This window comes from Parasteatoda tepidariorum, chromosome 11 (genome assembly GCF_982258835.1).
Source record: "Parasteatoda tepidariorum strain Cologne lab strain chromosome 11, Ptep-v5.0, whole genome shotgun sequence".
Lineage (NCBI taxonomy): Eukaryota > Metazoa > Arthropoda > Arachnida > Araneae > Theridiidae > Parasteatoda > Parasteatoda tepidariorum.
In genome coordinates this window covers 38808723-38950757 of record NC_141765.1, presented here as the reverse complement: position 1 = coordinate 38950757, position 142035 = coordinate 38808723, and the positions used below count along the sequence as shown (strand labels likewise).

At 26.6% G+C, this 142035-nt stretch overlaps 1 protein-coding gene across 1 annotated transcript; it reads right to left on the bottom strand.

The window, feature by feature from the left end:
- Positions 1 to 29097: 29097 nt before the first annotated feature.
- On the bottom strand, positions 29098 to 105040 carry LOC107456091 (abnormal chemosensory protein 6). The gene is made up of 3 exons (XM_071187633.2): positions 104739 to 105040; positions 71633 to 71671; positions 29098 to 31149 (listed from the first exon to the last, which is right to left on the bottom strand). Exons 1-3 carry the CDS (start codon positions 104868 to 104870, stop codon positions 30268 to 30270), a joined length of 1053 nt encoding a protein of 350 aa, XP_071043734.1. The 5' UTR covers positions 104871 to 105040; the 3' UTR covers positions 29098 to 30267.
- Positions 105041 to 142035: the final 36995 nt, after the last annotated feature.

Sequence of the window (142035 nt, the reverse complement as noted above, 5' to 3'; positions counted from 1 at the left end):
TTTTTACGTCGATAACTTCTATTATCAGAAAATCCATGACATACTTTGGAATTAATGGATTAAATATTTTTTCGTTATGAAAATCTGAAACCCTGACTAATTAATTTAAATATCTATGATTGCCTTTATGAAATATCGCAAAAAAATATTATTCAAAGAAAAATCCGTTAAAGGAAAGTTCAAAATTACAAGGTTACGAAGTTGAAAATTGATTGTCGTAATTACAGAATTGGGTCGGGTGTATAACGGCAGTAGTAAAATAAAATAAAACATAAACAAGGTGGTCTAATTAACTAAAAAAAGCAGAATTGGAAAAGAAAAGCAGCAGAATGATTTTTGAAACAATGCAAAGATTGCCTTTATTTATCACTTGATCAATTTTATATACTACAGATTTCAAAATTTTTATAATATATAATTATAGTCGAATGCTTAGATCAAAATATTTAAAAGAAAATTAATTCAAATATACTTCTTGACTTTAGCTCCTTCCTAAATGGTAACTAAATTTTGCTGAATAATATTAGTTATTAATACTTTCTTAAAACAATATAAAAAATATTAATTCGTTAGATATTTATTTGTTTAGTTAGTTTAATTTTATTCATCTGTATTCGACCAACTAGCGATATAATTTCGAAAATTTTAGGAATTCGTGTTTACATTTCAACGATAAAAGATTTAGTTGCTTTTAAAAACCTGCATCATATCCTCAAGGTAATTCACAAAACGCGATGACGACAGCAATTAAAAAGAAATTAATTTATTATTTATTTTAAAATTATTTGCACTGCATCTTTTTGAATGTAATAAGCAGCACTACAGCAATTTTACTTTTCTCAATTATCTAATATATTACCACTTCATTTTTCGTTCTTTATCATCGAATAAATTTTTAAAAATGATGGAAACTATTAATAATTTATTCAAATAATTTGCTGCCATATACGAATTAAGATCTTTAATTTTATACATTCTTGTTTAATAAATTAGTAGCAATTGTTTAAGAATAATTATTTAATGTCAATTAAGTGCCATTAAGCAGTTTGCTGTTTCTAAAGTCCAAGATTATAACTCAAACACAACAAAAGTTAAGGCTACATTATTGTAAATTAATTTTCATTAATAATTGATCAATTTAATATAAATAAGCTTCATTAATAATTAATCAATTAAGTGCATTAAAAATTGAAATCAAAAATTTCATTTTTGTATTTAAATGAAACTTTTTTAAAATATTGGAAACAAGTATCGAAAAATTAAAATAAAACGGACTTTGAAATTAAAAGACTATTTTCAGCTTTTTAGTGCTTTTGCTAAGAACTGAATTCAAACAAACCAAAATTTCAATCCTTAAGTATTCTTAAAATGAATTATACTTGAAATGACTACCTATTTTTGAAGTTGGTTTATTCCTTCAAACTATGTTTGCTTAACTCTCTAGAGGAAAAGGTAAACATTTTCCGACTAAATAAAGGGTCTAGAGATGGTCATGAGATGCAATCAATGGTGTGTTTCTGGCATTAACTGCAATGGTCATTATATCCTCCCCCACAATTACCGCATCGTTTTCGGCAAACCTGAGAAGTTAGCAGGTGTTGTAATTGCCTTGATTTCTAAGATTACTTCTCGAATAAGCATTTCTCTCGATCAGTGGCTAAGATGGTCTTTTCCGACAACGGGGACAATCACCCCCAAAGGGTAACTCCTTCCAATTTGGGTTTTATTGCTAGGTACAATAATTAGTGCTCGGGGAGACGTAAAAATCGTACGTAAATATTATTTTAGTAAGAGGGATTATTAATATAGCGAAGAATTATGACTATTTCTGTAACTATCAGTAAGGGAGTTAAAGATATTTTTACAGAGCAAAACTATTTGCTAATATATTATTAAATTGTTATTATTTTAAAAGGTGTGTAATTTGTTTTACTTTTATCTGAGATATTGTATTAGCTTATACGCTGTATAAAAATACAGATCAAGTAACGGTAAAAAGTGCAGGTACTCAGGTGCCAGTACTTCTTACAGTGAAATCCATTTTTGCAATATAATTTTAGGGAGCGAAAATTCTGATACACCGTATTTTTGTGCAGTAACATTTACAATGAAATCACTGAATCACTTAAATTTAATAAAAAATCCTGTACAAATTTAAGTATAAAATTTTACGGTTAAAAGATTTTTCCGACAACGGGGACAATCACCCCCCCAAAAGGGTAACTCCTTCCAATTTGGGTTTTATTGCTAGGTACAATAATTATTGCTCGGGGAGACGTAAAAATCGTACGTAAATATTATTTTAGTAAGAGGTATTATTAATATAGCGAAGAATTATGACTATTTCTGTAACTATCAGTAAGGGAGTTAAAGATATTTTTACAGAGCAAAACTATTTGCTAATATATTATTAAATTGTTATTATTTTAAAAGGTGTGTAATTTGTTTTACTTTTATCTAAGATATTGTATTAGCTTATACACTGTATAAAAATACAGATCAAATAACGGTAAAAAGTACAGGTACTCAGGGTGCCAGTACTTCTTACAGTGAAATTCATTTTTGCAATATAATTTTAGGGAGCGAAAATTCTAATACACCGTATTTTGTGTGCAGTAACATTTACAATGAAATCACTGAATCGCTTAAATTTAATAAAAAATCCTGTACAAATTTAAGTAAAAAATTTTATGGTTAAGAGATTTTAAGATAGAGTAGATTTTGCCGATGCTGCACTCAGGGTCCCAGAATTTCTTATTTTAATTTGAACCTGAGATTACGCATTTTTACTGTTTTCTCTAATTTCCATATTATGGTTGTCAAATTTCAGTATTTATTTAAAGCCCTGTTGAGTGAACCACTGGGGGCCATTTAACTGTTTTGTAAGGACCTGACGATTGGAGGGGGTTTGTAATTTACTTATTTTTTGCAAACAAAGAGGATGAAGGGATATGCGCAATGCGTAAGTAAGATATTAAAATCCGTTTACTTTAAAAATGTTCTGAAAAGGCAAAATAAAAAAATTACACATTTTGATAGTTTGGAAAAAAATATCTTTAAAGAGTTTTATAGGTTAATATTTCTGAATACAAAAAGAAAATACAAAGGATTCCTAAAGAATATTTTCGATTCTTTTTGAACTTAAAATTTTATAAATTGAATTAAAATTTAAACATTACTTAATGAAAAGTGGTTGCTTTTAATTTGAATTTAATTCAAAAACTTGATAATTCTGGATGTTTAAGCAAAAGCCAGGGGGGGGGGGGTTGTTTCAACTTTATGACATAAGCGTGGAAGAAATATGTGAATTTGAGAGGGGATTTACTGTGCTGACAAGGGAGAGGGGCAAAAGTGCTTAAATATACTCACGTAATATTTGAGCGGTCCCCTGTGAGAATGAATACAAAACTGTATAAATCAGCCTCATTTTTATGCATTATTTTTCCTATTTGAACTACTCTATTCAATATGAAAACACTCATGACTTAGTTTTATTTTTTCCAGTACTTGCATTTCTTTTCATTAAATTATTTTAAAATTTCCTGCCGTTATAATTTCAGTTCCATTATATTAATTAGAAAAGTAAATAAAAGAGAGGTTTAGCTTATGAGCAAGTAAAGATTAAATAAAGAATGTTAAAAAATTCATGCCTAAAAAACTGTTAAAATTCATCGTAAATAACTCTTTTTATAAGTAAAGAATTGTTGGATACTAATGGTCATCTTTCCAGTTTTTATTGCATATTTAAAACTGTACTTTTTAGTTTGCATATAAGCAATTTAAAGTTACTGTACATTCGCATATCGAAACATTGACATTGATTTCATCAATTTGTTTTTAAAAGCGAAAAAAAAATCCAAAGAATATTGCAATTTAAAGTCAAATTTTAATGTTATATTATATTTTATGTGATTTTTGCGTGTTCTTAAAATGTAATAAAACATACAGTTGTCAAAATTTTATGGAAACAAGTTTGTAAAATATTTATAATAAAGTGTCTCTTTTGAACTAAGCAATGCGGGATGATATAAGTATGAAATTCAGTAATTAGGTTAATTTAGAAAAAGTCTTTAAATTTTATAAAGATTTCTAAAATGAGCATTTTAATTGCAATAACCTTATTTAAAATTATTATTCTTAGACCATCCTAATACATTATTTAATTTGTAATCAACATAATCATTCTTTTGAATAAATAGAAATATTTATCTCAAAATTCTACAAGTTTTGTCCCCTTACAAATACTCAATGCGAAGAGAAATAAAATTTATCAGCAAAAATCTTTTTGATTTTCAAGTTCAAAACCTATTCGATCCTTTTTCGCGCAGGGGGTAGTTTATTACACGTTGTTTTACAAGCTTTTACTAGCTACCAGGTTACAACTCATAGGATCAAATAATGACCTCATATTCTGCCACCTGTCCAATATCCAGAGAAGGCTGACTTTTTGAGTTGCTGCAGGTGCGTTGGGGTCGATAAGCAATCCTGGAGGGCACGCAACTGCAACTTATGTTCTTTCCCAAGGCAAATGATGTATAAAAGTGGCAGTATCATAAAACTCCAAAAATAAACTAACGAATAACCGATCGCAAACTTTCTCTGTTGTTTATGAATTAGAACACTAACTCAAATCTATAAATTGCATTGTAACTTATATTGTGTTTGTTTAGCCCCATAAATCCCTAGAAATCGCAAGACCGACAACGCATTTGTTATTAAAACTTCTTCAAATCATATATAAAACCGTATTTAATAACACATCAGGCCATGCATTCGCGTTGCAAAAATAGAAAGTGACGTACGTACACCGTAAAATATTGAAGATCAAATTAAGGTACAAAAAAATCTGATTTACCGTATTTTTTACAGTAATAATTATTGTAGAATCACTTTATCACTCTAATTAAATAATTATTACTGTAATTGCAGTATAATATTTTGCAGAAAAAATGGATTTTATGGATGATGTATCTAAAGTGCCAGTACTTAATCCCGTAATTTGATCGGGTACACCATATTTTAAGCCAATAAATATGAGTTCGGTATTTTTATTCAAGAACAGCACCATTATTTATTTCGATATAAAATTCGATGAACTGAAGGAATTTTCTTATAAAAACAAACTCATTACGAGAACATCGTTGCTGATATTTAATTCACTGTAATTTAGTTAACAATATGCAGAATGTAAAATTTATATTAGTGCACAAGTTGAGGAAAGATAAAACACGATGAAGGAACATTTTAGATCAAACATAATCATTAGATTGCAAATACAGTGACGATCAGTGGAGCACTCGCCTTCATTTGAGGCAACTGAGGTTCACTTCCAGCAATGGCTCAGCAATAGAAAGAATCCCCATTGTGTTAACCGAGATAGTTTTCATTGTTTTTCCCCCCTTGTAACGCAAATGGGGATTAGTTTTTCTCAAAGAGTCATCCACACGGTAAAAAATTCCACATCAAATTATGGTAAAATGTACTGGCCCGCAGGGTGCCAGTACATTTTTGCCGTAAAATCCATTTTTACCGTAACATGTAATGGAACAAAAATTCCGAATACACAGTAACTTTTACAGTAATAATTAACGTCAATCGCTGAATCAGTTTAATAAAATATACATTACTGTAAAATTTACGACAAAAATGAATTTTACGGTAAATTGGATTTTATGGATGATGCATCCAAAGTACCGGTACTTTATACCGTAATTTGATCCCGAATTTCTTACAGTACACGATAACGAGTTTGTCCTAATGATTGATATAGGAATCCTTTTGTGTTTGATTAGAGTTCAAAATTAAAAGACTGTAAAACACTAATAGCCTCAAATTTGATAAAGATCGGTTGTTCAGTACTGTTCATAAAAGCAAATAAAGTAAAAGGCAGTAAACCAAATACTGCTCGGAATTTAGAGAAGAATTCAAACTATGATATTACATTAAATTATCACACTACTGAAAATTTCTTAATCTAGGGGCTACTTTATTGTAAAATTAACCTTAGTTTAAAAAAAATGAAAATGTTTTCTCATATTATGCTTTACTCAAGGAAAATGCGTAGAGAAAGTCTATAATTGCATCTCCCTATCATAATTCTCAAGTGTATAAAAATTCGGGAATTTACTACTTAAAATCTCTGAATCTTTCCGCTAAGTACCTTTTAGAAAAATTCATTTTTCTCTATCCCTTTGTTGTTGTTTTACTTCCCGGGTCCGAAAGTGTTAAAATAGGAGAATTAAGTCACCAGATTTTTTTTTAACGGGGATGAAATCCTGTCAGCATCTGGGAGAAAGAGGTAAACTTCTTTTTTTATTTTTATTTATTTCCCCCTTTCTTTTTCCGATGAAAGGGGTTCACCCCATTCTATGCCTATGGGCTAAAGGCTTATAGCAATCGGCTTGTACCCGTAATCTTATAACCAACATCATAGCTAGTTTAATGCGAGGTGCAAGGGAGAGTCTCTTCCAATAGTGCAGAAAGGAGAAAAATCGATTTTTAATTCGGGAATGCGTATTCCTTTGCTTGTTTGCTTATCTCTGGGTGTAGTGAAACACAGTGGTTTGGGAGTGAAGAATTTCCTATGTGTTTAGTTGTTACATATCATGTGTCTACAAAAAATAGAACAATGATCACATTATATAAAACTCAAGTTACCGTTTTAGATAGATAAAAAAAATCAATCTTTAGGAGTGCTAATTTTTGTAGGTGAGAATATTTACAAACAAAAATATCCCAGTTAGAAATATGTATAAAATGTATACATTGGATATATAGTCATAATTTTTTCTTGAAATGAGACCCATGGCTTTCATTTGATTTAAAAATTTTTATTTTAATTTTCTCTGCTCAGATAATTTTTAACAGTTGTGCATAGTTAAAGAAAAGCGTTTCGGAAAGCCCTTAGAACATTAAAAATAACATTTTTCTTTTTATTCTATACCTTGTTTTAGAAATAAATCTATAGTTTTTCCTTACTTTTAATGTACAATGAATAGTAATGTATATATGCGTGTAATTTTTTACGCGAATGAAATTTTAATTTTTTTTAACATTTATTAATTTTAGAAATGTATGTGAGTTTTACACGTAGAAATATGCATTAAATTTATGACTTTCATCCAAGTTTGAAACTTGAGTAATATTTTTCTTAATTTAAATTAATTTTAGCAATAAAAAATATAGATCTGTGATTAGAAAACAAAAACACTTCTGCGATTCAAAATATTTAGAAGTTTAAAATATCTATTTTATCTCATTTTTAAAAGATTTTATAGTTTCCTATTACTAATAATGAATTATGAAAGTAGCGTATGACAATATTTTCATAACATGTTATTATAATAAATATACTAAACACAACTTGCCAAATGGATTCCCAAATTTTTATGTTTATATTAGTTTAATATATTAATCATAAATTAATTATTAATTTTTTTTATAGCTAAAGCTCATTAAATTGGAAACATGAAAATGGTTAGCAGGAAGAATTAAATAAAACAGTAATGTAATAAGATAAGAAAAAAGAAAAGCTTTACCAGAATGAAGAGAAAAACCACAGATAAAAACGATTTATGTATTAAACTCGGTTGCATCTGTAGCTTTATTTAATACTTTTGTTTTTCTTTATGATTTTGCCCATTAGCTTACAACTTCGAAACAGCCATATATTTTTAACCCTTTTTCTATTACAGCTTGTTATGTTGTTTCCTGGAGCATGTATTCTAGCCAATTTCATTCTCGTATTTATGCTTTGTATAGCTGTATAAAATTTTGACAAATTTTTTTTCGTTTTTAAAAAAAGTGCCAAAATTTTGAAATTTTGTTAACAGAAATTTTTTTCTCAATTAGAGAACTCAGTACGTCAAAATACAAATTTGTAAAGATCATTCTTGGGGCAAATTACAGGAAAAAAAGCATTCTGGTAAAATTACTGTACTGTATAGAAATGACATTGCGGATAAAAATTACCATAATTTTGGTTAAAAAAAACCCCAAGTATACGGTATTTCAATCATTCATTTGGTAATTTTTACTCGGTCTTACCGCATATTTAGTGAAAAATACAAAGCTGAAAAATATATTTCTCCAAATAAATTATTTTTATACCATGCTTTAAAGTATCATGATAAATTTACCAAATTTTTACCACTTTTGACAAATTTTATCACACACATTATAAAACCATATTTAATTGCTAATTTTATTAAAATCATTACCAAAGCGTTTTCGTTAAAAATAGCAAAATTTTTGGTATTCTCATAGAGACAGAAAAATGGCAAATTTGACGATATTCTGCTAGTTTTCATTATACTTTTTCTCGGAGTAGCAAAAAATATTATGCAGTCTAAAGAGGACTTCCTTTTATTCAAAATCTCAACGCAGTGCTAAATAAAAATCTATAAACCGAGTCACAATTTACGATGTAAGGTAATTTAACTCGACTCTACATTTACCACCAGTTTTTAATTCAGACTTCCTATTCACATTTTTTCACTTTATCAATAATTACAACCTTGCACAAATAGATGAAGTTGCCCTTGATGGCCATTTTCTTAGATCAGCATTTCATATAAGTAGAAGTTGTATAAAATCTTGAAATGTCTCTGAATGAATAAATACCATGAAAACATTAGCATGAATATTGAAAACGGGTATAGAAACCTTTTGAACTATGAACGTATGGAAACAGATTAATTCCATTCAAACATTTATTAATTCATTCAATGTGGAAGAATTGAGTGGTGTAAGTCAGTTCTAAAACAGTGTTAAAGCAATTTATGTTGCAAATGGATAAAGGGGCTTATTTCTGCAATTTAACTGCTTATATCTGCAATGGAATTTTCGGAATTTTGCAATTTTGTCAATTGAATGCAGAAATTGAAATTGCCAATTGATTGCATAAATACCGAAACTGAAGTTGAGATCAATTATACTTTTCTACTCCGATAGCTAAGCGCACATCATTTTTTCTGCTATAAAGATATGCAAAAATATTAAAGCATTAGCTTATTTTTCAGTTGATTTTCATTCTTTTTGCATTATTACAGATGTATGAATATTTTCTTAAGGTGCAATATTCCTGGACAAAATGTCTTCTATAATAATTTTATAATAATTACCGTAATTATTTTTGAAATAATTTCGTTTAGATTTTCATTCTTTTTGCATTATTACAGATGTGTGAATATTTTCTTAAGTTACAATATTCCTGGACAAAACGTTTTCTATAATAATTTTATAATAATTACTGTAATTATTTCTGAAATAATTTCGTTTAATATACATTTTAAAATAATAAAATAAACTTTTCATTCGCCAGCCACCTAACATCACTTATAAGCTGTCAGAACTTTATTGTTAATCCACTTTTAACTGATCACCACCACTGTCATTTGGCGAAATTTTACTGTAACTTTAGTTTTTAGAGAAATTTTATTGTAATAATTTTACTTTTATCTCCGTATACCCTGGGGTGGGTCGGAGTTCAACCTTATAAGCTGTCAGAAATTTCACAGGGAAGCTCATTAAATATCAATTTATTTGGTTGTTATAGTTTACCATATTCAACCAAAGCAGTTAAATAACCATAAAAATGATTGAATCATACTGTTAACTTGAGAAAAACAATTTATTGACTATTTTCACTTAATGTTAATCCCAGCTTTATGAACCATGAATCCTTGCTTTATCATCCCAATATTTCTTCCATCTCTTCAACGCATGAAAAGTTTCCAGTATCCTGCACTTTCCAATTGATGACCCTGGAATATTAACATGAGAAATTCTCATTTAAGCATAGCTGGCTGCACCACAGAGCTGCTTAACACAAAAAAGCTTAGTATTTCTCATCTCCTACGATAAATGATATCACTTCACAATCTAAACCACATTTAACGGTTCATTTGACAAAACCCAACCACAACATAATGCCAATGTCCATTATTTAATAAAAAGTCCAACTCCAATATCCAGTTGAACTTTCTTTTTATAGTTATGATATCATGGTAGTTGTAAATAGTTTTTAAAAAACTGTATAGTTTTGTATTCATGCTTTTTTAACCATACCAGTCGTAAGCGGTTTTAAATCCAGAAAAGTAAAATGTGATTTTAACCGTAAATTTTAAGGTTAATTGGGTGAATGGATTGCTGCCGGTTATTTTATACTAATTTTAGAATGGAAATTCTAACAGTGAACTACTCAAATAATGCTTAAAATACTAAATCAATTTCAACAAAGTTTGAATTTCAAATTTTTCTTGAATATAGTACATAAAATATTGATTAAAGAATGGAAATATATTAAGCAACTTTGTCTAGTATCTTCAGTAAGCATATAGTAACGCAACGTGACTAATAAATGCAGAAGAAGCTCAGCAAATGTATCAATAAATTTTATTATCGTTGTTTAAGGGAAGCGTGACTGAGATACTTTCTCAGCGGAAAATAATATTTCTTATATAAGGATTCAAAAAAGTCAAAGTAAATATTTTTTCTCTCTTTATAATACGCAAATTATGATAAAATACTCTGACTTCAGTTTGTTCTCAACTGAGCGTCACAACTCCCAATAAATGAAAAATTAATTTCTTTTACTAAATTATTTTAGCTTTGCATAAAAATTTAACTGTTTTTATGTTTATTGCTGGAAAACAATTAATGTTTATAACAGAATCTGAATATTGGGTTTTAAAGTAATAAGAATTTTGAAGAAAAATGCTCATTTAATTGAAAACATAGAATGATGTAAATAGTACGATGCAATTAACGTAATTTTCTACGAAAAAAGGACTGGATTTTATCGGTATATGTAAATTGATCCGTCTTCTTTTTTTTTCTTATGCAATGTTGGTATATTCAGTATGAATAATGCAAAAATGTTCAACACATTTATTTAACATAAAATAGTAAGAAAATGCAAGTGCTCATACAAAGCTTGAGCCTATGAGCTTGAGTGCACTTTACAGGATTAAGTAGAGATTGTGATTTTATAAAATATTTATTTCACTGTGTAATTTTAAATTAAAAAGTCCGAAATGGGAAAGGCTGAATAGTTTCTAAACTATAAAAATTATATTTTAAGCAAAAAAGTTCAAAATATTGAATTTCAGGTTATTTGAAATAATTTAGTCTAAAAAATATTTTCTACAATAATCGATAGTTTTTTTACAATAATTTGAAACTGTGAAAAATTCCGATACTTTAGTTTGGATACTAATAAATTAAACTATAAATGAACAATTCTCACATGGTATGTTTATTAACTTTGGGTAAACGAATTTTAAAATTGTGAGTAGAAAGTTTTTAATTAGGGGAAAATAAAATTAAGGAAAAGAAGCTTGAATTTTCAATTATTCTTCTAACTGAGTCTTACTAATGTAACCAGATTCGGCTATCTCCCTATTTTGTGGGTCAAAAATTCATGAAAAAGAATGTTCTTTAACATCCATGCTTCTTAATTCAGTTTTATCTGAGTTAGTTTTTTCTTAGCTTTTATAATAGAATTTTTGATGTATTGGTAAATTCTTGATCAAAACAATAAAAAAATAAAACTGTCCCTTAATTGGAAAAACAGTTGTCCAGTTTATAGTTAAGCTCACGAATATGCTAGGGTGGCAAAAATCATTTTAAAAAATAAACCTGCCCTGCAAATTACTGCAGTTGCATAAATGATTGCCCTTAAATAATATTTATGTGATTGCTTTTTCGTCAAAATTAGGAATTATAAATTGAATTAATTAGTGTTACAACTGTTTTGATTTGAAAGACCATCACTATTTTTACACTATTTCTAATTATAAATTCTTCACCGTATAAAACTACTTAAATAAAAAAAAAATTTCAGGAAGACACGATGCAATCAAATCCTTTAGCCATTTATGCTTTGCTTACTTAGTGATTATTCATTTATCTTATACCCTTTTCCCTTGCTTGTAGTTCCGTTTTAGAATTTCAAAAGAAATGGATATTTATTTTTTAATCACGAATTAAGATTTAAACTGAACACATTTCAACTTTTAAGTATATGAATGAAAAATAGTGTAATTTGAAATATTATTCAAAATTATACTAAATCTAAATTGAAAATTCCTTATTGGATACTAGTCAATAGGATTTTGCAGTTTTAAACCACTTACTTTAAAAGTTACTTTTATTTGTCGAGGTTATTAGTTATTGTTGCATTTTAAATATTTTAGCAATTGCATGCCATTCAAAAAGTCGCATTTATTGAAGCGAATTTCCCAATCCCTTACCTAGATTTCGAACAAAGGTTTCTGGTAATTTGGTACTTGGATAACGAGGACAAATGGTGACATCTCTGACTTTCCTTAGGGGGTGAGAAGGAGATCAGAAATGGATTAACCGAGATTGCTTTGGTATGGTCTGAAAATGAGGATATAAATGGGAACTCTACCACCGTAATTTAGTTTAAGCTACATTCTAACAGATTTGGGTGAATAATGGTCCAGAGAGCTTGTTAAAAAACTTGGGTATTATTTATATTGTATTAAATTTGAGATTTTAGTCTTTGCGTATTTTTTAAATAAAATTTAGTCCTCTCGATTTCCAATGACCTCAAAATCTAAGAATGCTTTTACAATATTTTGCACTAATGTTGTTGTAGTTTACATTTTGAAAATGTGGTTTCAAGTAAAATTAAGTTATTGTTTTGTTTTTCGAAACAAAAACATTCTTCATTAAAACTTAAACCAAATAACACATTAAAAAAAGGATGGTTTTGCAGAATAATACCTAGTGTAATTGACCAATATTTAACCCAGTTTAATTGACCCAGTCTTTTATTATATACACATATTATATAAAGAATACTGCAGAATCATGTCAACTACATTCTAAGCCGGTATTATCTCTGTCATCAGAAATAAGAAGCCTAAGTTGGAAAAGATAATAAATAATTGAAATTGATAAATGTAAGAGGTCTTATTAAGGTCTTAAAGCTGGTATTGCACAATTCGGTTAATGGATATCAACTTCTCCACTACATGTTGAATGAATAATGAACATATTTTTCATTATTCCTTCTAAGCATAAGCAATATAATTATTGAATACTATATGTACTAAAATTAAGATAAACTATATAGAAATTTAAAATAGATGCTTTATATTAGTTAAATAATTGGCTAAACTACACATTCTCGTGAAAGATCTCAAAATTGCAGATGTCATTGAATTTTCCGTTCCTCTTAACTTCTTTGATGAAAATAGACTTTAAATGAAGCATGTAGGCATCCTTGAGGTTGACCTTTAATTCATTTTAGCTTTACTTTATCTAAAAAAGCCAGCATTCGTTGTAGAATATTGCTTTCTGCAGTGGAAAGTTTTTTTTTGTGCTTAATTTGGTGGCGTTATAGTGGTGGCGTCATAGTGGTGAGAGTTGTAGACGTCTAGGTGAATACTGGGAGGATGCTTTGCTTGTATATGAGTGTTTGTAGATAAGGTTTCGACGAAACAATGAAACTGAGTTAAGGATTAGTTTCAAAGAATGGTAAGAATTAAAGGCTTTACCATTCTTTCGTGTAGTATTTTCTATCGTCTTATGCAAATTTAGTTTGTTGCCAATCATAAGTGTGTTTTATTGACAATGTCTTGTATTATTCTGTAATTCTGTCTTGGCAAAATGACAAATGTGAGACAAAGAAGAAAATTTTTTTTGCTAAATAATTAGCAATAAGAATTTTGGCTAGTTAGGCTAGCAATAATAATTTAGTTTGTCATGGATGGGTTTACTTATCTTTTTATTTCTGATTATTAGAAGGTTGGGCTTAATAAGATGAAGTTTTATTTGCCTTTACTGTTCTTTTTTTCAATATTCAGTTATTCAGTTTAGGAAAAAATGCAAATTACATAATGCCAATTTTTTTCACATACTGGATTCGCACTAGACGGGTTTCAATGTTTTCGGATAAACACTATTAGAATTTTCATTCTAAAATTATGATAAAATATCCGGCAGCAATCTGCCCATCCGATTTTCCGTAAAGTTTACGTTAAAGAAATTTTTTTTTCTTTATGGTTTTGAAGCCGTTTGCAACTAGTATGGATATAAAACCATGGATAAGAAACTATACGGATTTTTAACCATTTACAATTTAGTAGAGTTTCAAAACAGTATAAAAATATAACTGGATGTAGGAGCTAGCCTTTTCATTAGGTAATGGGCATTGGAGAGTTGCAGGACACTGGAAACTCATGTGTTGAAGTGAATGGAGGAAATATTGTGGTGGCAACGTTAGGACTCGTATCGATATGTATGTCACGGCGAAAGACCGAAATCGATGATTGTTGACTTTCACCGGTGCATGTCGACAATCACAGATATGCTTTGGTGAATGTCCGAAATATTTATTACATTCGATTTGATATGAATTTATTCGTGGATATAATTACATTTATTCGATATTTTAACCCTACACTGATGATTTTTTAAGGTTAAGTGCCACTACCCGGTATACATTCGCCCGGTATTCCTTACACTGATGTTTTTTTAAGGTTAAGTGCCATTGCTCGGTATATATTTGCCCGATAATCCAAACACTGATGTTTCATCTAATCTATCGTCAGTAAGTATTAAAATATAGAATTAATATAAATATATCAAATAAATATAATAATATTAACGAATGAATTAATATAAAATTGGATATAATAAATATTTCGGACATTCACCAAAGCGACTTTGTGATTGTTGACATTCACCGGTGAGAGTCAGAAATAAGGGTATTTATCAAATATTTCGGACATACACCAAGCGACTACGTGAATGTTGACATTCTCCAGATTTCGGTGCTTCACCGTAACATACATATATATATATATATATATATATATATATATATATATATATATATATATATATATATATATATATATATATATATATATATATATATATATATATATATATATATGTATCTATATATATATATATATCAGCTCTGAGACTCTGAGAAAAGGAAACAATATTTTTGATTCCAATTTATTTGCCAGTTCTCATGACGCAACCACTTTGGAAACCATTCCTCAAAAGAAAAAAGTTCGTAGGGGTGAAATTATGTAGAGCAAGGATTAAAGGATATTTACTAGAGGTTTACATTCTTTAAACATCTATATGATGAGACAATGGAATTCAATTTTATTCTATATTTTCTGTTTGCAAAGTATGAGGCCAAAAGAAGAGTAATGTTTAATGGTACGTTGAATTTGTGCTATTTTTCATTTATACCCTTATATATTCTGTCTAAAGATTTTGCCATATCCAAGGGGACTATTATAGAGGTTTCCTTTTTTAAGAAAAAAAAAGTTAAATGAATCCGATGATTCGTATTATCTCCTTAGTTGCAAATAAGTGTTTTAGAAAACCATATTTTTGTTCAAGTGCATAATTCTGCTAGTTATACAGTCTTTTTTGAATAACTTTCTCAAAAAGCTTTGATAGATTGGAAAGGATATAACTGGATGGTGTTTTCCTGGTTTTGGGAAAAGAATAACCTTCGAATATTTCCAGTCTTTATAGAAAAATTATTCGTCAAAGTAGTTGTTTTATCGTTGTAGTTTGGTAAGTGAAATTTGAACAAACTCTTGCTGTGTGTGATGTTATTATATCCAGACGCCTTGATGTTCTTCAGTGGTTTTATTATTCTTTTAATCTCACAATTTTTTCATCAGAGATTTGAAAAGTTTTATATATATTGTTACTAACTTGTGATATTTTGAGGGTAAATGAAGGCATTTTGCTCTCATGATTCATCTCATTTGTTTTACACTTTGATTCACCAAACCTTTCAGATCCGTGTACAAATATTTTTTTGTAATTTTTCCACAGGATTCAACAGTCAGACTTGTTGAACTATTTTATAAGTCTTTATTATAAGGAATTAAAAGAATCATTATTGCCTATTTTTTGGTTCATTTTTGGATTTTATGGTGGTTATACTAGTTCATCATAATTATTAATTTTCTTAATTTATAACTTACTTCAATTCTAAAGTTTTGAGGTTCATGAAATTAATCTATAATTAATATGTATTTCTATATCAACTCGATATGTAACTTAGTAATTCTTTACTGCTAATTAATTAAATAAACTCTTTTTTTTATAAATTCTCACAAGTAGTTAAAATAAGCATTATAATCGCAAATTGTATTTTATTTCAGAACATCAATATTTTTTTTGTATTTCTAAACATCAATCTTTTTTCATAATTGTATTTTATTTCTGAACAAATCATACTTTTTAAACAATCAGACAATCATATCTTTATCCTAATCATGTTCTGGTTTGATCATAAACTAATTTTTAATTGCAAAAGTGCCAGAAGGGAGAAAAAAAAACTTTGAAAAGATCATTCAGCAAATTTAATTACCAAGAAAAATCTACTTACTTTTAAATGCATTTTCGGAACGCGAGTATTGCTCTTTTTTTTCTCCAACTTTTGTCAGCATATAGCTAGTTAGTTTCGGTAAGTCTGAGTGAATTCCCCTTTCTCCTCCTTTCAGACTCAACGAAGCGCTATTGTTAACAATGCTGAATCAAATTAACGCGCGTTTCAAGTAGAGGCGGGAAGTGTACCTAATCCCTTTTTGTTGGATCATTCAAGTCAATAACGAGTCCCCAACCAGTGGATTACCTATATCCCATGGGTAAAGAGTCACAAGAGGAAATGTCAAGGGGAGATACACGGTGAATCCTACTCTTCAAACCTCTACGATTACAAGAGGGTGGTTGCGCAAACATTCACTACATCCTATCAAACCCCCACCCGCTGCGGTAGTGGTGATTTTATTAAAGGCTATGTTCCCGAGAGTCGATTATTATTTAATGGTTGTTCCAGTCTTTTCATTGCTCCCTTGTAGTGCATAACAATGAAAAACCTGTAGCCTGGTCAACAAACCGTGATCAACTAGATAGGTATCATTGATACGATAACATATGCCGACTTTGTTGCATTTCCATTCATTAGCTTTTGTGTGTTACGCTTGTTGGTACAATCCCTCTTTGTAAACGGGATTTCTCCACTGATTTGTATCTGAAAAATAATATTTGAAGCATATATCTCAGTATTATAGGATACATGAATGCTTATATGTTGTAGCCCTTAGTGTGCATTGTTGAATGCAATGATACATCTGTTTATAAATGAGTAAAATGTTTGGAAGATTCCAGTTTTATCACTTTCTTGCAGAATTTATTTCCGTTTTAAGGTTTTATTTACTCAAAAGACTCATTTATTCATTCATTTAATAGTTCTCTAGGTATATTTTCTCACTGCACGGAGAAAAAAAATTCTGTTAAAATTACAGTATTGTAGAGTAATGACAATACTGGTAAAAAAAATAGAAACGAAAAAAAAGCATAATTTCGGTAGTAAAAACCATAATATACGGTATTTAGATGTATCATTGCATTGATCATAAACAGATGTATCATTGCATTATTGAATGAAATCTGTTTATAAATGCTCAAAATGTTTGGAAGATTCCAGTTTTATCACTTTCTTACATAATTTATTTCCATTTTAAGGTTTTATTTACTCTAAAAACTCATTTATTCATTTATTTAATGGTTCTTCAGGTATATTTTCTCATTACGCGGAGAAAAAAAATTCTGTTAAAATTTCCGTACTGTATAGTAATGACAATACTGGTAAAAAAAGGAACGAAAAAAAACAAACAACATAAGTTTGGTAGTAAAAACAAAATATACGATATTTAAACCATTCATTTAATAAATTTTCATTTCATCTATGATATGAAAAGAAATTGCGGTTGTTCCTGTTTCTTATTGTTCCCTTGTTGAGCCTATCATTGAAAAACTTACCGCCTGGTTAACAAACCGTGATCAGCCAGATCAATTCAGATAGGTATCACTGATACGATGACATATGCCGACTTTGTTGCATTTCCATTAATTAGCTTTAATGTGTTATGCTTTTTGATACAATTCCCCTTTGTCAGCGGAATTTCTTCACTGTTTTTTAATCTAAAAATTAATATTTGAAACATATATCTCAGTATTATAGGTTAGATGAATGCTCTCAGCATTAGATAATCGGAATGCGTATTTGTTGTTTATAAATGAATGAATGCTGAATGGTTATATGTTAAAGCTTTTTGTTTTCATTGTTGAATATTATGATACATCTGCTTATAAATTTAAAAACTGATTGAAGATTCTAATTCTATCACTTTCTCGCAGAATTTGTTTCCATATTGAGGATTTAAATAATGAAAAGACTTATTTGTTTTAATTTTTTTTAGTGTTTTAAGATTGGGTAAATTTGAGATTAGAAAGACACAGTTTTTTTTTTTAAATCGCCATATAAATAGTAAAAATAGCGATTCAGAAAATGTTCTAGTATATTTTTAATTCTAACATTTTAATTCTATTTCGAGCAAAAAATAGAGAAATATTGTAAAAAGAAGTATGAAAAAAATTGCTTGAAAATAAACATGCTAGTGGCCCTCAGTCCTGTATGTCGGGGAGAGATGGCCATTCGATACAGTAAGAAAAAGTACGCTTAAAATATGGGGGGGGGGGATTCTCACACAGTTAATTATGAAAAACTTGCGATAAGTTGTGAAGAAAAAAAAATTGATCAAGGAAAATAAACAAGAAGAATCTAATAAACAAAATGTTATGTATAGAACTAATCCGCAAATTTCGAAAATATGCTACCACATATTTTGCAATGGTTTACTAATTTTGAACATGTTTCATGGAGCCACTGCATGCACCTTCCGCCTCTTGTCTAATCATCTTTTCTAAATTTGGTATTATCTACACCACAGTCAACACATTACTGATGTAGGTAAGGTAGAGGATAAAGAGGTTCGAACACCACCATTGTAAATTGAATTTTTTTTCTTAAATTTCACTATTCTTTTTACTATTTACAAATTTACTAAATTACAATTTATTTTCTCAGTTTTGCTAACATTTTTTCTAAAGTTTTTAAAGGAACTAAGAAACCTGATACATCTATATATATTTATGAAAAGTGGCCATCTCTCCTAAAGTTGAAGGTGAGATGATCACCAAATTTATAACGAATCTCCACCATTTTATTCCTTTACTTTTAACTCTGGAACAAATATTGAACTAATATATGCCTTAAAGGTCAATCTAGATTAAAAAAATATAAACAACGCATTGAAAAGGAACAAAATGCTTAATTCACGGAAAATATTTGAACCGTAAATAAAACTTATATTAAAATTTTACAAGGATTTTATAGTTACAGAAAACTAAGCTTTGTCCAAATTGTTAAGCGATTAAACTGCTCCCTGCGAAACTGCATTTCTTGCCATCTATTAATAAATACCGAAGATATTCAGATTTGGCAATGTTTCCTCTATCGCCATTTTTCCTAGACTTATCCTATATTTTTCGGCAGAAAAGGGATTCTATTTCCTCCATGTTACCATATGGAGATTTATATCAACGGAGTTTTCTTATCTATTGAGTAACTAATAAATATTTTTGGTTCATTTTATTAATTTAAATGTGTTCTATTGTACCTATTTATTGAATTTTGAGTTCTATTTTTATAAATAATTTAAAATTTTAACTTTGAAAATGTTTTAAAAATACGAACAATCTGAAAATTTCTTCATTATCTAAAATTTACTAGATTTTAAGTTTAAAACTAAGAATCATTTTAAACTTTATAATTTTTTAAATATTATTGGAAGTATTTTTTTCTATTCTATTGGAAGGATTTTTTAAAAATATTTTTCTCCAACCCCAATGATTTTAAATTTAAGAAGCTGCGTATCATTGGGAATTAAGAGTTACATTCCCAGAGTCATTTCATCATTCATAAAATAAAAAAATTATTTCAGAAGAAAATTACAGTTAAAAAATAAAATTCGTGACTTTTCATGTATCAAGTTTCAGTTAGTTGCTTCCAACATTTATATAAAGTAATAATTTAATAAAGTAATAATTTATGCAAAGTATGTGTCAGTAAAGTAATGCGTCATATACCATTTTCGTTAAAGTAATGGGTCATATTTTCATGTCCAATTAAAGCTGTAAAAACCTGCTGATTTTATTGAAATAAGAAATTCGATGACAAAATTTGAATGTTTAAAAGGTACTTGAACAAAACATATTTTAAAAACGAGATTTACTTAGCTAAAACCTACAATAACTAAATCATATCTTTCGTATTTTTATTCTTGCAAATTCAAATGATCTAATTATTATTTAACAACTTATTGATGAAAAACTATGTATACTGATATTTACTTAAAATAGATTACCATCGTATGGTGTTAGTTAAATTACTTCTTAATTTAAACATTCTGACTCAATCTTGATAAAAAATTAATTTAAAATTAAATTCAAAAATATATGCTAGAATCAATATTATTTTTTAAAAACATAACGAATGACAAATTCAAATAATAGAAATTGTAGTTTTAGAAGGAGATAATTTTCATACAACTGTTACATACATTTCTTTTTATTGTATGATTCTAATCTGAAGAATCATACAAATATTTCAATTTTTATTTACATGATAATGTAATTAACATTTTGGAATTATAGCTCTTATATTTTGAATCAAAGATAATTTAAAACAATACAGTCAGTATATATCAACAGTTAATTTGCAATTCATTTTATGAAATTCTGCTTACAAAAAATTTAATTTTGTCTTTTGCTTTTTACCTCTTGAATATTGTTTTAATTATTTTTGTCATAATTTTATTCTTCTGTATTTAGTTAAAACTATATGTCCATCTCAAATTCGGTAGCAGGGATGTCTCTAACTTTGACTACTTTTCAGTTGAGTCTGTAGAGCGACTTTGCAAACTATCTAAATAGTTAGTTGTCTCTTATTTCTAAGCGAGCATTTATATACTTTGGTTTATTCTTGTTATTTATTTCTGATTTAGTCATGTTTTTTATTTCTATGTCATTTTAATAATTAATCTTACTAATATTAATAAAATAATAAAGTTTTTTAAAATATTACTAGGGTTGCAATAAGGATTTCAAAAAATCATGAGCTGCTGTTATTTTTTATTGTTATGCATGAATTTCTGTGATAAATATAAAAATAGAAATGAATATTGTTATTCTTTTGTAAATACGATTTTTCATATACTTCTTCTTCTTCTTCAGCGCGACAGCCCCTTACAGCCTTGACTGCCTCAACCACGCGTAGCCTCCAACGCCTCCTATCCATGGCGACTTTTTTCCAGCTGTTAATCTTTATTACTTTGAGATCTTACGTAGTGTCATCCAGCCATCTAGTTGGAGGTCTTCCTCTGGCCCGAGATCAAGAAGGATTTTACTGCATTGTTTTATGGACCTCTCCAAATATGGCCAAGCCATCTTAATCTATTGCTTCGGATGACCTGCACCATCTGTGGCTATCCATAGAGTCTATATAATTCAAAGTTATATCTGATTCGCCAACAGCCTCTTTCCTGTACTGGGCAAAAACATTTCTATGGATTTTCCTTTCAAAAGCAGCAAGAGTACGCTTAGTGTCTGCATTTAGTGCCCATGTTTCACTTGCATAGAGCAATACAGGTAGAATTAGAGTCTTGTAAATTTTAATTTTGGTTTTTCGATTGATTAGGCTTGATCTTAATTGCTTTCTTAGTCCAAAGAAACACTTGTTTGCCATTTTAATTCAGTTGTCAACTCCTGTTTTTATGCTGTTTTGATCATTGAATTTTTCATATACACTGTAAATAATTCCGCATCAAGTTACTGTGAAATTTTACAGAACAAAAATTCTGATATATTGTAATTTTTGCAATAATAACTACTACAAAATTACTGAATTATTGCAATTAACTAAACATTATTGTAAAAACTATTTTGTAAAATTTTACGGTAAAAATGTGATTTGTGACAGAATAGATTTTACGGAGGCTGTACTCACAGTGCCAATACATTTTGCTTTAATTTAATGCATAATTTTTTTTTTAATTTGATTCAATCTAAGTAATCTTTTTTTTATTTGATTCATCAATTGATGTAATTAAATACTAGCATACATGCTAAAGTCGATACTTTTTTAACAAATAAATAAAGTGACAAATTCAAATAACAGAAATTGTGGTTTTAGAAACAGATAATTTTCATTAATTTATTACATACATTCTTTATGCATAGATTATTTTAATTTGAAGAATGGTAAAATATTAAAATTTTTACTTACACGATAATGCAGTTAATATTTTGGAATTATAGCTTTTATATTTTTAATCAAAGATAATTTAAAGTTAAAACAGTTAATATATATCAGCAGTTAATTTCCAGGATTTTTTATGAAATGCTTCATGCAAATGATTTAATTTTTGTCTGCTTTTTAATATATTACTTTAGAAAAATTATTTTAATTATTTTTTTGTCATAATTTTATTGTCTTGTGTTTTAGTTGAAACGATATGTCCGTCTCTAATTTGGCAGCAAGAGCGACTTCATAAATGATCTGTACAGTTTGTTGTCTGGTATTTCTAAGTACGCATTTCGACCTTTCTTTATTTAGATTTATTCCCGTTTTTTATTTCTATAACATTTTAATTAATGATATTATTAAGGTTTCTCATAAGAAAATTATAGGATTTTACTAGGGATTGTTGTTTATTTGTTATGTGCGAATTTCAGAGGTAAGTATGAAAACATAAAAATGTATTACATTGTTATTCTTTTAGAAATGTGATTTTTCACATACGCTGTAAAAAGTACCGGCACTCAGGGTGCCAGAAACTTTTACCGTAATATCTAATTTTACTATAAAATTTCAGGGAACAAAAATGTATTTTTTTTGGTTAATATAAACTTAATTTTGAAAAAATTTAAGATACATAAAATTAAATTTTGAAAAATTTATCTATTTCAAATAAAAAAACAACTAATAAGTAAGGAAATGAGATTGATTTTTCTCTCTTCCGTTTTTCTTTCAGTGCAAATTTTAGGCACGTTGCATACAGTAGCTTTTAAGATGTTACTATTCCTTATAGGAGGACTTTTTTTTAATTGTAGCCTTGCAGCTGCGTTTAAAAATTCTTCATTCCTAATTACCATGGTCTGGCTTATTCTTGATTTATTAAATTAAAAAAGTTCTGCTTTATAGTGTTCTGAAGCCACCCCAGCATATTGCAATTCCCAAATTGTCTTATTTTGCATTCAAGTCTTAAAGTACTAATGTTTCACAATAAAGCTTAGAAAAAATAAAAAACTAATGAAACGCAACATTGTATTTATATTGCAATTGTAATTATTGTATTATATTGCAATTGTAATTACTATTACAATTCATCAGAAAAAAATTAAGACGCATTGCTTTTTTTCAATGTTGCAAATAAGTACAATTTCAAGGATTTGTTGTTTATATATATATATATATATATATATATATATATATATATATATATATATATATATATATATATATAACAAAGAAAATTTTTAAAAAAATAGTGATATTTACTGCGCATAAGCTGCAAGTATCTAGTACTGATAAAATAAATTAAAAATATTGTGAAAACATGAAACATGGAAGAAGATGTGAAGAGTTTTTGAAGGAAAAAAAGAAAAATTTAAAATTTAAAAAGTATTCAAAACTTTAAAAAAAAACCGAACAGCAAAATGAAGAAAAATTATGATCTCGTCAACAGCCCACATGATTATTACCGAAAAAAGTGATTTCTAATATTATATTAATATAGCCAAAGCAAAATATGTAAATACAATAGTATGATAACTGTTTTGATATTCTATTGTATAATCTATTGTATTGATATATTTTGCTTTAGCTACATTAATACAATATCGTAAAGCACTTTTTTTCGGTTATAAACATCTGAGCTAGTAACGAGATTATATCTTTTCCTTAATTTTTTTCCATTTATTTCTTATTTTTTGAATACTTTAAGAAAAATTTTTTATATATTTTCTTTACCCTTTTTTTCCTTTAAAAAAATCGTTACATCTCCTTCCATGCTTTCTCTACATTTTTTCAACTTAAATATATATATATATATAATATTTACATTACTCACCACTAATTGAATTGTTAAAAAAATTTACGTAAAAAAAAAGTTTGAAAGACAAGTAGCAGAAAATGGGTCATTCTGTTGGAAGCAACAGTGCCATGATCAGTTCTCAATGAATTTGTGAATGAGCTATTGAGTAAATTTTTTGAATTAAAAATATAATAAAATAAGTGCAATTATCTTAAGTTCTTTAAAATTATTAAGTTCAATTTGTTCCTTTTTAAAATCAGGTAAAATTTTAGCATTTTGAAACGTCAATTGGTTTAAATTTTCTGCAACAAATTACTATCAAAAATATTTTCAAAACTCCCAAAGTTACGATCTAGTTTATCCTAGCTCCAGAAAAATGAAACCGATTGAACTTTTTAATGACATTACAAACGTTAAACGCGGTGACAAGTTTTAACGTTTAGAAGCCACCTTGTCACCTCCGAATTAGAGACAGACCTTATGTATATGACGTAAAAAATATTTATCTAAATTTTTCACATAAATAAGAAGAAAGTGGAAAAAGTTTGTAAATTAAAAATCTGCATAAAAGCTATTTGTACTCTGTAAATCTGATATTGAAAACGTATTATGCAGCAAATAGATAAATTTTTAAAAGAAACACCAAAAGCACATTTTCTGAAACTTCATTAAATATTGCTCATCTTACAGTTCTGCAATTGCACGGGAGTATATTTACACATCAATAATATATATATATGTATATTTAAATAGTTTTGAATTAATAACTTCATTGTGATTGTGATTTTATTTTAATGATCACTTTCAAAGAGAACAAATCTTTACAGCTTTGATTTTTATTTTTATAAACTCCTTTATTACAATAATACTGATTTTCATAAGTGTATTTGCATTCATGGGACTCGGGGTACTTTCTGTAAATTCATTTTTTGTGTTAAAATTTCTGGTAATATTTGACTTGGTACTGTCATAATGATTTTTAAAAAGTAAAAAAAAAATAATTTTCAGCTTTAACTCTTCCCAAATTTTTGAAAAATTCTTTTTTGCAAAAATAAGTCTCTAATAGTTTTACACAAAGAATAGACATTCATAAAACTTAAGCAAATCAAAAGTGTCAACTTACTAAAACTGCCTGATTTGTCCGATTTGTTTTTAATGACTCTTAAGCAAATTTGTATTTTCAGCCTATTTCACTATCTCCGGGCCATAATTCCTTGAATTTATATCTGATTTTCAGCAATTAAAATTTTTAGTCTACTAAAGAGTCATCCTTGTTTCATTTTAAATACTTAAAAATAAACAGTTTAAATTCAAATTTATTTAATTACCAAAACTCTTTGTTAATGTGCGTAGTTTGAAGTATGATTAAAAATAAAATATTGAATTCAAAAAACTATTCTTTAAAATTCTTATAAATTTTAAGCTGTAAAAGTCAAAGAAATATCTTTAAATTATTTTAAGGCGAATTTAATGAATGTCTAAATGAACTAGTTGCATGTGAAGCAAATGAGATTTAAATTTTATAATGATATTTCGAAACATTTTTGAATGCATGATCATATTTGAATGCAAAATCTAAATATTAAATCAAAATTTCAATTTCTCATTTAAATAAAACTTTGATTTATTTAGATTAAAATAAATCACTTTGAAGAAAGCGACAGGATCAAAATCTGATATGAGATGACAAAACAGGAAATTTTATTTGCAGTGAATTGTACTAATTTAATCAGATCCATGAGTTTTAATATAGAGAATTCAGAAGCTCATATCCCTCAAGATTCAATCTCCTTACAAAATCGCCGCTCGTGTGCTTTTTAGAAGAAATGGCAATTTTAGAAGAAAGAGAATTAAAACATGAGGTAAGCAAACCTCAGTTCTCATTACCATTTTCCTGACTCTTAATATGCATTTGTTTTATGACTGAAATGAACCACAAGAAGTTGCTAGCTTCAGAATCGAATAATCTCTCTCTTTGCTCAAGTAACTATTTGTAGAAGAGAAAAGCATTCCACCTTAGCCTTCTTAAACTTTAGGGGATTTCGCCTACTTAGCATTCCAAGCCGAAAAGAGCCTTTTCGAAGGTAGGCCTGGCCTAGTGATTAGCATGGAGAATCCTGAGGTTACAACCGTGTCCCTGAAACCCTCCTTTTCCCTCTACTCTCAAGCGCGCGAGCATAGGATCGTAATTAGCCACGGCTCCTCCATTCGTAGGGTAAGGCAGAGTAGGAGGAGGGGTAGTGTCAGGGAGAAACAAACCAAGCAAAAGGCAGAAACCTTTAAACTAGAAACACCGTGAAAAGGCGCATTTATAATTCAAGCGCTGCATTCATAATTAACGAAGAAGGCTTGTACTAAATACATAATGTAGAGATATCATCCGTTAATGCAGCATGTGCGCGTCTGAGAGGGGGATGGGGGGTAGGAAGGGCAATAGGGGTGGAGTAAAACTGTAGCGTGTTCGAAGTCAGATCGTTACGCTGGTAAGGAACAACTGATTTAGGAAGTGTCCCGTTATTGGATTCGTAATCGAGTAAGGATGAGATTACCTGGGAATTCCGCCTAATTAGCTTCCAAAACCTTGCTTGAGGCTGTGAGGGGAAAAAGACGACGATAGAAGACGAACCCACGCTCTCGCCAGCTTTCAGAGCGTCCGTCGCTATTTTTTTTAATTGTATTCCTCGAGTAAATACCTATTGAGGGTTAGAAAAAAAGTATTAATCATAGTACCGTCGTCAAAAATTGTATTTCTTACAAACGCGGAGATTCTTTGACGTAGCTGGAATTCTAATTAGCGAGTGAAGAACTGATAATTAAATCATAATCCTGTCGAGAGCGGAGGCTGGGTTAGATAAAAAGGGAAAAAAATTAGAAGGAAGAGAAGCTAATTTGAAAATAATGGAAGTCGATGTGTTAAAATTATAATCAAATTTTTTGCTAGGGAGTAAAAACATGAAAAATCAAATTTTAGCAAATTTTAACAAGAAATAATGGAAATCTAGTGATTTAAGGTTAATTATTAATAAAGTTTTTTTTTATCTCACATTTTATAAAAAATTGTAATTACTTAAATTTAAGCTTTTGCTTCTGATGTAAATTAACAGGATTATAAAAACAACAACATTTTTCTTTAGATGTCATCTTTTGTAAGAAAAAAAATCAGATTTTGATAAAGTTTATTAAATATTCAAATATTCAAAGCATTGACTATGTCTTTTCAACTAACTTTTAAAATAATTATTAAAATAATTAATCAAATTCATATATTCCTAAGGGAAAATTCTTAACTGAATATTATGATCTTGCCGATCACTCAAAATTTAAAGTAATTGGTGTATCCTATTTGTAAATTAAGTTATTTTTTAGAATGGTCGTTAACTCTTTTCACATTCTAGAATGAAATTAAATCTAATGTTGAAACTAAAGAATTTGTCATAAGACTAATTAAGGCGCAACCTTTAATGTAGGTGCTGACTTTTTTACAACTAACTTAATCATTTCTAAACCTATATCATAATTAAGTTTCATTTTAGCGGGAAGAGTGTAGTCAAATTTTAAATTAGCTCACGAGTTTGTTAAAATTCATACTTGAACTAAAGCACACATAGTTCGTTACTAAGTCACTTGTTTTCTTGGATTAGTTTATTAAGCAATTTTGGAATTCAAGTCATACATTTTTATTTTAATTAACTGTTTGGTAAAACTAGTTCCTTAAATTTCTCTTATATGGTAAGGTTCTTCTCAATTATTTTGTGACTGACTATTTATATTTAACAAATTACTAAAGTAATAAATCCCATATTTATGTCCCTGAAAGAGAAATAATAACAGAATATTATTATATTGAAGATGTTTCCCGATATCAAGAAATTGGTGCATTTTTATTTTGTAACTTAATTTATTACTATAAGTAATCATCTACTAACATTTTACACCCGTAAAGTAACAAATCTTTATTTTTGAAAAGTTCAGTTTAATTTTAATGTAGCTCATGTGTTTAAATAAATTTAACTTCAAATTAATCTTTTTTTTTTTTGCATTTATATACTTTTTATATGCTTTTATTTATGCAGCTTTTATTTCATAAATATTATTTTATTATAGATTTTATTAAAAAAAATTTTTTTTCTTAAAGTAAGATTTATCTTTTAAAAATAAAATAAAATTCAATAAAAGAAAATTAATAAAATAAAAATAACTTTCCTTAAAAAATATTTATCTTTTTATTGTGCTAAAAGTTGTATATGAATAACTGTTTAAATTTCTTCTATATGGTTTCATTTTTATCTCTATTTAAAAAATAGTAATTCCGAAATTCTTCTTGAAATTAGAATATTACTGAAATATTTTATGCAGATTACACTAAGAAAATTTTTTTTTTCGTTGCAGGATTTTTTTTATGAAAAAAAAAATGAAAAAAACCCGATTTCAGATATTTTTGTATCACTGATCTCAAGTCTGCAATTGATTTCTCTCTCCGATATACAGTTTTCTTTCAATCTGACATTTTCAGTCTTTTTATTTTAAATGTACATGTTTAAAAACGTTATATAGAACATGGGTTCACATAAACGTTGCGACAAACTATTAAGAGAATCAGGGAAATACAACTGTTTTGCTACCGAAACAGTTCGTTTTTAATGCACTTTAAGAGTATTTAAAGTGTTAAGCAAGTATAAAATTAGTATTTATAGTAATGAAACAACTTTCCGCCATTAACTATTTCCATTGGAAACTGAAGTTGATTAAAGCATTATTTATTGCAACATAAATTCAATCCTATGTTTTTAGAAACAGTCTCATTTTTTTTCCTTCAAAAATTAATTTGGACTAAAACGTTTGATAACTTTTCATATTAGGTTTTCATATTGTGTTAAAAATGCGTTAACTTTTACTCAATACAAGTTAATATATTCTTAAATATTGTCTGTGTTTCCCATGTCTTATATTTGGTTTAAAATTTTTAAAAAATATATGAAATAAAGTCATATGAAAAATAAAAATAAATAAATTACATGCATAATAAAAAAAGCTGTGTGCGTAAAAAATTAAAAGAATGTGTACAAAAGACACGAAACTGAAATTGTAGTAATTATATTATTAATATTGGACTTAATTATTTACAGTTCATAGCCTATGTACATAAAAATGTCAATAAACAAACAAATATGGAACGTACATAAATGATATAATGTTCGCGACATTTACAATATGTTATATAGACTTTCTTCTCACAGAGTTATGGATTTTCAGTAAAAGAAACAAAATATAAAGCATTTTAAGAATAAAATTTAAATGTTTTATTTAATAATGTAATGGATATAGACCTAAATAAACTAGATGCTAAATACTTGAAACATAATCAACGAGGAGTAAAGTAAATAATATATAGTTTTAAATATATATTAAAAATATAATCGCGCATTATTTTTGCATTTGGAAACGAAATGTAAACATTATTTTTTCTTTTTGCTTTTCTTATGCTCATAAATATTATTTCCTTAAAGTAATGACAAACTCTTAGATTTTTCATAAATATATTTAAGGTCGATATCCATTGTTTTATGCACCATATGTCAATCTTACCACTTAACAAACAGTATAACAAAAATTGTGTTTCAATATGATTTCATACATTCATAGCGTATATAAGACTTTCATGGGCACTGTCAGACGTTCATGAAATAGTTTATGGTCAACAAAAATATTTAATATCTTAAAAACAATTGTATAGAAAATTTTATGTTAGCTATATTACAGGTATAATGCCAACTACTTATATGCTACCATGATTTCTTAATTTTTGTTTGTTATTTAGAATTATAAAAGCTTCAAACAGCAATTAATTTTTTATCCAATTACGGCATGTCTTTTATTAACATTTACTTTATTGTTGAAACCTTATTAGAGAGCATAGCGGATGTGGATGGCATAAAATTTTTCGAAAGGAATTATAAACAATATAGACATGCCAAAAAAATATAGAAAGAATTTTAAAGTATGTCTAAATTTGGTTATAATTTACATAATGTATCTACCTGGACACAAACTGTGAGAATTGATTATTATATATGAAAACATGTGAAAACCACGTGGAAGTTCGCGAATAACGCACAAAATGTGAAACTGAACAACTCCATTTCTCACCTAAACCTCTTTGAAAAGCACAAGTCTAGGTAAAAACCACGATCGATGCGATTTTGTCACAGATCTAAAAGCTGTTGTTATGGCTTAATTGTACCATTCATTGCTAATGCTGCTGAGCGGAATACTTCATTCGTTTCTGTTTTTGTCTTTGATTGCAGAACCAAACTCTGACAACATTTTTCTTGAGGTCCAGTTTCTCCGCTATTGCGGCTATTTTTTCCCCTGAAGGTCTTGGTTGTACTGCAAAATATGCTTCAAGGGATCGTTTTTCTGGAGCGGCTATGGACGTTCTCTTACGCTTCTTTTCACCACTAGGCAACACACTTGGACCATCAGGCTCTCGCCTTTTGTTTTTTGCTTGTGCCTCAGCGGCCTCGAGCCAAGCTTGCAAGATAGGCTTTAGGGCAACCATGTTGTTATGGGATAGTGTGAGAGACTCGAACCTACAGATTGTGCTCTGAGAAAGGGAACCGACCCCTGGAAGCTTGAGGTTGGCGAGAGCTTTTCCTACGTCTGCTTGTGTGACGCCTAGTTTTATACGTCGCTGTTTGAATCGTTCAGCAAATGCTTCGAGCTCTCTGGGATCGGTATCTGCGTCGTGCATACCCATGGAAGGATGTGGAGCTAGTGGATGATGGTGAGTGGCCATCATGGTATTCATGCCATGAGAATATATAGGTCCATGAAGTTGAGGATGAGAACTAACAGCACTGCTTTCTGTTGGCATGGAAAGCGGAGGGAGAGAAGAAGGACAAATAGGGTCTAGCAAGTCCATAGCGTCCATTCCGGAGTGAACCATTTGACTGTGATGGGGACGTGTGTTGGCTGCTGCATGACCGGGTCCCATACCCGGATGATGAGCGTACATCATATCATGTTTGATGTGCAAACTTGGACCTCCTGTCGGACCATGTTTCCCAATGTCCATCGTAAGGCTGTCCGGTCTCCCAACTAAGCCATCATCAAATGCAGGGAAAAGGTTGCCCTGTAAAAATAATTATATCTTATAAAAAATGTACAAAGAACAATATTTTTACATATATATATATATATATATATATATATATATATATATATATATATATATATATATATATATATATATATATGCATATATATATATATATGGAAATAAAGACATAGTAAAATAAAATTATTAAAAAATTTAAAAAAATACAATTAGAAAATTTAACAGCAAAAAGATATAAACTCGTCACAAGTTCGCACGATTATTTCCACAAAAGTAGTACTTTCTAATATTAGATTAGAAGTCAATTTCCAAATCAATATGTATGAATATAATAGTTTGAGTACTGTCTCTTATAATTTAATTGCTTCGTTAGATATTTTTACCATGTGGGTATTTTCAAGTTACTTCTTCTAAAACTTTTTAATATGGTTCAGCTGAATCTCCAAGATGAGTCTCCAATCTCCTTAATCTAAAGCAATATCCTTCTTTAGGTCAAATCTCAGAAACTTCGCATCTTATTCTATTATGTAAAGTCATCTATTTTGAGTCTTCTTCAGTTTCATGTTCACTGTTCTATTTTTGAGACTGTGTGGTCTTTTATTGCCTGTCTGGAAAGTTTTTTTTCGGTGAAATTCTCCAAATACCATTTTACTCCAAATACCAAAAGGTTCTTCCAAAACTCTTTCGACATACGAAGTCGAGCATATTACTAATATTTGTCAGTTATTTTCTTTCTTATCTAATCAGTTCCTTCCTAAAAAGCCACAGTCCTTATAAAAATGAGAAGAACTTGTGTCTTATATATTTTATCTTTGAAAAAATATATATATATATATGTATAGGGAAAAAATTTTGGTATAAAATACCATTATTCTGGTAAAAAACTAAAAATACGAGGTATTTAAACCTTTAATTTGATCATTTTTTCAGTTCACATGGTTACGATTAACTGGAAGCTCCTGTCTTCAAAATTATAGTTCTTATAACCAAACAGCTAGTAAAAAATACAGCACTTAAAAGTACAATTAATTTAATCGAATAAATGATTGTCGTGCCATGCTCTATTGCATCGTGAATAAAATACCGAATTTTATCATATTTACCAGTTTTTAATCATTTATTATAAAAACATATTTTCGTGTTAATTTTACCAAAATTATTTCCAAAGCGCATTGTTAAAAATTACCGAGTTTTTTTTTGTTGTTCTCATATAACCAGAAGCATGGTAAGTTTTACCATATTTCGGTAGCTTCGATCATACTTTTTTCTAAGTGTGGAGGTTTGCTTAAATTTCTCTTTACCAGTTGCATCAGATTTACTTTCTTTGTTTCTATATCAAGTTTGTTATATTGACAGAAGAGAGGAAAAAGAGTAATCTGAATATTTTACATAAGCTATTTCATTGACTCTTAAAAAAATAAATAAATAAACAGAACTTTCCCTACTGATCAGACCCTTAGCCAAAACTTCGAGTTTGAATTTTAATATTGTTACAAAAATATATACCCCCCAGTTCTATTTATTGTTCTTTATGCATCCTAAAGAAACTTACCAACCAAAGTACTTCCATAGTTCAGAAGAATTGATTTGCAAAAATTAATTAATTTTAAAAAACTGAAGGAAATAATCATATGAAGCAAAAATAGCAAATATTTAAGTGCAGTGAAAAAAAATCTCCAATGAAATTACGGTAAAAACTACCAACATTCTGGACGCTGGTACTTTTTACCGTAATATCCATTTTTACGGAACAAAAAAAACTGATATACAGTAAATTTTTTAATAATAATTACTGTAAAATCACTCAATCACTCTAATTAAATGCTTTACACAGCAATTTTTTACAGTGTAGTATTTCCTTAATTTTGTTATAACAGCGGATACGGCCTTTTTCTTTTAAATTATAGTTCTTTAAAATTGTCGTGTTCACTTAAACACTTCGTTTGATGGATATTAGGAGTAAATTATCAATCGAAAAAAAGAGGCGGAACTTAATATAGAATGAAATGCAAATCTGTTTCTCTCTAATCATTTCAATTTATAAGGTTTTTCCACGAGTTTGAATATGAATAACTCACAAAATTATTCATAGGAAACCAATATCATTTCTAGCTATTTTAATAACAATCAAAAATTATGCGAGAATTATAGAAGCTGCATTATTTATTATATGGATATTAACTATTTTTCTCTTAAATGCTGTTCTCACGAGAGAGATTCGATTTTGATTATTGACTTGACCATTCACATTATTTGGCGATAGTTCTTGCTTATAAATATAATCATGCTGAACTTGCGGATCATGGAATATGATATTCCGCCCTCCAGGGCATAACCTAGTAAGAGGTTATGCTAATAATCACAATTGGGAATGGAAAAAGCATTCCAGTTTTTTTAATGGATTTGGATACCGTGCTTGGGAAGAACTCCGTTACAAACAGTACCAAGCGCTTTGAAATGATTGGACATTTGTCTAAAAGAGATTTATACATTGAAAAATCAATTTTTACACTATCACGAAGACCTCCAATTCTGTGTTATTTTTTTCTATTTTTATGGGAGCGTTACAAATAGGAACAATACACGAGTGGTTAGACTTATAACAATTTAGTTGCATAACATCTATCTTGGTTTATGGATATTTGGATTTATTATTTATTAATTTCGATTAATTATCTTGGCTAGAAACCAAGAGGCAAAATGTTAGTTTTTATATTCAAAATAGCAAGTTCGTTTTTCTGGAACATGATTGGATATTTTGTCTAAGTTTTTATTCTTTTGAATATCATTTATGCAGAAATGAATTTTAGAAAGTAAAACTGTTATAAAGTTTATACTGTTTCTGTTTGACAATATCTCATTAAACATTTCGTTTTATATTTCATCCTGTTTGTTTTGTTATTTTTATGCTGTGATTTTTCTGAATTTCAAAAATTCATTGTGAAAAATTTAGAAAGAAATTATTATTCCCCCATAAAGTTGGTTCTTGTTAAACTGATATCAGTTGTAAAGAAATACTGCATACTGGAACTATTTATAGTTATTATTTTTTTTAACATTTAATCGTAATAAAAGTCAAATTAATTTTACTTATATTCAATGCAAAAAAAAATTTGCCAATTGTATTGTCCAGAGTAACAATTTTATTAAATGTTAAATTAGAACTGAAAATTAAATTATGATAATTCTAAAAAATAAATATGATAATTCTAATTATAATTATGATAATTCTAATTATAATTATGATAATTCTAATTATAATTAGGATAATTAAATAAAAAATACTGATAATTTAAGAGGAATTCAACCAGTATAATTTGTTTGTTGAAGGTTTTTATATTGAAATTCATTATCTTATTTAACATCAGATTTATTTATAGATTTATTATTAACTGCTTTTTTTGCATAGAAATCGGAATATAGAATCTCGTAATATATTTTTTTAAAAAGTGATCATGGATTGGTATTAGTTGACATGCATTGAATCTGCAGAAATATTTCTATTTCGCTCACTACACCTTAACGTTGAAGCAGAGAAATCAGTTATGATTTGTAAGTTTTTCGAAACTTAAACTGGCATCGTTTACTTTATTTATTATGTAAACGAAGCAGTCTGCACAGGAAACGTAAAATAATATTTGAAACCATGTAGGCCAAACAATCAGGATAGCTTTATTACTTTTGAACTCATTTGTATCACGATCATTTGTTGAGAATACATTTAAACGATCAAAGTCTTCATTACATAATGGCAAAATAGACCTAAAATAGATCATAAGTAAAATAGATCTAAAAATTAAAACGGAAAACCAATGCAATCATTTTATTCAAAATTATTTGCTGATAAAATAACACTGGGTTTACCGAAATGCAATTTTGTTTCTAAAATTTATGCTTAAGACTTTAAATACGTTTAGAAAGAAACAAACATGTTAGAAAAAAAATTTAATCTTTTTTTTATTGTGATTAGTTAGCACCAAACTTTATAGTTCAATCGCTTTCTTTAGCATTTTTAGTAACATCATGCGTAATGATTTTATAAATAAGTACACCGAGCGTATTTATTAAAATTTTGATGTAAAATTGTCTTTTATAACTCTAAGAAGATAGTGATAGATTGATTTCAACTCTTCCTCCATTTTTTGTGCTGTTTGCAACTGCATCTTTTCTTAATATATATAACATATTTGATAAAATATAATGCATGCATATAGTAGATATTAAGTAGCTAGTTCATGGTTATATTAAAACTCATTAGAGATGTTTTTATTTAACAAATTTTACTAAAAGCTTACGCTTACTTGGGACAATTTACTAAAACACTTACTTAAAGCATGGGCACAAAAATTTGCAAAACGCACGTTTGAGCTTATTTACAGAGGTAAAATAAGTTTACCCTTTGAGTACCATATATTTGTATTCAGTTTATCTAAGTGAATATAATAGCTACTTAGAAAAAAATTATGGTGAGGAAATTTAATAAAATTGTGAGTATATAAAAACTTTAGAGTAAGTTTTAGATACATAAATAAACTATTTTTAATATTAATTTGTTCAACTTGATAATTATATATTTTACCCTTCAGATATTAACTAAAATTTTAATTTTGCAATTCATGCAACAATACAATGTTTTTATATATTATATACATTTTATTAATTATTTAAAATGCAACAAAAAAGCATTTTTTATTAATAAAACTATAAAAAACAATCCATATTTTTTAAATACGCAATGAATATGAAAAGCATTTTAATTTATTTTACATCAATTAAAAAAATATTTAGATTCTTAAGTTGGCTTGAGAGCTCTACATAGCTAAAAGTTTCTTAAACTTTTGGCTAAAACAAACATTCAAAATAATTTTAAGTAATCGAATTCAACCGACTCCCTCTATTACCATTATAATAAAAGCATATGCTTCCTTCTCAAAATACAAAAAGGAGCCATTTATGCCACTTAAAAGAATTTTCTCTTCATCGAAATGTCCCGCAGTGGACTGATCGTTAAGACACGGTTCCCAGCAGATCACCGAAATCAAGCATCACTGGCTACGGTCAGTGTGCGGGTGGGTGACCACTTGGATCGGTCTGCGTAGGGACCGAGGGTGTGCGGTATTGGTCCTCGTTAAACTGTGCTACCCTAAAGTGCTCGACTTCTCGCGCAGGTCGTCGGGCTACCGAAGCGGGGTGCCATCCCCACCGCAGAGGATCAAAATTGTGATGGCATGTCTTCGGATAATCCTCCGGGATATTTCCCAGACCGTCGCCAATAGCCCATTGTGCAGCTCTAGTACGACGTAAATTAACAACAACAACAACAATCTTCATCGAAATCTAAAGCTAATAACCATCACCCTAAAACAATAAATCATAACCCATAATTGTTTCATATTCCTTGCATAAATATGGAATAAATACGAAATTTATTGTAATTGTTTTTTACCTCAATTAAAAATTATATAGATTCTTAAGTTGACTTAAAATTCAATATAACTAAAAGTTTGTTAAACTTCTGTTTAAGTCAAAAAATAAAAAAAATTTTAAGTAATCGAATAAAGTCAACTATTATCAACTTAATAAAGACATATGCTTCCTTCTCAAAATACAAGAAATTGCTATTTATGCCATTTAAAACCATTTTCAGTTAATAATCTAAAACTAAAGCACTTCTTCACTATAATCTCCTTAAACAATAAAGCACATTCCATATTTGTCTCATATTCATTGCGTTAATACGCAATGAATATGTAATTCATTGTAACTGCTTCTTATCTCAATTAAAAAATAAATAGATCCTTAAGCTGGATTAAAGCTCAATATAGTGAAATTTATGTTAAACTTTTATTTCAAGCAAAAAGAAAAATAAAAGAAATTTTAAGTAATCGAATAAAGCCAACTCCAATACCCTTTTTAATAAAGACTTATTTTTCCTTTTCAAAGTACAAGAAAGAGCCATTTATGCCACTCAAAAGCATTTTCAGTTCATCTAAATCTAAAGCTAATAAGCACTTCTTCTCAATAATCATAATAAAACATAACCCATATTTGTTTCATATTATTTACGTAAATACGCAATGAATATGAAATTCATTGAATTACTTTTTACCTCAATTAAAAAATATACCGATTCTTAAGTTGGCTTTAAGTTCAATATAACTAAAAGTTTGTTAAACTTTTGTTTAAAGCAAAAAAAAATAAAAAAAATAATAAACTTTAAGTAATCGAATAAAGCCATTTCCACTACCATTTTAATAAAGACAAATGTTTCCTTTTCAAAGTACAAGAAGGCGTCATTTATGACACTCAAACGCATTTTCACTTAATAATCTAAATCTTTAACGTAATTCTCACTAAGCATGGAGCGGAATTTCATTCAAAAACTTTTTTTAGAATGAGAAATGCAAAATTCATAGTTTTCCCAGGCATTTTTCTATGCTAAAGCATTAAAGGAACATCGAAATATGTTCCCTCAGCATTTGAAAGCAACTTCTTAATTATTGATATCTGCCTTTTAATATTTAAGTGGCGATTTCGTTAAAAATTCATTCTCCTCTTTTGTACCCTGAAACACGTGTTTATGTTTTTCTTCATTCATCTGAGCTTTATGATTGCGTTTCGAAAGACATGAATCAATCTGAAAGATAAATGGCTCAGATTAGATTTTGATTCATTTAAATGAAATACATATGTTTAAAATTGCTAGGTTTTGAATTATTGTTAAATTAAACTCAAAGGATTAAAAATTAAGAATCAATTTTGCCTTTTGAATTATATACATCAAAAATAGTTTTTATTATCATGCTGCATTATTTGGTTCTATTTTATATTTACTGATAAAGTACTCACTTGAAAAGCAATTTTATTAGTAACGAATGATTTCTTTTTAAGTATATTAGAAATCTTGCTATCCTTTTGTTTGAATAATTTAGGATATTTAGACAGAACTTAAAGGATATAAAGAAAAGTTAAAATGTAAGTTAGAGTAATTTTGCTTCGAAGGATAATGAAATCATAATATTCAAAAAAAATTCAAATATTTTTATAACGTATTTTAAAATACAAAACCATTTAGAAAATAAATTATGATTTGATTTGACACACTTTGAATGATATTACCTAGCATAATATTAACTAAATAAAAATGAAAAAATTCAAAAGTTAGTAATATTTTTTGTTTTGATTTCTTGAGAAATGAAGACGCCTCCACACAGTAAAAATTTTCGGCTCCTACTACTGTAAGAAGTACCGGCACTCAGGATTTCGCTACTTTTTACCGTAAAACTTTACGGAAAAGAAAATTTAATATACCGTACTTTTCGCAGTATTACTGTAAAATCACTCAATTACTGTAATTAAATACATAATACTCTAAAAATTACGACATGAAATTCAGCGGTAAAACGGATTTTATGGTTCTTACAGCAAAAATAGAATTTATGGATGCTGCTTTCAAGGTGCCAGTATTTTTTACAGTAATTTGATTCGGAGTTTTTTACAGTACAGTATCATGAAGGGGTTATTCTTAATTTACTTTAACTTTGAGGTTAAAAATTAAGATGTAAAAAATTATCAGTTTTGAAAACATAATTTTTTATGGCTGCAAGTTTTCAAATTTCCGAGGAATTAGATTTAAAAGAATTTCCAAGCTTTTGACAAACGAGCGAAAATTATTACATTAAATTATTTCAAAACATATAAGAACTCGCCCTCAGTGCAGAGAATTTTTCAATTTCTACGAAGTAAATGTTATTCGAAGTTTTACACTAAATAAAACATAACTTTTTCAGTTATTTAACACACTGAATATACTCGAATCAAAACTTTTTTCCATATTTTATTTAAATTCAAAGAAATAAAATGAAGTAAATAAATAAATTTAAAAAATTAACTATTTTTAAACATAAGTTAAAAGATGATTACAAAAATCTTTCTATAATCATATTTCTTTCAATTCTGAGAGTTTTAGATTTTAAAAAGTAACATAACACATTTAAAGATATTTTTTGATAAAAACTAGTCTATGATAATAATAGTTTGTGTGTTGGACCTAATTTGTAACTATTTTTAACATAACTCAAACTATCTATTGAATTTTCCTGAATTAAAAATATGCGCATATTGAATCACATTTTAACTGTCAATACTCTTTTTAGTTATACAAAAGAAATCAAAATTGGCGAGGGATAAATTTTAAAATTTTAAAGTGTGTAAAACTTTAAAAACATTTCTAAGTAGACAAAGCGTTTTCAAAAATTATTTCTTATCCATAATATTTATAAATATACAAAAGTCCAAGCTTGTTTGAAGATTGAGATATGCGATATTTTCCCTATAAATATTTAAAATTATATCATAGTTATTGGCATTTCAAATTAATTAAGTTCTTTGAATTCTGTAGATTCTTATTACAATTCTGTATATTAAACTTTTTCCTTTAATTTTGCATTCCAGGAGCTTATACACTACACAAAATTATTCCGTGAAGACAGAAATATTATTTTATTTGAAAAATTCTTTATATACTCAAGAAATTAAATTGCGTTTGGAAATGTCTGTTTCCTTTACAAAGATAATCCATTTAGTTGTCAGGTTTGTTTTTCTTTCGAATGAATATATTTTTAAAACTTTTTGTGAATAGTTATGTACTGAAGTCGATGGTAGAAAGCGTTCTCAATCGTTTTACTACCCCAAGGAAAAATTTTAAGCAAAGCAGGGCGAAAGAAATCATCAAAACCAACGGGAAAAATTTAAGTAAATACAAACATATTTTGAAAGCATAACATTTACTAAACATATGATTAAATGTGAACTCTTTAATATTATATAATCAAATTATATTTCTATTCTTACACTCTTATATTCTTGAAATTGTTAACTAATACTGTCTAGGAAATGGAAACTCTATTCTTAAAGTGGTAAAAGGAGTAAAATTATTTTGATTTGCTTGAATATTGTTTCATATCATCATCGTACTTGTTTGAAGGAAAGTTTTTGATAAACACACAACTACATCTAGAAAATTGTAATTCTTAAATTTATTAGTAATTCCTGAAACCTAAAATAGTTTCTCTCATAACTAGGACTGGGCGATATTAGAAATTATATATCGTGATGCATCGTCAGTTTTGCATCGCGATATAGCGATGTATCGCGATATAGTATTTTTGAATTTCATTTACTTGTAAGGCACAGAAAGTCAGATTTCTATCAAAACTTCATTCTCAGATTGATTTAAATCAATTTATAAATATATATGTTATATATGTTGTATATAATATATTTCAAAACATATAAAGTAAGTATTTCATAACATATAAAGTAATATTTTAAGTAAGATTTGTACATTGTAGTCAATTTATTTAATATCTTTCTTAAGCAAAACACATATATTTCAAAACATATAAGAACTCGCCCTCAGCACAGAGAATTTTTCAATTTCTACGAAGTAAATGTTACAGTAAATGTCAATTTATTTAATATCTTTCTTAAGCAAAACACATATATTTCAAAACATATAAGAACTCGCCCTCAGCGCAGAGAATTTTTCAATTGCTACGAATATGTACAAATATATATGTTTTGCTTAAGAAAGATATTAAATAAATTGACTACAATGTACAAATCTTACTTAAAATATTTATTGAAATGTTTGTTTAGAAATTCATAATACGCGTAAAACAAAGTGTTAAAAACTTTTTTAAAGTTTTTTTTACAAATTAATATTTTCTTGTACTATTATGTAAAAATAATTACATAATTATTAAGTTCGATCGTAATGTTCAATTTCTAAATAAACCTTAAAAATTATTTGTATGTTTAAAACAAAGTGCTAAATAAATTTCAGAAAGAAGAAAAACGCTTTTGAAACACTATTTTTTATTATTATCATTTCAGTTATTATAGTTCATTTACGTCACACTAGAGCTGCACATGGGGCTATTAGCGACGGTCTGGGAAACATCCCTGAGAATGATCCGAAGACATGCCATCACAATTTTGATCCTCTGCAGATGGGATGGCACCCCCGCTTCGGTAGCTCGACGACCTGCACGCGAAGTCGAGCACTTTACGGTAGAACAGTTTACCGAGGACCAATACCGCACACCCTCGGTCCCTACGCAGACTGATCCAAGTGGGTCACCCACCCGCACACTGACCGCAGCCAGTGATGCTTGACTTCGGTGATCTGCAAGGAACCGTGTCTTAACGATCAGTTCATTGCGGGACCTTATCATTTCAGATCAATAATTAAACTTAATTATGACCGAATTATGAACGAAAAACAAAGTAGGATTTAATTTCTTAAAAATAAAAAAATTTTGATATTCGATAATGCATTTAGCTAATTAACAAATAATATGAAAAGAATATTTTTAAAAAAAAATTATTATACTCTCTAATAAAACGAAGTGCTAAATGATTTAAAAAAATTAATAAAATACGCAAACCTTTCAAATTTTTTGTATAAACAAAGTTGATTGACTTATGTCCAAATTCAAATGACAAAAATAAATTTTGTTTTTTATTTTGTAAAAACAACAAGATTTATAAATTTAAAATCATTAATAAAAACTCATTAAATTGTATCGAAGTTTCATCCAAAAAGTTTTTAATAAATTAAAAGAAAGTAAAAAAATAACCTAACAAATTCAATTCTTTATGGGCGCCTAAATTAGATTGCCGATAGTTTTCACATTTAAAAACAAGAAGAAGTTTTTTTAAAAAAAAACTTATCTAATTAATGAAAAAAACTCTTCTTTATACATTCTTTTCAATAATAGATTGCCTTCAGAACAAGTTAACATCGGCGATCACGAAGTTAATCCCACTGAAAATAATCTACAAGAAAAGTGGCGACAAAGAAAAAAAAAGCTAAGAGGTGCGAAAAGGAACTTGCGATATAACGATATGTGTTCTCAAAACTCCGATTCTGACTCTACAGCTCACCAATCAAGGTCATTTCAACATAACGAAACGAACATCGTCTTCCACAGCGCGAGTCGACATCGGAACGTAAGAGAAGAGTCTTATATCGCTATATCGTTATCTTATATCCTTGCGTGTCTTATATCGCTATATCGTTTTGCGCTCGTTGTTTTTACTCGACAGCTTAAATCAGATTTCTGATGCATCGCCTTGAATGAAAGTCGCTGTATCGTCTTGCCGATATGTGCGTTAAATCGATATGTCTCGATACATCGATTTATAGCCCAGTCCTATTCATAACAGTAAACAGAAAAAAACTAATAATAACTTAAATTTTGAATTACATCATAATACTGCTAAAAAAAATTATTACAATTAAAACAAATATTACAAGTGATAACACAATTATTATATTTGACTACATTTTAAAAAATATGTTTTTTAAAATGCCACTTATAATAGATGACTGATTTAAAGTAGGTGGAGATAGAGTTATACGAAATTATTATTATAAGAAATTATTATTGATGGTGAAAACTTTTAAAATTAATCTTTTGTTGGTTGGATATAGTGTGCAGTTTTTTAAAATTAAAAGCTAAAATTGCAAAGTAAATTCAAAATATTTTGTGATGAAAATAAAACTATTTTTATTAACTTTTCGAGTGTAGGCTATTTTACAGTTTACTAATCATTAGTTTTTCCATCATTTCTTACCGATGTTTCTTTACTATTTATTACATGAAACAAAGATAATATAACAACAAAAACGTTTAGCAAATTTCAGGAAAATATTTTTTAAAAAAAATATTGCTTTATATATTAAAATAAGCAAATTCTCCATTTTATACATATCAGTACTTCCCAGTTCTTATTAGATCTTGAATTAAAACCGTGTTACATTTCACATTAGAAAATCCGGATTTCAAAAATAATACATATCAAGGCATAAAAATATGAATGTATCGAACGCATAAAAATACATAAAAGTAATCGAAGTTAAAACAATATATCGCTTCTTAAAAAAATAACTGGGGTACGGATATAATTGGACAATTGTTGTATCTGAAATTCGAATTATACATTTTGTTAATTCTTTACTCATAAGTATTAGTTATAACCTTTTTTCGTGCCTACAAAGTCTTAACTTTATACTACGAAATGCAAGTTTAAGTAAATTTTCAGCATTAATATTCTTTCAAATTTCTAATATGCTATGATCGAAATATTTTTAGTTATTTATGGTTTTTTAATTTTAAATCTTAGGGTATGTAACTAATTTCATGGCGTTAAAGTTACTGGACATGCAAGGTATCTTATAAATGACATAAGATGTTAATGTAGACGTTTAAGAGGAGTTATGGAATAGATCAGTTAAACTTTTTTTTTCAAAGACAATCAAAATATGCAAAAAACTCTTTTACAAGTACAATAAATGGAATTTATATTATTATTAAAATAATTTATTGGATATTGAAATTAAATAAAATCTATATTATTTGAAGTCATTTTTGCAATTTTTATCAGTCAAGACACATAACGAGATATTTAGGTAAATGTTTTTAATAATTCATTAAATAATGCTTTTAAGATGAAAATAGAAGTTTTAGTAGATCCTTTAATAACTTTCAGTCATTATAAAAAATTGGAAATTTAAATAGCATACTTAAGTAAACACATTTTATTTTCGCTTATTCTCATTTGTTTATATTAAAATTCGAAAACAAATGAACAACATAAATCTGCTAATGTATTTTAATAATGTCGTTAAATTTATGATTTAATACGTATTTCGATTCATTCTGTGATCTAAATAAAACATATTTACAAAAAGAAATAAGAAATATGTTATCAATTGTCTACCATGAACTTTTAATAGAAAACTAAAATTAACGCATTTTGCATTTATCTCGTTTTCAGGACTCAGTTCAAAGATCACAATTTAAAATCTAAAAAATAGTGCATCTCGCCTTTATGTGCAATGGCACTATTACTCTTACTTTACCCCGAAATTAAATTACTATGTTTGGTAATAGCTTTTTTACTTAACTCGTTGAAGCGACTTTTTATTAAAATACATTATACAAGGTCGTCAGTTTTATACTTGTATAAGCACAATATGTCGGGAAACATCGAAATGGAAAAATAGAAATACATGAAAAATGATATTTTGTAATTAAATTAAGTATTTTAAAAATTACTACACAATATAATCAAAACAATGTAAGGAACTTATTCCTGCCTAGGTTTTTTCTGCATTTGACTTCATTTTTCGAATAAAGCTTTTTATAGTTATCAGTATAATGATAAATGTCAGTTATTGTTTCTTAGTTTCTCGCGTATCACCAATTTAGCAGAACTTTACTTGACTATATTGATTAATAAACAAATTTTAATTCAAATGTAATTATTCTTAAATGTAGTTTTTGATTTTTTTTAGTTATTTTAATGTTTAATTGAGATTCATGACATCTTATTTAATACAAGAAAATTCTGAAACGTAATATGTATTGGGCAAAAAAGTACACTGTTCAATAATGTGAAAAGCTTCCCAGCTTTTTTTTTCTTAAATAAAAATTATTTGCTTTTAATTTTATTTGCAAAACTTTAAAATCAATTTTTAGATTTCTTTTTACATGAAAACTTAAAATGGTAGAATGTGCAAATTCACATTCTAAATAAAAAATTTAATTTTGGGTTTAAAAGCTCATTATGATCAATTTTAAGTACATACATACAAGTTCTGCAAAATTTTTAAATAAATTAGTGATTAACCAGGTTAATCAAATTAGTAATGAACCAGCGAGATCAAATCCGCGATTAATTTAGCGTATTTAAAGCGAGTTTCTGAACGACGTTACACAATAAACCCATTTTGTATCCGAAAAATCAACACAGCATTATTATATTCCCACTTTAAATAATAAATGATTGTAAAAAGAAATCGCAGACATTTCAATTAATAATATTTTTAATAATATTTTTAATAATATTCAAACAGCCTTTTTTTCGATTATTTTTATTATATAATTAAAAGTTATAAAAATAAATTACCAATTAAGAATCGGAATTTTAACTGAGAATTGATTTCACTAATACTTTATACCACGAATTTAAATGCCTAAAGTGCAATTAGTTAATACAAACTCATATTCTTTTTTATCATTTTACTGAATAAAATCAAAATATTTATTTTAACTTTTTTTTTTAAAACATGAATGTCGTGTTACTGAAAATGACCAATGAATTTTAAAACTTGAAAATTAATTACTTAATGCTTAAGTGAGCAATAAATCCAATTTACTTATTAATTACATTTTGTTAGACTGACTATTAAAGGAATATAAATAGGTTTGTCATTCGTAAAAGAATAATTGGCTTTTCTCATTTTCTCGCATCGCTACTTGAAGATGAATAAATAACTAGTGTAGGTTAATCAGTAAACTTTGTTTAATGAGACGAAGATTTATTTTAAGACTTATTCCAATCAAATATTCAGTATTTGTTAGAATAATTTATTACAGTAAAGTGTTATAAAATTTTCTCATGTTAAAATATAACTTAATTGATTTTAAATATGGAATAATAAAGTCTAGCTAATTGAATTAACAAGTTTAGAAAGCATTAAGTGAGAAATAAATAAACAAAAGTGAGGATCTTTTAACAGCTTATATGGACTTCAATATCTATATGAAATATATTTTACAGTAATAGCTAATTGCTATGCTAATGAATAGATTCAGCTTTTATACTTTAAGATATTTTATAAGGAGTATTCTTGATTTTTCTTAAGATTTTGATATTCTTTCATATTTTAAGATATACCGTTGCTGATACTGTAATTTGATGATAAAATTAAATATCCATTGCTAAAAAGTTTGGCAATTTTTTTTAAAATATTTATACCTATACCAATCTAAATATTTTAAAGAGATTCTTAAGAGTCGAATAGTTTTATCTTTCCTTTTGTTGCATTTACCTGGTAAATAATTTTGTTCTCATTAACAAATTATTTTTGATTGAATTATGATTGTGATTTCTACGAATTTTAATAGAGTATCTACATACACAGTAACAAAATTTAGTGTATAGTTGCCACCTTTTTTGTATTGGGTATAAACTAAATACGTTTTTAAGTATAGAACATTAGTTATCATGCAAAGAATCATATAAAATTAACGAAATAACAATTGTTTGAAAGAATTAGCTCTAATATTACTAAAAATGCTTTCGTTTTTTAAATAAAATATTTCTGAAATAAAGCCTTAAATTGATTCGAATGCACTTAAAAAAATGTGTTTTCAGTAAATAAAGAAGCAAAAAACAAATAAGTAAATAAATAAGACTATAACAGTGAAAAAATTAAACAAAATACTTGGGACTACACTGTAAAAAATTTTAGTTTACCTGAACACCAAAAATTGTGGCAACAATGCACCAAAAGTTTTTACAGTGTCGAAAAATAGATTTATCTTTTAAATAAATAACTAAAACTTGTAGAAGATAATGATGTAGTCCATAAATCTAGGATTAAAATATCCTAAGGTTTATACCAAACAGATAAATGATTTATAAAAATAAGGATTATAAATTATTTCTTTTCAACCAAGTAATCGTTACGCTTTCATACAGGAGGTAGGGTTCATTAGGGTTTTCTTATTACTGTTTTTAGGAAATGTGATTTGTTGAACGGGAAAAAGAACCACGGAAGATAATTTTTATTGACTTATACTAGGTTTGTGTGTTGCGAGGCAACAGATGTGTAGTAAGCGAATAATCCAAAACGAGGAAGTGACATTAACAACTGACAATGAATTTTGTTTAAAAAAAACTTTTCTAACACAGAATGAAGGTATGCGAAAGAACTATATACATATTCTTGCAAATTAGGGATAATTTTCCCGAAAAATAGGATAAAGTGGGAGCATGTCTTGCTCAAAGATAAGTTTGCTCTCTAATAAACTTACAACTCGCTAAATTATTTTCACTTGACTCAACGTTTTTATTGCAAGCTTGCAATATTTGATGGCAAATGGAACTGAGTAAAACGAAAATAGATCAGAAATTCTTCACGAAAAATTACTAATAGGGTATTTTTATTTGCATACAAAATGTACAAATTACAAATTAAATGTATTTACATACAAAAAATCACTTCGTTAGATGAGTGGCATTTTTTTACCTCATTTCTCTGATGTTTAAAAAGGTAAAGTAACTCAAAAATTATGAATTTGTAAGACAATAAAAATGAACAATTGAAAGCATGGCAAAGTAAAAGAAAAATGTTTTAGCTAATAAGTTTTAAAAGTATGCATAAAATGCATATTTAAAGTTATATTTTTCAGCATTCAAATTACATAATGAAACGAATCGAATTCCAAAGTACGTTACACAATAGGGCATTTAGAATATCATTTACAAATACAATAAATCTTATACGAGACTTTCTTATGGTATTTTTACATGATATACGTTATTCATGTTTTTTTTTGGTAAAATTTTTGCAGATAATTAAACATTGTTAACTGTTTTGTCTGATGATTCAGACTAACAGTAACTTTCTCAGCTTTAATTAATGAAGGAATCCCAAAACTATTAAAGAGCCCATAACCGTATAAGCATAATCCATAACCTATTTTTTAAGAAAAACCGGATTAAAAGTCTTACTGATTTTCTTACATAAAATTAGGAACATAATAGTTATAATGCATCAAATCTAAAAAACACTTCCGAGTTGTTTGACAGATAGTGCATCAAAATACATAAAAATTGATAAAATATTGATTTTTTACGCATACATCAGGAATCGTATAAAACGAGGGAAGGAAACAACAAAATGCTCGTTAAATCAGGTTGCTCGCTTAATACAAATGGATGCAATTCTCTTCAAATATTCAATCTCTCTCATATTCCTTTTTTCTATCTTCTAGAAACGAGACAATGGCTTGACCTGGTATCCTGTCTAGCTGACATCCCTCTCTCTCGAAAAGTTGCACCGGCTTCTAATAGCTTTAAAAATGATTCAACCATTTCTAAATAACACGAAACATATTTCACAATAATTATTACCAAAATATTAATAATAATTTTAACCAATTGATACTATGCGTTTTTTTTTAAATTTTCAATATTTCTATTACTTTTCATTTGCTTGTTAAAAGAGCACATTCTAATATATTTAAATCATTGTACCAAACAAAACATGTAATTTCTGTTATTAGGACTCTCATTAAATGCGAGCTCATCATAAAAATATTCTATTGTGTAAAGGGATATGCACATTAAAAGTTATTATTTTTACTTTGGTAAATTAAACGCTAAAAAAGTTCTATTATTTGAAATATTTCTTCACGTTTCGATTGGTAAATATGTTTATAAACAGCAGCACACCAAATTTTCTGCCATTGCCCCTTATTCTGTAAGTAATAAAATTTTTGACCATTAAACATATAATTAAATTGACGAAAGTTCTAGATTAGCATTACTCATAAAGTAAGGAATTAAATTATAAAATGTGCTGAAAAATACAATTTATATGTAATTTTTATCTTTCGGTGATGTAGAAAAATATGATACTATTTGCGTTTATACATAACGCGCAACATGTCATAACAGAGAAAAATGTAATAATTGAGATATTTATTATACAGCATTGATAATAAAATTATTAGAAATTACTTTGAATCTTTAAATAAAGTTGCTCTAACAACGTAATTAAAAAATTGGTAAATCATTTTAAGCAAACAATAAATTTTCGAGAAGTTTTCTTTCGAAAGTTCATGGTTATTCAGTGAGGGAAAGTAAAGCAACTTATATTTTGCATGATTAAAACCGATTTCAAAACGCGTGTGCATAATGTTCGCTGCGTGCACAGCTTTGTAAAAATAGTTGTCACACTGTGAGATCGTGTAACGGTTCTTATAAAAAAAAAAAAAAAACACTAAAGCTTGCGCTTTTAAGCCACTACTTTTCAAACAAGTGTTCGTAAACGCCTCTGTATTTATACGCAAACATTCTACGTTTTGCGTTTAATGTGCTTCACTAGCGTAGAACCAATATGGCACGTGCCGCACTTAACGCGCACGTGCCTTAGGCATACCGCAGGTACCGGCCTCTCCCCATACTTTGACGAGTGCTATATCCTATCAACTGTAAAATGATGGAAGTGCGTATAGGTAGTGGAAGCTAATATGAGAGGACTGCTGTCCAATGCTATTGGGATTAAATTTTGATGTATTTAAAATATGGTGCTTTAAAAGATTTCTGGTTTTTATCGTGAGAAAATAGTATTGATGTTGTTTTCACGATAATAATTCGATGTTTCTGTCTCTTGAGTATAAGTTCCCGGATATGTATTTTTATATTACAGAATTTGCATTTTTCGTGTATTATTCGCATGGAAAATTATTAGTTGCTTGAGTTTGGTTTCGGGTGTATTTCATCATTAAAAAAAAGCATCAATACGTCATCCCATGTAGCATTAAACGCTACAGTTACGTTTCAGAGGAGTTAATATCTCAGAAAATTTACAACAGATATTTATATAATAGAAATGTTGCCCTTAATTTTATTATTTTTTTTAACTTAAAAAAATACTTTTGATGTTGCTTTCACGATAATATCTTTGTCTCTTGAGTTAAAGCTCATAGATGCGTATTTCTTACTACAGGATTTGTATTTTTTGTGTATCATACGCAGGAAATGTTATTAGTTGTCTGTGTTTGGTTCGAAATGTATTTCATTTAAAAAAGCATCAATGCGTCTCTCCATGTAGCAGTAAGCGTTACAGTTACGTTTCAGATGAGTAAATATCGAAGAAAATTTCAAGTAGTCCCGAAAGTTTATATAAAATGTAATCTCGTAAAAGTTTCATTAGTAGTTAATAAAGCCTTACTTAGAAATTTTAAATTATTTTCATTAATATTTCTGAAACAATTTAAAATTAGTTCAATATGTATAGGTGGCGAAAAGCGGACATTTTTATATTTTATTGATGAAATGAAAGTGTTTCTGGGATTTTTGAATCATTTTGTAGTGTTTGTCAATTTACTGAAGCGTAGTTTTAACGTTTTGTACTAACAGAGTTGCTGAATTTATGATACACAATAGACAGTATCATATTACAACTCAGGCATTAGTTGAAAGAATTACTTTTAAATTTTTAATATTTTTAATTTCATTATAAACTTCGCAATGATATTAAAGTTTTAAATATATCTTTCCAAAAATAGCACCTTAATAAATATCAAAAGAGATAAAGTGTATGTTAATTTCAGTTACTACATACGATAAAATACAATAGAACATATACACCCATATAATCAACATTGATTTAAGATACCCTTCTTCATTTATTCTTTTCTTCATACATTTTTTTTTGGAGTTGGATATTTTTTGATGGCTTTGTGTTACCAAACTTTTGAACATTTTAATATATATATATTGAATGATCAAAACGAAGCGATTCGAAAACGAATTTCATATTACGCAGCTCCATTATTTTTAAACAGATATTTTAGATGTCCTAAAAATATCTTGATGTTTCAGGTTACTCATAGTTTGCATTTAACAATTAAATGAATTGTGTTTTGCGAATGTCCTATAAACTTTTTGAAAAATCGGAACAATATTTTTAGCTTACTTTTAAGAGCAGTAATATCAATTGTCAATTGTCAAATGCTCCTATATAGCTCCTACTGTCATGTTCCGAATAAACAAATTAGATTTACTTGCCTTCCCAATGATTGTCCCATCATGATTGTCTTCCGTAATTAATAATATGTCTTACCTTTTTAATCGTAAATATATTTCAAGTTACATTATTAAATGGATTTAAAAGAAATTATTATAATTTTTCTGACTATATAAACTCAAAGATGTTCAACTTTAAAAAGGTAAACAAGATGTATTCTGGTTTTTAAGAGTTGTATATTATTCTTGGTTTTGTTATTTTTTTTTTTCAAAATTATGGCATACTTATTTGTGGGTGTGATGATGTGGGGAGTATGAAACTAATTTGCCACCAATAATTTACTATCAAAACAAAAGTTTTCAACACTCATATCTTCAGAAATTAATACTTTTGGGCCTTTAGGCTATAACGCATTCTTTTTGCACTGAAATAAAATTGTCTGCAATTTTAAAAGTAGCATATCCGAAAGAGGACAAACACATATATGTATCTGTAATCATTTGCTTTACGAAAAAAAATTCCGCAAGAATTTTTTTCCACTTTTTTTCCACTGTCTAACAGTATGATTTTTTTTTTTTTTGCGAATTTTTAAAATATATTCAGCGTTTAAATGTAACTAATTGAAATTTGTAATTGATAGCGACTAAATTGTAAATTTTGAAGTTAAAAATTAGCCTTAGCTCCCTGTCAAATATTTGTTTGCATTTTTATGAATTTTTTTCCTATTTTTCTCTGATTATATATGTATAAAATATTATTTTTTAACATTGAGCAATCATTTAATGTATTTCATGCGTATTTTTTAATATATTATTGGAATTTAAAATCATTACTGTTAACATCTTTATTTTTCTTTGTTACTTTTAATTAAATGAAACATTGTTGGAACTTGGACACTGTGACACCTGGACAGGATAATTCTCTTGGTAATGACTTTTTTTCACAGATGTACTAATTTTATTCAGTTATTATTCAACTCATTTTTTATTTTTGTTTGCAAAATGTCTGTAAAAAGCTGACTTCCCTTAATGTGTTTTAATACAAAGAAAAAATGCCAATCATGCTTCGAATGTCTTAAAGAAAAGGCAAAAAAGATCGTTAAAGCATTTAAAATTATTACGTTTATTATAATTAATACGTTTGTTAAACTTATTTAATATGATTAATAATTTATATGCAATTGATATTTCATACTTTCAAAATAGTATAGATCATTATAATATTTCTTAGTAGAGGCTGTAGTTTGCATAATTTAATTTTATTACTTTGAATAGTGTGATTTATTTCGCTAATAAGAAAATATTGTTAATTTTAAATATTTTTAAACAATTGAGATCTTAGCTTTGTTATGCTTTACAATATACTCACAAAAACTTCGCATTCATAAACAAACTTAAACACTTTAAAAAAGTGGTACTTAAGCATCAAAAATAACTATTTAATCTTATAATGAAATCAAAGTAACAAAATCAAAATAACAAATTATGAAACATAATTTAAAGACAAATTTTCACGTAAAGAGCAAATACTTTGCTCAAATTCGGTATTCTGTAAAAGCTAATCATGTATTCTTCATTTCCAGTTCCAACGTCATCCAAAGTAGAGAAGAAAAACAACATTCCTTTGCATTCGCCAAAATGTTACCATACAAGACCATACAGGAATCATCCATAATTCCTGAAATTGAAAAGAGACTTTCAGGTACTGTCTCAGGAAAAAAAAGACTTCTTTTTAATTTACTAAATATTAAAAGAAATTATAAATAATAAAAAAAATTGTACTCACCTTTTTGATCTCCTTTTTTGGCTTTCATAAAAGGTTCTCTTCCTCAAAATTAAACAAATTCTGGCTGTCTTCGTTGTAAGAAAAAAGTATTTAAATTATTGACTTACCTTTGGTCTCCTTCTTTAGTTGTAAAATTATTTTTAGGAAAGCGTTTTTTTTTTTGTTGCGAAATGATAGCTATAATGCAAGTAAATCCACATCTTGCAAATAATTTATAATTTTGAATACTAAATTATTGTGGTCTTTCTTATACATATATAATTATTGCTTTTTCGTACAAAAACATTAAATATTTCATAAAATTTTCTTTAAATATTTAAAAATTAATACATTACTCCGTTAAAACTATTTTCAAAAACTTAAATTAATAAATTTTTTTTAATATTTATGAAAAATTTTAATTAAAAACTTAGAATACACCTCATTTTAAAAAGCAAAAACAAAAAAGCATTAGATATAATCATTTGAAAAACTCTGCAAAATTATTAAGTTTAAAAATTTTAATAAATTAATAGTATAATATTGAAAAACATAATCATATTTGTAAAAAAAGTGCTGATATTACCTCTTCATAACTCACCTTTAAGTAAATAATATCCTTTGAAAATTTGAAACTCTAGCTTTTTAACGTTCTAAAATATTTCGTATTACTACTCAGAATGCTATAATGTTCCTCTTTTTTGCCTTTTCTTTGTAATACTATCATAATTAAGTAGTTCAAGAAAATTTAATTCATGTGCCAAAAAGGAAAAATTTATGTTCATAGTGCAATTTTTTTGGAAAAGGGTAATTTTCTGAAAATAATTATATTTTTCGCAATTCCTTTTCTATCAAAATTGTACAAGTGTGGATTAATTACGCTAACATGCATAATTGAACTAATTTGTACCAATTATAAAAATCTGTATAATTATATAAATATAATAAAGATTTAAGTTTCAGTAGAGGGATTTCAAATCAAAACGAATGTTGAAACTCAAAAATCAAAATATAGTAGCCTAATTTAATTAATAATTTTAAAGAGATAAATAAAAATTATGGAAATTTAAGAATCCTTTGATGAAACTTGAATTATAATTTTAAATTAATGAATGTATATATAATCAATGAGTAAAAGAAATATTTCCAAAATAATGATAATTAATAAAGTTTTTGCTTGTTTTGTTTTTAGATTGGATAAAGTTACGCATGTGACAAATTTATTTCTACTATTTACTCAAATATTAAGTTATTAAGTTTCAAATTAATGCTATTTTTTTTCCGAAAAATATTTCTAAACGGTTAAAATAAATTATTTACTATGGCATGATAAAATAAAACATGCACTTGTTGTTAGTTTTTATTCTAAAAAACTAAAATAAACTCAGTTGAGTGACAGCCCATGAAGGGCCAAAGCCTACTGACTCACTAAGGGAATGAAAGGCTGAGTAATCCTTGCTCTGTCCGAGAATGGAACTCCGGACGTGTGACACGGGAGCGCGAAGCGCACTTAGCCGTTGAACCTCTTCTTTATTCTTACTGAACCAAATTATCTTTATTGTTTGAATAATTATAACGCGTCTAGCAAGCGTTTGCAGTTATTTTGTCATAATTTTACTATAATAGCAAAATGCAAACAGAAATTTATTAAATAAAGTTAAATTTAAATGTTAGGTAAAAAAATGTTTATTCATTATAGGAATTTTACTGAGTGTTAGGAAAGATTAATTCAGAAAAATTACTATCTGTTTCATTTCAAATATTAGAGCCAGTACAGCTATATAGCTAAAACGTAGTATGTTAAGTTCTCAAAATCGTTTTACAATATTTTGTAAAATATAGGTAAGTTATCAGTCAATGTATGTTTTGTGTCTTGAATAAAAATACTATATTAAGACATACTGGTTAAAAGTTTCATAACATCTTATGCATTTTATAAACACAACTTGTAAATAGCAGTTCAAATCATTTAATAATTTCAATTGTATGTTCTTTAATGATTTTGCCACTAGGTATATAAAAAATAAATTAATAAATTAGAATTTTTATGAATTGACGCCTTGAAAACTTTCTATAATAAAAAAAAATATCGCATGTTTTTATTACATAGAAAGTAGTACTTTATGCGTATTACTACATTTAATTTCTTACCTTTCTTATCCACTGAGAGGTGAGTTATCTCGAGATACTACTAGCATTCAAAATTAAGATAATATCATTTTAAAATAAATATTTTACTTGCATATTAAATTATAGATACTTATAAATATATGCTAAAATATCAATCAAAATTAAAAACATAATGCAAATATACTTTAGATTTTTTCTATTGTAAGCAATAACTATCAGCATAAGAAAAAGCATCTCTTAATTTTCATACAATGCAAGAAAAACTTCAGCAGTTTTAAGAAAGGAGCAAACACCAAAAGATTGAAATTTGTACAACTATATTAAAATCAGTTTTCATATAGAATTTGTTTATTAACAGTAAGCTGCAATGTTGATATGGCTTACTGAGAACATCCTAAATTATTGTTGAAGACAATGTAAATATAATCCGTTTAATGTGATGAAAAATTTGTATATATTCTCTCTTTTTAATCTTATTTAATTATAACAGTTCTTATCAAATTATATTCTTCTTATATCTAAATTACATTATATTCTTTTGCTTCAGCGTTTTTGAAGAAAAATCAAAACAATTAATTAAACCCAGGAATACAATTTATATTGATATATTTTGAATTTTGTAAGTATTTTCAGTAAATTTTCGCATTTTATTTACAAAATCATGACAAAATTCTGGTGGCTGAATTCAATTACAAAATTCAATTTCTTAAGAATTATTCAATAAACTTTGTGCAAATTTTGCATTTTACCATGTAAAATTACATAATTCAAATTATATAAGAAAGTGTATACCTTAAAGTTAAATTTTTTTTACTATTGTTTAATAAAATAATAAATATTTAGTAGAATTTATTTTTTGCATGAAACCATCTTTCAATAAACGATTTTTGTAAATGTGTACAAAATTTTTTTAATTCACTTAAAAAGTTCTCGAAATGTGGCAAAATACACATATTAACCTTATGGGATCCAAACTCTGAATCTCTCTCCGGAGCAAATTATGGGTACCATATTTCCCAAATTGCAGCTACCCCCTATATTTTTTTTTTCGGAGGGGGGGTCAGAAATCTAAATCGGTTGGAGAAAAAGGTATGTTTATTCAGAGAAAGTACGCTTTTGTGTCTGATTTCATAATTTAAAATATCATATTCACTTATTAATTTGAATATTTGAGGTTATTTCCTCGAACCATCAGGATTGAGTCCAAGAAAGTGAAGATCCAATCAATAGATCAAAAGTTATTTTGGATGGCCCACCGTCTGTTTTGGCACACACTATTTTAAAAAAAGGAAGACGATTATAATCTAATTATACTTTTAATTGCCACTAATATGTTTTCCCTAAATTAGTTACAATGAATATTTTTGGTATAACTGGAAAATGTTGTTAAATATTACCATCAACATAATTTACTTCATTGAATCACCAGCCCATTATTCATAATAACCTCAAGGACACTCTGAAAGCCGGCACTCGTAAATTCGATTTTGACAAAATAAACGAGCATTACCCATCTGACTAAATCAGGCTAATTTAATAAATTTTTCAGTATTAGCACAACAATTAAAATAATATTAATATTTCAGTGGTATTCTTATCTCTTTACATTGAAAAATTAAGGGGGAAAAAATCCAATGCTTTTGCAGAGTAGCCAATTTTTAATAAGTTTCAACCGGTGGTCAAAATTTCGATTTTCAAACTTTATGAAGTGTGCATGAAGTACTACAGGAAATATTATATGAAGTACTATATGGAGTATTTCATGCAGTAGTACATCCTTTAGTACTAAGTTGCTACATGTACTATTTGAAGTTACTTTACACAGCCAAATGGAAGGGCTTACTTTCAATAAATACGAAATCATGACAAAGGATCCAGCCCAATAATAGTAACATACCTATAGCTTATAGTATCTTAACACTTGCGTAATTCAAATATAAAGACTATAATAAGTTTTAGTTTTAATGTAATACTCATGTAAGAGAAAAATATTTGTAATAATATCAGTCTAGAAACTGAAATATTAAGAAAATTATTATATAGTTTTTGTTGTTTTAGTTTACAACAGCATAAGTAGAAGAGCGTTTTAAGGAAATCTTATAATGTGTAGACCAATGACGTTTTTTAAAATGTACATTTGATAAATTTGATTCATTAATTTTGTCATATTTATAGTTTAAGTTTTTGATTTAAAAAAATATGAAACAAATAAATGAGAAATATTATTAAAAACGAAATTAAACAGTGCCGATAAATTTAAATAATATAGTTAAAATATTTCCTAGTCGACTGTGAACTTTCGAAAGTAATTTTGTTTTAATATTGCTAAATATATCTTAGTAATTCCACTTATCATTTCTTTTTGTTAAATCGTATCATTTATTTCCTATCTAACAGTTTAAAAAGAATGTAAATAAATTTATAATTAAAAACTTCAGAAAAATAAAAAATTATAAATTGAACATGGAAAACATGCCTTTAATGATACGTAATAATCATCAGTAACCTAAGTGTGACGATTAATTTCCCACAACTGATGATGATATTTTGCGTTATTATCCACACGACATATTTTTTGTTTTTTCTGTAAAGCTATTAAGTCATTTTATTTTTTGACGAAATTTATACGGCACTGCACTTTAATACATAAATACTGTGCAATTAATGAAGTGGTGCTACAAAAGATATTGCATTTAATATTACTTTATAAATGTATATTTTTATAATCTTACGCATGAACCAACGAACTTGCAAAAAATAAATATTTTTTACGAAAATTAATAGCAAGTTTTTGAGCTACATTATTATTAATTGTTTTCGTTTCTTAAAGCTTAAAATAAATTTACGTTTTAAAAAGGAAGAAAATATGTTCAGTTATTCAAAACTTTATTCATAATAGATATACGGTTTTCATACTGTAAACAAATGAAAATGTTTTGCCAAATTAATTCGTATTTCTTTTTACTGAAATTTGGAATTAATTTGTCGAAAATATTAGAAAAATGCTTAGATTCTTAAATTCAATTCAATTGTTATGATCGGTACAGTTGAATTCGTTTAATTAAAACTGAGTTAGAAAAGAGTTCCAGTTCTCATTTTTCCAGAATCGAAGTGATCCATAAGATTATTTTCTGACCGAGCGGAAGAATCAGCTAATATATAGAGATCAGATATTGATCAGAAATTCATGATTGTCCTTTAATGTATGATGACTTAGAAAAACTGTCATTATTTTTTAAGCCATGCCCCAAAACAAAAACACCATATTGAAATTTTAAAACATAGCAAAATTATACAAATTTCAAAAATGACTTAAGTAAAATTAAAATTCTGATTTAACTAATTTAATATAATTTTAAGTATATTTCAAAAAAGAAACAACGTCAGTTATTTTTATAAATAGCATAGGCAAATTGCTAGCATTAGTTGATTGTGAAAAACTGATTTATATTTAAAAAATTTTATTTTTTACATACAGTCAATTTAGGAACAATTTATGTATTTAAAAAACTTCTATCATCGTTTACTAGCTATGTCTTCAATAAATTATCTCAAAGACTTCATTTGCTTTAAAAAATATCCTTTTTCAAAATGAGAACAAGAATTCTCAAATAAGAAAGGAAATATTTGGAAAAACCAACTGAAATATTTTTTAGAAAGGTAGAAAATCTACTTTTTCGAGACTTTACTCTTCGAAAATTAGTATTTGAAAGAGAGAAAAATTAGTAATTTTCCTCTTTTCGCACTATACAATGATAGTTATCTGATTTTTTTTCATTCTGATTTTCCGAATACGATAAATAATACTTCTTTTAATTTATTTTTGACTATTTAATATATTTTGATTTCACCGTTACTTGAGTAACGGTGAAACTTATCTATCGACATTGCATGACAGCAACCAGAAGTGTAAACAATGGATTATATTGTTCTTTTTTAATTTTTACTTCTAAATATTCGTCAGAGACAAAAATAAGCAATGGATATAATATTTTTTTAACAATCTGTTAGTAAAAAATTTGTGTATAAAAGTAAAAAAATATTAGAAAATCTACTTGCGCCAAGCCACATGGAGATAAATATTCTGGTGAAATTACTGTGCTTGTATAGTAATGACATTTCTGCTAAAAAAACAACATAGTTCTGGCAATAAAACCAAAATATACAGTATTTAAACCATTCATGGCAATTTTTGCATTTGTATAGTAATGGTTCACAAGAAATTCTGGTCTTCAAAATTACAGTTCTTATTACCACATATTTAGGAAATATGCAAAACATTAAAAATTAAACTTAAAAGAATAAATAGTTCTTACGCTATGAGCTAAAGTATGATGATAAAATTCTCAAATTTTACCACATTTACCAAATTTTATCACATATTACTCAAACATATTTTATCGACAGTTTTAAAAAATCATTACCAAAGAGCTTTGGTGAAAGTTAACGAGTTTTTTGGTGCTTCCATAGTGCCAGAAATGCGGGAAATTTAACCAAATTTTGTTAGTTTTTACCATGTTTTTTCTCTCAGTGTATGATGGTTCTTTGATTTGATATCATAATTATTGTCCAAATAAAACAACTATACCTTCTCACTGTTTTTAATGATACTCAGGCTTAAATAAGGATTACACCTATCTATTGGCATTACATAGAAACAAGGAAAAGTGCATGCAATGGATATATATTGCTTTTTTTAATTTTTACTTATAAATATTTATTGCTTACAAAAATAAACAATGAATAATATTTTTTTTAATTGTGCCTACATTGTAGCCTTTTCTTTCTTCCTGGTTTTCTCCAGCGAAACCAGTTCTCCCCTTAGAGAAGATATCAGGGTTTTACCATATTATTCGATACGTTGTTAGTGAGAGATATTCCCCCATTTGCGAAAACTTTCGAGGAGTAGAGAGCAGCGTTGTATACTATGAAAATATCGGTTTTTACCACTTTATGTTTGACATAATATTATGTAATATTTAGATGATTAGCATTATAAGCATAATTTACAATTTGAAATTAAGTATAACTATCATCAATTTTAAGATTATAATTTTTAACCATTTTTAAGAATATTTTTTTTGTTAAGTTAAAACAAAATTTCAAAGCGGAAAATAATTTTTGGGTGATAAAGAGATGAGTTTCAATTATTTTATCAATCAAGTATAAAAGATGTAATAATATTGAAAACTGAAGACGCAATGTAAAATTTAAAAATAAGACAGATGTATTTCTTTTAAAATAATTAAGGCATGTTATTTATATATATTTCCCACATATATTTATATTATTACGAATATATCTTTTGTTAACAAATATATTGATCTTTTTCTGATTTGTGTTTCTTCCAGTCACAAACTGATGAGCGTAAAAAACATTGATTTTAAAAAAGCAGTTTTTTGCTTACGGGTTAAACTGGTTAGCAGTTGTTAAATTAAAAAAAAAAACTTTAAAAAGAATAAATCGAAAATAGAGATATTTAATAATCGATAATTAATAAGTTATGAGTATTAAAAGTAATAAAATAAGTTGTTACTGCCCATTCTTTTTTGCAAAACTCAAATTTGTAAATTGAATCATTAAACAACGCAATACTTCAAATGAACAGATATTTTAAGTTATTTGACTTCATATTAAAAAGTAATTCTAAAAATTAATCTTTAAAAATACAACATAATCTAGAACGTAAATTTCTTAAATATTGAATAATCATAATAATTAATTAATTGAATAATTAATTGAATAATCATATAAAAGCATAACGCAGTAAATATTCTGGCTTGCTTATTATTTGCAGCAATATCCTATGAAATGTTTAGAAGTTCAATTACTGGGTAAATAACTTTCTGATTGATTATTTATTTTAAAGGTTCAAAGCAAAAAGATTAATTAATTAGAAAAGTTAAAAGCAAATAATTAGCGTTTAGTTTAAAAATCTATGAATTCCTAATATAAAATCTGTCAATTTTTTGCATTCATGCATTTTTCCGAAAATTAAGAATAAGGCTTTTTGTTCTTTTTTAAAAAAATTATAAATAAATAAACGCTTAACACTTTAAACAACACGTCCTCTAAGCACAAGTTCATAACAAGTTAACTCTAAACAATTTTAAAAATATAAAAGCTAGAAGCTGAAGGACAATTAAATTGTTACGTACACATTAACGGGTATATTAAGGAGCACTCATTTGGAGAAAGCTTTTTTTAAAGGCAAACAGTATGCATTTTTATTACAAAAAACGCTAAAAACAAGTTTATTGTTTCAATGATTTTTATCAGGTCTTTATTTATCATAGATGGAATTTAGCTGTTTATCAAAAATGCTTCATTTATTGGTACATGAAATATTATCTTTTTTTATTTCGATCGATTTCACTAAAGATGTTTACTAAACAATTTTGAAAAAAAATTTTTTTTTAATTTATATGTTTTGCAGACTCTTTTAATTGAAAATACGAGAAATGAAATAAAAAAAGAAAGCAAGTAACGAAAATCCATGCAAAAATTTTAGGGATCAATTATCATTCTTGTTACTACAAATAAGAAATGTCAATCATTGCTAAAAATTTTATAAAAATGCTGTTTAATGGCTGCTTAAATTAATTGCTTTAGAAGGTTATAATTTTAGCGATAGTTTAGTTAGGTTATTAATTTTACCGATAGTTTAGTTAACATTTTTGTTATATGCAATTTTGAAGTGAGAAATATTTTTTTACTTTATTTTTCAATGACGAAAAGTAAATTCTGTATATTTAATTGAGACATTATTTCTTATAAGACCGTTTTGCGGATAATTATTCTGATATATTTTTGAAATTTTTAAAAATATAAACTTTTAAAAATATAAATGGTATGCTGTAATGAATGAAGTTTACAAATTTATAGCCTAACTACTTTCTATTGCATTATCAGTAAAACTTGCATATTGTTCTTTGAATTGACCCTTTCTAATTTCAATTTTAAAAATTTTCCTTATCTTCGTAGATATAATCTTACAAATTCGCAAAATACTTAAAATCTTATGGAAACTTTATTTTGATTAGTGAAGCACTTGTTTTATTCCGTTTTTCCAATTGTTTAATTCTGTTACATCAGCCAGGCAAACATATTTTTGCTTCGTTGACCTTATTTTCTGTTTGATGTTTTGGTAACGTAATGATCTCACTAATAGATTTACTGGTCTTCATCAAAAAAAAAAAATCAATCATTGATGTGCCATTTGAGGTCATCGTTATTACTGAAGTTTCATAAACTTCGAAATAAATGAAAATCCGATAGTGCAAGATCAAGGCTATGTGGGTAATGTGACATCACTTCAGTAAGCTGCTTCAGTAATTTCACATATGATGCTAAAGATGTCTGAGATATCGCATTGTAGCGGAGGAACACGATTTCTTTGCAATTTGTGATTACCCATATAACCTTGACTTTACACAATCGGATTATCATTTATTTTGAAATTTACAAAACTTTTAAAATGGTAAAAATTTCAGTAATAACTTTACCTAATTATAATTACATCAATGACCTTATGAGGGTATGATGGGGATCATACATTCTATGAACGCGGGATCATGAAGTTACCAGAAAAATGGTAAAAGATCATTGAACAGAATAATAGATATTTCACAGATTGAAGTTAATTTCTTGTAAAGCTAAAATTGATGTATATTACATTTTACTAAAATAACTTTCTTTTCAACACAATATTTTAAGGAATGTTTATTACTACTAATTCATTTTATGAATTTAATATTTCTTTATAATTTACAGAAAGAAGGATGCAGCTAAGAGTATTAGTTAATGTGATTATTTTGTAAATTTAATTATGATTGATTGAATTTCATAATTATGATTATTGTTTCTGAAAAGGATTGATATTAATCTACATTATAAGCATAGTTTATTATATGACTTTCTATCCATATTCATAAAACTTGGGTGGAACGTTTCGCACTAAGTTTTCCATTTTACCACGAAATCATCAATGCAAAATGGTACATAATATAAATGCCCTAAATTATAATTAAAAAAATGTTTTGCGATGGATAAATATAAAGAAAGAAATTTCAAAATTAATGCATAAAGAGACTAAAAATTAACTAAAGAAGTAAAAACGCTATGCAAATTTGTGGATAAATTTCTTTTATTTAATAAAGGTTTAAGGATATATAAATGAACTGCTAAATGATGATCAAATCTTTTTAATATCAAGTAACCCTATCAGAATAAATATTTTAAAGGTAAAAGGGTTAGGAAAGCAACTGTGCATATATTTTTATGTCTGTGCGTATATATTAGAGTTTGTTATTAGATTAAAAAATGACTAGAAAAAAAGACATAGAAAAACTAATGAAATTTAATGTTAGTTTTTATTCCTTACAAATTTTTAAGAATGTCTTTTCCCATTATTCTCTTTATTTTCAATTGTTGAGGCATTTTAAAATTACCAGGTAAATTATGATAAATTTTTAATCTCAGTCAATAGAAATAATTTTGACTTTTTAATTTGATATTTTAACTTTAGAAATATGAATTCAATTTATAAACATGAATTCAATTTTATTTTTGCATATATTTATACGTGACACAAATAACTATTTATAAATAACATTGACTGAAGGTTTATAAACGGTCATAAGTAAAATTCAAACATTATAATTATCATTATTATAAAGTTCGAATGTTAAGCTTTTAAAAATTCTTAATTTAAAACAAAAATCATGATTTTAAGAAACCTTTAAAATCAACCTCGTGAAATTAACCTTTTGATGAAATTAACTACGAAATATGGTTTCATTTCTATGTAATTTGGTAATCAATGTGGTAAATATGCTAATTTTATCACGATACACTTTAAAAAATTTCAGATTGCATTACGGTAAAAAGTACAGACACCCTGATTTCCGGTAACTTTTACCGTAAAATCCATTTTACTGGAACATGCTACGAAACAAAAAATCTGATATACCATATATTTTTACTGTAATAATTACCCTAAAATTACTCTAATTAAATAAATAATACTGTAAAAATTACTGTATATTTTACGGTAAAATGGATTTACCGTAAAGTGAATTTTCCAGATGATTCACCCAAAGTGCCGGTACTTTATAACGCAATTTAATCCGAAATTTTTTAAAGTGTAGAGCATGGTATAAAACCATTTACATGGTTAAGTTTAATTTTCAGTTTTGTATTTTTACTAAATATGTGGTAATAAGAATTATAATTTTGAAAACTAGAATTTCCAATAAACCACTAGCATACGAAAAGAAAGATTACCAAATAAATAGTTTAAACACCATATATTTTGATTTTATTACCAGAATTATGACTTTTTTTAACGTAATTATGCTTTTTTTGGCGGAAATGTCATTATACAAGTACGGTAAATTTGCCAGATTATTTCTTCCGTGTATTATATATAGAAATACTTCTATTAAATTCTTTCATATTTTTATTTTCAAGAGGATACTCACAATTCAATTATGAGTTTCACATTTATGTAATGTGAAATAATATATATAGCAACGCAATAGCAACGTATTTAGCAACGTAAGCGAAGTGACTGAGTTTTCTCAGTTATTATTTACCAGAAATCACAAGCATGGTTTATTAACGATTTATTATTTTAGCATATCCCATTGTGATTAAATAAATCATTCAGTTGAAAGTCTACATATTCTACGAAATAAACTGTTTTACTCTAAATCTTGGATTTGGAGTACATACATATCAATAAATGTCCAAAATTTGCGTAAAGAAGTGATAATCTCCTCTTGAGGATACGTATCTAATATTTTTTTCTGTGACATTCCAAAACAATTTATTAGTTTATTAACTTTCCTTAAATTATTTTTATTAAAATCCATTTAATTTTGCTCTTGTATTTAAAGAATATTTTGTTTCAAAAAAGTTTTAAAAAATTCTTACACTACTAAATTGTAAAAAATTCCGGATCAAATTACGGTAAAATGTACAAGCTCTCATGTAGCAGCATCCGTTAAATACATTTTAAGTTAAAATTCATTTTTACAGACAAATTCATTTTTACCCTGAAATTTTATGCCATAATTTCTGCGTTAATATTTCCTTAACAACAACGATTAATTTAGTTTAAAAAAATTTCTTACAGTTATTATTTTCTGTAAAAAAAAGTCTGATTCCGCTTATTTATTAATTTTTCAGATAGTTTTTGCAATAAAATTTTCTTATAGATTTTTATACTTCATTTTATCACCTTTACGGTAAAAATAAATTTCACGATACAAAGTACTGGTATCCTGAGTCTCGAAGCTTTTACCGTAAATTGATCCGGATCTTTTTGCGTGGCAGTGGATATTTATGGAAAATGCTCAGTACAATACTTGACTGAAACTGACGTTGAGTCACGTGTAAAAGAAAGACAAAACATTTTTCACAGTGACAAAGCATTTCTTGATGGGATTCTGGTTAGCTTACTGAACATGATTTTAAATTTAACAACATGATTAATCTTTTAACATTGGAGAGTAACTTTAAAAAACAAATCTAGTTTATAATAATTTCCTTATTCAAACAAAAGTTTGATAAGTATCGTCAAATCCTTTAAAATATTCTTTGGATCACAGATATATTACGTTAATAACAAATCTAATATTTATCAGAGTAATATGAGAAAACAATCGGATAAAATCTTAAATACTTCGTATTGAAAAAAGTTTTAAAAAATATTGCTGTATTTTTATAAAAAATTACTAGTATTAAGATATTGTATTATAATACAGCAATTTGTTTACAGTGCACAAAATAAAAATGTGAACAACCTGAATGACATTGGGTCTAATGATCGTGTTTCCGGGTACTGGAACTCAATCTTATTGGTTCGAGAGCCAAACCTTAAATATGCTAATTATTAAGTCAGGCGATATTTTAAGTTACAAAATCATACCAGACACAAAAATATTTTAACGGATTTTGATTTTCAGATCTGTAAAACGTGTGGATCAGCAGCACTCTGGAAATTAGTTTAGGCCGGGGAACGGTTGAAAGTTTGGATACTTTCATGTTAATTTCAAGTTTTGTGTGTTTCGCTTTATCTCGAGATCCTTTTTAGACAATCGAGAAATTTTGCACACAATTATTGAATTCGCTTATCCATAGATAATAAAAAAAAATCTTAATAATTATTTATTGCTTCTTTATTAATTTACTTTATCGCAGTTCAAGAATTTTAAACGATTTGAAACACAAATTTTTTCACCATCTTAAAGTATGCAGTTTTAAAGGACAAATTACAAAATCTGAAAAAATATTTCCCAAGAAGACATTTTTTAAAATATCCGAATTTTTAAAACTGAATTTTTAGAAACTACTCGACAGATTTCGTTCAAATTTTGTATTTTGCGGTTTAAAATTACATTATTTAGAGGGGGATAAAAAATTTCTATACCTCAAAATTAGAAGTGTTTTCTCCTCTTATTAAATAAATTAATAAAAAATAATAAATAATTAGTAAAAATGATTTTTACAAGGCATTCTTTTTAGATAAATGAATTTCATAATTGTCAGCAAAATATTTTTGATTGGCTTGAAAGTTTCTTAAGTTATAATTCACAAATCATGAGATTAACATTAAGAGGTTCAAACTTTCTATCATTTTGTTACCTAAACAATTCTCCAGATTACAACTAACCCCTTATTTTGAAACTCAAGACTCTAAATCAGTTGCTAAAAAAATATCTATTCAGAGAAAATTTATTTTGTGTCTGTTTTCATAACTTAAAATATCATTTACACGAATTAATTAGCATATTTAATGCGAAGCTCTCAAACCATTAAGACTGAACGTGAACGTTATTCATGATGTTCATTTTTCGTTATGCGCACTGTACGAAAAAATTCCTTTATAAGCAGAATTATTTGCATAAATCATATCGACTCAAGGCTTTCGCAAACTAATATATTAATAATGTCGTAGTTTCAGATGCACTGAATCAATAAACACGATTTAATTTGTATTTCAAACTTACAGGAATGTAAATTGAAACAATCTAATTTCTTTTAGCCTGAAACTTCCTCTATGTTACATCGTATTGTTTATACGTTTCTATTTCGATATTAAACAAGATATGAAGTGAAAGCAGATGTTATTTCCTTTGTATACACCTTTCTGTTCTCTAGAAAGTCTTTTCGGAACGCCAAAAACTCTTAGACTTATGGCTCTGGAATTGATATTGGAAATGTTCCAGCAACTTCTATTCATCCATAACGCGACGTTCTAAAACATCGATCTGCATTTTGAGCATTTGATGTTTCGAAAGCAAAGCAATAGGCACCGCTGTCACTGTTTCAAAATATAACCAATATATGCACAAAGTACCGCGCCGACGTCGGTTCAAAATTTCCTTCTCTCTAAGAAAGCCATTTTCATGTAAGCAACGTAATTGCCTTCAAAAATCGGACTTATAAGCTTGGAAATGTTCGTCTGCGTTTCTCATAAAACTAAGGTCCGTGGATTCGAAAGAACGGTGATTTTTATCTGGTGGAACTTTTTTTCTATGTTTCTTCTATGTCTACTTTTTTCTTTCCTTCCTAGTTACGAGGCTTTCCCAAAAGCTTTTAGGATTTCTTCCTTTTGAAGCTCTGCTGAAATTGGAATCCAAGTGGTATCTAAGAAGACGATGCAAATTTTCATTTTTACCTTTCTTTCTTTCTTTCGGTTTTTATTTCTTATCCAGTAAACTAAAATTTCTAAGGTACATATACAGATGCCATTTCATTTTGTAAGGAATTTGTGTAAAAGGTATTCCACTCGGATTTAAATAAATGAATTTAATATTTAAAGATCTGAATTACTAACTTTAATTTAAAAATTAAAAGAGACACTCGCAAAGTTTTTTCAATGAATTAAGCAGAAGGGCTTCAGTGTGATTCAGGGAAGATCAATGTTGATTATTATCATCACCAAACTTTGAAGAAAAAAAAGGTGAAACAAAAACACTCTAAAAAGAATGTAAAATTTTTTTTAAATAAATTCCAAATTAAAAACTTCTGTAATGATATCTAAAGTTACAGATTTATTTTAGCTGTTATTGCTCGTTCAAATTTCTAAATCAACATGCTGATATGCTGCATTCTGTGTAGTTAATTCCTTAAAAAATCTATCAGATTCTCATTACTAGAACTATTATTTCATCTACTTTAACCAACCTAGAATTTACATATTTTATATATTACGTTCGTTATTACTCTAACTAATTTTATGTGTCTGTCATTTTATAGGTATGTCTAAATCAAAAGTGATTAATGATTAATCAAATGATAATAAAATAATGAGGATAGTGTAATTAAATAAGAACTATTTTTCTGTAATTTTATTTATTTATTTATTAATAAAGTACTCTAATGGGTATCAGGACTGTGAAAAAAAATTTACTGTAACAGAAGAGTAACTAACTGTAATGCGAGCAGTAATTCATCTGCAAAAGTTAACAGAAAAATAAAATTATTTATTTTAATGATGATCAGTCTCGTTGACCATTATTGGTTTGTATAATATCAACTGAAAACCTCAGCCTTATGATCGCTTCTTAAAAAAATTATTTCTTATTTAAAACACAGATAAATATTTATTGTTAAGTAGTATACCTCATTTATATTTACATAATTGCTAATTTCTTACATTCCTGAAAAAGGAAAATGCATGTGTCGAATCAGAAGTAATATTTTAAATTAATATATTATGTTAAATAATCATTAAAATTTGTAATTTGCAGCCATTTTAACCACTAATTCTCTACTTTGTCTTCTTTCTCAAGTTTCCACAGATTTAATTATTTGCAATACAATATTTATTTTTCGATAACTTCACCTGTATAAAGATTTCAAATATAAAACTGAGCGGATAAAAATTGAAGTTATTACTCATAATTTAAGTAACAATAACTAGATTGCAGAAGTTTTTAAGTTCTTCTATAACTTACTCAAAATTTATTAAATCAGGACACTGGTGTCTCTTTTATGTATTTTTTTCTGACCCTCTGCGTGCAAGAAAATTTTATAATTACATACTACTTTTTGAAATCATTTAATTACAAATAATTATTAAACACAGTCTACGAGTTATTAAAATTTTGCTAGATTATCGGAATTATATTTGTCTTAGAATATAAAATAAAGAAGAAGAAGTTTGAATTTTTTTCCCGTTCATATTCAAAAATAACTGATTCTGAATAACTGATATTTAAAATTAAAGAAATTTTAGAGAGCAATTACTGTTTCTCTTCAATATAAATGCATGCAAATAAATGCGAATTTGAAAAATTATTATTTGGATGTGAGCAATCAGTCCATACTTGCCAAGAGCCACATGCATTCCTATATGATCCCCTCTATCCATATTTCATAACCATAAATTATTAAACTTCTAATTTTCTGTTATTTTGACCTAAATTAGTACATATTAATGAAAAAAGTCTGAAAAATATTCTTAATGCAAAATTATGCGTCTAAGGGTCAAATTGCTACTTGTTTCTCTTTAATAACGAGTTAAAAATTATTGGGGTAATTTTTATTTTAATAAAATGAAATGCAGTCACCTAATTAATCAGTAAAATCGTCTAATTAGTTTAAGCAATTAATTGAAAAGAAATACTCCAAAATATCACGCATCTACTTGAAAAAAAATCAATAAAAATCTAAATCAATTTAACTCATAAACTGGTGAAGAAAAAGCTTGAACAAATAGTTTTAAATAAATGGAATTACTAAGAAAATAGTGCAACAAATCAAAAGAAACAGTGAAATAAAATTAACAAATGAATTTATAGTTGTAAATTATAATAATAAAGAACTTAACTTAATAAAATATTCTTTTGAATGAAAAGTTAACGGGTGGTTAACGTATTAAATAGTAAAAATATGAAACTAAAATAATAAAAATATAAAAATCAAATAATAAAAGCATAAAAATTAAATAATAAAAACATAAAAATCAAATAATAAAAACATGAAAATCAAATGATAACAATTATAAACATAAAGTAATAATTATAAATCATAAATAATAACCGTACCCGTGGAACTTTAAAATACAAATTTATAAAAATCTTCATCAAATCTGTGGTCTTAATTTCCCCTTCACATTGTGCATTTGTCGCGTTCCAACATACTTTTTTTCTAGATGTGAATAAATATAAAATAAATATCATTTAAAATTTATCAGTAGAAAAGTATTTATTAGTAAAAAAGTACAAAAATTTAATACTTCTATAATAATTTTAAGGAAAATCAATTTTAAAATAAAATAACAGCAACTTTTTTAAAATTTCTATAAAAGAAACTTAATAAAGGGCTTGTAACTTCTTCGATTAGAACTTGTTAAAATTGACTATATTAAAATAATGAGAAAGAAAAAATATATTTAAAGCATTTTTAAGAGATTTTTTTTATTCGTATTATTAGTACAATCATTCAAAACATTACCAAAAACAAAACTGCAACATTTATCAAAGTTTGAAATATTATACAAATCTAGTTGAAATAGGAGCTCCTTTATCAGTTTTATATCTGATATTCATTCGATTCGGTATATTCGATAAATTGAAGAATGCTTTGACGAAAGAGTTTAAATTTAAAGTTAAAAAGTCAAAAATAGTCAATAAATAAAAGTGCATTGTGAGAAAGAGGATGAAATAAAGATTAAAATGCAATGGTGAAAAAAGTAAACGAAATAAAAATAAAATTTAAAAATGATGGAGAAAAAACATTGTAAAAATGTTTATAAAATTAAAAAAAACATTCTTTTCATCTTAATGTTGTGTAATTTTTGCTTACAAGATGTCGAAAATTAAAAATAGAACATTTTATAACAATAAATAAAATTTATTTTAATAAAACATCAATTACAAGTAAAAACATGGCTTCTTCAATTGTATAAATATCTCCGATTCACAAATACGCCTCAACTTACAGAATTTTGATAATTTAAGGATATAATTGCTAGAGTCTTATTGATTGGCAATTTAGAAGAAATAAAAGTTTTTTCCTAAGTGATATAATTACAGACGACAATTATTTATTAGGTTTTAGTGGAGTAAATTTTAACCGCAATTAAATAAAAACATTTCTGTTATTATTATAAATAATATTTGTTTCTTCATTTTAGTAGGTAGAGTTCGCGCTAGAACGTGTGTTTATTTTTAAAAAAATGTCCCGAAAAAAAGCTGTAAATTTCTTCAATTTTTGTTAAAAAGAACTAGAAAACTGCAAATTTTGGTTTAATATTAGAAATGCTCTTTTTATTTTATTCTGTTTCTTGAAAGTCCTCTTTTCTACTTTTTTTTGTATCCTCTTTTACATAAATGGAAAAGGTTTGCTTCAGTATCTGTACTAAAGAATTAGGGATACGATTGTTTGAATTATTCTCCGAGCATGAAGACAGTACATTTTTTAAACAAAAGCTAATTAAATAGTGCACAAAGACAGAAATACGTAACTAAATCATCAAATATGAACAAAAAGAAGTGCTGAAGTTAAATACAAATTTACAGTTTCCTGTTAATTCATAATTTGTCACAAAAATATTTTTAATTATTTATAAAGTGCTAATATATTTCAAAATCAAATAGCAATCAAACACACAATTTTAACCTAATTTTAATATGTATGTCAGCTTTCTTTAATGAATGTTAATAAAAGAGAAACTAACTAATTCATTGTTTACGAATTTGTTACAGTATTTTTCAAAACACACGTAAATCTTATTTAACGATGCAAAAATGAAGGCATTGTTTTCCGTTTAGCGGTTAGTTTATGATAAAAACTGTTTTCAAAATATCAATTTTTATCCATAAAAAAAAACTTTTGAAATGCAAATTCATTAATTAAATATTAATAAAAAAGCCACTTCTACTTTAGGCTGAGTTAAAAAAAAAAGTGTATGTGTAAAATTGCTTTTGTTTGTGAGAAAATATTAATGCATAATTAATAAAATAAACTTACCGCGAGGGTCCTCTCAAAATGGGAACCTTGCATCATCCCCTGAAATCCAATTATACGTTGTAAAATATTTGAAGGAAAGACAAATGAATGTTAATAACTTTGTTCGAAAACTGCAATAAATTACTCAGAAAATATAACTTTCTATTGTTGTCTCTGAAGAAGATGTGTTCTTAGTTAAACTGAAATATTATCCTTTTTAATAATTAATAGAAACAAACACTACAAAATAAATATGCATAAATGTGCTTAAATTAGGATAATTTCGGATTGAATGTTACCTTTCGTGTATTAAAAGAACAATTCTTAAATATCCGAATGATAGTACCAGATGGTGGTACCATGCTGATACCAAAAGACTTGAAATTCTTGTAGCTACCTTTAGGATTTTAACAAAAGTAGTTTTAATTTTAGAAAATACAAAATTAAATTTCAAACAAGTGAAAATAAGTTCTATATCAAAATAAAATAATGCCAAGAGTTTTTAGCAAAAATGCATGAAAAAACCTTTAGAATAAGTTTTAACCCTTCATATTCTTCAAGAATTTAAATACTTTTAAAAAACTAAATTATTAATTTTACAACGCTTTTATTATCATAATATTTTCTAAAATGTAATAACTCATTCAATGGACAATATTTATAGTTATTTTGCACAGAAAATCATAGTATCAGCCTTAAACATTTAAAATTGGTCAAAGAGAGAGTTATATCTGTTTTTTTTTCGAAACTTAATTTAATACAAATTTTTCAAATTTCAAATTTGCAATGCAAACCTGTTTTCATTTATTAAAGAAAACTTAGTTAAAAAAAACTTAGAACCAGTTGCATAAGGTCTTTAAAAATTGTTTTTGGAGAAAATTTCCCGTTTGAGTATCAGAAATCTGATTTTATAAAAAAAATTATGTCACTATTATCTATCACTTTTGTCACTATGTTCAACACAATGATATTTATCATATCATATCATATAATCTATAGTTTTGTATGCAATATTTTTATTTATATTTGTTACCTTGAGAAAAGAGGTTTTTCAAAGAGCGATGTTATGGAACATTTTTCAATAAGATTTTAATTTTATTGAAATTGTTATTTTCATTTTATTGCATATTTAAAATACCAAAGACAATAGACAGCAATGTTATAAATTCCAAATCAATCAATTAAAAATTTCATTTAAGGTGATTCACTTTAATCTTTTAAAGATTATTAGATTACCAACAATTGTGGTTCTAAAATTAACTAATACACTATTTCCTTAATGTTGATTTTATTGAGTTTTAAAAGAAGAACAAAGAAGCAATATCTTCTGTGATTTTGGCTAGAGAAAAACAATTTTAAAAAGTCTAAGAGAAAATTATTGTTAATTTTTTACTTCATTTAATTTTACAAAACAATATCAACACATATTAAAGGCAACAAATTAATAGGTATTTTACGCAAAAATTACATTGTTAAAAAAAGTTGAAATTATAATTTTAGATTTTGACTTAAATTTTATAATTTTAGATTTGAAATATGAAATTTTGTTTTATGAAAAGTAAGAAATGCAGATGACAGGCAGCTTTTCATGAACAAAAAAAAAACAAAAAAAAAAAAAAAAAAAGAGAAATGGAAAAAAAAAATTTCAGAATTTGAGATAGTCAATATCTCATATCTGTTTTTCTGTGTATATATGTATACATATATATATATATAAATGTCAAAAATTTTCACCCAAATCTTCAATGATATATTGAAGATTTGCGTGGATAACTAATTTTTCAAAAAAATACAGTTTTAAAAGCATTTTAAAGCTTTTCAAACTATCGCTGACTTCGAAATAATTATTTTGGAGTAACCATTTTGCGAGGTTACTGCGGTTTTTGGAATTCTATCTCAACAAAAATTTTGCTGACAAATATTCCAGTAAGCATATCAAAAATGCAAAAAATTAAAATGGTTTTTAATTCTAACTCACAATACGCAAAATATTCTGCACGAATACGAGCTTTAAGGTTGTTAAGTATTGTTAAAATAAAACTCTTGAGTAGAACTTATATATGTCTCAAAATGAATTTCGGAATAGGGTTAGTGTGGACAAATTAAATATTTCTGTTATTTTTCTCTCCAAATTTTTCTGTTATTTTTGGCATATTGACAAAACTTTGCTACACTTTTATATGTAGCTGCGTGACAAAACACTTATTTGATATTTAGCAAATGAAAAATATGTTAATTATTGCTGAAAATAAAATTCTGAATTTTCTTTTTATTTTTCATTTCATACTATTTTTAAACGAGTGTGGACACAGATTTGTGACTGCTCTTGATATGTCAAAATTAACAAGACTCCCATGAGTTATTTTGCGCAAGCAAATAAATAAATGAACTCAAATGCCTAATCTTTTACAAGATACCTTTTTTGAAATCCAGAGGTCTAATAAGATACTGCTTAGATACAAATAAGTTACAAAGCATCATATATTGGTGGTCACAAATATGATAAATAACCAAATATTTTTATCTTTCATTCCAATCATCAAATTTTTCTAAAAATTTGTGTTTTTTTTAAATTGGTGGTTGCACTATATTTAAATGGTTATTGATACAGAACAATAAAAAGGATTGTTACAAAAAGTAAAGTAATTCCGCAGAAACAATTCCGCAGAATCATTTTCCCAAAGTTTAATCGCATTATTATCAGGTCACACATTATATTTCTTTGCATTATTATACTTGTTTTAAATTGTTTACATAACGCGATAACTAAATCAACTCAAATCAAATTTATTATATCAAAAATGAAATAGTAAAGCTTAGTATTTTCTACCACTTCAAATATTAGAAGAAAAGCGCTAAAACTGAAGAAGTTGGTATTAATGTATTTATAAGGCTTCAACATTAATTGTTATAGTGATTGTTATGTTTATTTACTTCAAAATTAACATTTCATTATATTAATTTTAATTACTGAACATTAATACCTAAATATGCAAACAATATTTTCTCTTTACTAAAATTTCAATTAAATAAAAAGTAATAAAAATGAAAAAAGGAACAGGACTTAAAAAAGAGTTAGTATTTTAAAACAATGAAAATTTCAAAAGCATTTTGTCGATACATTTTATAATTTTTTAGTTTAAAAGACGGATCAATTAGAGCTTAAACAGAAATCAAATAACAATTTAAAGATTTATTTACTTATTAAACGTGTTATCTTAATTTTAATCATTAAGTATAAGTTCTTGTTCCTTCACAAATAGAAATTGAATTTGAAACTTTTACTAAATTTGGGTAAACTTTTTAAAGAAATGTAATTTTCCGCTTTTAATAAAAATTTCTATATCACGCAATATTCACGTTCTAAAATGTATTTCTAATAAAATAATTTCAACCCCCAAGAAAGCATATTTTTTGGTTTGATAACACTAAATAAGGATTTAAGTTTGTTAAATAGCATATGATATTACGTATTAAGTAAGACGAGTAAATTAAGCAACTTGTATTTTTATTATCAAATATTTCTTCTAATAAGAAATAAGCAAATGTATAAATTATAATAATAAAATTAAACTTTGTTTAAGTTTTTGCGCTTATACTATTGAAATCACTAATTTAAGAAAAAACCTTTCCTTAGCATAATATTTCACACTCGAGAATCGCGAATATAAGCTATTCTCATTAGTATTTGTTAAAAAGAAAACAAATTGGCATACAATGTTTTAGCAAGCGCATTGTTTTTCTATCAGTAATTTTTAATGAGGAAAGCGTATTACCTCTACATAATTAGAAAAAAAAAACTCATACGTAAAAACGATTTTCATAATTCATAAAAATTTGCTCATTAAATTCATCATTCGTCTACTTAAGTTGCTTAAACAGTAGTTTTATTAACTAAGTGATTTGAGTACTGATTTCCCTTTTACTCAAATATAAATAAATACCTCAATTTAACTAAATGACTAAAAGGAAAAATTTATGAAAAATAATTTTTTTATTAAATATTTTGAATGAAATGTTTGACAAATGACAAAGATTTATATTAGAAAAAAGAAAACGCGTTTTTGTTAAAATTGCTTTCTTTCTTTTGATTGCCATAATAATTTTCTGAAAATAATTAGTGTGTAAAACAGAACCAAAAAGAGGAGAAAAACAGAAAACAAAATAAGTTTCTTCATAATGCAATATGTAAACATACATTTAAGCTTATTATAAATTTGCACTTCGAAAAGCTTGGTTAATTTAATCACAAAATGTTTTTTTATCAACTTCGCTATTTTGCAATATCCTCTTCCGGATATAGTTTAGATACGAGTTAGGTGGAAAGTGCTTATTCCATTATAATTTTCCATATTAAGTTTCATAATAGATTTCTCATAGCAATTTTGAATATTTTTCGCTAGATATAATGTTACCAAAAGGATGTCAAAATGTAATTTTCTCACAATAAAAACAGTAATTTTAAGGAATTACTGACATGAATACAAAAACATTATTTTGCATATCTCAAAGAAAAAATATATGTAACTTAAGTTAACTCAATTTCTATTTTATATTGACTATATTTGATAAATCTTCTGAAACCCTTGATTTAATAACGAACAATAAACAGTTAGGTGTTATTTACTTATCAAATTTCATCAGAACGAATGTTCATAAAAATGATCAAAATATTAAAAACAGTAATTAATAAACTTGCATTGCACTATATGGTTTTATGGAGCCACGCCCTTATATCTAATGGAATGGGCGACTAAACGTTTTATAAATAAATAAATTAGAGTTTCGCGTTTACCCAAAGTTTCACGCAATACAAATATGAAATAGTTAAAATTAACTGTAACAGGTTGCGTGGTAACATCTCTTGTAGATATGGAGTGCCTGTTGTGTATTTATTTACTTTCATTTTCTTTTCTATTCATTTTTTTTAATATTTTAACTTATACTTCTAAATCTATTGTAATTTTGAAAGACGTCAGGGGAAAGTATTAAACCTTGATTAAGTATATTTGCAACTCTCAGTGAAAGATTTTTTGTATTTTATATACGTAGTTATGTACTCATTAAAAAGAAGGTATGCACTAGAGAGAGTTTTCTTATATTTTTAGCTGATGAGCAATCTCTTTTAAGTAAGTTTGAATGGAAAATAAAACCCTCTAATGCTTAAAACAGAGCTAATGTACGAAACTTTCATTCTTTTTAACATAAAATACCTTTCTTTTAAGAAAAGTAATTTATTTTTGCTAGGCCGAGTAAAACCAAAAAAGGATATGCTTTATAAATAATATTTAAAGCCTGTACAATCTTTTCTTACTTTAAAGAAAAATTCTGAAACGTATGACATAATTCATTCAACAAAAATTTATAATAATATACAAACAAGAAATATATTTCCAAACCAAGTTATTTCAATTATAACTTTCTGCATAAAAAAAAACTTTAATTTCGCTTAATTCACAACGTTCTCTTTTATAAATCATGCTAAAACTTGATAAATACTTTAAAAGAACACCTTTTATATGCAAACTATAAACATTTACTATATGAAAAAAATTTTAATGCATGTTTCAAATAGAGCATTTGTGGTTCATAATTGAAAACTGTAAAAACAATATATAACATGATATTTTGAGATATTAAAAGCCTTACATATTTTTATATTAATTTCATTGTTATGATGAAAAAATTAAGATATTAAAATAGCTTATGTATTGTCACTAATTAATAACAAATATCTATAAACAAAATATTTCATTTATAATATTTTTTTCTGACAATAATTCCTCTACTAATTTTGAATAAGGCTTTATTTTTAAATAAAATAAATAATCCGTTGAAATATCGTCATACGAAAAAGGAGTTATGCTTGAAAATTCTATGCGTTTGCATAAAATTAAGATAAGAGTTTTGATATCATCATTTGGGAATTGTTAAATAAATTTAAATAAGGTACTAAGTGAAAATATAGATAGTTTTAAAACTTGTGAATGAATAATGAGAAATTTTTTCAACTTTTCAACTCCTCGAATTATATAGCTGACACAGAAAATAGCGCAGCTAATGCTTGAAACGTAAAAAATCTGCCGAGTAATTAACTTGAGTTCGTGATTTTTCCTAAGAAATATATTACACTTTTTTAATTACTCTTTATTTTTGCTCGTTCATTATAAATGCATTGACAACTTTTAATTTTTTTCATAGAAACTTTTTTGTTCGAGGTCAACTTTCTTGCTTTAAAACATATAATAATAACTTGGTTAAAAAGTTCTGATGCAGAAACGCTTAAATTCTATTTTAAGCCTTTAAACTTCGGAAACACGTTTAATGTAGCTTAAATCACAAATCATATATGTAAAGGGCTATTATGAAACTGAATAGTTATGAATACTTATAAATAATGAAAAATTATGAATACTGTTTTGAATGAGAGTATGAGACAATGTCTTAGAGAAAAGCGTGGTAAATAATTTGCATGTAATTCCTTTTAAACCGAAATTACCATTTGATAGGGAGTGTGTGTTTCATAGTGAGTTCTCATGAATAATCTGAGGGACACATTTCACATTCCCAGTAAAATTATGTACTGAAAAAGGATTAAAAAAATCTAGAATTTTTGAACCAAAACGAGAAATTTATCTAATATTTGTGGCAAGGTAACAACGACTACATATGTTGTGGCAATAAACTTCTAAAAAGTTTCTCCATTAATATATGAAAGTCTCTATTATATTAAGCTTCATTGCTAAGAGAAAAAAAATTTTAACAAGCAGATCGACAGCAGATACATTTTTAAAGGCTGATATACATGCAAGTCTCTGCTCTATTATCTTAAAATTATTAAAGAGCTAAAAATGCCGTAATTGCATTTTTTATGCTTTATAGTTAAAACATTAAAAGTTTTTAACTAACTGAGAGGCAACACATGCATTTATAACGGCTAGTACAAGTTCAACTATTAAAAATTGCAGTAAAGGCTTAAAATTATATCATATATTAGGGCTGATTAATCCTGCATTTTACTTCCATTAAAGCACTTCAAATGAATCTACATTGCTTTTTATAGTAAAAAAAACATAAATTTTTACGGCTAGTTTCAATACTATCATTTGAGAACTTTAATGATTAATGCGGGTGAATTCGATTGCTCAACATCTCAGAAAATCATACTGAGTAAATTAATGTACCTGAAACTATTTGAAAGAACTAAAATGTGGGGAAATTTTTGGAAACAAGACAGGTTCAGTATGTTTACAATATTTTGTAAAACATTTTTTTTATTTGCACTTTCATTTTAAAGAAATAGGACAGTTTTGTATTTAAAATTTTCATTTGTGTAAAAAAATTATCGGAAGTTATCTATTATTTTTTACTTTAATTTATTAATGATCAAAAATAATTCAACTCTGACTATAAAAAGCTCTACTTACTTTGCAATTCTCTCATTCCTACAAACAATTTTAATTTAAATTAAAAAATTAAAATTTGAAATAAATTGGGTGACTAATTACCCAAAAAAAATTAAATTAACGATTATTTTAAAATTTTTACAGTAACTATTTAGCTGAATTAGCTAAATTTTGCTTTTGACCTTTAAATTTGCATTTTTTAAGACTTTCTCAAAACTTTTATACCTTGCAAACAGAATTCTTGATCATTATTAATTATAATCATAAGAACAACGTAACTAACTATTACATATTAGTTTTTGCATGAAATTACTTTTTTTAAGTTTAAAAGAGACAGCGAATTTAATCCCCAACACATGCTGCATTCCATATTTGAACCAAAAGCAAACTTTATTGGAAAAAAGGTATATTTATTCAGATATTGTATGCTCTCATTTCTATTCTCGAAAAATAAGTGAAAGGTAGCACTAATTAATAACTATACTTCAAATGTTCCGTGTGAGATATTTATATTGCATAAAATTTTATAAATAGTTTGATTAATTGATCTTAGGTTGCTTAAGATTCCATATTTTTGTTCACAATGCAGCTATCATATTTGCATGACTTTAGTTTTATACAGTGATTAATAAAGGACAATAATGCAATACCTTTACTATTTTTTAACTATTATCTTAATGAAACAGTTCCAATCTTATTAAATTTTTTGAAATAGGACAAACATATTAATAAAATTTCTATAAAGGCCTATAATTTATTCCTGCTTTATTACAAAAATAAGAATGAAAAAAAGAAAACAATAATAAAGAAAAAATAAAGCTTTATGGTACTCATTTTCATGCAAGGACACTGACTAGGTAATATAAGGTATAATCTATTAAAGTCAAATTTATTTAATTAATAATATAATCTATCATAAAGATGAGAGCTGTACTTTTGCATAACTCAAACTTTTTCTATTGCAATTTAAAAATTAAACAACAAAACCATAACGTAAATAAAAGTAAATTTTTAAAATAATAATACACCAGATTTTCCTTCAATGTGAAATTGTTAAAATTAAAAAATGATGCAAAGTATATTTTAATCACTTGAAATATTTTTCTCCTTTTACAACTAAAATTAAATTTGAGCTAAGCTTTTGTGACGTTTTTATTCTAATAAAATACATTTCTATCGTTAATTCTGCTTCGTTAAACTAAATACAGCCAACAAGACACGTTTTTATCAAATCCATAAATTATACACATTTCAAAACTCTCAAACTTGTGTCATTTTATTTTATTTCACATTAGTTATGACTAAATTAGTTTCATGCTGAAATTATATTAGATCATATTAGCTTCAAAATTAATACACTTTGTTCATAGTCATGTTTATGTCATTAGGGCGTTTTCATACAAGAGCTGATAGCTATAAAAGTCATAAATATTAAAATAAAACGCTTAAAGAGCGCTTCAGTTTTTAAAAACTAAGCTCATAAAAAGTTTATTAACGCTTCATAAATATTTAGAATAATAAGTTTTATAGTGAATTTAGGAACAACTGTACATTTAAAATACTGTCTTTTTTTTACTTTAATGGCATTTAAATAGTTGTATTAATGTTTCAGTTTACTGGCATACTTGCATTTCAGAAACAACATTTGTTTATAAAAGAAACACACACTTCGTTTAAACAAATTCAAAAAAAAAAAAAAAAGATGTAGTATATAGTTACTATACGTAAAAAATGCTTTATTACGTACTTGCATTTGCAATTTAGCATTGAAATGATATCAGGACTTTTTTCAAATGAAAATCGATAAAAATTTTACATTTTAGTTTTAATAAAATTTTTTAATTAAATTTAGATTGAAGTAATCTTTATCCCCAGAATTTAATTATATAATAGATTTTTGTAATACTTAAGTCATAGATATAACTACATTATAAAGTTTTTAAAAATCATTTAAAAAATGTTTATAAAAACTGTGCTTTATTGAAACCATTAAGCTGTTTTAAAAGGCAAATAATTTTCCTTTTATTTTATTTATATATATATATATATATATATATATATATATATATATATATATATATATATATATATATATATATATATATATATATATATATATATATATATATATATGAAATCTTCATTTAATAAAAATATATTTTCTGTATAAAATTTACTAAAATCAACTTTCTTTAACATAAAATAGTAAACATTCCACGACAATAGGAGTTAGAAACTTTTTCACGTTTATTTTTCTGTCTGCATTTTAACATCAGTACATTTTCTTTTTTTTTATTTATTTATTATTTTTTTATTTATTATTTTGTAAACTTTAGGCCAGACTTAATTGTGATTCATGTTGGGAATATTTAAATTTATTGCTTTGCATATACATCTAGAAGTGTAATGTATTTTACATATTTTATAAGGAAGTCAATATTTACTCTTTTAAGGCAATGTTGATTGAACCTAAATAATAACAGAATTATAATAATTCTTCTGATAATTTTCAAAATGAAAAAGAAAGTAACAAAGGGAGAATTTCCCAGAAATTTTTCAGCAGGAATGTGAATATTGTTGATCATTATTTTCCATTGAATTTATTAAAAATTTGTTTCATTTGAAAAAAAAACGTAAATATAAATTCCTTTTGAATTATCCTATAAATATAATTATATCCTATAAATGTAAAATAATACATTTATTGTTCTTCATTTATTTGCATTAATTTTTAATTGTTTTGATAATAATTCAGTTTTTTAGGGTATTTATTTCATCCCTTAAGCTATTCAAAAGTAAAAACAAAACTTAATTTAAGCAAAATTGTTGAAAAAGCCAAGCTAGTTATCATGAGTCAAAAATGCAACCAGTTGGTAACGGAATCTATTTTCAAGAAATAAACTTGACACCTTTTTTAAAAAAGGAGTGTTGTACGATTGCAAATACATTTTAACAATCAAATAAGCACAAAAAAATTGTTACAAAAGTATATTTCGCTTTTTCTTTCTTTTTCACCAAAAGTTTTATTTCATCATAAAATAATAGCAATTAAAAGTAATCACAACTTAACTGACAAAAAATTAAAAATATTAAATTGGAAGTAAATTTATCTGCCTATTACTACAACTTTTCAATAGTAAAAAATAAATTATTACGAAAAATAAATACGAAATTTAAAAATACAATGTCATTAAACGTATGATTAATCCGAATATAGAATTCAATGCCAATTTTGTTGAAAAAAGTTTCAATAGAGGGAAAATATTTCTTGAGTTTTATGAAGGTAATACTACATTGATGAAATTTTATTATTAATGTATGACACACTAATTAGATGTTAGCAAAGTATACTAAAGACACAATTACGCCAACTTCTCAAAAGTATTTATGAAAGCAGTAAGGAAATAAAAAATAATATGTTTTATAAGCAACTGAAACAATATTGTATATACAATATTCTAAATACAACGGTATTTTACAGTGTAGAAATATTCTATGCAACTGTAATTGCAGTAATGTACTATGATAATCTTAGCAAAAGAAGCTTTAACACTTGTATTATCAAGTGGAAAGCGAAAGGTAAAGTATTTTTTATTAAATAGAATTCAGATAACAAAATTCTTTTTTCGATTAATATAATTTGTGTTATTAAAAAATATGAATTATTTTTCAGTTTTATTTTAGTATCGCAACAGGATCAATAGGACATTAGATAAATTTGGTTAATTCATGATATTTTTATGATACTTTTAATTATATTTTACCACCTATCTATCACATTCGGATATTATTTCCTAAAGAAATAACGAACTAATTTAAAGTTTAGATTTATTAAAAATTGTTTAGATTCGATGTTTAAGCAGTATAACAAAGCATGTGCTACACTGTAAAAATTTCATTTTTATCACTTAAAACGTTATTAAAACTTTATTTTTAAATATTTCTAACAAACTAGGAGTAGTGTAAACTAAATTTATGGAGATGAAATATAATATGTATTAAACGAACTTTTCAAAATAAAAGTAATTTAGTTATCCTGTGTTAGTTTTAATAAATTGTAATAGCTTATAGTGCAAAGACGCTCTGATACATCTTAATTTAAATTTACTGATTAATCCGCTAAAGAATTTTATGTGGATACACTAGACAATGGAAATAATTTTATCATTAAAAATATTATAAATGTTGAGCAAGTCAATAAATAAATATTTTTTCTGCATAATTATTCGCTATAAATTTCATTATAAAGTTTTCATATTTCCAATATCTAATTGATCTGTAAATAAAGAAAACTATTAAAAACTTAGTATTTATAACAAAAACTATCTAAAATCTAATCCATATTTCCATATAAGCTTATTTTGCTTGTGATTCAGATCAGATTCCTTATGAGGCTAGATACATTTAAATTTTTGCTCCAATGGCAAGTCAGTGAGAGTGTATTTATGATTTCTTATCATTGTCGAAATAGTCTTATCATGTATTTATGATTTCTTATCATTGTCAGAAAGTTTTGTGAATAAATAATTTGCCCAGCATTGCAAGTTTATTATGTTTAAATGATTTCTTTCAAAATGTAATATTTATTTACATATTTATATTTATTTACATATTTATATTTATTTATTTATTTTAAAATCTAATGTCATTTATGACTAATAATTAACCATTATTATATTAGTTTAAATTGATTATTACTATGAACTAATGAAACTACTTGATAAAAATTCACTATAGTAATACTCTTAGATTAATCTAAGATTATATTATTAACTCATATTAACACTATGCGAAGTTTAGCGCCTTTTTTTTAGTTTTTATATATTTAAACATATGCCAATTAATAGAATAATAATGTTCCTTTAAATTGAATTTTTTTTTACTTCGCAATCTTCCAGTATAAAACTCAAACACGTTTACAGTTATGTCGACTAGGCATAGTCTATAGCTAGATAAACTACGGTTAACTATACTTTCATATTATACTTTTTGCAGAATGAAATTATAACAACCGACAACCCAAGTAGTATTAATTAAATTTCTTAATATTAGTAATTGCTAGTTTCTAAATTTAATTTTTATTAGTAGGCTTTTGAGTAAAAAAAATTTAATGAACAACTTTTATTAAGGGAATTGAAAATATATCTAGTAAGTAAAATAACAATTTAAGTAAAATATATTTTTAATTTATGAGTCAGCGTTATTAGTTGAGCTGTTTACAAATATTTCGATAAATGTAGATTCGTAAATGTTTATGGCATAGCTTAAACTAAAAAGATAACAATTAATTGAAAATTTGGTTCTTCAAAACGATATAAACATCATTTTTAACATTTTGTTTATTCGAGATGATACTGTCGGACCTATTCGAGATAATAATTGGTACCTAAATATTTATTTGTTTTTTAGTGTCATTACAGAAAATTTTTTTTTAAAAAAGCATTAAATTTATTTTTAGTAAAATTATATTATTTGATCTAAAGATTCATAAGTAATTGAAAGGTTTTAAATATTTTTTTATTGTAAAACCTTTTATTTTGCATATTAAATTATGCTTTGATAAGAACTTTTGTTATTGTACATTATTTTATAAAATAAATAATAAAAAATCTCGGGGCAGGCTACGAAACATAACAAAAAGTTCTTAAAATACTCATTGCATAAAAATAAATAACTTTAAATATACTATCCATATATGTTGTGAAAATAAGCTAATTTTTGTTTTTTTTTTAATGACATATTTTGTTTTCATAAATGTAGAAAACTACAACCGGACAAACAAGTACTCTTTTTAAATATCTTTCTATATGACAAAATATACACGATCGATTTTTCATTGTTTTATCATAACTTTCAATTGAAAAAACTAAAGTTAGAAGTGTAGTTAAAAAAGATCTACGAATTTTTTATAATGTATTTAGTGAAAAAGCATCCAAATAGTCTATATGAATTAGACGCATCGCATACAAACTATTATGTAAAATTATTATCAAGTTTACGTTCTCGTGTAAGATACTACACTTACTAACAAACCTAAAAAATCTTAACATCAAAGTATTTTGGTATTATCAACAAAAAAAGCGATCTATGCTACATGATTTAATCAAAACACAAAAAAAATCGTCAAATTTCCTAACAGACATACATGGCATGTTTGTTTCACCAGAAATCTTGATCAAGTGTAAAATAAAATTACAAGATAAAACAAACTTGATTTTAGTTTTACGTTCTTCAAATTTATTTACATTAAATTTCTGTTATTTCTAACATTTAATCTAATGAGAGATTCTCAAATTAAATATTAGTTGCCTATAAAAATATTAAGCTAAGAATAACAGTTTGTTCGGTATTATTTATCACTATTTAGAATTGTTGTTGTTACACAAATTAATACCATTATTTTCATGTGAGCGTACGCCTATTTTCATCTGCGTTACATCTCTGTTGTGATAGTTTAGTTTTAAATTGCACATTAAAATTTACATTTATTCAAATACCATCTGAGGCTGAAACTGTGACTTTAATTTTGTATTCTTATTTTGTTTTCCTATAATAAGGAATGAATTTAGATTTCAGAGGGAATATTTAGACCAAAATAAGAAATAGAAATTATGAATAAAGGGGAAAATATATAAAGAATTATCTTTAAAAGATGCTTTTCATTTCATACATTCTGTTCACTTAATACGCATGTATGATGTATCTTAGCATGCATTGAAAATTATCAAATAAATACAATTATTTTTGAAAAGTTAAAATATTGCTATAAAATATATTTTTTTATCGTATTTAGATACAGAGACATTGTAAGTCCAAGACAAAGAGTCAAAATACTTCAGGAAAATTCTTCCACAAGATTATATGCTTCAAACAAAAAGAGTATACACAAAATACAAAAATAAATTCAGAAAATCGCCTTATGTATGTATTTTGTGTTTTCTACTGCTTCTTCGCATCTCATTGGTCCCACTACAGGGCATTTGAGAGTAAAATACAGTCCCAAAACAAAAAACAAAACTTTTCCCAAGACAAACAAAAAAGATAAGAAAAGTAAGTTTCTATGCCATGCATCTATTCTAAATATATGGAGAAATTTTACTATAGATAGTGACCGTGAGAAATACTTTCTATAGTAAGGAATATATTCCGCTTTCAGAGGAAATATTTAGACTAAAATGAGAAACAGAATATTCTCTCTATAAAAGTGTTATATATTTTAAATTTTGATTAAACATATGTGCTTAGCTGGATTACACTTTTGCATCTTGTTTAGCACTCATCTTTCTCGATTGAAAATTAATAATAATATAATTACAGGAACAATATAATCACAACAATATGACTAATATAGAATTAAAATATAATTCAAATATAATCACAACATTATTAATGCCTAATGCCCATTAATGCCTAATTTTATATATGAATAAAGTCTTTCCTTTTTCAATGAAAATGTTTTCAGTAGTTTATTTATCGTTTTAAAATTATAAAATGTCTAATACATGAGTAAAGTTTCTTTTTTGAAGAAAATTTAGACTTAGATTACAATAAAACGATCTATGATAAATTCGTTATTTTTAAATGGTATTAGGAGTGTCTGATGTTTTTCTAAGAGAATAATGAAATAATAAACAGTATATTATAAACCATATTAAATATTTTATTGAGCAAAACAAGAGAAATAGAGTGATTAGCTTTAAAATTCGAGAAAAATTTTTTAATGATGTAATTATTATAAAATTTTAAAGCATGCAATCTAATGAGATTCGAAAGATTCGTAATTGGTGTATAGAATTTTGCAATTATTGCAATTATTTTTTGTATTTATTGCAAAGAATTTGTGATGGGAAACCATAAAATTCCAACGCATTTGCTGGCAACTATCTCTTTTTATTAGAAATGAAAATTTCTAAGTATTATTAATAAAACATCTAATTTATTTCAATACATGTCTTACTGTATAATAATACTGTTTAAAAAGCAACCTGAACTATTTATAGCAATTATTTTTAAGAACGAAATGTGCAATAATGCCAAGCGTTAATGCAAAAATAAAACACTTTTCTAAACAAATCCTTGATTACTGGTCACACTATTCCCTATTTCTTTCTAAACATTATAACAAAGAAGCTTATTCATTTCAATATGACATCATACAGCTTAATAATAAATTTAAACCGAAAAATACTTCAGCTATTTGCATTGATTGTTAAATAAGATAGATGCAATAAGACTTGCAAGGCAAGCGTTAATGCAAAAAATAAGTCTTCTCTGAAAAACTCCTTGACTCCTGGCCAGACTTTTTACAAATCCACTCTAAAAAATCTCCAAACATTATAACATAGCCTCTCATCCATTAAATAGAATACCATACAACCCAATGAAACCATTAAAGCAAAATAAAATCAATAAAACAAAAAAGAGCTGAATTACTTATTCGTATAACAATTTTTAAGTAGGAGGAAGGAAAGGTGTAACACGCTGTAAAAAATTCCAGATGAAATTACGGTTAAAAAGGGTGCTGAAACTTTATACCGTAAAATCCATTTTTACCAAAACATGTAACGAAACAAAAACCTAAAATACCGAAATTTTTACAGTAATTTTACTTTAATTAAAAAGTATTTGTGTAAAAATAGATTGTTATAGTGTTGTATATATATATATATATATATATATATATATATATATATATATATATATATATATATATATATATATATATATATATATATATATATATATATATATATATATATATATATATATATATATATATATATATATATATATATATATATATATATATATATATATATTACTGATACGGGTTGATGCAGAAAATAAACATTTTTTTAAAAAAATCATTAAGCCCTGCCGGTCTATTCTCAAATTCATTCTAAGCAATCTCCAAACATTATAACAAATAATCTCATTCCTTTCAATACGATACCATACATCCTAATAAAACCATTAAAACAAAAGCAATTTTTATAACTATTTATAATAATTGTTAAGTAAGAAGAAGGAAAGATGTAATAAAACTGGCAAGCGTTAATGCAGAAAATAAACCTTTTCTAAAAAATCCTTGAACCCTAGCCGGACTATTCCCAAATTCAATTTATCAACGTGGAGTAGAAGGATAAAATATACACGTACTTGGTCCCGCCCTCAAAGGAAGTTCGGGTTTGAGATTAAGAGTTGTAGTAAAACTTTGCTAGGTCGTTAGAAGTATTACAAGATGTGTCAAATACGAAATTCCTGCTGTTAATGACGCATCTACGCCCCTCTTCAGAAACTATCATCAAAAAATCGGCACAGAATCTTTACCATTTTTATATCAGGAAAGAAACTTTATGGTTTAATTTCAAAATACTTGTTCTTAAAAGATTTAATTTGTCATTAAATCAAGCATTGAACACACGCAGTAAATGAAAATTCAAATATGTTTTAAAGTTATAAAACTATTTTGAATAAAAATTTATTCATCAGGTTACATTTAAACAAAAACGGCAAATGTGAAAATTGTAAAATTTTATTTTTATTTTTTAAAAATAATATGTCAGAAAACTATAAAATTAATTACTATAAAACGCTATAGAAATACTTTGAATATAAAGTTATGTAATTTATTCCAAATGAAATAAAGTAGCTTAAATTATTTAAATCAGCTCTAAAATATGCGGTATATTCTGTAAAAAATTCTGGTTCAAATTACGAAACAAAGTACTGGCACTTTGATTGCATCATCCGTAAAATCCATTTTCATCGTAAAATATTGTACTGTAATTTTTGCAATAATGCTTATTTAATTAGAGTGATTAAGTGATTTTATTGTAATTCTTACTGTAAGAATTACGGCATATCGGATTTTTTGTTCCGTAATATTTTTACGGTAAAAATGGATTTTAATTTCGGCAAAATGTACTTCCACCCTGTATTATGTTACTTTTTACCTTGATTTGATCCGGATTTTTTTACAGAGTAGTTCCACCCTTTTTTCAGATATTAGAAATCATTATCCTTTTAAACCTTAATTTCGTTTTCAAATGTAAGTACTATAAGCATGCCTAACAAGCCTCACAAATTTGTTAGGCAAGCCTTTGCGTATCTAACAAATTGATTAGTAAAACCTTCTTAGATACTCGAAAATTTAGAGAAAAAAAAATTATAGTAGGATTAAAAACCTGCGATCGTCCACAGCGCAACAAATAGATTGAATTAATATATATATATATATATATATATATATATATATATATATATATATATATATATATATATATATATATATATATATATATATATATATATATATATATATATATATATATATATATATATATATATATATATATATATATATATATATATATATATATATATTCTTAACATATATATATATATTATATGTTCTTAAACATATCACTCTATGCAAATGTAGCAAATCTGCTTTTTGCCCCTGTAAAAGTTGTTTCCTGTTTAATGTACTCTCATTGCAAGTATGCTATGGTTACAAGTTTGCTCTTTTAAAAAGACATCCAACTATAAACGGAATGCTTATGAGCATGTTTTTTTGCAGACCTTTTAAACAAGATAACACACGCAATTTGGACCCTTTGCTTTTTTTTATACTTTTTTTAAAAGAACACATATTCGTAATTTTGAATAAAACTAAACTGAAAAGCTCTCTAAATAATTACTAGCTTATAGCTGAATAAACAATATTAGCTATAATTAATCTAAATTTTAATAAGCACATAGGCAGATGTAGTTTGAATGACTGAATTTATTAATCAAGTTTATAAATTTATTCGTGAGTATTAAAGCAAATTTAGAAAGTCTTATAATTGAAGATCTTATTTTCATTAATATTAGGTAAAGACTTTGAGTCATCAAAATATGCAGATTAAGATCGTTATTTTTGCATAAAATGTTCTATTTTTAAGAACTACTTAAAGATGATTTTGTTTGTTTTAAAATTATTTTTGAAGAATTTCAAATGATTTGGTGCAGATAGACATCTTTCGAAGAATAACCCAAATAACGTTTTATTTATTGATTTATTTAAAATTTCAGAATAAATTTTTTCTGGAATGGTCATAATGATTAAAGTCATGGTAACATGAAATAAGCAAGATGGATACATTTTTATAAGGTTATAGTAGATTTTTTAAATATATTAAGTTCAAAAAAATTTAGTTAATAAAAACTGCTGTTATTCATTTAACATGCGTTATGGTTTACAACAAACTACTTCAGCTTTTTGTTCTTATATGTTCTTTTATTTTATTTTTTAGCTCTATATTTAGACGCATGATGTTTTTAACAAGCAGTAGACATATTTATAAATATTCCAATATAGCGTATTTTTACACTGACTGTCAAAATGCTGTTGTATTTGCGTCATTATCCAAAAATTTGACAAAATTTTACAGTCAATAGACATAATATAGTGGAAAATATAGTATTTAATAACTTTACTATAGCTCTACTGGGAAATACAGCGTACTGGGGCAATTTTTAAGAAGGGATTCAGCAGTTATTAAAGAAAATAAATAGTTTTAAATCTTAATATTGGAATCCCGCCTGATAAAAGTAAAGTAAATATTTTCCTGTAATTAAAAATTCTAGAAAACTCTTAAGAAATTTTCTTGAATATTTCCATCCACAATCTCAAATGTTTTGAAAATTGAAATAATGTCTCAACTGAATTCTTAAATTTGAGAATTATAAATCAAATTAAGAATTAAACTAATTTTTCCAACTTCCGCTTCTCTGACAAGAATTCTATATTTACGAACGATATATTTCGTATGAACATAATAGTTACAATATCAAAATTTGGAAGAACTTTAAGAACTAAATGTTTTCTATGCAAAACTGAAACAATATAACAGTAAACGTGATTTAATTTATTAAATATTAAACGCTACATGTCTATCTAAAAATTATGAAAAAAAGTTACAAATATTTTAATTTATTATAAATCACAAATCTTGTAAAATGTAAGAACGAGAAAATAATTTTAACCCAAACATTAAGAATTGCAATATAGTATCAATGTTTAGATTCAAGCATGAAGAATTAAACAAAAATCAATTTTCAGACACAATTTCATTTATACATTCATTAAAGTTATAAAGAGAAAGCTTAGACTTCATACTTTTTTAAAAAGCTTACAGACTTTGAAAGTAATAATGGAAGAAAAACTGTTCTATTTCAGTCTCTTCTTATGAATTTCAAGAAAGAAATTAATTTGACAAGTTTAAAAATTAAATGAAAAAAATTATATTATTTCATGTATCTCTTTTTCAAATAAACTGCATTGAGGACAAAAATTTTGATTTAACTTATTTTTAAAATATGCATTTAAATAATCGACTATTGAATTAAAGGAGTAATTAGAAATGTATTTCAATTGAGAAAAATTAATAAAATCTCTTTATTAACTCACAATAAGGAAAATTTTAATTATATAACTCGAATAAAAAAGAAGTAGAGAAAAATCTTTTCCAATTTTTTCATTAATATGCATCAGAGAAGAATTGTTTCTGTCATTTCCTCGCTTTTACTTTCTCATGTTCAACAAATCAATAAAAACTTTATTTCCTCTTAATTCCTATAAAATGATTATTTAATTATTTAATTCCTATAAATGATCTTGTTAGAAAAAATTATTTCACGCAATTAGTTGCAAAAATTGGAAATAATCCATCATAATTGGGAATTTGTTTATTTCAACTATATGTTATATGTTCATTATAAATGCTCTTTCAATCATACCACAATTTTAAATACGCTTTAATATAACTCCCTTCGCACATTTGAGTGTTTTTGTTTTACTCAATTAATTGTAAAATTTAGAAATAATTCATTATTTGGGAATCTGTTTATTCCAGCTATAAATGAAAAAATAGGGTTGCTGAAAAAATAGGGTTGAAATAATTGTCCATTCGATACAAAAATAATCCATATTTTTTATACTTATTTACGTTTTAATTAAGATTTATTTTTTGTTGATACTGATTCATTATATTTTACTAGTACTCATAAATATATTCATGCAATTTAAAATATTATCAAATAGTATTTATATTTACTAATAAATATTGGAATTTTACTTTTAATGAATAAATTAACAATATAAATTGTTATATACGTTAGTAATAATGTATAAAATAATGCATAGTATTCGGCATAAAGAAAATAAATAAACTTTTACATGAATTTTTTACTTGTAATTTAATTTTGAAAATAAAATTATCATATAAATTTAAAACTAAACTCAAAGTAGAGCTTTTTCATTGCAAGAAACAAATCAAAATTTAAAGGTTTGTCAGAAATAATGCATTCAAATCTTTAACTAGATCAGAGCCTTATCCTTAAGAGAATGTCTCAAAACACTTCCTTCTCTATTTTTGAGAATTTTCTTTAGTATTAACCACCTGTTACTAACGACGACTTCACCGCACACAGAAAAAAAAAGCAATAATAAACATTGCATTTGAAGCTCCCTTTGTTCATTTAACCACCGAAAACTTAATTTTAGTTTTTAAAGCCAGAATGATAGTCACATATTCTAATATATTAAAAAGAAATTTCAGAAGAAAATGTAGCAACCCACCTTTGGCCCTGTTAAAGGCTTCTCGTGTTTATTTTGATTCATTAAAAATTAAGAAGTTCAAAATTGGCTTTTTCTCCGTTCTGCCTTGGATTTAAAAGTATGATAAATTTATTTCCGACGTTAGACTCTGAGTCTTTCTCCGGAGAGGATGGGAAGACATGAAATATTCAAAATGGCGTTTACCTCTCAACGTTTGTCACGTGATCTTGAGTAAATCAAATACATACAGTCAAACTCCAATATATTATTTTTCATCCCGTAAATAAGGAATTTTAAAACAAACCACGTGTATCTTTGGTAGCTCTGTGTTTTTACTCTTTGTATAATTAAGTTTATAGGAGAACCAATAAAAAGTTATACTTTTATGATTTCCATTAAGGGATGTTTTTAATTTGGGCTCTCGGATTCTAATCGATCTGTATTGATTAAATGATTCGTGAATATTTTATAAAAATAATAGGTTTAGATAGAAGTAAAGTTTATAGGAATGAATAAAATTTGTTGAGTTTATATCCCGGATTCATTTGATTTAAACAAAGGAAATATAAAAGCATAAAAATCTTAACTATACGAAATTCTAGGAGCATAATGCGCGTTGTTAAATAAATGTTTGAATGTAAATAAAGTTATTTGTTTTTAGTCTCGAGTATTTAATAGATTTGTTATTTACTTTTATATTTATTTAAAGAAAAATAGACATAAAATTTCAATGAAAGCGTATCTTTCCCTTAAAAGAAAAATTTTGTTTATTATTATTAGAGTTTTCATCAACTTTGCCATCAATATTATCTAAAAATATATATAATATAATAACGATTCTTACCTTTAAGTTCTAAATTTCAGATTCAGTAAAAATATTTAAAACACTCTAATGTTTGAGTTCTTATGATTGCTAGCTTGAAAATAACGTGAGCTTTTTGAATGAATCTAATGATAATAGGATAATGCATAAAAATGTTTGAGCAAAACATTTTTAAAAACTCTCATTTGTTCATTTTTTTCTTTAATAATTAATAAAACTGAAGATAAAAGAGTAACAGTTTGTTTGAAAGTATTTTTCATTTATGTTTTTTCCTTGTTAAAATAAAGAGTTTAATTAAAACGTTTCCAAAAAAATGTTTTGAAAATCAGACATGCGGTTTGAAGCAAACTCTTCATAGAATGAAATGTTTACAATAAAAAAAACTAAATACATTCCTAAGAAATTTTCAGATAGTGCAAGTAAAGTAAAAGACAAAAGCGCTGAAACAAGATTTGAATATTTTAGAAAAACGCATAAGAAAAGTTTTAAAAGCGTAAGTGAACATAAATGTGTCTACATTGTTTTATTTTCATGATTTTTATGTATTAGTTATTACATCGTCATTAATAAATAAACAAGAAGGAATCAAAATGATAAAAGGGATTAATTTTTTAATATTTAAACCTGTCATTTATCAGCATTAAAATATTAAGTTAAAACAACCATGCAAATCTGATTCTGCGCAAAAGTGCTGACAAAATTTCAGTAATATATAATGAAAATTTAAATTTGGAAATTGAAACTAAGAATCTCCCACTCAAAAATAACACCATAACAATTATTTAAAATAGCGTAGTTTTTTTCATTAAACTTTGGAATAGTGTAATATGAAAACATTTTTTTAAAAATAATGTTGCATGTTTTTAACTAAATTTATACTAGTATAAACTGAAACACTGACGGTAATTTCAATAATGTTTAAGATGCCTGAGAATTATGTATTCGATAACTCCATTCTTTTTATTTGATTTGCATTAACATATACTACAACTTTGCTTGAAATAAGAATTTTTCCTTCAGTTAACTGGCAGCATGTTAAATAAAGAATGCTCAAAATTTGAGTTAGATATTTAATTCATCAAAGAACTATACACGCAACAAAAAATACAGCGTGCAACAGATACTAATTATCAGTTTCAAATAGTATTAGCGCAAAATTACATGATTATCTGTTTAGCGTAGTATTGGAACAAAAATTACATACGTATCTTACACTGTAACTGCAAAACAATCAACGAAGTTAAAAAAAGAGCAATAATTTTCAAGGGCATTTCCTTTTTATGAAACAGTTACAAAACAATTTTTACATTACAAAGCAGTTTTACATAACAGTAGTCAAAAAAGAAGTTTAAAATTAGTAACAGTTGTTATAATTGTAATAAACATCTTCTTCAAAAAGCTTAATTATTATTTTTTATAGAAAACTTTCCAGAAACATTAAAATTCTATTGATTATTATTGTCCATTAAAAATTAATTAATAACGGTACTAGTTGATAGTTTTTCTATTCAAATAGAATATTCTAGGGGAATTTAAGCCTTGTTGCTTGAAAATTTTTAAAAAAAATTGCACCAAATAGCACCTTTCTAGGATAAAAATAAGTATTAAAAAAAGTTTAGAAAAAATTAAAAACATATATATTTCTCAATATTTGCTTTTGAGACTTTTAAATAAGTTTGTTACAAAAAAAAGCTCATCACAAGAGTCACTTTTTGCCTTAATTAAAAAGAATTTTTTTTAAAATTTGGCGGTTCATTCAAGACTTATGTGCTTGCATACGTTTCAAAATTCACTATCAATTTCACTATCTTTTTCATAGCTTTACATGCTTGACTGCTAAATTCTGGAGTATTTGATCCAGTAAAATTTTATAAATGCTCGAAAATAGAATTCACCGTAGTTGCTGTCATTTATTTATTTTTTTTTTGTCATTCTTCGAACTTTTTAAATTGGTTTATTTAAATGTAAACAAGCCGTAACGTTTAATGAAATGTATGCATGAAATCATTTTCACGTGCTTCAGGAAAATGCATGTATGCACAAAAACAAACGTATTACGTTATTCCGAGTTACAAACATCTTGATGTCGAAAAATTTATGGATTTAATATTTATATTTAATGTTGCATTCTTAAATTTTTACATTCTGCATTTTTTTTTTGACTAAACTATCTTTGACTTTATAAAAAAAATTCAAACCGATGACATTATGTTATAAATTAAATTTATTCAATTCAATACATATTTATTTTTACTTTAGATTATATATCTCGTATACAGGGAAAGTATATTCCGCAGTTAACGTATTTCTCGTAACTTTACATGCCTTAACAAAAACAAATTCGTTGCGTTTCTCGGAGTTGCATGTTGAAAAATTTATTTATTTATTTTCAACATAAAATGATGCGTTTTACTTCAGTTAAATAAGTAATTGAATATTTTTTTATTTTCTGGATTTCATTTTTCTTTATGAATTAAAAAGATTTGATGTAGTAAAAAACTCAAACACATAATATTATGTTATGAATGAAATTTATTAAATTCTATAAAAAAATTTTTAACTTTAGATTATAAATCGAAGGTTCACAGAGAGAAAGTATACATTAGAGGACAAGAGGGTCTATTATCCTTTAAAATTATTTTCTCCTTGTATGTGATTTAATTTTTTCACAACGTATCATCTGTGACTGCTGCACGCAAAGTCGATGTCATTGTGCATAATTGATTTTGTCTCATTAACATGAATGTCCAGTTGAAACTCTTTATCCTTTCATATGATGTTTAACCGAGAAGTGCTTCCTTTAAATAATTTAACAACGTATGTGTTAACGTATCTAAAAGCGTTTTCTACCTTTCAGTAAGTTTTGGTTAAGTTATCATTATTTCCAATTTAACACGCATTTACCTTTTATCGTAAGGAATTTATGTTCAAAAATTGAGTAATGATGCTATTCTATTGACTTTATTGGCTAATATTGCGTTCACCAAAGCATATATATATATATATATATATATATATATATATATATATATATATATATATATATATATATATATATATATATATATATATATATATATACATATACATATACATATACATATACATATACATATACATATACATATATATATATATATATATATATATATATATATATATATATATATATATATATATATATATATATATATATACCTGCCAACTTTTACGCATTTGGCGTCAAATTTTATTTTTATATTTAAAGTGGTAGTAAATATATACTACTTTTTCTCTTATGAACTTAATTTTTAAATGACTTTGATCACCACTATTCTTAACAAAATTAAGCATATATATTAATATGTGTACATTCATGGTTGTTAAGTTAAGATTTCTAATACAACGTATATATATATATATATATATATATATATATATATATATATATATATATATATATATATATATATATATATATATATATATATATATATATATATATATATATATATATATATATATATATATATATATATATATATATATATATATATATATATATATATATATATATATATATATATATATATATATATATATATATATGTATATATATATATATATATGTATATATAATATATATATATATATATATATATATATATATATACATATATACATATATATAGATAGATAGATATTTGAGGAGAATATTATTAATCAAAATAAATTATTTACCTGACATGAATCCTATAAATAACATTAAAGCAGGAATAATCCAGTATGCTCAATAACAGAAAATTGTAGAAATGACAGAAAATAATCTAAACACTACAAAAAAAATATCCGTAAAAGAAGGAGCACAAAAATGGAAATTAAAAATGGACGCACTGACCAACATGGTAGCGTCATCAAGGGGGCTTTACCATGCCGTAAGTGTGGTAGCAAACCCCTGATATATGGTAATGCCCCCCCCCCTGATGAAGCTGATATGTTGGTCAGTGCTTTCATTTCGAATTTCATTTTTGTGTTCTTTCTTTTGTGGATATTTTTCTTTAGCATAGTGTTTAGATGGTGCTTAAATTATTCACAATTTCTTGTCATTGTTGCTTTTCAGATTTTCCCTGCATACAAATTGATATTTTATTGGTTGAAATTTTATAAAGTAAGCTTTTTTCATCTTGAAGGAAGGAACATTAGACATTATTTTACAAATTAAACATTTAAACAAGAAAATACGAAGATTTTCGCAGAATAGAACGATAGATTATTTTCCGATTATTCCATGTGAACAGTTGTTTCAATTTATTTAGCTATATTATATTTAACTTCCCATAATGTAAATGTAGAAAAATAATATTGTAATAGATAATTTTGTTAAGTTAATTTATTAATTGTTTGTTTTTTATGCAGATTTAAAAGTGCATTTTTTTAAAAATGAACCAGGCTAAAGGAAGTTGTCAATTTGATTTTTGTGGCTGTTGTCCATTTATTTTTTCATCATTATTTTCATAAATATTTCAGGCTATATAAAAATCATTCATTTTTTTTTCAACCCACCAACAAAATTGATGTATTTAGGGCCCATCTATTGGAAAGTATAATTTCGAAATTCACATAAAGACTAGTTCCTGTATATCATTGAAATTGTTTTTCTTTCATTGCAAAAAGAAAAAAAAAAGAATATTTAATTTTACAATAAAAGTTTAATAAACCATCAAATATAAAATTTAATTTATTGAATTTCAAAATGATATTTACGAACAATTTACTTAAAGATTTTGTTCATCATGCATTCTAAAAATATCGTGTTCAAAATAAATTAAAACGAATATTAATACATATTTAAAGTGTGTGATGAAATAAAATCTTATCTGACAAAAATAATTCTTTTCAATTTGTAGATAGAACTGAAGAGATAAATAACAAAAGTTTCATCTTATTTAATTCATACGGCATCGAATATTCATGTGGCTCTTCCTAGTCGACTTCACCACCGAAAGGCAGCTCCATTTGCCGCTTAGTGGCGCGACAGATTTCCGGTTCTATTTAGAGCTCTCGTGTCGATAGTAATGGGGAACAGAACGAAAACTTTGAGCGGGAAGGTAATCGGGGGATTCCGGGTGAGTCAGGGCGGTTCTTTACCGTAAAGAAGGTCGGTTAAAAATGAACTATTCTACCGCAGTTTTCACATGTGTTTTATATTAATACTTTTCAAATTATTCTGAATAAACATGCAAAATTACTAAACATAAAACCAATTTAAGTGTCAAAATAATTATTTTTAAATGATAATGTAATACCAAAAAGCGTTAAACTGCGTTCAAAACTTTAAAAATGTATTACATTTAAATTTTGTTTAATTTGTTAATTTCAGTTAAAGTTGTCAAAATGATTTTAGTTTAAAACCTTAGTTTAAAAACTTAGGTAGGCCAGGTAATAAAACAATAATTTGTACATTAATAAACTTTTAATATTTCAAATATTTCTGATCAATTTATGTAAGAATTAAACACCATTAATAGATGTACTTGTTTGTGGATAAATGCCTAACTTTCATTAACATTTATTTTTGAAAAAAAATCCGTACTTATTTTGGTTATCAATTTTATAATTATTTGAAAATATATAAAGAAAGAACATGAAATGTTGACTCAATTTAAAAACATAATAAAATGAAATTTCATATCTAGCACAATTTCAATACTCATAATTTCTTCGAATTTGAAAATAATCGTAGTTTTTCTGTAATATCAGTAATCAATCAAAATAATTAAGAAAATAAGTTCTTTCTTAATTAGTATTAAGAAAGAAATTCAATAAGCGAATACAAAAACTTTTTTTAATAAATTTTGTATTGGATTTAATTATTACATTGGTAAATATATGTAAATAAAATATATTCCCTTAGAAATTGCTTGATTTTTTTTTCTGCTCGCGCAACATGAATGAAAAAACAGGGTTTTTCTTCAAGACTTAATCTTTTACTAAGGTTTAATTTCATTAGAAAATCGATTTTTTAGTTTCGTCGTTGAAAAGAAAGGTATGCATTTGACTTCCAACAATAGAATTAAGAACAAAAACTTGAATGAAATTTTTAGTCCCCATCCTTCTTAAATTTGCTTAATATGGCTATTTTGGTGGAAAAGTTGACACCTTTGAATTCCTTTAAATATAATTATGTTAAAAAAGTTAAAAAATGTAATTCAAAAGCATCTTTATAAGAAAATTTAGCGACTTTTCTCTACCAATAATTAAACAAATTGCCGAAATTTGGCTGCTTATTTTAAAAACAAGACATTTTTAAATTTTAATTTTACACGAAAGTAGACGAGAACAACTATCAAAATAAATACAAAATATATGAGTGGAAATGCAAAGTCTTCATAATGGTCATTTTCGAGTCATTTGTGATGGCTAAAAAAAAACACGCAGAACACTTTTTTCCATGACTTCTTTGAAGATCATGAAATTCCATTGAGAAAACCTATTTTCTAATGCAAATATTTAATTTCAGAATAAAGAAGCAAAAAGGAAGAGAAGTTATCTGCTTCTGGCCAAACTGTAAGAGATTCAAGGTAGCTAAATAATTTTGTAGAAATAGTACAGATTCAAACTTGCGATTGGAATATTTTTTATAATAAATGGCACAATGAATTCTTTAATCTCTTTTTTCCTATACACACATAACACAAAGGAAAAATCCCTGTTGATACGAAATGATATATATTGATAAATGCTATTCAGATACAAAAATGCTAAATATCCGTGAAATACTAAATATATTTAAGCTTAAAATTTTGAATAAACTGAAATTTAATTAAAATAAGGGCAGAGGTAGATTTGCAAAAATCTTGTTAGGAAAAACGTGTTTTATGTTTCTGAGCGACTGTTTTAGGCATATAATCAGTAGTGGCGAATGCTATGCATATATATAATTTACATGAAGTTTAGTATGTAGTGTAAAAGAACAATTTAAAATTTACGCTTTATCAAATTACGTAAAACATGTAAGAAGTCATATTATTGTTTTCCTTTGAAAACATACGAATCAATTAAATAAATAGAGAAATTTGCATAAACTCCTCTTTTGCTTTATTTTTGTTGCAAAACGTTAAAATCTTGAATATTAAAAGAATCCGGGAAGATAATTAAATTTTAAACATAATTTTCGTATTATAAAAATAGTTATGATAAGTGCATGAAAATCAATTAAAAAAAGCAGATTTTTTTTTAAAATAAACACTTATTTTGAAAGGAAAATGTAAATAAAAAACTTATTTCACAAAAATACGTTTTTTCAATAAAACGCATTTCATAATTTAATATTAGAACATAATTAGTTATGAACTGTACCGTATTGTATTCTGACGTAACCATCCCCATATTGCAATTTATGTATTCTAAATTCTGCGAAATTTAATATTCTAAAAATTATTTATACAGTAGTGATTTTAATAAAAAAAAAATAAGTTTTTGATTACTTTAAAGCTAATGATTTTGCATTTGATTTTTTGAGTGATTGTTTTTTTCTGCGATTCACAGTATCAAATATTTAATTAAAGATATTCTCATAAATGTATATGCTCGATTATGCATACATAAAAATATTATAATGATTTCAAAATGATTTACAGTATTTCATCTCGTTTTTCAAGTAAAAAATTAGGATTTTTGAAATTTAAGTAGAAGTTTTAATTAGTTCGGTACATCGAATATAAAAAACCACTAAAAGTCTGTGCAGATATGAACATACTTAATTTTTATCTATTACCTACTTAAAATTATGCACCAACCAGCAAATTATTTCATTAGTAAATTATATCGTTCAGATTTCTTATAATTAACTATATGATATCTATTCTTACTTAATTTTTCATGAGTTCTGTGAAGCAAATTTATCCATTTTTCAAATGCTTAATAAATTAAGTCATTTTTGATTTGATACTTTGAATATTTGAGCTCAAATATTTTAGAGATTGTTTTATATACATCTATTATGCACGTCAAATTTTAAATATAATTTTCATTAAATATTTCAAAATTTTAAAATGCACAAACGTATCCCATCTTGAAGATTTCGTTCTGTCGAATACCTTCATGATTTCAATTGGTTAAGCCCACGGACTCCAAAGTATAAAGTTAACAACTTATAATTGAGTAAATGCGCCGATTTATAAATTCATTATTTAAAATTTATAAATGAAATCCCCTATTTAACTTACTCTAAGTAATTACTTAAAACTTTACATTAAATTTTGATTTTTTTTAAATCGAATTGCGTAAATATTTTTAGTACTATTTAATTAGTACTAAGTATATTGTTTCCATGTTATTTATATCCAAAAAAAATCAGAAAGTTAAAATTACGGTGACCATTTTTGATGTGATTACAAATAAGAGTTCTAAATTTATTTGAAATTTAGAGCGAATTTAAGGAAGATTGCTGAATGTAGTTGAAAGAATGCGGAATTTAGAGCAATGAGTAATTTTACACCTAGTAATTAGCTGTATCCCTAAGCTAGATGAAAAATTAAAAATGGTTTTTACTCATGAAATTTTCATGAAATAGCCCTTTTAAAATTAATACTTAATAATAATAATTCAGAAACCAAAAATATCATTTTATGTATTACTTTATCACATCTTATTTATTACATATATATTATGTATTACTCATATACATCACAAATTTAAAAGATGAGCTGAATAATTTAAAAGTTATTTGAAATATGAATCCAAGCTACTTTTTCTTTCTTAAATGAGGAAACTAGTTCTTTTCAATCTACTGTTTTCTGTAGTATTTTATTATAAGGAAATGTTTAAATTTCAGAACTAATTATTTTATGAAGGACATAAAATTATTTTTGTATAAAAAAAACTATTCTTATTGCTTATTTGCTATTCCATTTACTTATACTTTTTATTCATAAATGGAAGCTACTTTAGATTTATTTTTTAAAAAATTGATCCAGCTATTTTGTTAGTCTTTTTCGTATCGGTTTTGAAAAATATAAATTTTAATACTTTAAAATATTGTTCTTAAAATAATAACTCAAATCTTATTCATGGCATTTCTTTAATCTTACACTAAATAAAATTTATTTAAGCCCCTGCATATTTTACTTCCTGAGGATTTACCTAGACGTTTCTGCTTTGATAAAAACGTCCTTAATACTTTAAACTTGAATTAAACAAATTTAATCACGTCAAAAATAACTTCGGTTTCTGTCAACTCTGTTTTTTAAACTCAAAGATAAGAGATGTAAATTCACTATCCCGAAAGGCTCCAATTTCTTTCTTTTTTGCAGTACACGCCATTTGTAAATAAGAATTCTTTTGCAATAGTAAAGCAAACCGCAACTCATTTTTACGATATAATTAAAATATATGTCAAGAGTTATTTATTCTTGAAATTTTATGCATAAAAAGCATTAAATTTTTGAAAATTAAATAATAATAATAATAATAATAATATTAAAAAAAAATTTCTTTAAGTTTTTCGCGTCAAAACTTTGAGCCTACTCATATATATTTTGACCTTTTCTAGTTGCTTTAGCAAGTAAATTTAGAATTTAACACATTATTGGTTATTTGTTAAGCAAATTGATTCAATGTTATAATATAATTATTAAAAATTAGGAGAGTTTGTACTGAAACATTTGAAATGCATAGATTTTCAACGTAAAAATAATTAGGAAAGAGATAAGAATATATAAGAAGTGTACATTTGTCCTTATAATTGAAATACATTTATTAAGAATTATAATGTTTAAATTCTCATTTTTGATAACTAAAAAAGTCCTTAATTTACACAAAGTAAATGTATTTAGATGAAATTTTTACAAAATCATTTTTACAACGATACTAAAAATATACGTTGTTACCCTGAATAAATTTTATATCAACATCATTAAAAAAAAAATTTATTGAAATTTTGCGTTTTGTTTCAACCAAAGAACTATTGAAATTCCAGCTAAAACTAAACTTAAAGAATAAAATAAATATTAACAAGCAAGATTAACATATTTTTTTAAAATTTTTATAACTTCGATAAATACTTATACTCTTAAATTATTTAATTGTATAAAGATAATGGTTTGAGGATATTTAAGAAAAGAAATAACTAGTGCATTTTAACAGAACATAGATGAATATATCTTTTGCAGATTTAATAACTCTAAAATATGCCCATTTTATATATTAAATCAAAATTGAAAATATTGGTTTAATAATTATGCTTAAATAATGTATTGGGAAAATGATAAATAAATACAAAACTGATATTTCAAACAATCTGATCTTACAAGAAAATTTATATTTTGCTTTAACTCATTTTTGTATTGATTAAAATCCTTTAAAATCCAGTTTGTGAAACTAAAGAATTCTTAAAAAAATTTCCTCAAATTTTAAACTTTTGCTTATTTTTAATGCTTAAAATTATTTTTTATACAATTTTAAATTCATTCTTAAAGAAACAGAAATATTACGTCCCATTCTTAAGCTTGGAGAAAACGAACCTTATAGAAAATAGTCATCTTTGAATGTAAATACTTAATGCCCCATATTCATATTTAATGCCTCTTCAGCGTAATTGCGCGAGAAATCTCAAACAAATATATTATTCAGTTGAGCGCCGTATTTGAACTTCAAATCTTACCAGCAGATCATTGTTTCTTTATCAGATATTAATATATTTAAAAATGTTTTCCATCATTTAAAACACTCAAAAAACCCCTCTTTTTCAGCACGACTGAAAAATTCTTACAGTGCAATTTCCTTTCAAGGTTATTTAATGCCATTGGTTTCTTGTTTACAATATATTTTATAAAATATTTTTTGGTGAAATTTTAATACCCGAAAACATGATTATTACAAATATTTATGGAGTGCAAAAAAATTTTAAGCATGTTTGTACTTAAAATAAATTTCGTGCAAGTAAAAATCAATTTTCATGCTGCATGATTAAAGCGTTAAAATAATCTATTTCAATTCCATTTTAAAAATACTAACAAATTAAAACATTCAAACTAGATTTCTCCCTTTTTCATCATGTCTTTAACTTTTCAAATTGAATAAAGCCTAATACCACAGGATATGCAATTGCTATTATTATCATTTCAAGAGGAACTTTTTAAATTACTATATTATAAAGTTAAAATTTACTTTTTGTTAATATTGCTAAAAATTTAACGTTTTTCGATGAAAAAAATAGTAGTTTGTTTGCTTTTTTTCTCACTTTTACATGAAATTTTGAATTGACTTATATGGTTGATAAAATTATGGTATTTAGCCTTGGAATTTACTTACCCCTGGGTTTCCCATACAGTGTCTCCGCATTGGATCCGCACTTCGATAGGTTGGTGAATACCGACCAGGAAAACAAGTCCCCGTCCCCGTATTAATCGGGGGCGGTAAAGGGACGTGTTGCTTTACATTCATGGCTGATGAAACACTCAGCCAATCTTCTTCGCAACACACCTCCCGTTTTGGGAATGCCAGATTAGTGCCAGCCAGAGCTAAGCCTAAAAACAGAGAATGCCGGAAAATATGGGAGGTTTTTGTGGGCGGATTCCGAAGACTGATTTGCTTGAAGCGAGGACTCCACTGGAGTTCGGTGTTCTCCCGGTGACGTCAGCTTATTTATGTACGCGCATGCGCATTTCAGATCTCTCCCGATGCTCCTTTAGCCTCTTCTCTGTCTTTATCAGCGATCAAGGGTAACAGTGGATTACATATTTATGCAGCGAGTTCGCGTTGTTAAAAGTGTGGTTTTTTTGTCTTTTGTTTTGTTCGGGGATAAAAATTAATAAGCGTTAGGATTTTAACGATTAGATGAAGAGGGTTTTTTTTTTATTTCCGCGTTCCTTCGTTTCTTTGAAAGAGAAGCGAGGTTTAAGATGATGATTTTGAACTATTCTAAAAATAGGATTAAATATAAGGCTGCAGAAAAGCAATTTAGTACTACTTTTCTTTTAATAATGTACAAAAAGATATAATTCATTTTTAAATAGAAAGTAAAAACTTGATTTATAAAGTGAGCTGGGGTTGATATTTTAATTAAAACAATATTTGTTTCAGTATCTCCGGACTTGCGTTTTCATTTACAAATATTATTTTATTAGGTTTGTATGCTCAAATTGTAACTCTGCAATCCAATATTCCTTAATTAATTGAATCAAGCGTATCATACTTGGTTTCTGAGAAAGAATAATTAAGTTTAGAAAGAAAATAATGGTTGCTTTTTGGGATTAAAAACGAATTATTTATTAAGACTTCGCTCTTAAAACTCGCTGAGTATTATTTTTAAAAACTCTTCTTTTCCTAATTAAATATCTTCTCTAAAAAACTATTAATTATAACTTTGTTTTTATAATGTTATTTTTCAACCTTTCTCAATATTTTCTTTTTATATACAAAGAAATTTTAGAAATATTTTGCGGTATGAAAGCTGCAAAATATATTACATTGACTATTAATGTAGTTCAAAATCTGAATCTTTTAGAAATTATCATGATTTCTGAAAAAATCTTTAAGAAAATTTAAACTATTAATGAAAGTATAAAATTTAATGTCATGTTACCTGTAATTTTTCTTGCCTTTATAAAATAAATTTTCTACCCTTACTTTTAAAACAAATTTGCGTGATATGTTCATGACTTCTGAAATACTCTAGAATTACCAATGATTCAATCGAAATATTAATACGACAGCTGATTCTTTAAAAAAAATTATTTGCTTATTATTTCATATATGCTAATAGATATAGACGAAATGTGCAAAATTACCTACTGAAAATAAATTTGACAAACCGTTTAAATCTCCTTTCTTCAAACAAAATTAAAATCATCATAAAAAAACTTACATTGTCTAAAATGGACTAATATATCGATCATGCATTGATATTTAAAGTTTATATTATAACTGAAATCCAGAATCGGTTTTATCCTAATTAGGAAGCAAATTGGTTAAAAAAAATCTAATAGACGTTAAAACGGTTGTTCAATTACCTATAACTTTTTAATCTAATTAGCTAAAATGTTTTGGTAAATAAATTACTCCTTTAAACCAATTGACTATTTAAGATATGTCTTTCGAACAATTTAAGTACAGTTCAGAGCGGAAAAAAGGCCTCAATGCAATATTAAATAAATTTATAAGAAAACAGAAACTAAAAAAGACGTATTTTTTTCCCTCAAAATGCATGCACTGTAAAATATTTCGAATCAAATTCTGCTATAAAGTCTAAACAATTTGGATGCATCATCCTTAAAATCTATTTTTACAGTAAAATGCTATACCATAATTTTTACGGTCATATTTATTTAATTAGAGTGACTCAGTGATTTTACGGTAATTATTACCATAGATTTATCAGATTTCTGTTTTACAACGAATTCTGGTAAAATGATTTTACTGTAAGAAGTTCTAGCACCCTGAGTGCCGGCAATTCTTATCGTAATTTGGTTCAGAATTTTTCACAGTGTATGCGGTTATAATTTCTCCTTAAAAAGGGGATACAAATTAAATTTCATTATTCCTAAAACGTGTGTTATCTATGTGTTATCGATTCGTTGTTTAAAATTCAGATTATGGTATCGAATTCAAAAATTATCAATCAAAAATCGATTTCTAATAAAAACACTTTTAGACTGAGTCATCAATTTTGATCAAATTTTAGATTTTCTTCATCGTTCTTCACTCTAGGCGAATGTGACAAAATTACTTTTCACCCCTGTAAAACTGTTTCCTATTAAAGAGACTCTCATTGCGGGTGAGTTGCGATTACATGGTTGTTATATGGTTGCTTATTGAGTATTGAATGAATTAGTAACTCTGATTTTTATTTGAATTGCTTTGAAACATATTGACTTTAAACATATTGTCACAGGTGATATTATTATTGATAATAACAAAGATGTTGAATTTTTACTTTGTAAGAGATTTTGTAGAGGAACTAAATATGGACCTCTTTCAAAGGATTAGTCAAGTACTACTTTCAATTTTTCATAAAGATATTGGTTATTTTATTATTAAAACTTCCCACTATACTCACTACATATCAATACATCTCTTTGTTGACTGGAAAGAGACAATACATTAAAAATTAAAACAACTTCTATTTGACAATTCTTTAATTAAATTCAGTATCTTCAAGTTTAAAACTTATTAGGCTTAGAATTCAAAGGGAAATATTCTAACCTTACGTCCTATAAGCATATTTTTGATTTTTTAAGAAAATTTAATCATAAATTTCATGCACAAATTTGTGAATTCCACATTAAAAATAATTTATACGTCTCAATTCAATATTAATTAAATTAATAAAAAAAAAAACTCTTTTTAAAAACTTCTTTTTTTCCCTCAGAGCGCATGCACTGTAAAAAATTTCGAATCCAAATACGGTATAGAGTTTCAACACATTTTGTGTATCATCCTGAAAATACATTTTCACCATAAAATATTATACCGTAATTTTTACAGTAACATTTATTTAATTAGTGTGATTCAGTGTTTTTGCGATAATTATTACTGTAGATATATCAGATTTCTTGTTCCGCGACAAATTCAGGTATAACTTATTTTACGGTAAAAAATTTTGCCACCTTGAGTGCAAGTACTTTTTACCGTAATTTGATCCGCAATTTTTATAGGGTATGATGTAATAATTTCTGCTTAAAAGGAGCATAAAAACTGAAATCTATTCTTCCTTAAAACGCGTGTTATCTATGAGTTACCAATTCCTTGTTTAAAATTCAGATTATAGTATTAAAGGAGGAGAAAAGAGCAAAAACTCCCCATCAAATATAAATTTTTAATAGAAGCACTTTTAGATTGAATCATCAATTTAGATCAAATTTTTAGATTTTCTTCACCGTTCTTCACTCTAAGCGAATGTGACAAAATTACTTTTGCCCCTGTAAAATTGTTTCTTATTAAGGAGACTCTCATTGCGGGTGAGTTGCGATTACATGGTTGTTATGGATGAGAGACACAAAATTACGAGTAGAATGTTCATGCACGTTTTTTATCATATATGTTTTAACGACATTTGGTGTTTTTGGGCCACTCGCAAATTTCTTTAAAAATAAAAATACATATTTTCAAATAGTTAAATATTCCTTATAATTCTAACTATTACCAACGTGTAACTGTTTTTCGTACCCGAAATTTCAGAAACGCAAAATATTTAGATTAATGCATATAAACGTGGAAAAAAAATTTTGATGAAGTAACCGCACTTTATGGTAATGACACTTATGGTTCAAAAAGATGATTAATTAAAAAAAACGTAATTCTGGCATTGATGAAACTAAAATGTACGATATTTAAACCATTCATTTGTTAACGTTTTGCCGGAAATTCTGGTATTCAAAATTATAGTTCTCATTGCCACTAATTTAGTAAAAAATACAAATCGGAAAAGTAAATCTAAACGAATAAATGGTTTTTATACTATGCTCTACTGTATCGTGATAAAATTAGTAAATTGTGCAATATTTATCAGATTTTATCTCATATAATAAAACCATATTTTAATTAAATTTTATCAAAACCATTAAAGTAATAGTAAATTACTTTTTTGAACTGAGATAAAACAAAATCTGAATGTCGAACTGACTTTTTTCTCATGAGGATTTAAGAATCTAATTTTAAATAAATTTGACTTTTCTTTGATAAATTTGACCTTTGAAACTTAAGTACACTATTCACTATCAAGAGTTTTAATTTGAAATTCCGTTTAAATATATTTAAATATAATACTACTTTCGATCGATAAATCCTTAATTAAAACGAATTTTTTTCTAATTTGAGAAAAAAACAACGTAGCAATATTTCATGAATTAGTAATTTTGATTTTTTATTTGAATCACATTTATAACATATTGAACATATTAACTTTAAACATATTGTCACGGGGGATATTAATATTGTTAATAGCAAAGGTGTTGAACTTGTAGTTTGTAAGGGAACTGAATTTAGACCTAATTCTTATTATTAGCATCAAAGTACTACTTTAAATTTTTCATGAGGATATCGGTTATTTCATTATTGAAACTTATCACACCACTCACTACACACTCACGCATCTCTTTGTTTACTGGACAATGGACAATACATTAAAAATTTAAACAATTTATATTTGAAAACTTTCATCTAACTAAATTCAGTAACTTCAAGCTTAAAATCTTATCAATGACTTAGAGTTTAATGAAAAACATTCCATTATATGTCCTATGGACTATGTCTACTTTATCTTTATTTATAAATGTTTCTATATTAATTTAACAATTTAATTAAATAATATTAATTAATTAATTTAATAGCAACGTACTTCGCAATTCTCAAACACATAAACTCCATTCTAATAACTACAACACTATTAAAAAAATCTATTTTAAATAAATTATGTAAAATTTAAAATAATGACTTTGCGCAATCCTATATTACTATGGTCCCAAAGATTCACAAGATACCTATTAAATCTCGCTTCATCATTTGTGGTATTAATACATACATGAATACACCAAGAAAATTCCGTGCTAAGTACTTAAGAATTTTATTTAGTCATTTTCATGATTCGGGTTTTACTTGAATTAAAAATAATAAACCAGTTATTAATTTTACTAATAATAATTCCATCACACGCATTGAGCCTTATAACTTTAACAATCTTTTTACCAGTATATTCTTTGACAAACTTAAAAATCTTCTTATCTTTTTACCAGTATACCCTTTACGAACTTTTTACCAGTATACCCCTTGACAAACTTAAAAGTCTTCTTATCTCATACTTTAATGATTTTAGCAATATTTCTGATATCGATTCTGAATGCTGGCAAAATACTATCAATTCCTACATTTTTAATAACTCTATTAATAATGGTGAATGTAAATTTTTGCAAATTGCTGGCATACCCCAAGGAACTAATTTTTAACTATTGTCACTAACCTCTTTTTACACTGCTTTGAAAAAAAAATCCTGCAATTTCCATCAGAAATGGCTTCAGATTTATTGATGATTTGATTGTGTTCAATTTTCGTATAGACACTACTATTATCATATATTCAAATTAATTAACTCTGTCAAAAACTGATCAATCTAATTTAAATTATATTTGTCTAAAACTCAAATTAATGTTTTCGAAAAAAAGAAATAATTTTTTACTTCCGGTCAATAACTGATTTACTGAAATTCTAATATTTATTTCTTTAAGAATCTATAGAAACGTAATTACATCTCAAATTGATTGCATTAATTTTATTTGTAACAGTGAAAAGCTGACTTCAAATAATTGCAAACCTCTGCGTAAACTTTTCTTAAATAATTGTATTCTGATTTGATTCATTGACAGATACTTGATTTTGTATAGGATGGCCTTCCACGGCGAAGTAATAATTAGATTTATTGTGGTAGGGCCATTCTAACATGCAAAGTTCAGTCGGCTCACCTTAAGAAATAATTAAGTATCTGTCCATACTTCCAATAAATTTGTTTGGTGCAGGTTTTGTGTGGTGTCTTTCAATTTTCGTTATTTACTTCAATTTTATTTCTATCAATTTTATATCCTTCAGTTTCATTTCTCCCGCAGTGGGACTGATCGTTAAGAAGTGGTTCCCAGCAGATCAATGAAGTCAAGCATCACTGGCTGTGGTCAGTGGGCGGGTGGGTGACCACTTGGATTAGTCTGTGTAGGGACCGAGGGTGTGCGGTATTGGTCCTCGTTAAACTGTTCTACCGTAAAGTGCTCGACTTCGAGTGCAGGTCACCGGGCTACCAAAGCAGGGGTGCCATCCTCTCCGCAGAGGATGAAAATTGTGATGGCATGTCTTCGGATCATCCTCAGGGATGTTTCCCAAACCGTCGCCAATAGCCCATTGTGCAGCTTTAGTGCGACGTAAATAACTACAACAACTACTACAGTAAATTTCATTTCTTTCATTTTTCACTTTAAACTAATTCAATAGACGAACCTACGCATTTTACTTTCATCTTACAGATCAAGTTTTCTTTCCTTTAACTATATATTACTTCTACTTCAATTTACAATGTTTTGGTCCATAATTTTCATCTGACTTTCTCTATATATGACTAATATATATATATATATATATATATATATATATATATATATATATATATATATATATATATATATATATATATATATATATATATATATATATATATATATATATATATGGCAATTTAACCAAATTCATTACCAAAGAGTTTCGGTAAAATTTACCTAGGTTTTTCTTGTTTCCATCGAGCCAGAAATGCTATAAATTTTACCATATTCTGGTGCCATGCGTTTTTCTCTGTGTCAGTATTATTTCTTGCTAGTCATATGCCACTTCTAAAACAAAGAAATAGCCTATAATTAAGCTTTTATTATTAAAAAATAATTTTTAAGTAACTAACACTTCTTTAAAAATTAATTTAAGCTAATTATTCTTATGTCATGTGATAGTTTAAAGAAGCTATTTAATATTTCCAAAAAGAAAGTATCCAAAATGGAATTAAGCGACACTTCTCTTAATAATCGTTCGACAATAATCACTTTTATTTTCCCTCTAACCACTTCTTTCATACTCTACTAAATGAAAATGAAAATGATACTCTACTAAATGAAAATGATTGTAATTGTGATTTATATCAAGCATACTTAAATTTCCACTTTAACTAAAAGCCAGGTTACATTTATTCTAACTGAGCCAGTTGCTAAGTTATTCCAACTGAACCAGTTGCCAGTAACGACTGATTATATTTCAATACATATATATTGAAATATTATCCCCTGGGATTGAGAATTTTCAAATTAAATTATTCAGAAACAATTACAATTCAGAAATGTATTTGAAAAAAAGATAACAAGATAATAAGTCCTAATTTTTGTAAAGGAATTAAAAGAGTAGAACTTCTTTATTTACTTTCCATGTCATCCTTATTATACTTTAAGTAAATCCCATAATAGTTTTCCTGAAAAGCGTAAGGTTGTTCTGTATGAAAAAGGTTTTTATAACACTTCAGGGCGATATTCGTTCAAAAATGGAACTTAAGAATTCAAAAATTTCAAGTATTTTAATAATTTCAAGCTTGATATAAGATTATTAACTTTCATTTTGTTTCATAAGCATAGAATAATTCAATTTAAATTTCGAACTAAACATAAAAATCAAATGAAGAGGTCATAGCAACCAATGAAAATTGTTGGAAAATCTGTCGGTGGTTTCGCGATAACCAATAAAAATCGTTAATTTGCTATGACGTTTGGGCGCTCATGTGAGGCTGAAACAGAAAATAAAACCAAAATCGTATTAGCATTCAAATTATCTACTATCATACGTATAAGTGCATATTATTGTTATTTGTGTAAGTGCATTTTCTGTAAAGTGTTTCGATAAATTTGATGATAATTTTTACTGATTACAATTCAACGTATGGAGTTATTATTTCGCTTGAATGCTTTTAATTTTTAAATTATTTAGTTTAGGGATGCTCTTATCTCTTCTTATTTAGCAAATGTTTTGGTATTAATCTTTATATTTTGAACGCATCTTTTTATTTTTGTGAAGATTTTCGATGGAACCATTAGTGTCATCTACTTTAGACCTTCTTGCTCAATCCATGAACAAGTAAATAAATTGAATAATTCAAGTTCTTTATAAGCTATCAAGTAGCATAATCGAGTACCTTTCGTACAACAAAGCTATAGCATGCGATAAACATAGAAAAAGATGATGAGTCTGTCATACTTCTCTTTCAGGCTCATCATCGGAAATGTTATCATTATCATCATCTTGCCAAATGTCAACATTACCGGACAGCCATTCCAGTAATATTGCAAATTTCTTGTTAAAATTTGTTCAGAAGTAATTCGACTAAAATTCCACATGAAAATTTGAAAATTTTCATTATCGTTAAAGTTCGTACATTGCAGATGAATTGCGTAATAGCGCATTTTTAATTGCATGCAAAATGACCGATAATATCTTATTTTGTCCAATCAGGACTAATATCAAAGCAGAAATTCAGCATTCCTTCGTGAATGGAAATGGATTGTTCATGCTCTACGTAAACCAAAAACATTTTTAAAAAAAACAGTTTTCAATTGGAATCCTCGGGGCAATAATGAGAAAGACCAAACAATACTTGGAGCAGGATAGTTATAAATGAATTGAAAATAATAGGAAAGACGGGGAAAGAGGTAAAATATCTGGCCACAAATAGTGAGATTGAAAGCTATGATAGAAGTCCTATGCTCCTATTTGAAGTGAAAAGGAATATGTATGTATGTAATGACCTTGAATGCGGGTGATAACAAGGAATTACCATTTATATTGCATCGAACACAATTTCCAGTCAGGCTGGCGATTGCGATGATAGTAAAAAAGCTCGAAGTTAAAGTAGAAGTTTATGGTGACCAAAATTTTCCTCCATTTGGGCATGGGCAACTACGTCTAGATTTGTTAAAATGTCACAGCCTGTCGAACATAAAGACTAAAATTGCCGAAGCCAAAGATGAGGTTGGAAGTTCTACAATTTCATGCATTATTTAAAAAGAAGTTTCATAAATCAGCATTATATTAGCTGTTTGTGTTTCTTTTTTCATTCTGCTTTTATAGTTACACTGTCTACCCTTTTGCCATAGGAAATGAAAAAAAATTGCCCAAATTTTGCGTATTGTGTTTTGTAATGTAAACATAAAGTACTTAAAATAAGCATCTAGTTTCCTATTTGATTCGATGCGTGATTGCAAAATTGATTTAGGATCTGCCTCGCATGTCTCAGAAAGAGATTAAATGTCCACCTAATGTCTTTTTACGAATTTAAAAAGGTTAACAGGAGATTTTTTCTGTTTGAACTTTTAGACCCAAGAATCTATCTGTAAGCTGTTGGGCACTTGTTATCAGGTTGTGAAGCTCTATGCAGGAAATTCAGGAAAATTTCTTGTTTTTCGAAGTGAACTAATTAAGCAACGAGGGTTGTCGAGAGTAGTGAGCGGAAAGCAGAGCCTCCTAGTTTACATTTATTTAATAAGCGTGACAATTTAGGAAGATAATCATAGCTCATAAAAGTTCTAATTCATGAAATTTTTGATTGGGGTACAGCCAGTTTGGATAAATTTGCTTTGTGTCAACAATCATTAGTTTCCGCAATTTTCGCAGTAATTTTATTCAGTTATTTTACAGTAAATATTACAGCATAAAAACTATGGTACATAATTTTTCGTTTAGTAAAATTGTATGGCAAATAATGCCTAAACTCAAGGTTCCCTTATTTACAATCATAGTTTGATCCGGAATTTTTTAAAACCTAGCCTATAACGATATCATAAATCACTCTAATAAAATTCTTACTCATCTTTGTATGTCATCTTTGTACTGTAGAAAGCAATGGGAGCCATAGTACGCTTAACGCTTATATTCCGTGTTTATTTTCTTTCTCAGTTTTCATATGCAACTAGATATTTGCTTCCGAGCTGAAAACAATCAGTATTAAAATATTTATTTGTAATAAAATTAATTTTTTGTTTAAATTACACAAATATTAAAGGATAGAAATAAGAAAAATTTCCTAATATTAGAAAAATTTGCATTGAGTACCTGTTCGTTTAATAATTGAATTCTTACTCATAGAAATAGACACATACTTAAGAACTTCTGCATTTTTAATTGTTAAAAAGATATTAATTTTCTTTGAAATAGTGTTTTTATTAATAAAAATGCGAGATAATCTTTAGTTTCTGAAACATGGAATATTTTTTTTCCTCCTTGTTTTATCGAACGATATATCACTAAAGCTATAAATGATTACTGCATTCAGTTTGATTGAGAATGTGTATATGCATATTGGATATTTTATTTTTCTGAAAATTAAAAAATTATTTGTAAATTTTAATGTATGAATGCAAATATGAAGATGTGCAAATATACAAATTTTAAAAATTATTTTGAACAGAAAATGTTAAAGATGAACAAAAATATAAAGATTTTAAGTTGAGAAAAATAATTTGTTAACGTTAAACCACATTATACTTCTCAAAAATTGTAAACATTAGTGTTTTTAAAAAAATGTTTAAATGTTTCATAGAATTTTTTAACAATTTTATATTCTTTTTTGCTGTTGTTACTAACAACGCTTGCCAATACCAGCAAGCCTGCTTTGGGAATCTAATAGATTTTAAGGCAGATGGTGCGTTTCTTGTTTTTCATTTGCGCCATCTACAGCCAAGACATAAACTTAAGCCACACACACGTCACAGCCCGTTTTACAGGGAGGACCCATTCATACTCCGTTCATTCTTCTACAGATCGTAAGTTTAACCTAAATCTGAGACCAATCAATCTCCAATTCAGTACCCCGGGAGGAATTGATTTGTTATGGAAACTTGAAAAACTTTCGACACCGATAGATTTTAGCTCGCACCAGTCACCATTTAATACACGGTGATTCTTCAACCATCGGGATTTGAACTCACGAACATGAGCCCAACGTCTAACCAACCGAATCCTTTTTTAAATAGTTATATATCATAAACAATTTAAAAGAAAGCAAATACATTATTTTGAAAGTTTCAATAGCGTGTCTCAGATTTCCTTATATATATATAAACATTTTACATTGATTTGTTCAAAGGTAATCCATAAATAAATATTAAGCAGATCAAGGTGCCACTTCAAGATAATATATTTGCAATGTTTTTCTTGAAATCTGAAACATTTTTTGAGATTTTAAGGAGGGGTTTATTACGAACTATGGGCTGCTACTGATATTAAGTAAACTATAATTTCATATGACATCGTTAATTATAGTTGTATTGATTTGACATTTAAAAAAATTTAAATTTGAGATATTTTGTTTAAAAATATTATTCGAACTTATTTTAAGTTTGCAAGTGCATATAACCCATCAAACCGTTGCAGGAGTATAAATTCTGTGAACCTTCTTTACCATTCATCAGAAAAGATATAACTGAACAAAAGGGAAGCGTAAGAAAGATCTTGACTTAAAAAGACAAGACTTTAACTATCTCTAAAATATTTCAACTTAATAGTTCAGAGATGATTTGAAATTGAGTAAACTTCAACTGAAATGAACCACAGCTCTCCAACTTTTAAGTCAAGTTCATCAAATATTCACCTAATTCGTATATCAGCCGCAAAGGAGAAACTTGTGACATAACTGTAAAGAAAGCCCAGCGGCAAGCGTTGTCTAAACCATAGTCGACGACCAAAGGCATTGCCCAAGAGAAAAGCATACTCACAGAGACCGTGTTAACAATGCATTATGTGCCTTCGGTAAACTGGTTTGTGAATATTGCAACAGTTTATGTTTGGTGCTCATTTAGATGGCAGGTCAGGTTAAGTCGGACTTGCCTAGCGAATCTCGCAAACTGTTGTCAGGGGATGAATGATTTTGAAACCACATTTCCCTCATTTGAAGTATCTAGTAATTGACTATAAACTTGTTATGAAACTACCTAGAGAAGGGCGGTAGTTTGCGCTACTGAAGAAGACTTCCAAGTTTCGTCTTATTAATTACATTAACACATTGGAGAGGCTGGTTTTCTAATTTGTATTTGAATGTGCGATCTGTTTGGTGAGTCTTGCTTTCCATTTGTCCCTAGAGAACTACGGATACGAATGCTTTATCGCGCAATAGACATGACGACTAAATAGTCGATTAGTTGATTCAGAATTTATACATTGCTCGCAAGAGAGAACGAAAGGGATTTAACTCTGCAAACTTATTCGCAGTTTCGAGTGGTAATTATCTTCATATATGAAAGGGATTGGGGAAAGGTTAGGTCAAGGGAAATGGAAAGATTCCATCTGCTTTTAGCTAACAAAGAAAGTCATAAAGATTAAGTTAGTGGATTTTCTGGATCTCATATTGTATCAAATTAGTAAAAGGTGATGTAAAAGAGCCTATGTAAAATACATTTAAAACGCAAATATAAAGTAATTTCACTTAATTAACTTTTATTTCTTTTAAAGAAAGGGATTGAGAAAAGGTTAGGTCAAGGGAGATGGAAAGATTCCATCTGCTTTTAGCTAACAAAGAAAATCATAAGGATTAAGCTAGTGAATTTTCTGGGTTTTATATCAAATTAATAGAAGAAGATAGAAAAGATCTAACGTAAAACACATTTAAAACTCAAATATAAGGTCATTTCAAATTAATACATTTTGTTAAATTTTTAAATTTTTATACACATATATTAACTTATTGGTTGATATTCAAGAACTATTCAAGTATTTTTATTACACTGAGAAAAAAATAATGACCAAAGCGTGGTAAAGTTTTTTGTGCAAAATTTTCACTTAGGGTACATCAAAAAAGCTCGTCAATTTTTACCGAAGCGCTTTGGTAATGATTTCGGTAAAATCAGCAATAAAGTACAATTTTTATTATCATATAAATGGAAAAACTACCAAATGAAAGGTTTAAATACCACATATTTTTGTTTCATTAACAAGAAATATGTTTTTACTTACCAGAAATGTCCTTACCATACAGTACGGTAATTTTACTAGAATTTTTTCTCCGTGTGTGAACTTCAACTGGTTCAGTATTTCTTGAAGCAAAACTAGACCTCATTTTATGCTTTTAAAAACCAAAATATTTTGTTTCTTTATATTATGCTTTAGATAATTTTACTAAATCATCCTAAGCATATTCTAAAGAGCACATAAGGGTTACACTAGAAAAGTACATAATAGCTAATTAATTTTGAAATTCGTAGTTTGTGTCATTGATTTCTAAATAAATACTTCACACTAATTGACTATTTTCTTCATAATTTCTACAAACTTTTCATGTTTATTACATTAATATTGCTAAACACTATTTTCTAATAGGATTTGAAATAGGCTACGTTATGTACCGAACACTTGATACGTGATGCTGTCGATAACTCTTAAATAACGGTAAAAGAACCACTATGGCTTTTTGTATTTTATTTTAAAACATTAGTAAAAAACTTTAAAATTTAATAGAAAATTTTGTATCCCACAAAAGGGGAGAGTAAATTGAAAAAAAACTCACTCATTTTGCTAAGAACTACCTCTAAATTTCTATTACATCTTTGGTTATGATATAATTAGCAGCTTACTCTTTGTTAAGAAACTACATGACGTAAAGAGTAAAGATTTCGTATTTTTTTGGGTAATTGCAGATTAGCTGACTGCCTATGTAAAATTTACAACACAATCAATTTTATAACCGAAAGTGATAGTTTTAGATTGCAGTGAGCCGCATATAAAGTTATAATATAATATTGGTAGGAAAAAAAAGGAAAAAAACAAGGTTTTTTAATTTTATTTTGGAATCAATGGAATCAACAAAATTATTAAGAAAAATTCTTCGAAAATAACTACTGAAATATCAATATTATAGCAATTTTTTTTGTATCATTTTACTTTAAAGTATTAATCAATGAGTTCAAAAATAAATAATCTAGAGTGGATTTCAACATTTTTTTTTCATTTTTTAATAGCATGACTTGCTTCATTCATAAGTATGGAAATTAATTTTGAATTAATATCTTAACCAATTGATTTTTCTTATTGAATCATTTTTCTTATTAAATCATTTTTCTTATTAAATCATTTTTCTTATTAAATCATTTTTCTTATTAAATCAATCAATCTTATTAAATCATCAATCATTTCTTATTAAATCATTTTCATTAAATCTTAACCAATTGATTTTTCTTTTAAATCATTGATTGATTTTTCTTATTAAATCAATCAATCCTTACGTTTATCCAATTCATCATACAATTTTTCATTAATCTTTACAATTTCGTCGAAGTTTTTACTAATAGTTTCTTCCTATTGTTTCAAAGAGAAGGTACATTTTTCAAATACTAAGGTTGCGCTTGGCTATCTTTAGGTCTTTATTTTCGTCAATAGCTTTTTCCAAAAAGATGATATCTTAAATTGCTTTTCTGATATCTTTTGTAATACGTTTACTCTCTTGCTGAACTAAGCATGCTGAATTTTAATTTTTGGGATGTTTGGATTTTGTTTAAACTTTGTCTGTTGCACCAATAATATTCATGTATTGGTAGTTATCTCCTTATGAGTTTCGATTGTTTTTGTCTTGAAGCTTAATTCTCTAGAACCATTCATTGTATAGAAAACTGCAATTGATGAAATCAAAGATTCAATGCAGATTCTACAATTGATTTTCCCTATCACACTTCTTCAGGACAATTTTATGCGCGATTTTTTTTTCTTGAAATGAGTTAGTGTTACAGAGAGACAAATTCCATTGATCTGTTTCTCTCATTTCATAGCTTAAAGACTAAATTTCTAAAACCATCTTCAAATTATTTTTGTTTGCCAACTCTAGCATTAAAATCCACTACACCATCAGTTTCCTCTTTTATTCTTCATACTTCATAAATTCGTCTACTTCTTCCTCGGAATAGTTAAATGTTGAATCATGCATTTGAAAAATTTGCTTTTTGCACATTCCTGATTACTGTGAAGCTAACCCAACGACTCTATCTTGTTGAATTATCAAGCCATAAAAATGTTATTTTTCCATTTTTCATGAATTGAGTATCTTATACTGACAACTCATTTTGTACTATCTTTTTTAGTTCCACTGTAGTAAAAAACATTCCCACTTTTTAGCTTGAATTTTTTTCTCATTCTCTCCTAACATCATCAACCTCCAAAAGAACCAAATTCATTTAGTTCAATTCTTCTTACAGTTCTTGCAGCCTATTTTATGAAATAAGAAACCATTTATTTTACAATGTCGTCAATTTTAAGCAACCTGTACCATCCTGGAACTTTCTAGCACCTTCAGCTTACTTGCATTTCTGATCACTACCGTAACCAACGACAATCAGTCTGCCAAGAACTGAGGCCGTGTTCTTGAAGGGTAACCATTTTTAACGATTCGAAAGCTATTTGCTTCTACTCTCCCTCGCTATCCAAATGATAGATATGCATAGACAGACAGATAGATAGATAGATAGATAGATAGATAGATAGATAGATAGATAGATAGAGAGATGGATGGATGGATGGATGGATGGATGGATGGATGGATGGATGGATAGATAGATAGATAGATAGATAGATAGATAGATAGATAGATAGATAGATAGATAGATAGATAGATAGATAGATAGATAGATAGATAGATAGATAGATAGATAGATAGATAGATAGATAGATAGATAGATAGATAGATAGATAGATAGATAGATAGATAGATAGATAGATAGATAGATAGATAGATAGATAGATAGATAGATAGATAGATAGATAGATAGATAGATAGATAGATAGATAGATAGATAGATAGATAGATAGATTTTGTATTTATTACCGAAAATAACTAAGGATATCGGTCGAATTTTGAATCAAAAATATGTAATCGAAAATACAATATTATAATCCTCATAGTACAAATTGAAAACTGAAATATTTATTGAACATATTGAAATATAATGTGAAATTAATTGTTCTTAGATTAAGCCACCGATGTATGAACGATAATAATTATAGTCTTAATAATGTCAATACCTTTTCAAATGAATATACATTACTCTTTAAATTATATTCCAGCTTATCTCTCTCATCCAAAAATTCAACAAAGATTACTCCTATGTGTCTTCAATTCAAGCATAGGGCGTTTACTCTGAAGAGGGAAATGATGAACAACCTTGATCACTTCCCGACAAAACACGTATTCATTAATTGAACCCTGGAGAACTCCGTAAAGATACTTATTACTTGTAAACATTGCCAGCGTGGCCAAAGACTTTGCCATTAATGGTCTGGAACGTTGAGAAATGAGAAAATTTTGGTAAGAAAACGTAGTAAAACTTTCCATAATATTCTTCCTTCGGTAGAAAAATACCTCTTTCATTATTCATTAATTTGAGAAATTCCAAAAGTTCTTCAGAACTGAATTCTCTTTTAAGTACTGTACTTTCTCTAATATTTTTAAGTCATAACATAAATTTAAAAAATTTTTGGAAAGCTTTGCAACATGGAATACATTTTTTTTTCTATTTTACTACTAATTATAAACTAATTTTAAACTGAAACTAATTTTAAATTTGATTTCTAAAGTTGATTATGTTCACATCTAAAATTAATTGCAAAATGATAATTAATACTAATGCCTATATGTTTTAACTAAACTTTTAGTGCCTTTTTTCTTTAAACGATGACTGTTCTCCGAAAAAAAAATTTTAAATTGATTTATCAGTCTAATGAAATTAAAATCGCAATTCTGTACATTAATCTCTTTAAAAATATGTGATTCATAAAAGTAAAGTAATTAATATCATTACATTATGTCACTTTTACACAAAAATTTATTTTATTATTTAATTTCGTTCTCGTTTTTCCTTAGAGCAAAAATAACAAATTCGCTTGAAACTGAATTTTTCCTTTCCAACAAATTTATGGAAGTACATCACTAGTATTAGTAACACAAAATATTTTATTGTAAAAAACTACATCATTCAATTATAAGTAACTTACTATGAAACTCTTATTTTATCGGTGCTTTAAAAATAGGAAAACTTCTCAAATAGATTTTTTTTGAATACCTGAAAACTAACGTCGTACAATTTAATGCGAAATATCTCATAATACACTCTATAACAAAAAAATCGACGCACCAAGAAGGAGTTGTCCGATTGAAACGAAAATTGGTGGATAGGAAGACAATGTACAGAATAGTAAATGATTAAAATTTCAGAACAATTGAATAATTCATTGCAGAGTTACAGTAACACGTTCAATAAGGTGTTGACCCGCCTCTAGCCTGGATACAAGCTGCCACACGGCGTGGCATAGACCGACAAAGCTCCCGGATGGTCTCTTACGGTATTTCCTGCCAAATTTGATCCAATTGTCGAACGAGGTCATCAACATTCCGTGCCCAATGCAATCGCCTTCCCATCATATCCCAGAAAGGCTCGATGGGAGAGAGATCTGGTGATCTAGCAGGCCAAGGAAGAGTTTGACAAGCTTGCAGACAGTTCATAGCAACACGTGCCGTACGTGGTCTGGCATTGTTCTGCTGAAAAACCAGCCCAGGGAGCAGCAAAAGGATCGGTAGCAAAACAGGTCTTAGGATGTCGTCGTCGTACCACTGTGAAGTAAGTGTTCCTCTAATGACGACCAAAGGGGTCCAGCTATCAAAGGAAATGGCACCCCAGACCATAATGCCTTGTTGAGAACCGGTGTGGCGTGCAATAGTGAAGGCAGGATCCACCCTCTGACCTGTGCGTCTCCAAACACGTCTTCGATGATCCTCAGGACGCAGTTGGAAGCGGGATTCGTCGCTAAAGAGTATACGTTCCCAGTCGGCATCATTCCAGCCATATCTGTGCAAAACATTCATGCATACGAAATTTCAAAGCAATCGGATGATTGCTTCTTGGTGCGTCGATTTTTTTGTTATAGAGTGTTTATCAAAACTTGATATGTATTCTAGTTTAAAAGCTTGTTTGCTTGAATCCTAGGAAAAATAAAAGTTTCAAATAATTAACTTAAATCCTAATGACCTAAATTAGGCAGCCAAAAATTCTGAATTTCAAGATTTATAGGGGAATTAATTTGGGTTTAATAATCAGTATTATGTCAAGCAACAACATTAAGCATTGTCAGCATTTGTATAAACTAACGATTTATTATTTAACAGTGGCAACTACTGATAAATCTTTTAGAACCAAAGTTTATATTATCTCATTTCAGTTTCAATTCATTTCAGGAAACATATCGTATTAAAATTTAAGTAACTAGCAAACGGTTACAAAAAAATAAGTTCACTGAAACTTCTATTTAAATTTATTTTTTATTAAACTCGTGCAATATGAAGTTTTAGAAGTTTCTCACACAGCACACATTCATGAAATAAAATCAATAAGTTTTATTCACTGCGCATAAGCAGCAAGTATATAGAACTCTTAAAATAAGTTCAAAATGTAGAGAAAACATGGAAAAAAAATTACAGAATAATGGAAAAAGGAAGTTATTTTTAAAAAAAATTAATAAAAATCTGGAAAAAAAGATATAATATCTTCATCAGCTCACATGATTATATCCGCAAATAGAAGCGCTTTCTAACATTAAATCAATATAGGTAAAACAAAATATATCAATACAATAGTGTGAGGAGAACTCAAAAAAAGTTTTTAACACAATATAGAATGAAACACATTAGTAATAAATATCGCGTAAAAAACAGAAAATAAAATGTAAAGAAAAAAAACATAACAAAACATAAAACAAGCATTATTCTGCAATTTTTTTAGTATAATTGTTACTTTACAATATTCGAACAAAAAAGTCAAATGGCCATAAATAAGATGATAATCAAATTGCTAACTATGAGATAAACCAATTATTAACTGCTTTCACCTAATACGGTTAAGCAACCAAAGTTTATTCACACCAACTTAGTCCACCTAATGATGCCACACTGTTTCTTGTATCTGTCAGTCATAAGACTGACAGAGCTGGGGTTCGAGTTTCAACGTTGACACCACAATGTTTCCTCCCTTCCCTTCAACACATGATGAGTTTCCAGCTTCCTGCTCTCCTCAATTTGTGTCCCGCTCTCACCAATGCTCATTATCTAACTAAAAACCTAGCTCTTAAGTCCATTTAGGTTTCTTTTTTATGGTTTTGGCAACCAAGCTAAATAGTTAAAAAATCGTATAGTTTTGTATTCATGGTCATATAACCATACTAGCTATATACGGTTTCAAAACCGCAAAGGTGAAAAAATTTTAACTATCCGGTTAATTGGACTACAGCCCTTTATATATATATATATATATATATATATATATATATATATATATATATATATGTATATATATATATATGTATATATATATATATATATATATATATGTATATATATATATATGTATATATATATATATATATATATATATATATATATATATATATATATATATATATATATATATGTATATATATATATATGTATATATATATATATATGTATATATATATATATATATATATATATACATATCTTGTCGTGTCTTGACAACGACTATTTGCTTATACCATTCTTGTTTCTCTACCATTTAGTTTTTTATTTTTATTTTATTCATGTTTTTCATGTTAATTTGTGTTTATATATATATATATATATATATATATATATATATATATATATATATATATATATGTATATATATATATATGTATATATATATATATATATATATATATATATATATATATATATATATATATATATGTATATATATATATTTATATATATATATATATATATATATATATATATATATATATATATATATATATATATATATATATATATATATATATATATATATATATATATATATATATATATATATATATATATATTAGTTTTATTGACTATGCGGTATCAATTTCTTCGATCTTGTGTTTTCAATATTAATTTTTGAAGATTCATGCTTGACATTTCTTCATATATTAATTTAAGGATTATTTTACTGCTAAATTAAACAAGATATGAATGGAAGTCTCTTAAAACAAATTAAATAAGTAGAAGAATTCTTTTTGGAAGAGTAGCTGACTGTATAATTTAGCAAATATCGATTCACTTTGGAAACTAAGTAGTAATACGAATAAAGTTACCAACTATTTGTTCCTTTTATCCTTAAAACTAGATAAATATTGAATATTTATAATATGAAAATATCTTGATTTAAACAAAGATGTATGCATAATATTAAGTTATTCAAGTTTTCATTTTACATTATTTAAGTCTTTACACTGATACGCCTTTGTTATTCAATTTTATTAAGCATTTTTTTATATAATACCTGTATCAATATGTGTTTTGTGCATAATATATTTTAGCATCAACAGTTGTCTAAATTTCAAATTCAAATTCTAAAAGCATTTACCTACTCTTAAGTTCACTAGTTAGTACTTAACCATAGGTAAAAATAATTCATTTTTTATATTTTTAAATTTACTTAAAATGAAAAAATGCATTTTACATCCCAGTTGATTAATAACTTTAATTTTTTGTACTTATGATAGCAAAATTGGTTCATATTGCTCTTACTTTTCAAGTTCAGAAAAAGGAATCGGAAATTTAATTTAAAATAGTTCTTAATTTGAATTATTTCAATATTAAGACACTTTTCCAGCTTTTACAAATATTTCAGCAAATTTTAACTAAACTGCAATTTTTATTAGTATTTGAAAAAGCACCTTCTTAAACATAATGTCCAAGAATCTGTACATGGAAAAGATTTACACCTGATTACAACAAAAAACGGTAACACATTTCTTTTATTAAGTAGTTAGAATGCTTCTGGTGAAACAATAAATCAAATTGAATAAAAATCATTTCCTACAATGCATACAGTTCCCCATGTTTATATAGCGTGCTGTTCAATTTAAATAACAGCTACCCCGGGGACTATGACAGGGACCTTCTCCCCTTAAAACAAGGGGAGAAGGTCTCCAATTGAGGGGATTCAAAAAACACATTCTATTTCCGATCCCCAGTGTCGGCTACAATACAATAATTATAGTTATCACAAAGTTATTAGTCAGACATTGGGTCGAGATAACAGGTGGCGCTATCTATTGAGATGGCCAAAGCTGTGCACAATGAATCTTCACACAGTATGCGTAACCATAGTAACGCATGAAGCCAGCTGCTTTTACCTGTCGTGTAGCTGTGAGTGGAACTACCAAGAGTAGATTGGGCAGGTGAAACCATGCGTGACATACTCTAACTACTTGATTCATCACTTTTCCGCTGGGCCATCTTACTCGCAAATGTTGTACTTCATGACAAGTACAATAAATAGAGGCAAATACTTCAAATTAATCAATAGTTCATAGTTAAGCAAAAAATATGCACAGTAAGCGAACAAGACATGTTAGGTTGTTTCATAAGATACGAAGTTAAAATTATTTTTCTTATTTCAGGAAGTCTTCTTTTAGATTTGAAAGCTCCCTACGAAAATCTGTTACACTCAATAACAATCTAGATCTCTTCCCCGACAAAACACGCATTCATTAATGAAACCTTGAAAAACTCCGTGAAGATACTTATTACTTGGAAACATTGCCAGCATGGCCGAAGAGTTTGCCACTAATGGCCTGGGACGTTGAGAAATTGAGGAAATTGTGGCAAGAAAGTGAAGTAAAATTTTTCGTAATATTCGTAGAAAAATACCTCTTTTTCTATTCATTAATTCGCGATTTTCCAAAACTTCTTTAGAACTGAATTCTCTTCTAAATACTGTAGTTTTAATAACTTGATTGACCACCACCATCTTAGTCGCAAATATACTTAATAAGCAAATACAATAAATGGAGGCAAATACTTTATACTCATCATTACTTTAGCCCATAATTAAAAAGTATCGATAGCAAACGAAATGACTTATGTTTGACACAAAAATTATTTTCCCAATTTATTCTCGTCTTTTTTCGGATTTGCACACCTCTTACAAAATTCTCTTAACCATATAACAAACCTGAGATTCTCGATCTCAAAAGTCATTTGAGTCAGATTCTGCTTATCATCAATTCCTATATTGGATAGTTTCTATGTAGATAAATGCGGAAATAAGTAGAAAAAAGCTTGAAGTTATTTTAAAAGTTGTGCTTTAGGTCCAATATGGATACCTGAAAATAGTCCTCTTCCCAGAGGCACCATCTTGAAGCTTCTGACTAGGAAAGGGGGTCAGAATGGGGGAAAACTTCGAATTGACTATATACAAAAGTAGGCATTGTATTTTTTACACGGAATCAAATGACACCAAAGCAAAGTCATTTAGATTAATAGTTCAAAGTACACTTTCGTACTTTGAACAACCTATTTACACCTCGGAAATTGTTACAGTGACAATTTCAAGCAAAATGTTGTATCCCACATGTCTCTTTAGGTTGAATAGAATAAAATCAAAGTCAAGTTGATAGAACTAATAGCTCAGAAGTTATGAGAGTATGGTAAATAAAATGTTATTTTTCACTTATATTTTTAACTCTCAAAGCCCATATAACATCTAAAATTTTGATTTTATCCACTTCTAACTTTATTGAATTTAGCATAGATAAATAAGTAACAAACAATGCCTGAGTTGGCTAGATAGCAATGTCAGATGAAAAATATGCATTATGAATACACAATTTGGGCTTTTTTTCATTGAATTTTTTATAGCTTTCCAACTATTAGTCTTATTGTCTTTGCTTTGACTACACTCGACTCATGCATATATGTATGTATATATATATATATATATATATATATATATATATATATATATATATATATATATATATATATATATATATATATATATATATATATATATATATATATATATATATATATATATATATATATATATATATATATATATATATATATATATATATATATATATATATATATATATATATATATATATATATGGGTGATTCTCACGAAACATGACAATTCACTGTCCCCTGCTCCAAGATCTAATACTATATTACTAAAACTTTTTTTTAAAAAAAATTATAAATAGCATTGCTGTTAGCATTTTAAAATGACTCAGCACTAGCATTGACTGTTCTGTATACATAAAAATTTAATTGAATATCAAAATGTCATTTTCCTGGCATGTCCCAAACAATATTTCCAATAATAATTAGCTTCAAAACTTCCCATACATTTTTCAAAATCTAATTTTTCTCATCTTATCCTATGTAAGCATTTCTAGAATGTACGCAGAGGGTATTGTTTACTAAAACTTCGTTTAAAATAGTTTTTTCTGTCAATAATTTGCTTGTCCCATGAAAATCTGTCGTTTTCCTGGCTACTTTTATTTAGTGATTTATAACCAAAATAGATAGCGCCAGGAATCCATATCTTATGTTAATAGATTGATTAGATACCCTCCTATCTGAACATGTCTTGTTGCATGAATAAAGAACCAATTTTCAGGCTCAAAATCTAATTCAAAAAATTTTTTCAAGGAGAGTAGGTTTTCATGCGGTCATTTTCCTGGCTTCTTGAAATCATTAATAACAAAAACTACATAGATTTATCTAAGTTATTTTAAGAAATACTGTTGTTTTCTGCAGAATATGAACGTCGTTGTCCAAAATATTAAATTAAAGTAAAGTTGCATGCTATAAAATGGCGAAGTTGTCATTATCCTGGCTTATGAATGCCAGGACAATGAAGTGTTACCAGAAATACTTTTTAACTGCTAATACTGTAAAGAGGGAAAGCAAATATTAACCTAATACCAAGTTTATGTATGATTGTAATATGCTTGGATGTAATCAAAGTTATTTATTTATTTAATGATTGATTATTATACGCAATTTTATTCTGTACATATCAGCAGCAAAAATTTTTTGTTTCTTTCTTCATTGGGTAAAAAGAATTAATTTAAGCAATTTATGGTCCATCTAACATAAAGGCTTAAGTTGAGTTACTTACTACTAACTTAAAATGACTGTTTTTTAAGCTTCTAAGATAATATGTCATTTTCCTGGCGTTCAAGATTTGGTGAATTTCGATTTTGTTTTTTATCTCGAGCAAATGTCAATAAACTACACTGCTGCCTATAAGATATTAATAAGTGTAGCTAAAGAAGTATAAAAAATATTTTAGATTATTTTGAAGACTTAAAATTTGAAGAAATTACTTGGTCCGAATTGTCATATTTTGTGAGAATCACCCATATATGTATATATATATATATATATATATACATATATATATGTATATATATATATATATATATATATATATATATATATATATATATATATATATATATATATATATATATATATATATATATATATGTATATATATATATGTATATATGTATATATATATATGTATATATATATATATATATATATATATATATATATATATATATACATATATATATACATATATATATATATATATATATATATATATATATATATATATATATATATATATATATATATATATATATATATATATATACATATATATATATATATATATATATATATATATATATATATATATATATATATATATATATATATATATATATATATATATATATATATATATATATATATATATATATATATATATATATATATATATATATATATATATATATATATATATATATATATATATATATATATATATATATATATATATATATATATATATATATATATATATATATATATATATATATATATAGACTAAATGACAGACTTCTAAAAGTAAGGCTATTTCTATTTTTCTTAAAACAACCTTGATGATTTCATTTTAAAATTATATACAAACATACTTTTGCAATTAAAAGTTTTTGCGAATAGTACGTCAATATTATTAAATTAATTTTAAAATTAATATGAAAAATGGATTTATTTTTCATAAAGATGAAACGAGTAATTAAAGTATATATATATATATATATATATATATATATATATATATATATATATATATATATATATATATATATATATATATATATATATATATATATATATATATATATATATATATATATATATATATATATATAGACTAAATGACAGACTTCTAAAAGTAAGGCTATTTCTATTTTTCTTAAAACAACCTTGATGATTTCATTTTAAAATTATATACAAACATACTTTTGCAATTAAAAGTTTTTGCGAATAGTACGTCAATATTATTAAATTAATTTTAAAATTAATATGAAAAATGGATTTATTTTTCATAAAGATGAAACGAGTAATTAAAGTAATATATATATATATATATATATATATATATATATATATATATATATATATATATATATATATATATATATATATATATATATATATATATATATATATATATATATATATATATATATATATATATATATATATATATATATATATATATATATATATACATATATATATATGCATATATATATATATAATTTTGTGCTTCAATTGCAAAATTCAGCACGACAATATTATATTAAAGATGAATATCAAATAAATATGAGCATTTAATTGAAGTTCAGTATCTTCTTCGGAAGCTGTAATTGTGTTGATTCGTGATAATTGTAAAAAAATATTATGAGAGATGAAAAGAATCTAATAAATATGCTAGATTTCTTTTTATAATTTCTTTTGCACTAAATATATTATATTTTTTAATATCTGAGTGATATTGAAACTTAAGCTGTTTAATTTATTCCATAAACAAGATACATTTTAATTTAAAAAAACTAGTTATATCAATTATTATGTTTCGCAAAATATCTTTTGAATTAGCAAAATGTTGAAATATGTAAGTTTACGCTATAATTTTAAATAAGTTTACGCAATAATTAAATAAGTTGCCAAGTTTTCATTTAAAAATTTTAATAAAAAAAATTTTATGATTAATTAAATAAATAAGCATCAGAATTTTCTATCATATATAATTATAATTACCATGCTCACCTCATGGGTTATCTATTTTCCATTGAAACTGCTACATTTAATGGGCATGCATCTTTATTTATACGGAGTTAATACAATATCTCTATGTAATCACACATCATTATGTATTATCTCGTTGACTTTAATCAATTCCTCACTAACTGTTAACTGAATACCCTCACTTGCAATTGTAATGATGCGTTTTTCGGCAACTGTGAATATAATTTAATTAGCATAACACTTTCGATAATGGCATACATTGCTCAGTCTCTCTAATCTTCATCGTAAATTTTTAATATCCGATATAGTTAAGTATTATAATACTTCTAAACATCATATGATAATCTTATTTTATGACGAAAAGTCTTTCAAATGCAACAAATAAATAAATAAAATATAATTTTTTGCCTTTTTTTTATTGATATTTTCAAATGCTTAACTGGAATCGTTGTAAGTCTTAAGAACAAGTCAAGATTAATCTTGAGATCAATAATTTATCATGAATAAATAGCAAAAATAGTTAAATCAATAAAAGAATTCTGATATAAAGATCCTAATTAGAAGTAAAATCAAGCAGTAATTGTGCTACACTTTTTTTTTACTTACATATTTTATTTATCTATTTATTTTTGCAAAATAATAATTTTAACTGTCGAAAAATATTAGATAATTTTTACATTTGGATTATTAATATTTAAAAATCTTCATGATCATTTAAGCCGCAACTAGAGAGTATAAAACTTCAACGTTTAGTTAATTTATAACCGATTAGTTAATTTATAGCGATAAACTATCCATTCATTTGAGCAATTTAAACCTTAATTCAGAATACAAGGAAACTCTCTTTAGAGAACATCGGAACAGCTCGCTTTCGTGTAATGTTTTTGGGGGAACGTAAAAGAAAATGTTAAATAATTACATTTTTTGAATAAAAAACATAATAAAAGTACAGGATTAAGTTGGATAAAGTAATCATGCATAAAATTCAAAATTGAAACTTTTTAACTCACATTAAAGTTAACTATTAGAAATTTTGGAGAGCTTGAAACCATAACATCATTCATACCTGCTGTAACCTTTCTATTATGCATAATTATGATATTTTATCATTCTTTTTAAAATTATTTACACGATACTATGGTTCAAATTGAATAAAATATGGATCAATTTGACACCATTAAAGTTGCAAGGTATTATGGTTCAAGGGACAGGAAATATGGTTCTACTAATCTAATAAATATTTTGGTATATAGTCGCTACCATTTCTTTTTTGTGTGTGTTTTTCAGGGAAACTAAATTATTTTGCAGTGCATGTAGCCACGTTTCGTAATTACTTTTTCACAAAATTATGCCAGCAATGTTTCGGTTCAATTTTGAGAGTCGTAACATTTCATAAAATTCATAACGTTTTGAAACAAAATGCAAAATATCAAGAAACTATCAAAACTTAAAATCATGTTGAGATTCTAAGAAAAAATATTTTTTCAATTTCATTTAGGAAAATATTTATTGAATGTAAAATAATTTATTGAATATAAATCAATTTATTAGTTAATAAACATAATACTTTTTTGTGAATATTTAAAAACTTACCTTCTAGTTTAACTTAATGAGGTTCTACGCAGCTTTTGCGAAGCTTGCGCTTTCTTATATTATTTGCCATATTTTGTTAGCGTTTTTGTTTTTCGACTCTTAAATATTAATTTTCGATTTTTATTTACTAATTTAACTACTTACTATTACTTATTATTTTCTTTAAAATTTTGATAAGGATTGGGGTCTTGATTGAATACTCTGTATTCTATCTTGCTGAAATACGTTGGACAAATAGTTTAAATATTTAAAAAATATTAAACTTTTAAAACTCACCAATTTGGAGTGATTTTTCGAACTGAATTGAAATTATTAAAATCAATTTTTTGTACATTTTTGTAAGCCAAAAAAATATTCAACCATGGAGCAGTTGTCAGGAATTAAAAATTAGATCAAAAATGCTTTTTTTATTTTCGCAAAATTGTGACCCTTCTTTTTATCTACATATTTGCACCGTACGTTTATACGTTTACGCATATACGTTTACCTAATTAGCATAAAAAGACTGACTAAGGGGGGAAACAACTTAATTTTATAAACATGAATAACTTTAAAAACTGATCATTTTTAAAAAAAGCCTACTCGTATTATTCCGCAAAAATTATTATTTCATATGACGACAGGGCTAGCGAAAAACAGCTTAAAAATATTAAAAAAAAGGCTGCATTTTTATCCAAACACTAGATAAATATTGATCGTGTAAGATCAGAGAGAAAAAAACTTATTAAAAATTATTAAAGTTAATTTTGTGCTCGGAGAAAAAGAAATTCAGATAAAATTACCGACTATATGATGATTACATTTCTTGTAAAATTAAAAGTCATAATTCTGTTTAATAAGACCGGAATATAAGATAGTTAAATCATTCATTTAGTAATTTTCCACTCATATGGAAACAGTTGACTGGAAATTATGGATATAAAAATTATAATGGTTATTACCATACATCTAGTGATAAAATACAAAACTGAAAAACTACTGAATTTTACCATTTTTTCCAAATTTTATCACATTGTCAAAAAGCATTTTTTTTTTGTTTGTTAATTTCTCCAAAATTATTACCAAAGCGCTTCGGAAGAAACTATCAAGCTTTATTGTTTTCCCATAGAGTTTCATCGTATTCTGGTTGTTTCGAAAATACATTTTTTCTCGGTGTGTCAAGAAAAATTTATTTAGCCAAAAAATATCTGAAATAACGTAATATATTACATTAAAAAAAGGAAATTATAAAAAATTTCCGTCAGTTTCTATATAATAAAATTTTTTAAAAAATACTGTTTTTATAACCCAAGTATAGCACCTAACCATGTCTTTACAACATAATAAAATTAATATTTATATTTCGCTTGTAAGTAAATTGTGGAACACGAGTTAATTTTTATATTTCGCTTGTAAGTAAATTGTGGAACACGAGTAAATTACTTTTATATTACACATAACAGTATCTTATTTTCTGATGCTACACAATCAATCAGTAAACTTTTCTAATTATGTCAATTTTAAACTTTAAAATCTTGAGCTACATATTTTGACATGAATTACTTGTAATTTTGAAATTTAAAATACAGAAGTAAGCTAATTTATTCAAAGCAATAAATTCAAATGCAATAAATTGTTCCTGCTAGAATAAACTTTGGGTGCTTATTCAAACCAAGGAGTAAACACAGGGGAAGAAGGTTAGCTTCCATAGACATAATGTAAACCAATGCCTCACGGTTTGGTGCCGATCCTGTGCATAAAGGTAAAAACAACATTTAGGTGCAAAGCAAAGGTTCTTGAAGTGGGCATGCACCCTCTTCTCCTACCAACCACTAGCGGTTTTAGGGAAGGAGAATTGTTGAGAAAAATTTATTGTTGATTTGTTCTGCATTTTTTGCACAATTAATAAACAGCACTGTACAGTTAATTAAGATATTTTTTTAGAGAATGCATTTATATTATCCGGTTGATAAAATCTATTGACACATTTTGATATAGAATAAAATGGAGGTTGGGGGATCAGCGTACACAACCATACATTGTAGAGCTTTTTAACAACCGGTTCTCAGGTGACTTATCTCCTGACTGTCACTTTGCTTCTTCGTACATATGGTGCTCTGCAAAATCTGAGTAAGTTGCTCACCCTATAAGTTGTTTTTCTTGTATAGCACACAGCACCGAGCAGTTCCTCGCGTTAGTTGCGTATTCGAAGAGTTGAACTTCTTTTCCTTTCTGCATTCTTCATTCAAAGCAAGAAGCATTTTTGTTTAACAGAAACTGAAGACCAGAAACACTAAACTCCGTAACCAAGTAACAGAAGAGAACATGAGCTATTGCGATAACCCGGCTCCAATTCTGAGCCAATTATCTATTAAGAAAGAAGCGCTTTTCTTAATCGTGAACAAATATAAAATTAGATATGCAAGTGAGTGCTCTTTATATTCAAAAAAATCAAATTTAAAATTTATCGATCTTACATGGTGTTCAAAAGGTCAGATGCATTAAAAAAAGCTATTTGTTCGAAAGCACATTTACAGTTTAAAAAAATTGAAACATGCAAAATGTCTATTATGGGAGCCAATAGGGACTTCAATCACATGTATAAAGTAGAAAACCAAACGGTTTACAGTTGGTAACAAATCAGAGAATTTGATATGCATTAAGAAAAAAAAATATAACCCTGAGTAGCTGTACAAATGATCGGATTTCTCCATACAAAAAACCAATCTTAAAGTTTTAAAATATTAATCTTAAATATGCTTAATAATTAATGCTTACCATTTAAAGATGCTTATTAAATAGGTCTTACTCTTTAATGAAGATTATTAATTAGTGTTTACTAATTCATATTTTCTTCACAACAAGCTATTGCGACCCTATTGCGATTACTCCCCTTATTTTGATAGCCAATAATCCAAGTCTGTCTGTCAATAAAATAGATTGCTTATTCAATAAAGTACGTTTATATGTCTAATTTTGTAACTTACCAAATAGTAATCATGAATTAATTAGCATATTTGAGGTCAGCCACTTAGGCCATTAAGATTAGTTTTCAGTTCGGGAAAATTATTAGAACAAAAGCTATTCAGGATTATATCTTTTAATATTTTACATGTATTTGTTTGATAAATTTTAGATACAAATGCGCTTTAAAAACTTACTTCTATCATAAAATTTGACCAACGTGGAACCTTCATAATCAATAGCAATTATTTCAAAAATGAAAACTTGCTCGATAGTGTTAAAAGCATCTAAAATATTTATTTTAAGGAATATGTACTATATAATAAAAACGAGTGATTTAATCGGTTTTATCAAAAAAAGACCTGCTGCCACAAGCGAAGATAAAAATATAAATTATTTTACTAAATTTCAAGCAATTTAAGGATATCCAATGTTTTTATAATGAAAAAGGAAATTATTTACTGTTCAAAAGAAAGAATGGTCATGATAAATCTAGGTTGACAAAGGTATACAGTTTCTTACAATTACCCTCATTTTCATTATTTTTTTAAATCTAACTGCGCTTTCAACATGGATTCACTACACACTGTTAGAATTTTCTCTAAAAAATTATTGTAAAATCGCTAGCAGCAGTCGTATTCATCTAATTAGCAATAAAGTTTAGAATTAGGAAGATTCTTACCTTTTCGGATTTGAAACCGTTACAACTGGTGGGACTTAAAATCCCTAAATATAAAACTTTGTTGTTTTGTAATCATTTGCAACCAGCATGGTTTCAAAACCGCGAAAATGAAATTTAACGGGATATTGGAGTTAGGCTTTCAGTTAGGTAATGGACATTGGAGTTGGGTTGTGGTTGAATTTTATTTCGTCAAGTGAACTGTGGAATGTGGTTTAATTAATATATCTAGAGGTGCGATCTATTGTGAGAGATAGAAAATACTAAGCTTTTTATCTTAAGCATCTCTATGATGCTGATTTTCAAATTCTAGTAGTCCAAGGTCACCAATATAGGAGTGATTAACACTGGAATCTACTCGCGTGTGGCAGAAGTGAAGGAAATAAAGCTGGGATTTAAACCCAGCTGCAAGGAACTAAGTGGCTTCATAAGATGTTCACCAAACACTTATTACTATAAGATCATTAGGCTGAACACTTGTGTTAGAATACCAAGGATATTTTATATTTTATAACTGTCATTGAACAGCCAACATAATTTTATGATTTTAAAACAATAATCAACTCCGTAGTTTTGTAATTTTGAACCACATCCAGAAGACAAGGAAACTCCTGGATCAAGAAGTGGGAGAAATTTGTCTTCGTGGATGACTTTATTTGCGTTGCATGCTGAGGAATGCCTTGAAAACCCCTCACTGTTAGCCTAATGGCAAAGGGACTCTAACCCGTGATCCGTCTACCACTAAGGATATTTTACATCAGCACTGTGGTTGGTGCGGAATTCATATCAACCAGCCATTGCTGGGATTCGAACCTGAGTCACCTCATTGGTAGGCGAGTGCTCTGATCCCTGAGCCACAATGGCTCTTAAACCGGTGATCGAAAGAAATAGGAATTTGTAATCCTTATCAGATGGCTTAGCTCCCAACTTGTGAGGAACGTGAGCTCAATTCTCATTGGCTGTGGGCCTAATTAACGCGAATAAAATTCTGGTTGTTTAACCGTATAAGGAGAAAGCTGTTCATAAACTATTTTTCTCTCAGCAAACAGTTTTAATACTATCTTTTTTGTGGTTATTCGACTACTTTGCTTGAATATGGTAAAACAACATTTAAATAAATTATCATTTAACCATTTTTTCTGAGAAATTTCTAACAATGCAGTGAGTAAACATCTACATTATAAACAGCAACTTAGCCCTGTATCTCGCTTGTTATGGATACTAATGTCATACTGACTGATTAATGTTTCGTGATAAATTTATTAAAAAGTAAAAAAAAAAAATAATAATAATCATAATTTTTTTTTTTTTTTTTTTTTTTTTTTTTTTTTTTTGAAAAAAAAAAATTCACATCCCCTTCCTGTCTGCAGTAAATGCAATGAACATATTTAGTATAACATAACTTTAATTGCTAATTATTAGAGGATATGAAACTGTATCTAATTACATTCATGAATTGATATCTAAGAGTCAATTCATTTTTAAATTGCGTTTTTATGACCATACCTACACTGTTCTCAAATTTCCCGATCCACAATATTGTCTAAACTCTCATTGATCCCTAACACAAGCCACAACTGGAAAGTTATTAGTAAAACGATTTAAAAAACTCATTTTTTCTCACTGAAATAGATAATTTAGATTCTTTTTATCTTATTATAAAATTACTTCAATTGAATTCATGTTATTAGTAAAACTATTTAAAAAAACTCATTTTCCTCCTTGAAATAGATAATTTAGATTCTTTTTATCTTATTGCAAAATTACTTCAATTGAAGTGATGTTATCAGTAAAACGATTAAAAAAACTCATTTTTCTCACTGAAATAGATAATTTAGATTCTTTTTATCTTATTACAAAATTACTTCAATTGAATGATGTTCCTTACTAAAACGATTAAAAAAACTTATTTTTCTCTTTGAAATAGATAATTTAGATAATTTTTATCTAATTACAAAATTACTTCAATTGAATTGATGTGTAGAATTTGAATTTGTCTGCACTTTTTTTCTCTACTGACAAACGGGAAAAAATAAAAAGGGAGAAAACGTAATGTAATTACTAAAATCTTTAAACATTCTAATGAGTAGATGGCATAACTAATTAGAACATCTTGATTAGAGGAAGCTTATAGTGACTATTTAAAAATTAATGACACAATAAAAGCGAAATATTTAAACACATTAAGGAGGATAAGTGAAACCGCATGCCTCTATTTTAGAGTAAAAACTAAAGGAAAAAGAAAAGAAGGAAATAAAATTAGTTGAATATGGTTTTTGTTTTAAATGGAAAATATGATATTTTTGATTTGAAAACTAATATTTAAAGTTTCCACTTAAAAGTTATGTGCTCTTATGTTATAAATTGTACATACGAATGGAAAAAAAAATTTTCATGGTCTTGGAGAACTCGGCAAAACTTAGGTACGAAAAATTTCGCTATTAAAAGTACTTCTGTATTCAAATACAAGAAAAAATTTATAAACTAAAATAAAAATATTAAAATTTAAAAGTGAAACTAAGTTAACAAGAAAGATGCATTATAAAGCAGGGTAACACGAAAAAGGAATAAATAAAAAAAGTAAAGTCCGTAAAAAAATATCACTAATAGTTATAATAATGAAAATTATAAAAACGAAATAAATTTTTCTAACATTGAATTTACCCACTATTCATTATTACAAATAATAAATTTACAAGTAAATAAAAAAATAACATCGATAATGAAAACGATTTTCAAAAAACGTTTAGATCCTAAATTACTTTTAATCAAATGGTTGAGAGGTCTAACGTTACGTATGCTCATTAATTTATGCAGGCGATATTTTAAGTTACAAAATCATGCTAAAAAGCGTACTTCCTGTGAAAAAAAAAATTGCATTTCTTACAGCGGATTCAGGTTCTTGACTCCCAAAATAATAGTGATTGTCGCACTCTGGACAGTGCGGTCCTAATGATTAGGTAAGAGAGCAGTTTAAAGTTTGGACCCCTTAAAGTTAATTTCACTTTTCAAGTATTTCGCTCAACTCAAAGAAGTAGTATTTTTTAAATTTTTGTTGCTTAGTTGGACTAATCGACCAATTCTCTTCAAATTTAAAATAAATGTATTCCCTTTAAATTTATCATTTGAAACAACTTAGATTAAAATGATCTAATAATTTGTATTCTTTAAACTTTTTAACTCATTGTTAAAATAAATTATAAAAATAATAAATAATAGTAAAGAACTATTTTTTGCATTGAATAAGCGCTTTTCATAATCGTGTGAAATTTTTTATTTGCTCCATTAGAGGTTATTTGCTTCATTAGCATTAAAGGTTCCAAACTTTTGACTGCCCCCGCTCCTAAACTATAGGAACCATATTTTCTAGATTCCGGCTTATTTTGAAGGGGAAAAATCCGTATCAATCGAAAAAACATTTATTCAGAAAAAGTTTGTTTTTGCATCTGATTTCGTAACTTAAAATATCTTCTTCATTTATTAATTACATATTGAAGATTAATCCCCTTAATTGTTAAGTTTGAGTCCTAATACGTGAAAATCCGATCATTGAAAAAATATTCCGAGAGTTTGTTTTCTTATGTTACGAACAGTGCAATACTATTTATGAGAAGTGCAGAAGCTGTTATTGTTGTTTTTCTTACGCAATAAAGTTTAACGTAACTATTATCTTGTAAAGTTCATAAAAATATATAATACTTTATTTTATAATCAGTAAAATTAGTGAAAAATTTTATTCGGTTATCTTTAACTCTATTTACTTTATTCTGGAATTGGAGTAAATTTAGATAACAAAGCTGGGGCTAGATCTTTTTGGGAGTAAAACAATATTTCGGATGGCATTTTATTAAAGTAATGGATAAATTTATTAAAGTAATGGAAGATATTGGAAAAACATGGATTATAGTTTTAAGCATAATTTTTGGTTACTAAAATATAGCTTTCTCAGTTAAAACAACATGCGATTTTTTGAATAATCGAAAATTTGCCCTTGCACTTTTAGCACAATAAAAATAGCATTTAATTTTAAAAAAGTTGACAAAAATTAAACAACAGAGTATGATAAAAGCTATTTTGTAATATGAATAAACATGTTTTTAAAAATTTTAACTATGTCATTGTTTACTTTAATGCGTAATTAAATATGCATCTAACAGACTATTCATGCTAAAATGCTTTGAAACAAAACATCCAAAAATGCCCTTCATTTGCAAAGTCACTTAATTTTTTAGGATCTTACTTCCCCTATACACTTAGAATAATATTTATTAAAATAAACCTTGCTTGACATAATTAACAATATTGGTGAAAAAAATTTAAGAGCATTGAATCAGTTGCAAATTTTGAATACCACTGAAAAAAATATTTTACAATGGAAAACGAGGACTAGTTAAAACGTATAATCTTTTGTAATTGGGACTCAAATATTTTTTAAGGTATGTACCCATAATTCGAAAAAGAAAAGGTTATTTTTTTATTTTAAGCAATGAAATGGCTATAGTACCTCTTTTGTAGTTAGGGTACTTTTTTACATAATACTACCTTTTAATTTCTTTCAATTTTGTAACATATAATACCTATTAACTCTTCAATACACAAACCAGTACGCGCAACCGTACCAGTTTTTTTCTGATGTTAATTTTACTCAAAAACATTTCTCATTACACTATAAAAGAAAATACTTATTTGAACAATATTTTCTCATTTTCGGAACAAAATTTATATTTTCAGTGCTGTTCAAAGTTCAGTCAAAACTTTTTTTTCAGTAGTAGCCAGAAGAAGTTTGAAACTTAGATTTCCTTCTTTTTAACAATATTTTTTTAAGATATTCATTTCCTTGTAGACAAAACTTTTAGCTGCTATTACTTTATATAACTTTAAGCAATGGATCGATCATTATTTAAAAAAATATGCAAGTGTGTTCTAATAGAATAATTATTAAACAACACAACAGAATTAATTTTTTATTTCAACACAAAAAATCAAATTTCATACGTTTTTTCCATATTATTTAGTCAATACATTTTTATAGTGTGCATTTTAAACCAGATTTATTAAAAAAGAAATTTGTATTGGCATCAAGCAAAATTTAAATGTTTTAAAAATTCCTCATTTGTTTATTAACATACTAGCGTTAAAAAGAAAAATGTTACAGATCATTCAATTAATCACTTATTCCAAAAAGCATGACGTGTTTCATATACAATATGTTGCAAATTAAGTTATTTCTATTATTAAGCCAATGAATCTTTTGTTATGTGCCATTTAGACATAGATTTGTTAAAAAAAAGTTTCATTAGCACTAAACGTTGTTTAAATGTTTTAAAAATTCCTCATTATCTAAATAAACACACAGAAAACTGGCTTTAAAAAAAAGAAAAATATAACAAATCATTCACTTAATCATTTATCCCCAAAATATGCCTTGTTGCAAATGCAATATTGCTGATTCAAAATAGGTTATATATATTATTAAACCAATTAATCGTTTGTTATGGGCCATTTGGAATCAAATTTATTAAAGATAAAAAAGAAAGAACTTTCTTTTGGCATTAAACGTTATTTCAGAGTTTTCCGCCTACCAATGAGGTGCCCCGAGTTCGAATCCCAGCAATGGGTGGTCGATATGAATTCCGCACCCAGCTCGCACCGACCACTATACTGACATAAGATATCCTCAGTGGTAGTAGGATCACGGGCTAGAGTCCCCTTGCCGTTAGTCTAATCGTGGAAGGTTTTCCTCACCTTTTGCATTCGAGTCATACTCCGCAAAAGCAAATTTCTTCCAATACTTGATCCAGGAGTTTCCTTGTCTGCTGAATTGTCTCCAAAATTGCAACGCTACGGAGTTGAGCATTAGTTGTCGTAAACTCAAAATTGGATCGGCTGTTC

Coding starts and splice junctions, on each gene's coding strand:
- LOC107456091 (XM_071187633.2), bottom strand. CDS start 104,870: ATGAATGTAAAGCAACACGTCCCTTTACCGCCCCCGATTAATACGGGG. Junction 71,672..104,738: donor ACTGTATGGGAAACCCAGGG/GTAAGTAAATTC, acceptor ATTGGATTTCAG/GGGATGATGCAAGGTTCCCA. Junction 31,150..71,632: donor ATTTTGAGAGGACCCTCGCG/GTAAGTTTATTT, acceptor TTATTTTTACAG/GGCAACCTTTTCCCTGCATT.